The 144,179-nt window shown below is 41.9% G+C and overlaps 2 protein-coding genes, 1 long non-coding RNA gene and 28 other non-coding genes across 31 annotated transcripts; 29 read left to right on the top strand and 2 right to left on the bottom strand.

The window, feature by feature from the left end:
* Window positions 1–16,500: 16,500 nt before the first annotated feature.
* Window positions 16,501–22,367, bottom strand: LOC120025641. Its single transcript, XM_038970187.1, has 9 exons — window positions 22,305–22,367; window positions 22,153–22,227; window positions 21,982–22,020; window positions 21,796–21,870; window positions 21,379–21,483; window positions 21,156–21,290; window positions 20,686–20,973; window positions 20,414–20,544; window positions 16,501–16,633 (listed from the first exon to the last, which is right to left on the bottom strand). The coding sequence occupies exons 1-9, from the start codon at window positions 22,356–22,358 to the stop codon at window positions 16,501–16,503; spliced, it is 1,035 nt and encodes a 344-aa protein (XP_038826115.1). The 5' UTR covers window positions 22,359–22,367.
* Window positions 22,368–57,058: 34,691 nt separating this feature from the next.
* Window positions 57,059–63,006, top strand: LOC120025640 (TOG array regulator of axonemal microtubules protein 2-like). The gene is made up of 6 exons (XM_038970186.1): window positions 57,059–57,674; window positions 58,123–58,384; window positions 58,743–58,875; window positions 59,074–59,179; window positions 59,331–59,566; window positions 62,823–63,006. The coding sequence occupies exons 1-6, from the start codon at window positions 57,192–57,194 to the stop codon at window positions 63,004–63,006; spliced, it is 1,404 nt and encodes a 467-aa protein (XP_038826114.1). The 5' UTR covers window positions 57,059–57,191.
* Window positions 63,007–84,138: 21,132 nt separating this feature from the next.
* On the top strand, window positions 84,139–84,220 carry trnal-uag. The gene has a single exon. It is a non-coding gene; the product is annotated as a tRNA-Leu (tRNA).
* Window positions 84,221–85,509: 1,289 nt separating this feature from the next.
* Window positions 85,510–85,591, top strand: trnal-uag. Its single transcript has one exon. It is a non-coding gene; the product is annotated as a tRNA-Leu (tRNA).
* Window positions 85,592–86,880: 1,289 nt separating this feature from the next.
* On the top strand, window positions 86,881–86,962 carry trnal-uag. Its single transcript has one exon. It is a non-coding gene; the product is annotated as a tRNA-Leu (tRNA).
* A 1,289-nt stretch (window positions 86,963–88,251) lies between these two features.
* trnal-uag lies at window positions 88,252–88,333 on the top strand. The gene has a single exon. It is a non-coding gene; the product is annotated as a tRNA-Leu (tRNA).
* Window positions 88,334–89,622: 1,289 nt separating this feature from the next.
* Window positions 89,623–89,704, top strand: trnal-uag. Its single transcript has one exon. It is a non-coding gene; the product is annotated as a tRNA-Leu (tRNA).
* A 1,289-nt stretch (window positions 89,705–90,993) lies between these two features.
* Window positions 90,994–91,075, top strand: trnal-uag. Its single transcript has one exon. It is a non-coding gene; the product is annotated as a tRNA-Leu (tRNA).
* A 1,289-nt stretch (window positions 91,076–92,364) lies between these two features.
* Window positions 92,365–92,446, top strand: trnal-uag. Its single transcript has one exon. It is a non-coding gene; the product is annotated as a tRNA-Leu (tRNA).
* Window positions 92,447–93,803: 1,357 nt separating this feature from the next.
* Window positions 93,804–93,885, top strand: trnal-uag. Its single transcript has one exon. It is a non-coding gene; the product is annotated as a tRNA-Leu (tRNA).
* A 1,289-nt stretch (window positions 93,886–95,174) lies between these two features.
* Window positions 95,175–95,256, top strand: trnal-uag. The gene has a single exon. It is a non-coding gene; the product is annotated as a tRNA-Leu (tRNA).
* Window positions 95,257–96,545: 1,289 nt separating this feature from the next.
* Window positions 96,546–96,627, top strand: trnal-uag. The gene has a single exon. It is a non-coding gene; the product is annotated as a tRNA-Leu (tRNA).
* Window positions 96,628–100,594: 3,967 nt separating this feature from the next.
* Window positions 100,595–100,676, top strand: trnal-uag. Its single transcript has one exon. It is a non-coding gene; the product is annotated as a tRNA-Leu (tRNA).
* A 1,271-nt stretch (window positions 100,677–101,947) lies between these two features.
* Window positions 101,948–102,029, top strand: trnaq-uug. Its single transcript has one exon. It is a non-coding gene; the product is annotated as a tRNA-Gln (tRNA).
* Window positions 102,030–104,639: 2,610 nt separating this feature from the next.
* On the top strand, window positions 104,640–104,721 carry trnal-uag. The gene has a single exon. It is a non-coding gene; the product is annotated as a tRNA-Leu (tRNA).
* Window positions 104,722–105,985: 1,264 nt separating this feature from the next.
* Window positions 105,986–106,064, top strand: trnal-uag. Its single transcript has one exon. It is a non-coding gene; the product is annotated as a tRNA-Leu (tRNA).
* A 1,270-nt stretch (window positions 106,065–107,334) lies between these two features.
* On the top strand, window positions 107,335–107,419 carry trnal-uag. Its single transcript has one exon. It is a non-coding gene; the product is annotated as a tRNA-Leu (tRNA).
* A 1,262-nt stretch (window positions 107,420–108,681) lies between these two features.
* Window positions 108,682–108,763, top strand: trnal-uag. Its single transcript has one exon. It is a non-coding gene; the product is annotated as a tRNA-Leu (tRNA).
* A 1,277-nt stretch (window positions 108,764–110,040) lies between these two features.
* Window positions 110,041–110,120, top strand: trnal-uag. Its single transcript has one exon. It is a non-coding gene; the product is annotated as a tRNA-Leu (tRNA).
* Window positions 110,121–111,393: 1,273 nt separating this feature from the next.
* trnal-uag lies at window positions 111,394–111,475 on the top strand. Its single transcript has one exon. It is a non-coding gene; the product is annotated as a tRNA-Leu (tRNA).
* A 1,283-nt stretch (window positions 111,476–112,758) lies between these two features.
* trnal-uag lies at window positions 112,759–112,840 on the top strand. Its single transcript has one exon. It is a non-coding gene; the product is annotated as a tRNA-Leu (tRNA).
* Window positions 112,841–114,129: 1,289 nt separating this feature from the next.
* trnal-uag lies at window positions 114,130–114,211 on the top strand. Its single transcript has one exon. It is a non-coding gene; the product is annotated as a tRNA-Leu (tRNA).
* A 1,289-nt stretch (window positions 114,212–115,500) lies between these two features.
* trnal-uag lies at window positions 115,501–115,582 on the top strand. Its single transcript has one exon. It is a non-coding gene; the product is annotated as a tRNA-Leu (tRNA).
* Window positions 115,583–116,871: 1,289 nt separating this feature from the next.
* trnal-uag lies at window positions 116,872–116,953 on the top strand. Its single transcript has one exon. It is a non-coding gene; the product is annotated as a tRNA-Leu (tRNA).
* A 1,289-nt stretch (window positions 116,954–118,242) lies between these two features.
* trnal-uag lies at window positions 118,243–118,324 on the top strand. Its single transcript has one exon. It is a non-coding gene; the product is annotated as a tRNA-Leu (tRNA).
* A 1,289-nt stretch (window positions 118,325–119,613) lies between these two features.
* Window positions 119,614–119,695, top strand: trnal-uag. Its single transcript has one exon. It is a non-coding gene; the product is annotated as a tRNA-Leu (tRNA).
* Window positions 119,696–122,807: 3,112 nt separating this feature from the next.
* trnal-uag lies at window positions 122,808–122,889 on the top strand. The gene has a single exon. It is a non-coding gene; the product is annotated as a tRNA-Leu (tRNA).
* Window positions 122,890–124,178: 1,289 nt separating this feature from the next.
* Window positions 124,179–124,260, top strand: trnal-uag. The gene has a single exon. It is a non-coding gene; the product is annotated as a tRNA-Leu (tRNA).
* Window positions 124,261–125,549: 1,289 nt separating this feature from the next.
* Window positions 125,550–125,631, top strand: trnal-uag. Its single transcript has one exon. It is a non-coding gene; the product is annotated as a tRNA-Leu (tRNA).
* A 1,289-nt stretch (window positions 125,632–126,920) lies between these two features.
* Window positions 126,921–127,002, top strand: trnal-uag. Its single transcript has one exon. It is a non-coding gene; the product is annotated as a tRNA-Leu (tRNA).
* Window positions 127,003–127,327: 325 nt separating this feature from the next.
* LOC120025443 lies at window positions 127,328–129,643 on the bottom strand. The gene is made up of 3 exons (XR_005473015.1): window positions 129,582–129,643; window positions 127,472–127,645; window positions 127,328–127,358 (listed from the first exon to the last, which is right to left on the bottom strand). It is a non-coding gene; the product is annotated as an uncharacterized LOC120025443 (long non-coding RNA).
* Between the last annotated feature and the right edge of the window lie 14,536 nt (window positions 129,644–144,179).

Raw genomic sequence — 144,179 nt, 5'->3', positions numbered from 1 at the left:
AGGCAAAATTGTGAGTGAGCCCACTAGCTTGGCTGAGAAGCAAACCCACACATGAATAGACTCAGGATGCTTTACTGTTGGCATGACACAGGACTGATGGTAGCGCTCACCTTGTCTTCTCCGGACAAGCTTTTTTCCGGGTTGCCCCAAACAATCAGATAGGGGATTCATCAGAGAAAATGACTTTACCCCCGTCCTCAGCAGTCCAATCCCTGTACCTTTTGCAGAATATCAGTCTGTCCCTGATGTTTTTCCTGGAGAGAAGTGGCTTCTTTGCTGCCCTTCTTGACACCAGGCCATTCTCCAAAAGTCTGCTCCTCACTGTGCGTGCAGATGCACTCACACCTGCCTGCTGCCATTCCTGAGCAAGCTCTAGATTGGTGGTCCCCCGATCCCGCAGCTGAATCAACTTTAGGAGACGGTCCTGCCTCTTGCTGGACTTTCTTGGGCGCCCTGAAGCCTTCTTCACAACAATTGAACCGCTCTCCTTGAAGTTCTTGACTATCCGATAAATGGTTGATTTAGGTGCAATCTTACTGGCAGCAATATCCTTGCCTGTGAAGCCCTTTTTGTGCAAAGCAATGATGACGGCACGTGTTTCCTTGCAGGTAACCATGGCTGACAGAGGAAGAACAATGATTCCAAGCACCACCCTCCTTTTGAAGCTTCCAGTCTGTTATTCGAACTCAATCAGCATGACAGAGTGATCTCCAGCCTTGTCCTCGTCAACACTCACACCTGTGTTAACAAGAGAATCACTGACATGATGTCAGCTGGTCCTTTTGTGGCAGGGCTGAAATGCAGTGGAAATGTTTTTGGGGGATTCAGTTCATTTGCATGGCAAAGAGGGACTTTATTTCATCTGATCACTCTTCATAACATTCTGGAGTATATGCAAATTGCCATCATACAAACTGAGGCAGCAGACTTTGTGAAAATTAATATTTGTGTCATTCACAAAACTTTTGGCCACGACTGTATTTACAAAATTCAACATGGCTGCCTATTCAGATGCCCTAGAAAGGTTGTGTAAATACAGAGAAGAGTAAGATTAGAGTAAAATATACATACTTGTAGCACATTCATATTGTACCATGTATTGTTAAATTCGTACATTTAAATTGCAGTAACTATTTAGTAATTGAGCCTTGTTCTTCATCGGTTCATTAAAGAATAGGTCTTCGATTAAGTGCTGGTCAACTGTAAAAGTGTCCTGGTGTTTTTTTTATCACGCTCTCTGACTTTAAGGCTTAGTGCCAACTAGTTACGTTTAAATGGACACTACCACAGCATATAGGCAATGCAATATGTGTTGGTTGTATGTCCACTTTCAGTACAACATGAATACGTCTATTAACTGTCATTTATGTGTGTTCTGATAATCACTACCTCTGGTGTGTAGTATACAAAACATTAGGAACACCTCCCCAATATTAAGAACAGCCTCAATTCGTCAGGTATGGACTCTACAAGGTGTTGAAAGCGTTCCACAGAGATGCTGGCCCATGTTGTCTCCAATGCTTCCCACAGTAGTCAAGTTGTCTGGATGTCCTTTGGGTGGTGGACCATTCTTGATACACACGGGAAACTGTTGAGCGTTAAAAACCCAGTAGCGTTGCAGTTCTTGACACAATGAACCCGATGCACCTGGCACCTACTACTTTCTATGCTGATGGTTGGAGGTCCAATACAAAATATTTACTTCAACTTGAGGTTCTGCTGAACATTAACTGTATGAAATGGAATGAAGTGGATGATATAAGGGTGATGTTCAGCAGTCCTTTTGGTCTTTCTTTTAATAGAGAAACCCCTAAACTATTGTAGTGATATGGCAGGGTTCATGTTTTCATTTGTCTGCCTTTGAACTTTTTCTCTTGCATTACTGATATCGAATAACTTGTTCCATCATGACCTGTTACATGACTTTTACCACTTGATCCAGTTGTTTATGCAAAATAGCTATTTGTATATAAACAGTATAACTTGAAAACATGCATTAGTAAAGAAATAATAATATTTGATTTGCTATACTTAGTCTAGGTAGTAATTAATGGCTTCTCTTTACTGTGCACAACGACCAATTATTATAAAAATGGTTTGATACTTTTATTCATTTTTCGTGATATCCAATTGGTAGTTAGTCTTTTCCCCATCGCTGCAACTCCCCTACTGTCACGATCGTCATAATAAGCGGACCAAGGCGCAGCGGGAAATGAAGTCATCTTCTTTTATTAAAGATGACGAAACACGAAACAAACACTTTTACAAAACAACAAATGACCGTGAAGCTACAAACGTAAGTGCATACACAAGCTACAAACGTTCAACATAGACAACTACCCACAAAAGCCTAAATATGGCTCCCAATCAGAGACAATGAATGACAGCTGTCTCTGATTGAGAACCAATCTAGGCAGCCATAGACAACTACACTCTACTCTGCCCCATACACATACAACACCCCTAGACACTACAAAACACATACATTCCACATGTCACACCCTGACCTAACTAAAAAACATAAAGAAAACAAAGAATACTAAGGCCAGGGCGTGACACCTACGGACTTGGAAAAGGCAAAGGTCGAGAGCCATGCGTCCCCCGAAACCCAACCCTGCCAAGCCACACACCATCTGTTACGTCATTAACATTAGCTACAAGTTGTAGCAAGCCAGATAATGTTACAACAGTCACTCGTTAGCCTCAACTTAGGAGTAAAACTCTTGAACCTCTGAACCACAGTTGTGGAAAATTTCATTCAAAGATTAAGGCAGAGACTATTTACTTAATGACTTTATTGTCCCCATGGGGAAATGTTGTTGCAGTGTCTTGTAGACATTTAAAGTGGCGTTTAAATAAAAAGTTTTACAATACAACTTTCATAACAGTTAACATACCAATTAAACATTAATTAAAAAATGACTAGCCTGCTGGCCTTACTGATTCAATAGGAACATCAGCCCGAGCTATTTAGGAGGGATATCACACCTGGCACAAATGATTGTCTAGTTCTGTTTTTCTTGCTGAGGGGTGCCCTATACCTGTGCCCAGAGGGGAGTAGTTCAAAGTCCAGGTACAGGGGGTGGCTTGGGTCTAAAATGATTTTGTGAGACTTGCGGAGGGCCCTGACCTTAAAGATGTCATCCAGGCCTGCCTGTTTGACTCCAAATACCTTGCTTGCTGTGGTGATAATCCTATATTTTACAATATAAAAAAACATATTTAATACAAGCAGCCACCAATAATTTCACAGCAAGGAAGAAATGGTTAAATGTCCCTTATAAAGTGGGAGGTGATAATACAATCATATTGTTTACACAAGTTATTTCTATAAATCAATAGTTCCGGGACACAATGGCCTTGTGTTAGGATGCAGACATACCAGTAGTCTATGAAACGCCTAACATCACAGTCCAACATAGAACATATCCCTTGAGAAGTTACAACAGCTCACCCCAAATTCTTCCACCACAACATCTTTCAAAACTGATTTTTGATGCTCAGTACATATGTCAAACTAATACCAGTGGATAATCAAGCACAATACAAAAATGTCAGTTACGACACCTGTCCTCCAATATTGCACAACACTTTAGCTAAGACAGGGAGGAGGTAGATAGATTGCTAAACCAAAGCAAATGTAATGGACTTCCGCATTTGGATTAATCACGTTCTTTTTATTAATCACGTTCACAACCAAAGTTATTTGATGCGCAGATCATGAAGTGCACTAAGGCAGTGCTGCATTTAAAGACACTGCCACCAGCTGGCTTGTGCCTGAAATGTGATGATCAGAAGTCTCAACAGCCCATGGGGTATGGGATGGTATGAGAAACCACCAGAGGAGGTACATCACGCCAGACACGACTAGAGGATAAGTTGTTACCAAAATCACATGAACACCATTAAAGTATTAGTATTATTCGAGGTCTGACAACACTGCATCTTCTTTGTTATTTTGACCTGTTGTCATTTTCTGCAAATAAATGCTCTAAATGACAATATTTTTTATTTGGAATTTGGGAGAAATGTTGTCAGCAGTTTATAGAATAAAACAAAAATGTTCAGTTTACCCAAACACATACATATAAATAGTAAAACCAGAGAAACTGATAATTTTGCAGTGGTCTCTTAATTTTTTCCAGAGCTGTGTATATATACATATCCAAATAGATGGAAATATTTCCCTCAGAAAGCTATGGATCGTAATAATGAGAGAATCAAAAGAGCGTTAAGATGCCACCCTTATTTGGTAAATATAAAATGCACATTTGTTTTATCCTGTTTTTGTTATATTATAACCTTTTAAATTGAGTGATGTGTTGACGGATGAATCCAATGAGGGTTAACACCCCTGATTCTGTGATGTGGCCATCCGGCAAGGTGCACAGAAGAACAAAGCCTGTAAGTCATTTCAAACTGAAATCAGTAACACATGCACATTAGTTATGCATTCTGCAATGAGCAAAGCAGTGTTGAATTCATTCTTTACGGTTTACAGCCAATCATTGTGAGCTGTGGGCAAGACCAGACATCTAGGGACAGATGGAACATCAATCCAGAGCCTCTCAGCCAGGTCAGACATCTCTGCTGTTCCCATAGAGACACAACAGATACTGTAAATCAAACTGTTGATTCATATGGCCATTTTGGTTGGCTTGGTTGAATTGACAATCATCCATTTGAGATGCTAAAGAATCCTATACTATGGAAGGTCTTTAGCCCCACCCCTAATGTTATGGGAGTTGCATTTATTGCATTTTCAGTTACCCATGTATTGCTCACTACTTGTACAACCATGTTGGATTGCCTACGTATTCTACATTTCCTTGAGGGTCAATGCCAGTGTATTCTATGGCTGCCATGAGTACATGCCTTTCTCTGTCTACTCAGTCTGGAAGGGTGACTCGGCTGATAGAGAGAAAAAATGATGACGTGATCTCATCCTCCAGTTCGGATGACTTTTCGATCTACACCTTCACTGGCTGTGAATCGGAGGTAAAAGAGTTGTACCCTATCGTCCATGTCTTTGTTGAGTGACCACTGTGAGGAGGATGGTCTCTGACTAGTTGACTCTGATACACAGTGTGATGATCAGGATCATGAAAGGAGGACACCACCGCTGAAAGTTAAGGATGGAAAGGTGACAAAGTTTGAAGTGAGGGATATGGACGAGGATGATGACCTGTCTATCTCCTCCCCCTCCCACACACACACATTTTTGAGTAACTCTTTCACTGAATGTGGAGAATGGACTATGACCAGCTAGTTCTCTGACACACATCTTGATGGTGGCAATGATGCCTCTACTGAGGACAGTCCAGAGCCTCCAAAGGAACCACAAGGACCACTGAAGGACCATCGACTGGTAGGCATCTTTTAAATTTGTGTGTGTGTGTCACATCTCAATGGTTTGACCCTATGTCTGTTGAGATTATTGTGGCCAAGCCCAACATCCTCCTCCCTGCCCCTGTGAGTGCCCTGAAGAAGGTGTCACGCCAGATGGAGGTGGTCCCCACTGTCCGGCCCTGCAGGCAGCAGCTGGACAAGAAGACACAGTGGACCAACACCAACGAGGAGAGCCTGTGGAGGATCAAATAGAACCTGACCTCAATAGAACTCAACCTGGAGGAAGGCCTGGAGACGCACAATGACGGTCAGGACATCAATCAAGAGAGGCAGAAGAAGAATGAGGGATGCTGTAGAGGATGGATTGTGAAGTGGATAGGGAGGAGGAAGGAGAGACTGACGGATGAAGACGTGGCTAGGGAGGTCAAGAGGATGGGCAAGGAGGTGAGGGCACTGATCCAAGTGATGAAGAGAAACTGCAGCGAAGGTGATCTTAAGGCAGTAGACCTGGACAGTTGGCTAATTGACTTGGGAGGATGAAAGTGGCATTCAAGAAATGAACTGGAAATGGCTGAAATTATAGACAGCATGGAAGAAATGCAGACCAGTATAGCCAAGAACAGGCTCAAGTCTGAAAAAAATAACAAAGTCCAGAGCTTTGTAAGTTACTCCTACTTATTGAGTGTAGTCAGGTATCTGCAATGTGTATAGTTTAGTTATAAAGTATATCTACAGATTGTTTTTAACATAGCATTTTCCTGATATTTGACTTTACTTTCTGGTCCTACAAAGCCCAGGGAAGGTCTCTGGTCCTGTGTCTGGCCACACTGGCCTCTCTCCTCTTGTGACCTCAGCACTATAGAACTTCCCATACCGCCACATGCCTCGCTTGGCCCCTATCACCAACCTGAGCAAGACCGACAGGAAGCAGCTCCAGGAAATGGCAGGAGTGGCCTACACAGGTGAGAGGAAATACAAGAAGGGAATATTGGCCATATGTCCTTCTACGGTATAGTATAGCTCTAGATATAGTAGCTCAAGAGAAAACCCATAAGCTTACAAACTTTATCTCCTTGTCCAAAATATTCAGGAAGGGAAGGTCAATAAGAAAAAGAAGGGCAAAGCCAAAAAACTTGTGAAGCAAGAGAAGGCCAGTAAGATGCAACAGATGGAAAATGATGGAGAAAGTAAGGACAAGAAAGAGGAAAAGAAGAGTCTGAGGAAGAGGTGAGGAAATACTAAACTAGAGAATTAGAGAAATTGAATGAGGTAGCAGAGAAAGAGCAGCTATCTGATGTGTACATGGATATATTGTACTTTTCATAATAAAATGTATGTTAATTGTCAAAACAATTTCGTTATCGGTTTTACATTCCCTCTCCCAGTCGCAGCTTGAAGTTTGTCATGAATATTGCCCTGGAGGCAGAACTGCGCAATTTCCTCAAGATATGGCAGCTGCTAAGTCAAAACTGGCTATATTGTAAATATTTGTGGAAAATAATTGTGTTTTATGGTCTTAATTTAAGGTAAGGATTAGCAGTGTGGTTAAGGTTAGGTTTCAAATCAGATATTATTACTTTATGCCTGTGCCAGCTTGTGACCACTTTGCAGAACTGCCGCCAGGGCAAGATTCATGACAATAAATGCCAAACTGCATCCCAGTCATCCTCTCCCTATCTTTACAAGGCTGCAGAACATGCAAGGATTGTCTCATAACCCGCAGTCCCCAGGCGGGTGGGTTGCAGGCAGGTTCAATAAAGTGACAACAATAGGCTACATAACAAAATCCATAAATGTATAATTATTGTGAAATTTACACTAAGTGTACAAAACATTAAGGACACCTGCTATTTCCATGACAGACTGACCAGGTGAATCCAAGTGAAAGCTATGATCCCTTATTGATGTCACTTGTAGATGAAGGGGACAGGACAGGTTAAAGAATGATTTTTAAGCCTGGAGACATGGATAGTGTATGTGTGCCATTCAGAGGGTGAACGGGCAAAACAAAAGATTCAAGTGCCTTTGAACGGAGTATGGTAGTAGGTGCCAGGCACACCGGTTTGTGTCAAGAACTGCAACACTGATGGGTTTTTCACGCTCATGTTCCACCAACCAAAGGACATCCAGCCAACTTGACAACTGTGGGAAGCATTGGCATCAACATGGGCCTGCATCCCTGTGGAACGCTTTCAACACCTTGTAGAATCCATGCCCTGATAAATTGAGGCTGTTCTGAGGACAAAAGGGGGTGGATGGGCTAACTAAATATTAGGAAGGTGTCCTTATTATTTTGTACACTATAGGCTACACTGCGCAGTTAGTACCTTTACCTATCTTTACCAGCATCATAAAAGCTGATATTATTTCATGGGCCTATTGCAACGAAGAATGGCCACTAGAATATTGCCAGTTCATATTCATAACTAAAAGTTCACCTAATTTTACCTTCTGTTATAAAGACCATATTCAAATGAATAAAAACGAAAATAAAAAACGAAAATAAATAAAAACCCTCCCCTAACCAGGATGACGCTGGGACAATTGGGCACCAATCCATGGGTCTCCAGGTCGCAGCCGGCTGCGACAGAGCCTGGACTTGAACCAGGATCCATCCCACAGCTAGCATTGAATTGGAAGTTTCAGACAAAAATAAAATTGCTAAGAATTGTCTAGCCTTTTTATCTATTGGTAACAGGGTTGACGTGTTATGCTCGACACACTAAGTTTTCCACCACAAAACAAAAAAACACAAAAAAGAGCAGAACTAGCTCACGAGCTCAACTAGGACCTGCATTTTAGAGCTATGTCTAAAAAGCTTTTTGTCTTTTACAACACTCCCATTCACCTGTGTGAACTTCAGCTTCGTGGCATGCTAGCCTTTTACTGGCTGCGGAGAGCCTTGTCTGTTTGCATTTTGTTGTGCACCAGGTTTTTATGTCTTTACATGTTCTGTTTTTGAGAGCTGGCTCTGACCCATAACAGGCAATCCTCTTTGCCGGGAACCTTCTTTAGCACTACATTTTCCCAAATGCTTCCAAACTGATGCTCTCTCACAGCTGCTCTTAGGCCTCTTGGGTTGAGAAGTCATTCTCCAAACCTAATCGCAAACAAAGGAAAGATTAAAACACATGATGGTCCAACACAATAGGGGAGGGGGGCATAGGGAAGGTAAGGGAGAGGAGATAAAAAGAAAAGACTTCCTCCGTGTCAGGTAAGCAGTCTCAAAGTGTACCCTCACCAACTTACCGGACTGAGTGAGTTCTGAACATCCCTCGCTGTCCTCTGATCCTGCGTCCAAGTCTTCTTGGGTCTCTTTCTGGTGTCTGTCTTGACTCTTTAGTGCGTTTTTTCAGTTCTTTCCCAGGCTTGCCTGTAAAACACAAAAAGATGGAACATACATAAGAGTAACAAGAAATCCACATATTAGCAAGCAACGACATTACATTTTTGTTCAGAACTCACTCAGCCTGGTAAGTTTGACGGTAGACTGCGGCTGATCCCTTGCTTTACGAAAGCAGCCGGTGTCTACCGTCACAAATTTACCAGGCCGAGTGAGTTCTGAACACCTGTCACTCGAGCTTTCGCTGTCAGGTTCATACTCACTGATGCAGCCGGTGCCACTCAGCTGGTGTTTTGTATCATATTTGTATAACAGCTGATGAATCTATGAAAAAAAATTATCAGTGTAACTTCCTGATAGTTGCTGATTGAAAATACAATCTACATAAGACATTCTAAATCAGCAGGTTTTGCATTGGTGGAGTTGTGGCTTGCTTGGTGACATCCCCAGGTGGTCTAAGTTAATAGACCAATAACAAAGAGTTTGAGATCTCTCTGCCAATAACAGCTAATTGAGGCTACATTTCCCTCCCATTAGTGGATTGATTCATGTTTAACCATGTTTTGAGGCTATATAGTGTTTGTTTACATTTTGTTTACCCACATTGAAGTAAAACATGCTTATATGTTGAGTTCTGATGGGGTACAACAGTTGAACTAAGCTCATGAGGCATTATAAGTTATATTCTTCAAGAATCAATGGTTATATATCATTAAATTGCATGTCCAAAAATTGATTTTGCAACTGCCGATTGCCACTTTAAAATGCAGGAAATGGGGGGGTGGTTGACGGTTGGCTACATACCTTGGCACGAGAGATTCCTGCTTTTATCCATGTTCTTGTAGCGGGTTTCTTATGTACCACAGAACCAAGAAATGAAGAGCAACACCACGGCTGTCTTTTAGGCTTTTATGTTGATCTGCAATAGTATTGTGAAAAGACGGGACAGGAACACATCAGACTCCAATGCACCATCTGACAATTTGTTCTACACAGGAGCATGAAGAAAGGCAAAACACATATCCTGTCTCACATCCCCAATACATTGCTAGGTGCTTTCAGTGTTGACAGTACCAAAATACAACAACTCATGTACAAAAAACACTGCAACATAAACAAGTTACAACGTGAAATCGCATATATATTCCATTCAGACGTTAGAGGACCAAACTACATCTCCCATAATGCAACGCCAACACCAGTCGGCAGCTTAGCTAACCGTCTGCATCACAGAAAGGCATGCTAGCTAGCAACAGCAGCACTTTTAGCACTCTGTAAACTACATTAATAACAACAATAAAACTCTGAGTGACATGTTTCAATAGCCTCACACCCCCTTATAACAATATCTACAGCATTAACCTTGGGATGTTTTATTTATTTCACGTTATGGACTTCTACAAAGGAGTAATCTACAACACACACCTTTCTCTCTCAGTGTTTTCTCGGACTGAGGAGAGCGGGAGCTACGGGTAGTATCAGGGTGTTAGTAGGTGACACAAGCACACGGATGAAATAAAATACATTTAACGAAGATGTTAACATCATTCAGCTACTGTAGCTGCCTACCTAACATCAACAGGCAGCACCAGTAGCGCAACAATTAAAAATAGACACCAAAAGTAAAGTTCCTGGCGATCATAGATATCTGACTCCCCCCCTCTGTCTGAACTTGGAATATTCCTGTTCGCGGGCTTTGGCCACTGACCCTCAACCTGGTTGTTCTGTTCTGCGTTGTGTACTATTCTAATAATTTGAAGTTTGATGGAATAACCATTTTAACTCTACTACATTCTGACGAGAACAATTTTAAAATAGACATGTCATTAATAAATGTATAGTATGACAGATTACCTATGGCAGCAACAACTGTCTCTCCCAATCAAACCTTCCCTTCTAGCACCGCACTGTCTCTGCCAGTCCTGCGTCAAACAAAACATATTTTCACAAAATAAAGAAATGTATTTGGACCATCCGGATATCCATATTTGAATAGTGAAATATTCCAAATGCCTATCCCTAGCTGCCATTTCAAAATACAATCACCTCTAAACAAAATGTCTCACATTGTGACTTGCGCAAATAACTCGTCCTGCCACAGGAAAGCTAACGTTGCCGAGCTAGGACCACATTTGCAATACAATGTAGCTAGCTACCAGTAGCTAGTTTAACATTACTCCTATGGAATTTAACAATATGCACAACACAAAATTCTTTCATATGAGAACATCTAAAACATCATAGCAAAGATAAGCAATGCAATAATAATCCATTCCGGAATGTATTAAATGTCTACTCCAGCAACCTTTAGCAGCTAGCTGGCTAATTAACCTATCAGTATAGCCAGGAAAAATGCTGCTAGCTAGCTAACATAATGCTTCACCATAGCTAATACTTTTCCATGCATCGACGAAATGTAGCCCGCTACAACTACATTGGCCGAGTTATTGTTGAATAATAACGAAGCTAGGTAAATTCATTTAAAATAATATCGCTAGTAACTTCAAAATACTTACAGCTGAAATGCACTGCTGTTTTCTTTGTGAGCATGGTGAGCTGGAGAAAGCCGCATCCACATGTAGAGTTGTGGGGGATGGGACAAGTTCCCCAAATAGACCCTGGCTTTGGATCAGGTTTGAATTCCCCCCGCTAGTGGTCCTTGTTAGGTTTGGGGAGGGGAAGCTGATCCTAGATCTGTATCTAGGGGAAACTTCGCCCCAGCACATGCAAAGAGAGATGGGGGGAAGGGGAGGAGAGAGAGCGTCGCTCTCAGGATTGACAGATCATATACAAGCTCTACCACTAAGAAATGAGTTTCAGAATATAATATATTACCTTTAGCAGATCTAATGTCTTCATTTGCTCCATTTCATTAGTCTTGTTGATTGATTGCTGATATCTAGTTTCACAGAAAAGATGGTGTTGATGAAGAGCATCCATCCCGTTTGTAATACATTCATAGACATATAGTTCATACTGGTGGTCCTACCCATCACCCACTTCACTCCATTAACCCTAAACTTGCTGCTCACATGGTGGTTTGTCTAAATGTATTTGACTTTAGGTTAGGTAAGTTAAAGATTGTGTTTGGCTGTGTCGGGAGCACTAGTGGCAATGCTGCCTCACCCAGATCACACATTGCCCTATATAAGTATATATTGTAGCAAGCTTAACCCAACACTTACCACCTTCTGATCTCTTGGGGTAATGGATAAGGTGTTGGCTTGCTAGTCACTGGACTGGGGTTCGAGTCCCAGTTGGAGCTACCCCCAAATTTGTTACATTGGTATCAGAAGTGGGATAGTGCCTGTGAAGTGCCTTGGGTTCAGGTCTGGAGACTGGCTAGACCACTCCAGGACCTTGAGATGCTTCTTACGGAGCCACTCCTTAGTTACCCTGGCTGTGTGTTTCTTGTCGTTGTCATGCTGGAAGACCCAGCCACGACCCATCTTCAATGCTCTTACTGAGGGAAGGAGGTTGTTGGCCAAGATCTCGCGATACATGGCCCCATCGATCCTCCCCTCAATACGGTGCAGTCGTCCTGTCCCCTTTGCAGAAAAGCATCCCCAAAGAATGATGTATCCACCTCCATGCGTCACGGTTGGGATGGTGTTCTTGGGGTTGTACTAATCCTTCTTCTTCCTCCAAACACGGCGAGTGGAGTTTAGACCAAAAAGCTCTATTTTTGTCTCATCAAATCACATGACCTTCTCCCATTCCTCCTCTGGATCATCCAGATGGTCATTGGCAAACTTCAGACGGGCCTGGACATGCGCTGGCTTGAGCAGGGGGACCTTGCGTGCGCTGCAGGATTTTAATCCATGACGGCGTAGTGTGATACTAATGGTTTTCTTTGAGACTGTGGTCCCAGCTCTCTTCAGGTCATTGACCAGGTCCTGCCGTGTAGTTCTGGGCTGATCCCTCACCTTCCTCATGATCATTGATGCCCCACGAGGTGAGATCTTGCATGGAGCCCCAGACCGAGGATGATTGACTGTCATCTTGAACTTCTTCCATTTTCTAATAATTGCGCCAACAGTTGTTGCCTTCTCACTAAGCTGCTTGCCTATTGTCCTGTAGCCCATCCCAGCCTTGTGCAGGTCTACAATTTTATCCCTGATGTCCTTACACAGCTCTCTGGTCTTGGCCATTGTGGAGAGTTTGGAGTCTGTTTGATTGAATGTGTGGACAGGTGTCTTTTATACAGGTAACGAGTTCAAACAGGTGCAGTTAATACAGGTAATGAGTGGAGAACAGGAGGGCTTCTTAAAGAAAAACTAACAGGTCTGTGAGAGCCGGAATTCTTACTGGTTGGTAGGTGATCAAATACTTATGTCATGCAATAAAATCCAAATTAATTACTTAAAAATCATACAATGTGATTTTCTGGATTTTTGTTTTAGATTCCGTCTCTCACAGTTGAAGTGTACCTATGATAAAAATTACAGACCTCTACATGCTTTGTAAGTAGGAAAACCTGCAAAATCGGCAGTGTATCAAAGACTTGTTTTCCCCACTGTATTTGTTTGCCTACGGGCAGGGAGACCCGGGTTTGAGACAAAAGGGGCATTACACCATTGCTGTTTGCAAAAAAAACACTACATTGGTGGTAGTGGAATTGTGCTTTGGGAGAGGTGTGCATATTTCATGGGCAGGATCTGTACCCGGGCCTCCCATGGGAAAAACCAGTGGCTTGACCATTAGACCAAGATGTAATGCCCTCCTGAGCTGAGGGTGACACTGATATTAAACTTACAGGCAGGACTACCTCATTACCAGATCATGAGACACGCACATGGGATAGTGTAAAGGGAACTTTGCCTAGGACGCCCATGCCAGGTCGCAGTTGTAAATGAGAACTTGTTGTCAACCAGCCTACCTGGTTAAATAAATGAGAAATAAAAAAGTGTTAGAAGGTGGAAGATAGAGAATTAGTCCAGTAACTGAAAGGTCACTGGTTTGAGTCCTGAGGCAGGCAACAAAATGTGGAATTTGATCTGAACTGGCAGATCTGTGACCAAACCCTTCAGAAAAACAAATTCCCTTTGTTCCCCGTAACATGGACTTATAAAGTTGTACTGGCGCCAGAGAGGATGGCTGACGTTTTATTGGCTCTTAACCAACCATGCTATTTTGTTAGTTTTTTCGCATTGTTTGAAACTTATTCTGTACATAATGTTGCTGCTACCGTCTCTTATGACCGAAAAGAGCTTCTGGACATCAGAACAGCGATTACCCACCTTGAATTGGACAAAGAATTTTTCTGTAATGAGTCAGACGAGAGGGATTTACTCCAGACACCTGAACAGGCCTTCCTCCTTGTCATTCGTAGGAAAAAAATATGTAGATTTCGCAGCAGGAGATCGGGGTGCCTTGTGAGGATTAGGCGATGAATGGCTAATCTGCCTTTTCCATCCGTACTGTTAGCCAACGTACAATAGCTGGAAAATAAATGGGACGAGCTAAAAGCACATATATCCTACCAACGGGACCTTAAAAACTGTAATATCTTATGCTTCACAGAGTCGTGGCTGAACGACGTCATTAATAACATACAGCTGGCGGGTTAAACACTATAGGCAGGATAGGACAGCATCTGGTGCACGATATCCAAGGAAGTCTCAAGGTTTTGCTCGCCTGAGCTAGAGTATCTCATGATAAGCTGCAGACCACACTATCTACCTAGAAAGTTTTCATCTATATTTTTCATAGCTGTCAACACACAGACCGATGCTGGCACTAAGACCGCACTCACTGAGCTGAATACCGCCATAAGCAAACAGGAAAACGCTCATCCAGAGGCGGTGCTCCTAGTGGCCGGGGACATTAATGGAGGGAAACTTAAATCAGTTTGACCTAATTTCAACCAGCATGTTAAATGTGCAACCAGAGGGGGAAAAAAACTAACTCTAGACCACCTTTACTCCCCACACAGAGATGCGTACAAAGCTCTCCCTCGCCCTCCATTTGGCAAATCTGACCATAATTCTATCCCCCTGATTCCTAAATACAAGAAAAAATGAAAGCAGGAAGCATCAGTGACTCAGTCTATAAAAAAGTGGTCAGATGAAGCAGATGCTAAACTACAGAACTGTTTTGCTTGCACAGACTGGAATATGTTCCTGGGATTCTTCTGATGGCATTGAGGAGTACACCACATCAATCACTGGCTTCATCAATACGTGGATCAATGACGTCGTCCCCACAGTGACTATACGTATATACCCCAACCAGAAGCCATGGATTACAGGCAACATCCGCACAGAGCTAAAGGGTAGAGCTTCCGCTTTCAAGGAGCAGGACTCTAACACGGAAGCTTATAAGAAATCTCACTATGCCCTCCGACGAACCATCAAACAGGCAAAGTGTCAATACAGGACTAAGATCGAATCATACTACACCGGCTCCGTCGCTCGTCGGATGTGGCAGGGCTTGCAAACTATTACAGACTACAAAGGGAAGCACAACCGAGAGCTGCCCAGTGACACGAGCCTACCAGACGAGCTAAATATCTTCTATGCTCGCTTCAAGGCAAGTAACACTGAAACATGCATGAGAGCATCAGCTGTTCCGGATGACTGTGTGATCATGCTCTCCGCAGCCGATGTAAGACCTTTAAACAGGTCAACATTCATAAGGCCGCAGGGCCAGATAGATTACCAGGCCGTGTACTCCGAGCATGCTCTGACCAACTGGCAATCGTCTTCACTGACATTTTCAACCTCTCCCTGTCGGAGTCTGTAATACCAACATGTTTCAAGCAGACCACCATAGTACCTGTGCCCAAGAACACTAAGGTAACCTGCCTAAATGACTAACGACCCGTAGCACTCACATCTGTAGCCATGAAGTGCTTTGAAAGGCTGGCCATGGCTCACAACACCATTATCCCAGAAACCCTAGACCCACTTCAATTTGCATACCGCCCCAACAGATCCACAAATGATGCAATCTCTATTGCACACCACACTGCCCTTTCACACATGGACAAAAGAAGCACCTATGTGAGACTGCTATTCATTGACAACATCTCAACGTTTAACACCATAGTGCCCTCAAAGCTCATCACTAAGCTAAGGACCCTGGGGCTAAACACCTCCCTCTGCAACTGGATCCTGGACCTCCTGACGGGCCGCCCCCAGGTGGTAAGGGTAGGTAACAACAAATCCGCCACGCTGATCCTCAACACGGGGGCACCTCTAGTTGAATCACTGCCTGGTATGGCAACTGCTCAGACTTTGACTGCAAGGCACTACAGAGGGTAGTGAGTATGTCCCAGTACATCACCGGGGCCAAGCTTCCTGCCATCCAGGACCACTATACCAGGTGGTGTCAGAATAAGGCCCTAAAAATTGTCAAAGACTCAAGCCACCCTAGTCATAGAATGTTCTCTCTGCTACCGCACGGCAAGCAGTACCGGAGCACCAAGTCTAGGTCCAAAATAATTATTTTTTACTTGACACTTATTTTTCTTAAACTGCATTGTTGGTTAAGGGCTTGTAAATAAGCATTTCACTGTAAGGTCTACTACACCTGTTGTATTCGGCATGTGACAAATAAAATCAGATTTGAGATGACCTTTGCTGATGAAACAACTTTGTTGAAGTCTGGTTTGATGGTTATCACTCCATTTCCATCTGCTCTTATCGTGCACAACAAGCATTCCTTCTCGTTTTGGCCAAGTCTGAGGAATACAAGAATACAATGCCACTTTTCAATTCCTGAATTGGAATGTACTTCAAAGTTATTACATACAAAGCAGTGTAATAAGTGCATAGGCTACATAGTGGTTTTCCCCCTTGTGCTACTCACTTGCCTGGTGGTCCCAGGTCCCCCATGATGTGCATGGTCTGTACAGGTGTGTTGACCACGTGGCTGGTCTTCATAAAGTCCTTCGAGGGCTCCCAGGTAATCAGCCTGGACTTGGGGACGGTGCTGTCACTGCAGACCAACAGAATACCACAAACACATTTTGCATACAAGGGTATGGTGTAATGTGAACATACCGGCACACTGTTTGTCTTCAAAGCAGCACATCACACATCAATGTTGTGTCACGCCCTGGCCTTAGTTATCTTTGTTCTCTTTATTATTTTGGTTAGGTCAGGGTGTGACGAGGGTGGTTTGTGTGTTTTTGTCTCGTCTAGGGTGTTTGTACTGTCTAGGGTTTTTTTGTAGAGTTATGGGGTTGTGTTCATTATAGGTGTTTATGTAAGTCTATGGTTGCCTAGATTGGTTCTCAATTAGAGGCAGGTGTTTATCGTTGTCTCTGATTTGGAAACATATTTAGGCAGCCATGTTCTTTGGGTATTTTGTGGGTGATTGTTTCCTGTGTCAGTGTTTGTGCCACACGGGACTGTTTCGGTTTGTTCACGTTTATTGTTTTTGTATTTGTGTTCATGTTCAGTTTTCTATATTAAAACATAGACACCTACCACGCTGCGTATTGGTCTGATCCTTGCTACACCTCTTCAAAGGAAGAAGAGGAAGACAGCCGTGACATGTTGTTTCAGTTACATTCACTTTAATAATAATTCACGTTGGTGAGTAACAGGGACCTACACTGGGTGTCTGTCATGTCGTCTGTCTGACATTGGCCATCCTATGTGCCAGGAAGGTAGGGTTGGACTTGACCTGCGTCACCATACTCTGGGAATCCTGTAATGAGTATATCAAAAACAGCTTTAAAACACTAACGTTTCTTTGGGACAGAAATTAGGTAAATGCTTTGTTTTGAACAATGAAATTGTCACATCTGCTCCCGCTCCCCCTCTCTGGAGCACGAGGTCTCCAGGCTGCTCATCATTACACACATCTGTCACCATCGTTACACGAACCAGCGCTTCATCGGACTCACCTGGACTCCATCACGTCATTGATTGCCTCCCCTATATCTGTCACTTCCTCAGTTTCATTCCTGTGTCTGCATTGATAATGTTTTGTTTCTCTTGTCCAGACTCTGTTCTTCTTTAGTTTCATGTCTATTTATTAGTAAATCCTCACCCAGTACTTGCTGCCCCTCTCCCAGCATCTGTGGTTACAGAACCATTACAGAAATGGAGATTCAGTAAAAACCCACCCCTTCCCAATTGATATAGCAGTCAGAATCAGTGTAGGTGAAAATCCTGCAGTTCCGTCTGCCCGCTCCAGAGCCATGATCTCTGTGTGGTATTGTCTCTCCAGTGGAGTCTGGCATACTGACTCACTCTGGAACAAAACCACTTCATATTGCGTGCGCACACACACACACAACTTACTATGCAACATCAAACTATCCTAAACAGTGAAGTCTTATTTGTTATAAGGACACTGGTAGAGGACCTACCTGACTGAACAGCTTCTCCTGCCTGCCTACCACTAACTCCTCCTCACCATCTCCGGCTGAAAACAAAACCAAGATGTTCTGGTCCATATCTAGCCACCACGAAAATAACATCTACTCAACTAAGAAGCATCTAACATCTTTCTGTTTCAAAACAGTGTTAATACCTGATTGAGCCTGTGAGTTGAGGGTGTCCAGCTCAATGCCTCCCCTCTCCTGTTGAGTCAAAACCTGCTGCTGAAGGTGTTGAGAGAGGGCTGCTGTGAAGGTGACTCTGAATACGGATCCTGTAAACACCATTGTAAATATAAACAAATCACATGTTTTCATGGCAAACTCAGGCAACTCAAGCAATATACTGGGTGTTTATCATCATCTGCTTTGAGAGCTAACATTAGCTAAAGACAGTGTCTTGCTTGTATGGCAATGCAAGGAATAAAAGCCACACAAAGGCCAACTGCAACTTACTTAATTGTAAGGTTTTTGACAACATCCCGGGAACGATAGGCAACCTCTCCGATGTCGGTGCTCCAGCCGTCTGCCATGATGTAACGTTAGGAACTTTATTAATGGCTAACTAACTAGCTAGGTTACCAACATACACACACGCGCGCTATGTATACAGCAGAAGGCATTTAGCCAATTTTGTAGCTAGTACTTTTCACAAGCGTCTGCACGTTGCATGGTAACAACAGTCTGCCTGCCTGGTTGGGTTTCTGGCGAACAATCCAACTATTTACCGGTTCACTACCGCCACCTACCGTGGGATACATTCCAGAGCAGCAGAATAAACCCCCCCCACTGATAACAGGTAAGATAATATCAGTACAATAATATTCCCTTGCTGTAAAAAGTTTAAGAACCCCTGATGTAATTAATTAAGACAAAAATCTGTCTGACACAAATAATTGCAATTTAAAAAGCTTTATTGGAAATGCACGTTTCAAACAGCACAATTCAAGTACAGATAAGTGTAGCTACATCAGATACATGCTAATTTAGTTTAAATGTGATGCAGTCCTCCAGTCCCAGTTCATTTGCACTCTTTTGACATGCTTCAGACCAGATGCATGCTCCACTTCAGTGTACAATGGTTCTGAATTTGCATATCAATGTGTTTGAAGCTTTTACGTTCTGCATCTCTCATCTGAAGCCATATCCTCCAGGGTCTAAACAGGTGTAGATTTCCATCTCTGTGTGGGAGACCAGATATTGCAAGGAGACCAGTAAGGGGTCCTCACCTCTTCACTTTGGCCAAAGGAGACCTAAGACCCCGATACCAGTGACACTGCCCAAAGGTTGGTGCTGTCCTTTGGAGGAGACTGTGGAGACAGAGGTCTTATCTCTCTGTGGTTACTAAAGATGTCATGGCACTTATGGCATGAGTAGAGGTGTTGACCCTGCTTCTCCTGGCTATATTTCCAAGCCTAAACATGTAAATCCAACTCATTATCATAGGCTGTATGGGGATCAATATCTTTTTTTTGCTAATCATAGTTCCTGTCTCTGAAATTACATTTGTGTGTGTTGTAGGAGTAACCAATACTCAAAATCTCTGTGTGTGTGTGTGTGTGTGTGTGTGTGTGTGTGTGTGTGTGTGTGTGTGTGTGTGTGTGTGGTAGAAGTAATAGTTGGCCATTATTTCTTTGAACATCTCAGTTTGGGCAGCAGCCACTGAAGAAACCTGTCAATCAAAAACCACAGGAGAATAAATAGTATTATAAACTGGGTTGTTCGAACCCTGAATGCTGATTGGCTGAAAGCCGTGGTATATTTAAGCAATAAGGCATTAGGGGGTGTGGTATATGGCCAATATACCACAGCTAAGGGCTGTTCTTATGCACAACACAACACGGAGTGCCTGGATACAGCCCTTAGCCGTGGTATATTGGCCATATACCACAAACCCCCAAGGTGCCTTATTGCTATTATGAACTGGTTAACAACGTAATTAGAGCAGTAAAATGAAATGCTTTGTCATACCTGTGGTACACGGTCTGATGTACCACGGCTGTCAGCCAATCAGCATTCAGGGCTCGAACCACCCAGTTTATAACAGACCGTATACCACGAGTATGAGAAAACATTTATTTTTACTGCTCTTATTACGTTGGTAACCAGTTAATAATAGCAATAAGGCACCTCGGGGGGTTTGTGGTATATGGCCAATATACCACGGCTAAGGGCTGTATTCAGGCACTCGGTGTTGCGTCGTGCTAAAGAACAGCCCTTAGCCGTGATATATTGGCCATATACCACACCTCCTCGTGCCTTATTGCTTAAGTTTGCACTTACACATCAGATAGCTGCTCTTTCTCTGCTACCTCATTCTATTTCTCTAATTCTCTAGTCTAGTATTCCCTGGTTATGTTCCACTTCTCCCTCCTCTATTTCCTCACCTCTTCCTCAGACTCTTCTTGTCCTCCTCCTTACTTTCTCCAACATTTCCCATCTGTTGTATCTTACTGGCCTTCTCTTGTTTTACTACTTTTTTGGCCTTGCCCTTCTTTTTCTTATTGACCTTCCCTTCCTGAATATTTTGGACAAGGAGATAAAGTAATGTAAGCTTATGGGTTTTCTCTTCTCTTGAGCTATACTATACTATAGAAGGACTTATGCTATACTATAGAAGGACTTAAGGCCAATATTCCCTTCTTGTATTTCCTCTCACCTGTGGGGCCACTCCAGCCATTTCCTGGAGCAGCTTCCTGCCGGTCTCGCTCAGGTTGGTGATGGGAGCCAGGCGAGGGCTGTGGCGGCATGGGAAGTTCTCTGTTCGGGGCAGAGCGATAATGACAGGGCTGAGAGGAGTCAGAGGCCTTGGGACATTTACTGGGTAGGGAGAGCCTACAGCAGAGGGCAGGGCCCGTAGGGCTTCAGCCAGGGTCCGGTGTGCTGAGGTCACAAGAGGAGAGAGGCCATTCTTGACAGATACAGGACCTGAGACCTTCCCTGGGCTCTGTCGGACCAGAAAGTAAAGTAACATATAGGAAAGTGCTATCTTCAACACAATCTGTAGAAATACTTTCTAACTACTCTATACACATTGCATATACATGACTACACTCAATAAGTAATTACCTGCATCATTTCCAATCCCCCATGTATATATAAAAAAAAAAAGATATATGCAGAACTTACCAGGAAGTCTGACTCATCGAAGGAGTGGAGAGACAGATCATCATCCTCGTCCATATCCCTCACGTCAAGCTTTGTCACCTTTCCATTCTCAACTTTCAGAGGTGGTGTCCTCCTTTCATGATCCTCATCATCACACTGTGTATCAGAGTCAACTAGTCAGAGACCATCCTCCTCACAGTGATGTCACTCAACAAAGCCATGGACGGTAGGGTACAACTCTTACCTCCGATTCACAGTCAGTGAAGGAGTAGATGGAAAAGTCATCAGAACTGGAGGATGAGATCACATCATCATTTTTTCTCTCTATCAGCCGAGTCACCCTTCCAGACTGAGGAGACAGAGAAAGGCATGTACTCATGGCAGCCATAGAATACACTGGCATTGACCCTCAAGGAAATGTAGAATACGAAGGCAATCCAACATGGTTGTACAAGTACTGAGCAATACATGGGTAGCTGAAAATGCAATAATTGCAACTCCCATAACATTAGGGGTGGGGCTAAAGACCTTCCATAGTATAGGATTTTTTAGCATCTCAAATGGATGATTGTCAATTCAACCAACCCAACCAAAATGGCCATATGAATCAACAGATTGATCTATCTGTTGTGTCTCTATGGGAACAGCAGAGATGTCTGACCTGGCTGAGAGGCTCTGGATTGACGCTCCATCCATCCCCAGATGTTTGGTCCTGCCCATAGCTCACAATGATTGGCTGTTAACAGTAAAGAATGAATTCAACACTGCTTTGCTCATTTTGGCCTTGAATTGTGTATCAATAAATAATATAAGTACTGTTATGTGGTTGAATTTGAATGTAACTTACAGGCCTTTTGTGGATCTGAGGGGTCTGCACTGAAGTAGACTGTCAAGACAGCATTCAATGAGGATAGATAGGGATATCTGCATTTGCTTTAATTCTGATAACTGCAGTTTGTACATGCAGAATGCATAACTAATGTGTATGTGTTTTTGTTTCAGGTCAGATATGACTTACAGGCTTTGGCCTTCTGTGCACCTTGCCGGTTGGCCACAACACGGAATCAGGGCTGTTCACCCTCACTGGTTTCAACTGTCAACACAACACTCAATTTAAAATGTGATAATATAACAAAAACAGGACAAAACAAACAAATATTTTATATTTACCACATAAGGGCGGCGTCTTAAAGCTCTTTTTATTCTCTCATCATTACGATCCATCTTTCTTTCTGAGGGAAACATTTCCATCAATTAATTGACACAAAACACATCCTGACTCACACACAAAGATGGCATCCCAAATGGCACCCTATTCCCTATATATGTATATTTATGTTGGGAAGGAGGTGCCCCAAAAGGCCAAAGATTACCTGCAACAACCTGAGTGAAGAAAACTATTGTACAGATTAAATCAATCTGAACAGTTTATGTAGTGAATGAATGCATGGTTACGTCATTTTAGGTCACAGCTTTATGACTGCGCATAATACGTCACAAGAAAAAGGCCTGTTTGGAGCCGGACTGGTGGCATCATCTTCTCACTGGTTGTAGCTCAATAACGAACGTGATGTGCTTAACCAGTTATACTTTTGATACCTGTTAGTATTGAACGCCCTCACCTTCTTCATGAAACTGATCTCAAGCAGAGGTCGACCCTCGCTTTTAATTCGCACCTTTTCCGTGTACCCCAGAGAATGAAAATGGTTCTTCAACCCAAAAAATCCACAACATTTTCGACAGCTTTGGCCATTCTACCATTCTGGAGGAGATAAATGCACACTCGCGCTGGTAACGCTAGCTAGCAAGCTACTGGAGTTCGTGTAATTTATTTACATTTGCCTTGCTAACTACAAACTAAAATAAAGTTCTAAAACCAAGAAAACTATTTGTAATATACCTCCTCGCTCTCCTGTAATTTGAAAAAACGAATTTGAATTGAATAATATAAAAAAAATGCTCAACCATCATTCTTCACTTTTAATCTATATCCAACGTCACTAAATTTCTCACCACATAGAGCCCCCATAATGCTCTGTGGCACAACCCCAATACAACACACTAGGGCTGCATTCCCAAACACTTAAAATACACACCTTCTCCCCTCAGCCCTCAAATAAAGTGGACACTTCTGATTTAAAAAAACAACAACAGTTTTTCACCTTAATTTAACCAGGTAAGCTAGTTGAGAACAAGTTCTCATTTAAAACTGTGACCTGGCCAAGATAAAGCAAAGCAGTTCGACACATACAACAACACAGAGTTACACATGGATTTAAAAAATATATATATTTCACCTTTATTTAACCAGGTAGGCAAGTTGAAAACAAGTTCTCATTTACAATTGCGACCTGGCCAAGATAAAGCAAAGCAGTTCGACACATACAACAACACAGAGTTACGCATGGAGTAAAACAAACATACAGTCAATAATACAGTAGAAAAATAAGTCTATATACAATGTGAGCAAATGAGGTGAGATAAGGGAGGTAAAGGCAAAAAAAAGGCCATGGTGGCGAAGTAAATACAATATACCAAGTTAAACACTGGAATGGTAGATTTGCAGTGGAAGAATGTGCAAAGTAGAGATAGAAATAATGGGGTGCAAAGGAGCAAAATAAATAAATAAATACAGTAGGGGGAGAGGTAGTTGTTTGGGCTAAATTATAGATGGGCTATGTACAGGTGCAGTAATCTGTGAGCTGCTCTGACAGCTGGTGCTTAAAGCTAGTGAGGGAGATAAGTGTTTCCAGTTTCAGAGATTTTTGTAGTTCGTTCCAGTCATTGGCAGCAGAGAACTGGAAGGAGAGGCGGCCAAAGGAAGAATTGGTTTTGGGGGTGACCAAAGAGATATACCTGCTGGAGCGCGTGCTACAGGTGGGTGCTGCTATGGTGACCAGCGAGCTGAGATAAGGGGGGACTTTACCTAGCAGGATCTTGTAGATGACCTGGAGCCAGTGGGTTTGGCGACAAGTATGAAGCGAGGGCCAGTCAACGAGAGCGTACAGGTCGCAGTGGTGGGTAGTATATGGGGCTTTGGTGACAAAACGGATGGCACTGTGATAGACTGCATCCAATTTATTGAGTAGGGTATTGGAGGCTATTTTGTAAATGACATCGCCGAAGTCGAGGATCGGTAGGATGGTCAATTTTACAAGGGTATGTTTGGCAGCATGAGTGAAGGATGCTTTTTTGCGAAATAGTAAGCCAATTCTAGATTTAACTTTGAATAAACAGGCGTACAGTCAATAACACAATAGAAACAAAAGAAAGTCTATATACAGTGTGTGCAAATGGCGTGAGGAGGTAAGGCAATAAATAGGCCATAGTAGCGAAGTAATTACAATTTAGCAAATTAACACTGATGTCACGCCCTGACCATAGTTTGCTTTGTATGTTTCTATGTTTTGTTTGATCAGGGTGTTATCCGAGTGGGCATTCTATGTTGTAAGTCTAGTTTGTCTATTTCTATGTGTTTGGCCTGATATGGTTCTCAATCAGAGGCAGGTGTTAGTCGTTGTCTCTGATTGGGAACCATATTTAGGTAGCCTGTTTTGTATTGTGGGTTGTGGGTGATTGTTCCTGTTTCTGTGTATTTTTTTATGTCACCATACGGGACTGTTGCATTTTTGTTGGTTTGTCCGTTTATTGTTTTGTAAGGTTATTCAGTGTTATTCGTTAATAAAAGTAACGATATATTCATATCACGCTGCGCATTGGTCCTCCGATCCTTCTTACTACTCATCCTCAGATGAGGAGGACGACGAACGTGACAACTGAAGTGATAGATGAGCTGATTGTGATGTGCAAGTACTGGTGTGCAAAAGAGATACTGGTGAGAGATACTGGTGTGCAAAAGAGCAGAAAAGTGATGACGTATCATGACGTCTGATGAGTTGACAATTATAGGGCAAGGGGCGAGGGAAGAATTATTTAATTTTAAATGGACCGCCCAGAAATGTGTCACTTGTTCATCCCACGGTTGTGTTTTCAGTCATCATGGAACTGTTGTGTGTGCCTTATATGCACTACAGTCAATTATGATTGCATTTCATATCTTGGCTAGAAGACAACACCTTCGCAGACATCGAATGTTAGCCATCCTACTATATCAGGTAAATCGAAAATTACAATGTATACGTGTGATAACTTCAGGGAAAGTTATATGCTTTCGTGTTGTTGACTATCATAAAATGTGAAGACTGTATATTATCAAATCAATTCTCCATGTGTAATTTAATTACGCAATTAAACTAATCATGTAACTTTAACGAGGAAGTTGGGGCACCACGGAAAAATGTTGTTTATAGAGTGTCAATTTCCCAAATATAACTCCCCAGATATTTTAATATCTTATCAAAACAGTCTCTTATTAAGGAATTTTATTACCTCTTCAGTGTCATTACTGAATGTTGCAAACCCTTGGATATCTGCACCAACCCAAGCATAGAATCATGAATCAGCAAAATATAAATTGGCTTAATTATTTATTTACCAACTAACTTAATCAATCAGAGAATTACATAAAACACACTCACAATTAGTGCATACATGGGTTACTTAACATGTTGTTGTCTCTCTCTGTTGTCGCCGGTTTATATGCTGGAGGGAGTCGACAGAAAAGTCTCTGGTTGCGTCCCTAGTGGATACGTCAGGCATACCCATGTTGTCACATAGAATAGATGTTTCGGCGGTTGTCAGTATTCTTTGTCCTAGGCTACATACATTTCCAGCTGAAGACTGAAAAGGCCTCGTATGAGATCTGCTCCTTCTGTGGCAATGTTTTAGAGTTTAACCATTTCTAGCCGTGTAACCAACACTACACGTTGTATGGTCTTAAAAATTTAACCATTTGCAACCTTAGCTTACACCGTGGTCTGGTGTGAATTGCGTCACGGGGGATTTTATACTTGGGTAGAAAAGGGGCTGTCTCATCATGTTTGTGCTCAACTGGACGTGGCTACTGACTGTGCATAAGTTACATAAAACAACCAATTCTGATTTAGAAGACTAAATCTCATTGTTAGCTTTTCAAAAGTATTTTTTTTAATATATATATTTTTTTTTATCCCATTTTCTCTCCAATTTTCGTGGTATCCAATCGCTAGTAATTACTATCTTGTCTCATCGCTACAACTCCCGTACGGGCTCGGGAGAGACGAAGGTCGAAAGCCATGCGTCCTCCGAAGCACAACCCAACCAAGCCGCACTGCTTCTTTAACACAGCGCGCCTCCAACCCGGAAGCCAGCCGCACCAATGTGTCGGAGGAAACACCGTGTACCTGGCCCCCTTGGTAAGCGTGCACTGCGCCCGGCCCGCCACAGGAGTCGCTGGAGCGCGATGAGACAAGGATATCCCTACCGGCCAAACCCTCCCTAACCCGGACGACGCTATGCCAATTGTGCATCGCCCCACGGACCTCCCGGTCTCGGCCGGCTGCGACAGAGCCTGGGCGCGAACCCAGAGACTCTGGTGGCGCAGCTAGCACTGCGATGCAGTGCACTAGACCACTGCGCCACCCGGGAGGGCCTCAAAAGTATTTTTATACTTATTCATTCATCTTATACAACAGTCAGATGTAAAACTGACAGCTGGGAAATGTACACTTTAAGAGATACAGTTATGTGTGTTTCCTGTCCTTCATGAGATCACCAAATGAAACACACTCGACATGACTGTCCCTTAAGTGTCCACGGACCATTCCCATATTCTCAAAAATATAAATAGTTTAATTCTCCCATTTTGGGGATCAGGAGTTTTTTAATTTACATTTGTTTCTACTTAAACTTGTATGTTGAATTTTCCATATTAATGTTGGTTTTAAGTTTTGGCCGACTTTGCTTAGCGGATCATCATCGCAAATTGAATCATGGGGCTAATTGTACACTCGCAAACTCGAAAGTACTATTGTAAGTGAAACTAGGCAAAAACAGAGGTGATTATGAAATTAAATATTTCTACAGGACATGTATCATGCTGTGAATATCCCCAGAAGATGTTTTATCTTGTATATTAACTAATTTCAAATGTAAGGCATTGAAAGCATTCTATATTGGAAGTCTATAAATGTACAGTCGTGGCCAAAAGTTTTGAGAATGACACAAATATTAATTTCCACAAAGTTTGCTGCTTCAGTGTCTTTAGATATTTTTGTCAGATGTTACTATGGAATACTGAAGTATAATTCAAGCATTTAATAAGTGTCAAAGGCTTTTTTTGACAATTACATGAAGTTGATGCAGAGTCAATATTTTCAGTGTTGACCCTTCTTTTTCAAGACCTCTGCAATCCGCCCTGGCATGCTGTCAATTAACTTCTGGGCCACATCCTGACTGATGGCAGCCCATTCTTGCATAATCAATGCTTGGAGTTTGTCAGAAATTGTGGGGTTTTGTTTGTCCACCCGCATCTTGAGGATTGACCACAAGTTCTCAATGGGATTAAGGTCTGGGGAGTTTCCTGGCCATGGACCCAAAATATTGATGTTTTGTTCCCCGAGCCACTCAGTCATCACTTTTGCCTCATGGCAAGGTGCTCCATCATGCTGGAAAAGGCATTGTTCGTCACCAAACTGTTCCTGGGTGGTTGGGAGAAGTTGCTCTTGGAGGATGTGTTGGTACCATTCTTTATTCATGGCTGTGTTCTAAGGCAAAATTGTGAGTGAGCCCACTAGCTTGGCTGAGAAGCAACCCCACATGAATAGTCTCAGGATGCTTTACTGTTGGCATGACACAGGACTGATGGTAGCGCTCACCTTGTCTTCTCCGGACAAGCTTTTTTTCGGATGCCCCAAACAATCTGGAAGAGGATTCATCAGAGAAAATGACTTTACCCCCGTCCTCAGCAGTCCAATCCCTGTACCTTTTGCAGAATATCAGTCTGTCCCTGATGTTTTTCCTGGAGAGAAGTGGCTTCTTTGCTGCCCTTCTTGACAACAGGCCATCCTCCAAAAGTCTTCTCCTCACTGTGCGTGCAGATGCACTCACACCTGCCTGCTGCCATTCCTGAGCAAGCTCTAGATTGGTGGTGCCCCGATCCCGCAGCTGAATCAACTTTAGGAGACGGTCCTGCCGCTTGCTGGACTTTCTTGGGCGCCCTGAAGCCTTCTCCACAACAATTGAACCGCTCTCCTTGAAGTTCTTGATGATCCGATAAATGGTTGATTTAGGTGCAATCTTACTGGCAGCAATATCCTTGCCTGTGAAGCCCTTTTTGTGCAAAGCAATGATGACGGCACGTGTTTCCTTGCAGGTAACCATGGCTGACAGAGGAAGAACAATGATTCCAAGCACCACCCTCCTTATGAAGCTTCCAGTCTGTTATTCGAACTCAATCAGCATGACAGAGTGATCTCCAGCCTTGTCCTCGTCAACACTCACACCTGTGTTAACGAGAGAATCACTGACATGATGTCAGCTGGTCCTTTTGTGGATTCAGTTCATTTGCATGGCAAAGAGGGACTTTATTTCATCTGATCACTCTTCATAACATTCTGGAGTATATGCAAATTGCCATCATACAAACTGAGGCAGCAGACTTTGTGAAAATTAATATTTGTGTCATTCACAAAACTTTTGGCCACGACTGTATTTACAAAAGTCAACATGGCTGCCTATTCAGATGCCCTAGAAAGGTTGTGTAAATACAAAGAAGAGTAAGATTAGAGTAAAATATACATACTTGTAGCACATTCATATTGTACCATGTATTGTTAAATTCATACATTTAAATTGCAGTAACTATTTAGTAATTGAGCCTTGTTCTTCATCGGTTCATTAAAGAATAGGTCTTAGATTAAGTGGTGGTCAACTGTAAAAGTGTCCTGGTGTTTTTCTTCTCACGCTCTCTGATTTTAAGGCTTAGTGCCAACTAGTTACGTTTAAATGGACACTACCACAGCATATAGGCAATGCAATATGTGTTGGTTGTATGTCCACTTTCAGTACAACATGAATACGTCTATTAACTGTCATTTATGTGTGTTCTGATAATCACTACCTCTGGTGTGTAGTATACAAAACATTAGGAACACCTCCCCAATATTAAGAACAGCCTCAATTCGTCAGGTATGGACTCTACAAGGTGTTGAAAGCGTTCCACAGAGATGTTGTCTCAAATGCTTCCCACAGTAGTCAAGTTATCTGGATGTCCTTTGGGTGGTGGACCATTTTTGATACACACGGGAAAATGTTGAGCGTTAAAAACCCAGTAGCGTTGCAGTTCTTGACACAATGAACCCGATGCACCTGGCACCTACTACTTTCTATGCTGATGGTTGGAGGTCCAATACAAAATATTTACTTCAACTTGAGGTTCTGCTGAACATTAACTGTATGAAATGGAATGAAGTGGATGATATAAGGGTGATGTTCAGCAGTCCTTTTGGTGTTTCTTTTAATAGAGAAACCCCTAAACTATTGTAGTGATATGGCAGGGTTCATGTTTTCATTTGTGTGCCTTTGAACTTTTTCTCTTGAATTACTGATATCGAATAATGTGTTCCATCATGACCTGTTACATGACTTTTACCACTTGATCCAGTTGTTTATGCAAAATAGCTATTTGTATATACACAGTGTAACTTGAAAACATGCATTAGTAAAGAAATAATAATCATTGATTTGCTATACTTAGTCTAGGTAGTAATTAATGGCTTCTCTTTACTGTGCACAATGACCAATTATTTAAAAAATGGTTTGATACTTTTATTCATTTTTCGTGATATCCAATTGGTAGTTAGTCTTTTCCCATCGCTGCAACTCTCCTACGGACTTGGAAAAGGCAAAGGTCGAGAGCCATGCGTCCCCCGAAACACAACCCTGCCAAGCCACACTGCTTCTTCACACAGAAGCCAGCCGCACCAATGTGTTGGAGGAAACTGGCGACCGCACAGTGCATCAGTTATTTGGAGTAAGGATTAGAGTAAGGATACAGAACCTGCCCTGTGATGATGACGTTGCAGAGTAAGACAGTGTGTGGGACCAAAAATGTTATGATGAGCAGAAACAGCCAGGGCAGGGCTAACATGGGTACGCTGACCCCAAAAAGGAAGCTCTTAACCATAAGTAAGTACACTGTGGCCACACCCATAAGGGAGAGGGATACAGGAACTAACCCCTCCACTTGATTCTGGGCAGATGCACCAAACAGTACCAGCCCCAGGATTGTGTACAACACCCCTGTGCTGATCGGGAGCAGCTGAAACATGAGGAACCAAACAGTGGCCACACACTTCTCAGATTAACGGGTTGACAGACATCAGCGGCATTGATGTGTTGTGCTCTAGCTTGCTGCTGTAGCCTACTGGCACCATCTGTTACGTCATTAACATTAGCTACAAGTTGTAGCAAGCCAGATAACGTTACAACAGTCACTCCTTAGCCTCAACTCAGGAGTAAAACTCTTGAACCTCTGAACCACAGTTGTGGAAAAAACTATTCAAAGATTAAGGCAGAGACTATTTACTTACTGACTTTATTGTCCCCATGGGGAAATGTTGTTGCAGTGTCATGTACACGTTTAAAGTGGCGTTTAAATACAAAACAAAATTTACAATACAACTTTCATAACAGTTAACATACCAATTAAACATTAATAAAAAAATGATTAGCCTGCTGGCCTTACTGATTCAATAGGAACATCAGCCCGAGCTATTTAGGAGGGATATCACACCTGGCACAAATGATTGTCTAGTTCTGTTTTTCTTGCTGAGGGGTGCCCTATACCTGTGCCCAGAGGGGAGTAGTTCAAAGTCCGGGTACAGGGGGTGGCTTGGGTCTAAAATGATTTTGTGAGACTTGCGGAGGGCCCTGACCTTAAAGATCTCATCCAGGCCTGTCTGTTTGACTCCAAGTACCTTGCTTGCTGTGGTGATAATCCTATATCTAACAATATAATAAACATATTTAATACAAGCAGCCACCTCTAATTTCACAGCAAGGAAGAAATGGTTACATGTCCCTTATATAGTGGGAGGTGATAATACAATCATATTGTTTACACAACAGTTATTTCTATAAATCAATAGTTCCGGGACACAATGGCCTTGTGTTAGGATGCAGACATACCAGTAGTCTATGAAACGCATAACATCACAGTCCAACACAGAACATATCCCTTGAGAAGTTACAACAGCTCACCCCAAATTCTTCCACCACAACATCTTTCAAAACTGATTTTTGATGCTCAGTACATATGTCAAACTAATACCAGTGGATAATCAAGCACAATACAAAAATGTCAGTTACGACACCTGTCCTCCAATATTGCACAACACTTTAGCTAAGACAGGGAGGAGGTAGATAGATTGCTAAACCAAAGCAAATGTAATGGACTTCCGCATTTGGAATAATCACGTTCTTTTTATTAATCACGTTCACAACCAAAGTTATTTGATGCGCAGATCATGAAGTGCGCTAAGGCAGTGCTGCATTTAAAGACACTGCCACCTGCTGGCTTGTGCCTGAAATGTGATTATCAGAGTTCTCAACAGCCCGTTTGAGTTAGATAGAAAGCAAGATATATATTTCACAGTTTAGTAAAATAATAAAACAGTTTAATAAAATAAAACATGTCAGGGACAACACAATAAAGTCAACGAATTCCATTGTCGTCCCTTAATGCTTGTTACTCAAAGTGCAAAATGCAAAAAAGAATTTGGGCAAGGAATGGTTTCTTTCTACTGATATCCTGTTGGCCTATCTATGTAAAACGTCCAACCAACCATCGATACAAGTCAGTAGGAAATATGCACATCACTTTCGTTATTCAGCTAGCTACAACCAGTGGGAAGACAATACCACCAGGTAGGCTCCAAACAAGCCTTTTTCTTGCAATGTATTATGCGCAGTCATTAAGCTGTGACGTATTATGACGTAATCAAGCATTAATTCACTTCATAAACTGTGTTCACATTTGATTTCAGCAGAATTGCAGAATTGAGTCCAATTATAATGCGAATAATTTAATGGTCTATGGTTCAATCCCATTTTTGAAGGTCTGATGAATAATTAATATTGTTCCTCTTCCTTGTGGCAGGCGCAGCAGCACACTGCCCTCCAAAGCCTGCAAAATAATCGCCGGACTGCCCCTTTCCTAGTTCTGCATGGAACATCCAGTGTCACGTCCTTGGTGACGTGTGGGGTGACATCCGGGATGACCACAGCAACATCCTCTGGAAAGGGAAAAAATAGGAACAGAATGTAAACATGCAAACCGTAGCTTCTAAACACTGGCCAGTTGAAAGGTTCTGCTAAGATGTCATAACAAACGGCACCTGTCAGAGTGCTCTCTAAGTGTTACTCACCTGCTTGGATGTCAGCTGGTAGTGTGGTGGAAACGGCCATCGTGAGAGTCCTTTCTTCAGGTGTGACGTCCACAACCTCCAAGAGGGAAGAGATGGGCTCTGCCTCTGTATTAGGTGTGATGTCCACCACATTCTGGTGGAAAGAAGCCGGGTCTGCCTCTGTATTAGGGGTGATATCCACCACATTCAGGTGGGAAGAAGCCGGATCTGCCTCTGTGTTAGGGGTGATGTTCACGACCTCCAGGTGGGAAGAAGCCTGGTCTGTGTTATGGGTGACAACAACAATCCTGATGAGCTCTACTACTACAAGGCACCAAGATGTCATCACAACAGGCATCTGTCAGAGTGCTCTCTATCATTGCTACTCACCTGCTTGGATGTCAGCTGGTAGTGTGGTGGAAACGGCCACCACGAGGACAGGGGGGACTGGTAGGGTGGCTGCAGCGGGCTGGAAGCAGCTCTGCACCTCGTTCGTCACAAAGGTACAGACAGAGCTCATATAAAAAGGGCTCTGGAGGTCATCCGTGGAGAAGGACTGACTGATTCTTCCGAGGATCGACCGCACAGAGTCAAAAGCAGCAGCCCGGGAGAAAGGTATGCGAGGGGAAGGGTCCTTTAACATGCAGGAGAGCTTCTCCACTACGGCCGTCACCATGCCCACGGCCATCCCGCTTATTAGGATTGGGTGCTCTGAATGGCCTTCCTCTGGCTGAAGCCACAGGGCCAGGAGGAGCCTGGGCACCACCTCCACCCCCACCTGATGGGCTGAGCAGGTTGCTAAGGGGCTCATTGGACTGCTCGCCCAGAATGCTCCTCACAGCTCTCTCCACGATGCTGTGGACTTTAGGATCGCTGAAATTAACAAAAAGGAGAAGACAAAGCTAAACGATGTGCAATGTGCTCACAGAGAACACTGTCTTAGTCTGTTTCTGCGTAGTTCCAGATAAATGGATCAAGTCATATGCAGGGCAGTACATGGAACTCACATGTCAGCTGGCGAGGTGGAGTGCATGGAGAGGCGGAGCTTGCAGAAAGCCTTGTGCTCTATGTCCATCATTTTTAGGCAAGTGTTTACTTCCCAGGCCTGCAGTATGAAACAGGAAGTCCCATTAGTGTAATTTCACAACAGATCTATTCTGCTGTGCTATCTCGTTGTTGAAAGGCCAGTAAAAGAGCTCACTGACTTGTAGTATGTCTCTAACTCTCATTCTCTTACCAGCCGAGCGAGGTCGTTTCCCTCCTCCAGGGTTTCCTTCCACACCCTTCAAATAAAACACAGAGCAATTCAACTTTCCTGGCTTCTGATTTTTCTGTTGTTTATTTTACCCACACCTCCTGGAGTGCTGCTGGTGGCAGGGAATTGCAGTGAAGGTGAGTGCTGACGTGGTACTCACCTCTCCCTAAGGGATTTTTTGGCCTGAGACACCAGCCAGTTGCTCATGTGCTCCGTGGTGACATGGGGCGGGACCTGGCCTTGATTCTGGAGCAGCAGATAGTGGACCATGAGCTTCTTCTGCAAGATGAGGTAAGGTGTGAGACCGTGCCACATCATGTGCTTTCAGAAGGGCCTCTCGCAACATTTCACAACTGCTCATGCCTGACAATTTGCAAGTGATATTAAGAACTCTTATGACCAACTTCTCTAAACTGTCTTGAAATACAACTCTCTTTCTGTTGTTTATGTTTTTGTGGGATGAATCTTACCTGTTTATTGTAATATGTTTCCTCCCAGCAGGCCTGCAGAGTCTGAAAATAAAGGCTGCTTCTACAGAATTCCTTTGAAGATAATGAAAATAATGATGCTTTGTTATGCACATTATGCACAGGCATTTACAGTATGCTAAAAATAACTTCTCCTAAGATTACCTTTGTGGGACCATAAGTGAACTCCGGAATGCACCAAACCCTATCCATGGTAAGATGGGGAAGAAATGCAGCACTATAGATACACGGGATGCTCTAGAGATAGCAGGAATTACTTAGTCGCGAATGATCAATGACTGTGGAGTCGTCCAATATGCTGCACTTAGAATTGAGTTGTAGGCGATGTTTGGCGCAAAATAGAATGTTTACATTCTATTGCCATGGAGAAATGGAATGTGTAGAACCTGTATAAATGGGTATGCTTGTATGTCTTTATTTTGTGAAAGATTAGACTCTTTATTTTGTCATAATGTGTATATGAGGACGTAGGAGCCCGTCCCGATTCATGGCGCCATTATCCAGGTGCATGTTGCTTAGACCTACTAATCCAACCTTGGTTTACAAGTTAAATACATTGTTTATACATGCCTATACAAATCTATCGACCACTTCCATTTAAAGCAATGATTGTCAATTGAAAATGTGTTTGTTGTGTTATCCTGTTGTGCGCCTTGAGTGTCAGTCCCCTTAAGCACATTATTCCAATATTTCCGAGCTCTGAATTGACACAATGAACACTTTTGCAAAGATATTCGGTTAAAAATAAGAGTATGAATGACAATAAACGTATGACTTGTAGTAAACAATATCGCTCAGCGTGGGAACTTTTGGAAAGTATCCGTTATAAGTCTCCATGGCACGTATCACTTCGTTGTCTTGTTGGTAATAGTAAAAATGCATGACAGTCCGCATTGTAATGGTCTAACAGGTGTTTTTCATTTTGTTTCTCACATTAAACAGACATTTGAGAACGGAATTGCTTACAGTTGTACCTATGATGCACAGACACACTAAAGCTGTACAGTGTAGTTTGAATAGTCAGTTTCAATTATTTGCAGATGTATTCCCTATTATTTACAAATCGAAAGATGTAACATTTGAAATGAATGTGGCAGAACAGTTTAGCATAGAGTTCCTGTGGGAGTCTTCTCCTTCAGTCTTTTTGCCTCCTAGGCCTCGTTTCTCATTACATGGGATTTCCCCAGTGCCAACTTCACATGAGATGGCCGCTGTCTACTGTCATGTGGGGCTGGATGACAGATATCGCTGCTGTCCATGGTCCTGAAATATACAATCTCGGCTATTTGCATATGTACGACCGTCCAAGCTTGACCCCACACACATACACACACATTAATGCTAATCTCTCACACACTTTTGAACATTGCACAACCTGCAACAAGACACTGAAAGAGCATTTTATTCCAAGTGTGTTTGTGTTTGAATAAAGACCCGAAGAATGAAATCAATGAGTGGATGTTGATTGGACAATGTATATGTGCTTTGCAGAAGCCATTTTTTTGCATTCCCTGTAGCTTGTATTTTACTGGAGTATGATCAGATTGCTTTGTTTAAACCAGAATGAAGATTTGGTCTGAGAAACTATGCCGATTATTGCATGATAGCTATTTTTTTTTTTTTTAATAAGGCAATGTATATATGACCCCCTTTCAAAGAGTCGCTCATTTATCACTTTCTTGCAGATATACAGTGCCTTCAGAAAGTGTTCATACCCCTTAACTTATTCCTCATTTTGTTTACTTACAGCCTGAATTCCAAATGGATTAAATTATAGTTTTCTTTTAGCATCTCACCCAGCTACAGACAATACCCCATAATGACAAAGTGAAAACATGTTTTATTTAATTTTTTCAAATATCTCATTTACATAAGTATTCACAATACATGTTAGAATCACCTTTGGCAGTGATTAAAGCTGTGAGACTTTCTGGGTAAGTCTCCAAGAGCTTTGCACCCCTGGATTGTACCATATTTGCAATATCACAATATATACAGTACCAGTCAAAAGTCTGGACACACTGTTTTTCTTTCTTTTTTTTTTTTACAATGTTTTACATTTTAGAATAATAGTGAACACATCAAAACTACGAAATAGCACAATTGAAATCATGTAGTAAGCAGAAAAGTGTTATATATATATATATATATTAATATATAATATTTTATATTTGAGATTCTTCGAAGTAGCCATCCTTTTCCTTGATGACCGCTTTACATTCTCTCAAACCTTTTCATGAGGTAGTCACCTGGAATGCTTTTATAATTAACAGGTGTACCTTCATAAAAGTTAATTCGTGGAATTTCTTTCCTTCTTAAAGCGTTTGAGCCAATAGGTTGTGTTGTGACAAGGTAGGGATGGTTTACATAAGATATCCCTATTTGGTAAAAGACCAAGTCCATATTATGCCAAGAACAGCTCAAATAAGCAAAGAGAAACAACAGTCCATCGTTACTTAAGACATGAAGGTCAGTCAATACAGAAAATGTCAAGAACTTTGAAAGTTTCTTCTAGTGCAGTCGCAAAAACCATGAAGCGCTATGATGAAACTGGCTCTCATGAGGAAGACCCAGAGTTACCTCTGCTGCAGAGGATAAGTTCAGTAGAGTTAACTGCACCTCAGATTGGAGCCCAAATAAATGCTTCACAGAGTTCAAGAAATACACACATCTCAACATGCACTGTTCAGAGGAGACTGCGTGAATCAGGCCTTCGTGGTCGAATTGCTCCATTGAAGCCACTACTAAAGGACGGACACCAATAGTAAGAAGAGACTTGCTTGGGCCAAGAAACACGTGCAATGGACCGTTAAACTGGTGGAAATGTGTCCTTTGGTCTGATGAGTCCAAATTTGAGATTTTTGGCTTTCAATGTGTGTGTAAAGAATCCAGGGTGTTTAGTTGGGTCTACGCGTCATTATAAAACTATTTGTTGAATGGTCTAAAATCCGTCAGAAGCTGCTTTCAATTCATGGTGGCTCTGAATAAGTCTTGACGGAGACAGAGCTTGTTTTGCCAAGGAAAGTGAAAAGGACTGAGGGAAAGCAAAATGGATAATACATGGAAAGGAACATGGAAGATCCTCAAAGAACATTGCATTTTCAAGATCATGTATCAAATCAAATCAAATCAAATGTTATGTAACATCAAACATAACATCAAAATGCATCTTATATTCCTGCCCTTACAGAAAAACCACATGATTTCAACTTACATTTGATTTGAAATCATGTGAAAACATGTTTTGGAACACAACGTGATCACATTTTCACATGTGTAGTTTAATGTAATCACATGTTGCTTTACATGTTATCAGATTATCTTCACATAAGATTACATGAAAACATGTTTTTGGAACACTTCCCGTGTTGTTCACATGTGAAATTCATGTGGTTTTTGCGTAAACGCCCTGCAGTTCCACACTCAAGGTTCTTAATAATGCTTTAAAATGCACATGTACGATTGTGCATGTGTAATGGGTTGAAAACAAAGTCACTAAAAACAGACACGCATTTACTATTTATTCCCCCCCCCCCCCCCCCCCCAATTTGTCTTAATTCATCTAAATTGTAATTTCTACATACTTTAGTGTTAGCAGTCCATCAGGCCAATAGATGGCGGTGTTGCACTGTTGAGGCAGGAGAAACAGCAAGTTCTGGCCAAGCGCTCACCATTCTGCAGAATAAGGATCAGAACTTTACAGAGTTAAACTGTCTGTTCTTTTTACTATTACAGGTATGTAACAGAACTTCCAAACGTTCAAATATATACACAATATGTAATAACATGCTATTTAACAACTTTGTCAAGATATTATCACGTTAGGAAAGGTTTTGTTTTGGCTTTGTGTCGAACTGAGTGAGCGAAGAACGTGATTTACATTGAGTGAGAGTATATGTTAGCTTGATGCTAGCTGAGGTAAAACACGATTTACGAGTCACAGAGACTATGTTTACTGAGTAGCTTACTTGTTCTGGATTTTGTCTAGGATATTCTTTTATAAAGAATCCATTTGTTAGGGATTTCTGAGTTGGTTTTCCATGTTATTGGTTTTGTGTAAAATTGTGCTCACTAGCTGGTAAACTGGCCGAGCACGCTCAGTCTGGTGGACTTTTAGTGCATACAGTGAGAGAGATGATTTTCTGGAGGTGCCACTATCTTAAAGCTGAATGTATTGTTGTCAGTTTTCTATAGAGGTAGCGGTATATAGAAAAACATTCAGTTATTTATGTTTTCATATATAGGTGTTTCTATTGTATGAATGTGAAATACATTGTGGTTTTCATGTGAAACCATACACTAAGACAGGGTTATTTGTGGAACACTTTTGAATTCTGCTTTAGGTAAAGTGCATTTATGTTGTGTAATTTAAAGTGTGCACTTGTTTGATGTGAATATTTTCAAAGTACTAACAAGAAAATAGACAATTGAACAAGAGAAAAAAAACATTCTTCAGAATAAAGAAAGCACCAGAACTTTGCAGACGTAAACTTGTGTCCGTTCTTTTTACTATTGCAGGCCACCTCAGCTACACATGCACTCTGTCTGCACAAGCATCCACGCATGCGCATACACATGGACAAACACACACTAATGTTCTCTCTCTTGTGTTTGTCAGCAGTTCATCGTGGCCCTGTCGTTCGCCTCCTTCACCAAAGCTCTGTAAGGGACCTACATGAAGAGTGCCATCACTCAGAGAGACACTTTGACCTGTCCAGCTCTCTCATCGGACTCATAGACGGCAGCTTTGAGATGGGTATGAGTTGCTTGAGAGTTCATGTAGTAAAAACCAGATACAGACTACATGTTCCATTTTTTTTGTGGTTCAATCAGAGTCTGCTCTCAATACTGTCCCGTTTTATAGTTGTTTCTATTCACTGATTGACTGGCGTTTGTCCATGACTCTACAGTCAAACCTCTAACATTGTTTTATGTGCTGCTATGTTGTTGCAGCCTAGTATCCAAACTGATATGCCATTTTTAGTTATAAAAAAAAAAACAGTGTTTATAATTTGCGATTCCTGACTACTGTAGTGTTGTGGTTTCTTGCAGGTAACCTGCTGTTCCTGGCTGTGGTCAGCCATTTTGGGGCGAAGCTGCACCAGCCCAGGCTCATTGCTATGGGCTGTTTCCACATGGCTGTAGGATCCTTCCTCACAGGCCTGCCACACTTCTTCATGGGACGGTAAAACAACTGAAATACTGGTTAAACTTGTACTTGTAGAGATACTCCAATGCGGAGGATAGTTTCACTTTAGAAATAAAGAAATGTATCCAGTTGTTGATTAATCTCAGTTAATTTAGAACTAAAGTCTTGAGTAATTGGTCAGCTGCTTGATTATGTTTTGGGGCCATACATGTTAAGAGAAGGGATTAAGAGATGCTATAACTGACGTGGTAAGGTTGGACCCAGGTGCAGAGAAGAGACCAGAAGATGAAGCAGTGGTTCCAACCAGTGTCTCCACCCCTCAAGGGCCCACTTAACTGCCAAGAGCTCCCGGTTGCCTACATCGTAGTTGCCTTCCGCTGGTCGAGAACCGCTTGGAGAGAAAGGCGCATGGGTGCAGTTTCTTGTCCTCCTCGTTCCGCTGTGAAAGGACCGCCCCAGCTCCTGTGTCCGAGGCGTCCACCTCTACCACAAAGGGACGAGTAGGATCAGGATGAACGAGGATGGGTCCGGAGGTGAAACGTCCCTTGAGCTCTATGAATGCCCTGTCAGCCTCGGGATTCCAGCAAAAACCTGCTTGAGTGAGGTGGGACAGGGCCATATGTGTTCCGGAACGTTTTTTGGAGAAGATCAGGATGTCGTCGAGGTAAACAAAGACGAACCGATTCAACAAATCCCTAAGAGTGTCATTGATCAATGCTTGAAAGATTGCCGGTGAGTTCGATATTCCAAAGGTCATGACTAAATACTCAGTGACCACTAGGGGTGTTAAAGGCAGTTTTCCACTCGTCTCCCTCCCTGATTCTCACCAGATTTTTAGCGTTGCGGAGGTCCAATTTGGTGAAGAATTAGGCTCCTAGGGCCAACACCAAGGCAGCGGACATCGGGTAGGGGGTAACGATTCTTGATCGTAATCCTTTTCAGCCCTCTGTAATCGATGCAAGGACTGAGGTTTGGGTCAGAGACAGAGAGACAAGGGATGCGTTTAGACAGGCAGCCCAATTATTATATTTTTTCCACTAATTGGTCTTTTGACCAATCACATTAGATATTTTTGCATCAGCTCTTTTTCAGAGCATATCTGATTGGTCAAAAGACCAATTAATCAAAAAAATTAATTGGGCTGCCTGTCTCAACGAAGCCATAGAAACCTGGACATGCTCCAACTGAAATGTTCCATCCTGTCAGTACTGATGTTGAATGGCATTAAATACACTTTTTTTGTTCTCTCCCATCCCCTGTAGGTTTGTTGAACATGAGTGGAAATGAAACTCCAGCACACTGGTAGCACTATAGATGTGTGAGTATAACTTTTCCAGGTGAGTTGAACCTGCCTGCGGGGATACTGGCGGGGATACTGGTGGGGATATTCCTGGGAGGTCTACTGATGAAGAGGTATAAGCTTGGCGTTGTGTCTGGAGCCCAGCTGTCTTTCGTCACCTCCTTCATGGCCTACCTCCTCCTCCCTCTGCAGTCTGGCACTAAGTGTGACAACGATCAGGTGGCTGGTCTGACCGTGTCCTACAACAGGTAAATATGACATCTGATTGGTTGATAAAAACAAACGTTTTGATCAGTTGAATATGAGGGAGAGTTAGACCAAAACACACATGGGCTTGTGCCAGGGCTCCCTCTTGTGGGAATATACAGTATGGTTGTTACTGAGCCAAGTTTCCTGGCTGTTTTGTCACTGTGCCTATGTCAATGATAGTTCAGCAACAATTATTTAAACATCATTATTACCAGCCATTTTCTCTGTCCCCCAGGTCCCCTGGTGTACGATGGCAGCCTGTAACAGAGACTGCTCCTGCTTGGCTGGGGAGTGGGACCCTGTGTGTTCAGACAACGGCATCACCTACACCTCCCCCTGCCTCGCAGGCTGCTCCAGCTTTACAGGTTACGGCAAGAACACGGTACCAATACTATTAATGTACTGAGTGTACAACACATTCACAGGGATGCTGGCCCATGTTGACTCCAATGCTTCCCACAGTTGTGTCAATTTGGCTGTATGTCTTTTGAGTGGTGGACCATTCTTGATACACACGGGAAACTGTTGAGCGTAAAAAACCCAGCGGCGTTGCAGTTCTTGACACAAACTGGTACCCCTGGCACCTACTACCATGCCCCGTTGAAAGGCACGTAAATATTCTGTCTTGCCCATTCACCCTCTATATGGCACACATACTCATACACATTCTCAATTGTCTCAAGCCTTACAATATGTTTTAAAACCTGTCTCCTCCTCTTTATCCACACTGATTTAAGTGGATTTAACTAGTGACATCCATAAGGGATTATAGCGTTAACCTGGATTCACCTGGTCAGCGTGTCATGGAAAGAGCAGGTGTTCTTAATATTTTATACACTCAGTGTAACTCATTGGCACTGACATAAGTTATTTTCAACCATTAACTGGGGCCTTGTTGAGGCCTTAAGTATTATTTTGATGTATGGAAAAAATATGGTATGCAATTCCTATGTAGAAAAGTTTCTCTGTGTAACGGTTGTCCTCCTCCTCTTCAGAAGAAGAGGAGGAGTAGGGATTGGACCAAAGCGCAGCGTGATGGTTTGACATAACGAAGTTTATTAAAGTCAAAACGAAAACCGAAAACACTTCAACAAACTACAAAATAACAAACGAACGTAGACTGACCTAAAACATGTGAACTTAAATATAACGAAGAACGCACGAACAGGTACAGACTACAAACAAACGATACAGTCCCGTGTGGTAACATATACGGACACAGGAGACAACCACCCACCACAAACAATGTGAAACAACCTACCTATATATGGTTCTCAATCAGAGGAAAACGTAAACCACCTGCCTCTGATTGAGAGCCATACAAGGTCAATTAACACTGACACTTACATAGATACACAAAACATAGAATGCCCACCCCAACTCACGTCCTGACCAACTAAACACATACAAAAATAACAGAAAACAGGTCAGGAACGTGACACTCTGGTAGTTGTTCAATATGACTTCAACTTTTACAGGGCACTCTTGTAAAATAGATGTTTAATCTCAATGTGACTCCTTGTTTAAATAAAAGTTAAATAACATTTAAAAAACATCAACACAAACACAGGATATGGGGTACACATGGTATCACATTATTACATACTAGGCCCTACTGCACCTGCATTCCAGCACCATTCCAGCATCTGGAATTGACTCAACATGTTTGAGGTGGGGGATCAATACATGTGGGGGAAGAGGTGGCTGTCGAATGTATGATTCTGATATGTACAGGTAAGTTCATTGTGTGTGTGTGTGTGTGTGTGTGTGTGTGTGTGTGTGTGTGTGGGGGGCGGTTGGCGTCCATGTTTGTGTCCGTACTCTGAGGTGTGTTTGAATATGAATGAGCAGCAGTGTTGTGATGTGTCCTATCCCATCCTTGCAGAGTGATCTTCCTTGGCCTCATCACATGTCTCAGTGGCTCCTCCTTAGGAGTGAGGGGGACACCACCACGGGACAGACCCCACACTCATCGCTAGAGATCGAACTTCAGACTCCCTCCAAAACCACTGAACCCCTCAACACACCGAAAGAGATTACGGTGCACACCCTTAGAGGGAGCCGGAACAGGATAACTCCCTCCAAACTCACAAACATTTTGTTTTTGCAGGGGGGGTGTTGTAAGGGGCTTAATACAGTTGTGTTCCAGCCACTAGGGGGTACTCTGGTGAAGCCCATGGGGAATAAAGAAATATAGTTTAAGTGAATTGGGTAGAGTAAGAATGAAAAACTAAAGAAAGACTGTAAACAGCTGTTACCTGTGCTAACATGATTAAAAGTGAAGTAAACCATACTTTTCAAGTTCTAGTTTATATGATAAGCTCATTGGAAGGGTAACATATACAGGATGTACATAAATTGTCATAAACACGTGACACAGAAAAAAAATATTTTGACATTTAGGAATTCAAAATGCATCTAAATATATTTCGTTCTGTCTATGGAATACATAAAAAATAAGTTTAAGAAATGTATAAAATATACTTGTCTGTACAGTAAGTAAATGTAGGAAATCCAAAATGCACAAAAATATGTTTTTGTAATGTCTAAAATATATGTGTATAATACACTGCTCAAAAAAATAAAGGGAACACTTAAACAACACAATGTAACTCCAAGTCAATCACACTTCTGTGAAATCAAACTGTCCACTTAGGAAGCAACACTGATTGACAATAAATTTCACATGCTGTTGTGCAAATGGAATAGACAAAAGGTGGAAATTATAGACACCCCCAATAAAGGAGTGATTCTGCAGGTGGTGACCACAGACCACTTCTCAGTTCCTATGCTTCCTGGCTGATGTTTTGGTCACTTTTGAATGCTGGCGGTGCTCTCACTTTAGTGGTAGCATGAGACAGAGTCTACAACCCACACAAGTGGCTCAGGTAGTGCAGCTCATCCAGGATGGCACATCAATGCGAGCTGTGGCAAGAAGGTTTGCTGTGTCTGTCAGCGTAGTGTCCAGAGCATGGAGGCGCTACCAGGAGACAGGCCAGTACATCAGGAGACGTGGAGGAGGCCGTAGGAGGGCAACAACCCAGCAGCAGGACCGCTACCTCCGCCTTTGAGCAGGAGGAGCACTGCCAGAGCCCTGCAAAATGACCTCCAGCAGGCCACAAATGTGCATGTGTCTGCTCAAACGGTCAGAAACAGACTCCATGAGGGTGGTATGAGGGCCCGACGTCCACAGGTGGGGGTTGTGCTTACAGCCCAACACCGTGCAGGACGTTTGGCATTTGCCAGAGAACACCAAGATTGGCAAATTCGCCACTGGCGCCCTGAGCTCTTCACAGATGAAAGCAGGTTCACACTGAGCATATGTGACAGACGTGACAGAGTCTGGAGACGCCGTGGAGAACGTTCTGCTGCCTGCAACATCCTCCAGCATGACCGGTTTGGCGGTGGGTCAGTCATGGTGTGGGGTGGCATTTTCTGGAAGCAAGCGAAGTTCGGAGCCGAAATCTACGCCCCTTCGTTGGTGATTGGTCAACAATAGGGATTCTTCAATAAAGTATTTGTTATCATTCAAGGAGAGATGAGTCAGTTAGATGCACGACTAAGATCTCTTTGGCAAAACGTGAACATTAATGACAGAGTTACAGTTCAAAGGAAATCAGTCAATTGAAATACATGAATTAGGCCCGAATCTATGGATTTCACATGACTGGGAATACAGATATGCATCTGTTGGTCACAGATACCTTAAAAATAAAGGTAGGGGCGTGGATGAGAAAACCAGTCAGTATCTGGTGTGACCACCATTTGCCTCATGCAGCGCAACACATCTTCACATTGAGGTGATCAGTCTGTTGATTGTGGTCTGTGGAATGTTGTCCCACTCCTCTTCAATGGCTGTGTGAAGTTGCTGGATATTGGCGGGAAGTTTGATAGCAGTTTGATTTCACAGAAGTGTGATTGACTTGGAGTTACATTGTGTTGTTTAAGTGTTCCCTTTATTTTTTTGAGCAGTGTATATAAATTCAGCAAAAAAAGAAACGTCCTCATTGTCAACTGCGTTTATTTTCAGCAAACTTAACATGTGTAAATATTTGTATGAACATAGCAAGATATAACAACTGAGACATAAATTGAACCAGTTCCACATAAATGGAATAATGTGTCCCTGAACAGAGGGTGGGTGAAAATCAAAAGTAACAGTCACTATCTGGTGTGGCCACCAACTGCATTAAGTACTGCAGTGAATCTCCTCCTCATGGACTCCACCAGATTTGCCAGTTCTTGCTTCCACCAAGGCACCTGCAAGTTTCTGGACATTTCTGGGGGGAATGGCCCTAGCTCTCACCCTCTGATCCAACAGGTCCCAGATGTGCTCAATGGGATTGAGATCCAGGCTCTTTGCTGACCATGGCAGAACACTGATATTCCTGTCTTGCAGGAAATCATGCACAGAACGAGCATTATGGCTGGCGGCATTGTCATGCTGGAGGGTCCTGTCAGGATGAGCCTGCAGGAAGTGTACCATATGAGGGAGGAGGATGTCTTCCCTGTAAAACACAGCGTTGAGACTGCCTGCAATGACAACAAGCTCAGTAGGCGACGCTGTTGCCGGTGATGTCTGGTGAGGACCTGCCTTACAACAGGCCTACAAGCCCTCAGTCCAGCCTCTCTCAGCCTATTGCGGACAGTCTGAGCACTGATGGAGGGATTGTGCGTGGGAAACATGGGAAACAGTGTTTAAACCCTTTACAATGAAGATCTGTGAAGTTACTTGAATTCTCTTTGAAAGACAGGGTCCCTAAAAAGAGACGTTTTTTTTGTTTGCTGAGTTTATATATATATATAGTATTTACAAATTCACCACATATTTATGATTTTATATGGGAATCAAAAAGCTTTCATGAATGTTCACCATGTGCTGATGTGCTCAGCACTGTCAACAGACCCCATTATGACATCACAATGTAACGGAAGCCTTGCCATGATATCATTGCTGGTTCCATCTGACAAGCAACATTTCATTTCCACTCATTTCATGATAGAGCTCTCACAGAGATAGGTTAAGTTCTTATTTTGAGAGTGTTCATATTTATCATCAATGGCTTATCGAGGAAGAAAATCAAGTGAGTTTGACAAACTCCAGAAGGAGAACTCTCAGATGAAGAGCGTCATCGAAAACTTGAGGAAACAAAACATGGCTTTAAACCAACAGGATGACCAGGACAAGTTTTCAAGTTTTGTAAGGCTTTTCAAACGTTTTTCAAAAATATCACTGTTTATTTTGTGGTTTCATAGACATACAGTAGGCCTACATCCATAAAATCTTTAACATAAAAGCTTTTTATGACACACTGTAGAAACTATTTTGCCTACTTCACTTCTGCTATTAATTTCATACTGTCCCATTGTGATCCAGGGCTATCAGGAGAGCTACCCAATCCCAGAGGGCCATCGTGGCTTCATCAGTGATGCCAGACTTCTGCAGATGCAGAGAGCTGAGAGAGAGGCCATGGAAGTAAAGCAAAGAAAGATAAGTGCTATCCATGAGAATTATGTCCGGACTGCTCTCATCGGGGTTGGCAGCACCTTCGCGCACCACTTCGTCCCCTCTATTCAGTGCATTCCGCGGCCGAAAGCTCCACCAAGGCCTTTGCCACGAAGGCTTGAACACATAGCTCTGGCCCCACTGAAGAACGTGGTGGGGGTGGACGGAGCCCAAGTTCGATCCAGATCTCACTCTCTGGAGTCCATCCAGGTAAATAAGTCATTCAGCAGCAGTAGCGTGTGGCCTGTTCCCGTCCCTCCCACTGGAGCTCCCTCCAAGAGGGGCAAGAAGAAGAAGGGCAGGCGGGGAGTCAAAGCCCTGAAAGTCCAGTCGGACCAGGGCTGTGCTGACAACAACAGACCCATTGACCTGATTGAGGAGGAGAGGGACATCGAGACTCACCTGAAGGAGGAGGCCTGGAAGGTAGGATGGACTTCAAATTTATAGTAAATGTGAAAATGTGCAGTTCAAAATTATACTTGGACTGATAAATTGCCAAAACAGATAGTGGTTCCATGTCTTAAAATCAAATCAAACTTTATTTGTCACATGGGCACAACAAGTGTAGACCTTACCGTGAAACCAACAGTGCAGTTCAAGTAGAGTTAAGAAATGATTGACCAAATAAACTAAAGTAAAAAATAAATAAATAATTAAAGTAACACAATGACATAACAATAACGAGGCTATATACGGGGGGTATCGGTACCGAGTCAGTGTACGGGGGTACAGGTTAGAAAGGATACTCTCTTTGACAGCATGATAGAATAGATCCTAGAATACAGGATCTCTCTGTGTATTAGTTTATGTATATACAAGTTCTATATGTATTTCTATGATGGGGGCATTCTTTTCTGGTCTACGCCAAAGGTGGTACATGAGGTGAAGGCCATGGGCAGGAGAAGTTTGGGCTCGGCCATGTCCATGGGGGAAATAGCCACCAGCTCTCTGGGAAGCCTGAGCTCAGGGGATATGAACACCCCTGCGGAGCTCCGTGACTACCTGGATGTCGGGACCCCGGTCAACTCGCGTGACAGCCCACCCAGGCCTGCTCCCCCTCCTACCAAGCCCAGGAGCAAACTGCCTCGGCCCATAAGGTTCCTTAGCCTGCCAAAGGCTGTCACCGGCTCAGGTCAGTCCCTCTCATGTACTCACACTAATGTAAATTAGACAGGGAGATGAAGCTAGGTAGAGTGATAGAAAGACAGTAGGAAGGGAAGGGACACAAATGGCTTTAGCCCAGGGCTAAGACATTTTTCCACACTGGCTTTGCCTGTTTCACAGTGAGAACCTTTACTCAAGGTTAATTGGACCCTGCTTCTGAGCAGGGTGAGCACCAAAAAAATGTGTGCTAAATTTAAAATGATATGATATCATAATGAACTAAGATGTTCTAGTGTTAAAAGCTACAAACAGATATGGAAATTAGTAAATACCTAAATAAATACATACAGTTCATAGAGAGATAGATGGCTGCTGTCAACCCATAGACAAGAAGGCAGCCAGTGAGCCAAAGGGCCAAATGAAGAAGAGTCAGGACCAGGCCAGATTGCAGCCCCTGTCCAACCCAGAGCAGGCCCTGACTAAGACCTTCAAGCTGCTCCACTCTGCCTCTGATGACTGGTGAGCATTCACTGTAGACAAGACCAATGGAGCTAGGCTAAAGGAAGCACAGTGTAGTGTCCTTGGAAATGTAGATTTAAGCCACAGAGCGTAGAAACTTCTGAAATTAAGAGACCAGAGTCCTAATTGATGAACATTATTATAATGTTTTTGGAAAATGTTGTCGAAATTGCTTACGTTTCTTTCACTGAATTGCAGGGAGAAGAAGATCGAGGGCTTGACCTCTCTCCGTGTGATGGCTCAGAACCACATGGACATACTGATGCCTAAACTCCATGATATCTGCCTTGCCATTATAAATGAGGTAGCTGTATTCATTCACTGACCTATTCATTCATCTGCACAAATCTGCTACATTTGGAGAACAAGTCAAATGATTGTGTCATGTTTCTGATGTTCGTGGGTTGTACTGCTCAACATTAATGGCTGGTCCTGTGCGTGTTATTATGATTCAGGTGAAGAACCTGCGCTCTGCAGTGTCCTGTGCTGCCATGGCCACACTGGGTGACATGTACGTCCACCTCCAGAGGGCCATGGACAGTGAGGTGGAGGGGACGGCACGCGTGCTGCTGCACAAAGCCAGCGAGGCCAACACCTTCATCCGGCAGGGCGCCAACTTTGCCCTGGGTCACATGGTGCAGAGCTGCACCCCTACCCGTGTCATGAATGCCCTGCTGGTCGGTGGGCTGAGGTAAAGAGGGAGAGGGGTCAATTAACACTCACTAAGGGGTAGATCCGGACTTACACAAATTATCCCATTATCCAAGCCTCGAAATCGAGAAGATTGAAATACTGCTAGTTTTTAATTAACTGCCTTTTTCATCAGTATGCTAGGTTATTCCACAACACTTCCGGGAGCAACTCACCCCAACGTTAGACGTCACATTTTAATGGAATCACATTTTTTTGTTATGTCTTATACTTCCTTGTGTTGTGTACTTCTTATTTTACCATTGCGTTATTTAGATTATTTTTAGCCATTGGTGGAGAGGTACTGTCTACTGATGTGTGCTAGCCTTTGGGGAGTAACAAGTAATTTATAAACATTTATAAAGTATATATAGTGAACACTTTAGATTAGGGGCTATTAGTGAGGCACTGAGATATTAGTAAGTGCATGTACTCACATTCATAAATGCACTCATTAATAAATACACCATTCGTGACATTTATAAATACATTTAAAAATATGTATATAAATGGTGAGTCAAACCATTAATCAACCATTAACAAATGCCTTGACAACACCTCCTTTATAACTGGTTTATAGTACATTAGTAGTACATTATTAATCATTTACAAATTGTGAACATACTATGATCAAACACCTTATTAATTATCTGATAAATCATGAACAAATCATTTAAAATAGCGTTTATAAATGTGTAAATAACTATTTATAGATTTCTTATTGACATTTACAAATGTAGGAATAATGATTAATAAATGTTAAGTAAACTCTTTACAAACAGTTTATAAATGGTATATTAAGGGACCTTAATATAAAGTCTTACCGAACATTTTGATCCATCGATGAGACTTCATCAATACAATCCATTATCATTTGTCTCGTAACTCATGTATCTCTATGACATGTAACTGATGTGCTCTGTTTTTCCTTCCTCAGCCACCGTAACGCTGCGGTGAGGAGCTGCACTGCTCAGCACCTGGAGAGACTGGCTGAGGTCATGGGGATGGCTCGTCTCCTGTCGGGGAAGAAAGACCTCACTGACCGTTTCTTGATTGCCGTCAGTAAACTGGCTGTGGACCCTGCACAGGAAGCCAGGTGGGAAGTTCCTCCTGTAAAGTAGCTTGCTTCAACATAACAGTTAAGGCCGGGATTCAATCCATGGCTCGCTATAGCACTAGATCGCCGACAATGCAGCTTTTAAAGGTAATTTACTCTTGATTCAACATCTGCAGCGTTTACCACGAATACAAATTGAAATTGCCTTTAAAAGCCACATTGTCGGCTGTCTACAGCATCTATGCTAAAGGGTGTCATGGATTGAATGGCGGATTTTAGGTATTCCAAAACAACCACAGGTTCTCTTGGAGGGGAATAGTAATCGAAAACAAAAAACAAAAAGGAAAAATTATAAACACAAATAAGTGCTACGTGGCATAGGAAAATCCAAGTCCAGGCACTCATGTGGGTTTGAAAGTTAAAAAGCCAAAAGCTTAGCCGAAGCCAAAGCCAAAGGCCGGCAGGTAAGTGCTTCTCCCATCGCCAACTAGCAACCTCCTGTGGTGTGCGGGGTGCAATGCCCGCTGACACGGTCGCCAGGTGTATGGGGTTTCCTCCAACACATTGGTGCAGCTGGCTTCCAGGTTAAGCGGGCATTGTGTTAAGAAGCAGTCCGGCTTGGCTGGGTTGTGTTTCGGAGGATGCACGGCTCTCGACCTTCGCCTCTCCAGAGTCCTTACGGGAGTTGCAGCGATGGGACAAGATTGTAACTACCAATTGGATACCACGAAATTGGGGTTAAAATGTAAATGAGTCCAAATAGTCAGTACCTGATTCAGTTTCCTTCCTTCTGTTTGGTGCCTAATGAAGACAACCCTAGTTGATCACAATGGTCGGCCTGAGCCAAGCGCTGTGCAGATTCGCTAAGATTTTCATAATAACGAACGGTTAATACCCAGTTGTTAGATAGTTGAGATGATTTGTAGATCAGGTAATGCGGTGCATTACTCAAATCGACCCTCTTGCAAATTCTACCTAATGTATGTCTTATTTTGATGGGATATTTGTTCTCAGGTTGCCATCAATTGAGTACTGTTTTTAATCACAGACAGCAGAATTTTTTTGATATGTTGCAAGTTTAAGATGATATTAATATATTTGTCCACAGGCATCATGGTCGCAATATCTTGAGAAACGTGGCCACCAATGGCGACTTTGCTAAAATGTGGGACAAATTCGCTCCGAGGAAAGAGCGAGAATCCTTGAGGGAGGTCATCTCAAAGGTTAACCTCAAAGAAAGGTACATTCTCTCTGGATGATTAGAAGAAGTGTGACAAATGAGCTGATATGATTACAGAAATCCAATCCCACTGGGCACAGACATCAGTTCAATGTCTAGTTTTGATTTAAATTTGGGAAATCAACCAAAATGTGAAATCAACCAAAAATGTTGGTTAAAGGTTGGGTGAAAAAAATCGAATTGTGTTTTCCACGTTGATTCACCGTCATCACATAGATTTTTTTGTTGTTGAAATGAGGTGGAAACAACGTTTATTCAACCAGTTTTGGCCCAATGGGATGAATTTAATATACTGTAAGATTATATCTTTCTGTCTTTTCTCTTTTTCAACAGGAATATCTGAATAATCCCCAATTTGACTATATATTTGTATCTAAATATTTGCACATTTCCCAACTTGACTATTTTCCCCTCCAGTCCCCAAACTACAATATTTCCGCTCATTCTAAGAAATTTGACACTATCATCCAAACCCCCATGTAAATACATCTTTAAACTGCATTGAATCCTTGTCCAAGTCCTGAATCCACTATAAGGCAATATGAACCACATTCAAAGCACTAAATTACCTTTCCACGAAGCTCCTATCTGATCTACCAGCTCAGTAGTGGTCTACTGAAACCATACTCACCATCTCAGGGGGTGCTCAGATCATCAACCACTGACCTCCACACCATCCTCAAAACCAGCAGTCCTCTTTTGGAGGCAGATTGGTCAGTGCTCCTGTATGGCACCAACATTGTGGATTTTCATACAATACTTCTGGACTATGAGAACATTCTTTGGACAATAAAATTAGGTCAAATGGAAGCTGGCTACAGTCTCATTTTTATCCTCCAAGACAGTGTGAGGATGTGTAACAACAATAGCTGTGGTTTAACTTGATGATCAGGGCCAGATTACGGAATGGTCACGCAGGGCACCTGCCATGTGGGTCACGACCTCCAGGGAATATCATCATAACATCCAAAACTAAAAGTATAGTGGATGTATATTACAGTACGTGGACGTTTTACAATTCGTGAGCTCGTTTCAGAGTTTGTAGCCATGTTTTATATAAATTTGTGCATATTTTGTAGAAATTCGTGAGCATTTAAAAAAATGTAGTGGGGATGTTTTATATCAATTTTCTTACTGGTGCTCTTCCATGCCATCTCTAGGAGGGGTGTGTCACTTGAGTGGATTGAGTCACTGACGTGATCTTCCTGTCTGGGTTGGCGCCCCCCCTTGGGTTGTGCCGTGGCGGAGATCTTTGTGGGCTATACTCGGCCTTGTCTCAGGATGGTAAGTTGGTGGTTGAAGATATCCCTCTAGTGGTGTGGGGGCTGTGCTTTGGCAAAGTGGGTAGGGTTATATCCTGCCTGTTTGGCCCTGTCCGGGGGTATCGTTGGATGGGGCCACAGTGTCTCCCGACCTCTCCTGTCTCAGCCTCCAGTATTTATGCTGCAGTAGTTTATGACTCCTTGCTGTCCCCAGTCCACCTGGCTGTGCTGCTGCTCCAGTTTCAACTGTTCTGCCTGCGGCTATGGAACCCTGACCTGTTCACCGGATGTGCTCCCTGTCCCATACCTGCTGTTTTCAACTCTCTAGAGACAGCAGGAGCGGTAGAGATACTCTGAATGATCGGCTATGAAAAGCCAACTGACATTTACTCCTGAGGTGCTGACCTGTTGCACCCTCGACAACCACTGTGATTATTATTATTTGACCCTGCTGGTCATTTGAACATCTTGGCCATGTTCTATTATAATCTCCACCCGGCACAGCCAGAAGAGGACTGGCCACCCCTCATAGCCTTGTTCCTCTCTAGGTTTCTTCCTAGGTTCTGGCCTTTCTAGGGAGTTTTTCCTAGCCACCGTGCTTCTACACCTGCATTGCTTGCTGTTTGGGGTTTTAGGCTGGGTTTCTGTACAGCACTTTGAGATATCAGCTGATGTACCATTTGCATAGATGGGACTAACCAAGAATTCATGTGAAATCCATTCATGAGAAAATGTAAAGAAAGAGAAAGGGGGATAGCTAGTTAGAGCACAAGTGGAGAAGCGTAGTCACTGGTGGGGACAAAAATAATGTTTGCTTCTTTCCACCACACATTACAACAGTGGTTGTATTTTCTGTTCTGTTTGATTATCACTGGATTTGGGCTTTGTTGCCCTTGTTTACAGTGACCTAAATAATGCTCAAGTTTAAGATGGTGCCTCACAAACACGACCACCCAAAGTTTATACCATTGGTTTCTACATACAGCTTCTAATGGTGCATTTACAGACAGGATTTACCCCAGTATTTTACCTATGGATCTGGTAGACCTGCTCTCACTCAAGTGGGGCCAAGGCAATGCTCTGTGTTCTTTTCAGCTGTCTTTTACATAACAATGGCTAACTGTGAACTTTAACACCTTCTCACAAAGCAACAGACTTGAATGATGCGGAGATTGTTGATGCCCTCACCATAAGTCTTTAGAGCTGACATTATCATAAAACACTGGCGAAACCCTGGAGTCTATATGGAAAAGCACCACTAGAGGGAGCCACATCCCAACATGTGATCCTGGATCCAGAAATCTATCAGCAAGTCAAAATTCCTGCAAGGTCTCAGTCTCACATCAAAATTAGACGTTCGTCCATGTTTCTCAAACTTCAAAGTTGTTCCAAACAAAAATCTCAGTGTTTAAGGTTACATTTAGGGATTAACTCTGGATTTTAAGGTTAGGGTTAAGTTTAGGCATTAACTCCAAATTAAGTTAAGGTAAGGGGTAAGGTTTGGGATAGGCTTAAAACAAAACTATCAAATATGACTTTCAATCGCTGGATTCAACCATGAAACCTTTGGAATCAGAGGCAGATGCTTATTCACATCCACAATGTCCTAGGGAAAACCAAAACGTACTTAAAGGTAACAGCACTCACTGTTGCCTCTAGTGGCCAGTTTCAACGTCATATCCTGACATCCTCAGCCATTGATGTATGTCGAATACTGACTTGTATCATGGGTGATCTGCCTGCAAAACTCTGATTCCATTCCAGTCTGGCTCAGCTCAGCCAATTTAGTAATTGGACATTTAAAAACGTAGAAAATCCAATTCAATGATATTGTTGTTTCCTGAACTGAGTGAACTCATGAACTGCATTTGACTTCATTTTCAGAGTTAATTGAGTTGAAATGGAATGAAGGCCAACCCTGCTAACCATGGTCCTTCCCTGTAAAGTCTAGACCTTTCCCATCAAAACCCCAAGCCCCCATCCTTGTCTACAGTGCCTTCAGAAAGTATTCATACACCTTGACTTATTCCACATTTCGTTGTGTTACAGCCTGAATTCAAAATGGATAAAATATATGTTTTTCTCTCACCCAGCTACACACAGTACACCATAATGAAAAAGTGAAAACATATTAAGAAATGTTTGCAAATGTATTGAACATTTAATACAGAAATATCTCATTTACATAAGTATTCACACCCTTGATTCAATACTTTGTACAAGCTCCTTTGGCAGCGATTACAGCTGTGAGTCTTTCTGGGTCTCTAAGAGTTTCCCACACCTGGATTGTGCAACATTTGCCCATTATTCTTTTCAATATTCTTCAAGCTCTACCAGGCAGTGTCAGAGGAAGGCCCTACAAATTGTTGAAGGCTCCTACCACCCAAGTCATAGACTGTTCTCTGCTACTGCACAGCAAGCGGTCCCGGAGAGCCAAAAGGCTCCTTAACAGCTTCTACCCCTAAGCCATAGCACTGCTGAACAGTTAATCAAATGGTTACCCGGACTATTTGCACTGACCCCCTTATTTTAATCATATTTGTTATTATTTTCTGCACTGACTCTCTTGCACAGGCTCGATATACACTCACTGGACTCTAACCATACACTTACACATACTACACTGACACTCTAAAACACACACACAAAATGGCTTAAGGACAACAAAGTCAAGGTGTTGGAGTGGCCATCACAAAGCCCTGACCTCAATCCTATAGAACATTTGTGGGCAGAACTGAAAAAGCGTGTGCGAGCAACGAGGCCTACAAACCTGACTCAGTTACGCCAGCTCTGTCAGGAGGAATGGGCCATAATTCACCCAGTTTATTGTGGGAAGCTTGTGGAAGGCTACCCGAAACGTTTGACCCAAGTTAAACAATTTAAAGGCAATGTTACCAAATACTAATTGAGTGTATGTAAACTTCTGACCCACTGGGAATGTGATGAAAGAAATTAAAGCTGAAATAAATCATATGTAAACTTCTGACCCATTTGGAATGTGATGAAATAAATACAAGCTGAAATACATCAATCTCTCTACTATTATTCAGACATTTCACATTCTTAAAATAAAGTGGTAATCCTAACTGACCTAAAACAGGGGATTTTTACTAGGATTAAATTTCAGGAATTGTGAAAAACTGAGTTTAAATGTATTTGGCTAAGGTGTATGTAAACTTCCGACTTCAACTGTATACGGTGTGTATATATATATATATATATAAACTCAGCAAAAAAAGAAACGTCCTCTCATTGTCAACTGCGTTTATTTTCAGCAAACTTAACATATGTAAATATTTGTATGAACATAGCAAGATTCAACAACTGAGACATAAACTGAACCAGTTCCACAGAAATGTGACTAACAGAAATGGAATAATGTGTCCCTGAACAAAGGGGGGGTCGAAATCAAAAGTAACAGTCAGTATCTGGTGTGGCCACCAACTGCATTAAGTACTGCAGTGCATCTCCTCATGGACTGCACCAGATTTGCCAGTTCTTGCTGTGAGATGTTACCCCACTCTTCAACCAAGGCACCTGCAAGTTCCCGGACATTTCTGGGGGGAATGGCCCTAGCTCTCACCCTCCGATCCAACAGGTGCCAGACGTGCTCAATGGGATTGAGATCCGGGCACTTCGCTGACCATGGCAGAACACTGATATCATGCATAGAACGAGCAGTATGGCTGGCAGCATTGACATGCTGGAGGGTCATGTCAGGATGAGCCTGCAGGAAGTGTACCATATGAGGGAGGAGGATGTCTTCCCTGTAATACACAGCGTTGAGACTGCCTGCAATGACAACAAGCTCAGTCCGATGATGCTGTGACACACCGCCCCAGACCATGACGGACCCTCCACCTCCAAATCGATCCCGCTCCAGAGTACATGCCTCGGTGTAAAGCTCATTCCTCCGACGATAAACGTAAATCCGACCATCACCCCCGGTGAGACAAAACCGCGACATGTCAGTGAAGAGCACTTTTTGGTAGTCCTGTCTGGTGCAGCGACGGTGGGTTTGTGCCCATAGGCGACGCTGTTGCCGGTGATGTCTGGTGAGGACCTGCCTTACAACAGGCCTACAAGCCCTCAGTCCAGCCTCTCTCAGCCTATTGCGGACAGTCTGAGCACTGATGGAGGGATTGTGCGTGGGGAAACATGGGAAACAGTGTTAAAACCCTTTACAATGAAGATCTGTGAAGTTACTTGAATTTTTATGAATTATCTTTGAAAGACAGGGTCCTAAAAATTGACATTTCTTTTTTCCTGAGTGTGTGTATATATATATATATATATATATATATAGTATTTACAAATTCACCACATTTATGATTTTATATGGGAATCAAAAAGCTTTCATGAATGTTCACCATGTGCTGATGTGCTCAGCACTGTCAACAGACCCCATTATGACATCACAATGTAACGGAAGCCTTGCCATCATATCATTGCTGGTTCCATCTGACAAGCAACATTTAATTTCCACTAATTTCATGATAGATCTCTCACAGAGATAGGTTAAGTTCTTATTTTGAGGGTGTTCATATTTATCATCAATGGCTTATCGAGGAAGAAAATCAAGTGAGTTTGACAAACTCCAGAAGGAGAACTCTCAGATGAAGAGCGTCATCGAAAACTTGAGGAAGCAAAACATGGCTTTAAACCAACAGGATGACCAGGACAAGTTTTCAAGTTTTGTAAGGCTCATCAGTTTTTCAAATGTTTTTCAAAAATATCACTGTGTTTATTTTGTGGTTTCATAGACATACAGTAGGCCTACATCCATAAAATCTTTAGCATAAAAGCTTTTTATGACACACTGTAGAAACTATTTTGCCTACTTCACTTCTGCTATTCATTTCATACTGTCCCATTGTGATCCAGGGCTATCAGGAGAGCTACCCAATCCCAGAGGGCCATCGTGGCTTCATCAGTGATGCCAGACTTCTGCAGATGCAGAGAGCTGAGAGAGAGGCCATGGAAGTAAAGCAAAGAAAGATAAGTGCTATCCATGAGAATTATGTCCGGACTGCTCTCATCGGGGTTGGCAGCACCTTCGCGCACCACTTCGTCCCCTCTATTCAGTGCATTCCGTGCCCGACAGCTCCACCGAGGCCTTTGCCACGAAGGCTTGAACACATAGCTCTGGCCCCACTTAAGAACGTGGTAGGGGTGGACGGAGCCCAAGTTCGACCCGGATCTCACTCTCTGGAGTCCCTCCAGGTAAATAAGTCATTCAGCAGCAGTAGCGTGTGGCCTGTTCCCGTCCCTCCCACTGGAGCTCCCTCCAAGAGGGGCAAGAAGAAGAAGGGCAGGCGGGGAGTCAAAGCCCTGAAAGTCCAGTCGGACCAGGGCTGTGCTGACAACAACGGACCCATTGACCTGATTGAAGAGGTGAGGGACATCGAGACTCACCTGAAGGAGGAGGCCTGGAAGGTAGGATGGACTTCGAATTTATAGTAAATGTGAAAATTTGCAGTTCAGAATTATACTTGGACTGATAAAATGCCAAAACAGATAGTGGTTCCATGTCTTATAATCAAATCAAACTTTATTTGTCACGTGCGCCGAACACAACAAGTGTAGACCTTACTGTGAAACCAACAGTGTAGTTCAAGAAGAGTTAAGAAAATATTGACCAAATACTAAAGTAAAAAATAATAATATTTAAAGTAACACAATGACATAACAATAACGAGGCTATATACAGGGGGTATCGGTACCGAGTCAGTGTGCGGGGGTACAGGTTAGAAAGGATACTCTCTTTGACAGCATGATAGAATATAACCTAGAATACAGGATCTCTCTGTGTATTAGTTTATGTATATACAAGTTCTATATGTATTTCTATGATGGGAGCATTCTTTTCTGGTCTACGCCAAAGGTGGTACATGAGGTGAAGGCCATGGGCAGGAGAAGTTTGGGCTCGGCCATGTCCATGGGGGAAATAGCCACCAGCTCTCTGGGAAGCCTGAGCTCAGGGGATATGAACACCCCTGCGGAGGTCCGTGACTACCTGGATGTCGGGACCCCGGTCAAGTCGCGTGACAGCCCAACCAGGCCTGCTCCCCCTCCTACCAAGCCCAGGAGCAAACTGCCTCGGCCCATAAGGTTCCTTAGCCTGACAAAGGCTGTCACCGGCTCAGGTCAGTCCCTCTCATGTACTCACACTAATGTAAATTAGACAGGGAGATGAAGCTAGGTAGAGTGATAGAAAGACAGTAGGAAGGGAAGGGACACAAATGGCTTTAGCCCAGGGCTAAGACATTTTTCCACACTGGCTTTGCCTGTTTCACAGTGAGAACCTTTACTCAAGGTTAATTGGACCCTGCTTCTGAGCAGGGTGAGCACCAAAAAAATGTGTGCTAAATTTAAAATGATATGATATCATAATGAACTAAGATGTTCTAGTGTTAAAAGCTACAAACAGATATGGAAATTAGTAAATACCTAAATAAATACATACAGTTCATAGAGAGATAGATGGCTGCTGTCAACCCATAGACAAGAAGGCAGCCAGTGAGCCAAAGGGCCAAATGAAGAAGAGTCAGGACCAGGCCAGATTGCAGCCCCTGTCCAACACAGAGCAGGCCCTGACTAAGACCTTCAAGCTGCTCCACTCTGCCTCTGATGACTGGTGAGCATTCACTGTAGACAAGACCAATGGAGCTAGGCTAAAGGAAGCACAGTGTAGTGTCCTTGGAAATGTAGATTTGAGCTACAGAGCGTAGAAACTTCTGAAATTAAGAGACCAGAGTCCTAATTGATGAACATCATTATAATGTTTTTGGAAAATGTTGTCGAAATTGCTTACGTTTCTTTCACTGAATTGCAGGGAGAAGAAGATCGAGGGCTTGACCTCTCTCCGTGTGATGGCTCAGAACCACATGGACATACTGATGCCTAAACTCCATGATATCTGCCTTGCCATTATAAATGAGGTAGCTGTATTCATTCACTGCCCTATTCATTCATCTGCACAAATCTGCTACATTTGGAGAACAAGTCAAATTAGTGTGTCATGTTTCTGATGTTCGTGGGTTGTACTGCTCAACATTAATGGCTGGTCCTGTGCGTGTTATTATGATTCAGGTGAAGAACCTGCGCTCTGCAGTGTCCTGTGCTGCCATGGCCACACTGGGTGACATGTACATCCACCTCCAGAGGGCCATGGACAGTGAAGTGGAGGGGACGGCATGCGTGCTGCTGCACAAAGCCAGCGAGGCCAACACCTTCATCCGGCAGGGCGCCAACTTTGCCCTGGGTCACATGGTGCAGAGCTGCACCCCTACCCGTGTCATGAATGCCCTGCTGGTCGGTGGGCTGAGGTAAAGAGGGAGGGGTCAATTAACACTCACTAACACCTTGCCCAAACCGGCTGCGCGCGTGCACCATCGTGCGCTATCATGCATACATTTATTTTGCCCCCCCACACCAAACGCGATCACGACACGCAGGTTGAAATATCAAAACAAACTCTGAACCAATTATATTAATTTGGGGACAGGTCGAAAAGCATTAAACATGTATGATAATTTAGCTAGTTAGCTTGCACTTGCTAGCTAACGTTAATTTGTCCTATTTAGCTAGCTTGCTGTTGCTAGCTAATTTGTCCTGGGATGTAAACATTGAGTTGTTATTTTACCTGAAATCCACAAGGTCCTCTACTCCGACAATTAATCCACACATAAAACGGTCAACTGAATCGTTTCTAGTCATCTCTCCTCCTTCCAGGCTTTTTCTTTGAACTTATATGGTGATTGGCATCTAAACTTTCATAGTATTACCACGATGACCGACAACACAGTTCGTCTTTCAGTCACCCACGTGGGTATAACCAATGAGGAGATGGCACGGGGGTATCTGCTTCTATAAACCAATGAGGAGATGGGAGAGACCGGACTTCACAATAGAACTGACTTCTATTGTAGCCCTTGGCAACGCAGATGCTTGTGCACACGACGCAAGCTGTGTAGTCAGGGTATCAGTGTGTCGCACTCGCAAATGCTTCACAACTGATTTATTTGTAGGCTATCGACTTGAAATAATTGAAACAATATTGCCTAAATAATACATTTCGTATTAGGCTACATGTCTGACTCCTGACCTATTTAGAGTGTTTATATGCTGTTAAATACGACATGTAGCCTATTTGAAATGAGTGCTTCTTACAGTCACCTTTTTTCTGTTGTTTACTTAAATACTTAATTCAAATCATATGGTTTGGTTTCAATATTTCAAAACCAAATGGTTGGTTATATACCACGGCTTTCAGCCAATCAGCATTCAGGGCTCGAACCACCAAGTTTATAATTTCAATTATCTCACCAACCCCCTCGTCACCACTCTGGGTAGCAGTTTCAGTTTTGTTGACATCAGCAGGTCTGATATCTGATTGGAAGTTCACTTTTATAGTAGCATATTGGTCAACAACTCACATTTCTTTATTCTAACAACTCAGAGGCTTTTAAAAGAGTCTTAGATTCATTGTCTCTCTCTCTTTCTTTGTTCCTGACCTGCGCTAGTGAGATACGCGCTCTCTCTCCAACCCAGCGACTCTTGGGGCATGGCCTTTCAGGCTATGACTTCTCTCTCTCTCTGATCATGTATAAGGTATTGCATTGTAATGTTTGTTAATGCCTTGTATATGATTTCATAATGTTAAATACCCTCAGTCCAATTCTTGCTAGTCAATGTCAACTCATTGCCTAATGCTTGCTTGCATATTTTAAGTATCTTTATAGAGTAAAAGATAAACATTTTAATGTATAAATAGTTATATAACAAATACTACCACACTACAAAGTCAATCAATTTAATATACACCATCACAAATATTCAAATGTTTTCATTTAGGCAGGTCTTAAGAAACATTATGATATTAACCTCTACGGGATCAGTGTCCACCCCCGAGGGACAATTGAGCTAACGTAGGCCAATGTGATTAGCATGAGGTTGTAAGTAACAAAAACTTTTCCCAGGGCATAGAAATATCTGATGGGCAGAAAGCTTAAATTCTTGTTAATCTAACTGCACTGTCCAATTTACAATAGGTATTACAGTGAAAGAATAACAATATATTTGTTTGAGAAGAGTGCACAATGTATTGATAAACCAATTAGGCACATTTGGGCAGTCTTGATACAACATTTTCAACAGATGGTTCATTGGATCAGTCTAAAACGTTGCACTGACACTGCTGCCATCTAGTGGCCAAAATCGAAATTGCTCCTGGGCCGGAATAATACGTTATGGCCTTTCTCTTGCATTTCAAAGACGATGGTACAAAAAACACACAAAAAAACACTTTATGTTTTATGTATTATCATTTACCAGATCTAATGTGTTATATTCTCCTATATTAATTTAACATTTCCATAAACTTCAGTGTTTCCTTTCACATGGTATCAAGAATATGCATATCCTTGCTTCAGGTCCTGAGCTACAGGCAGTTAGATTTGGTTATGTCATTTTAGGTGAAAATTGAAGGGTCCGATCCTTAAGAGGTTCTTTCAAAATAACAGAATAGCATATTTTGAGTTTAATTATGTTACTGTGCTTAGTTAGCCAAAGCTCGACTTCAAGTTCAGTCTGCCATCAAGTCGAAACGGTCCTATGGCAATATATTTTCACCGTGATGAAGGAAAAGGGATATGGCTTGAAAACATATCTCAATCCAGGGATGGAAGGTATCGCTGTACTCCTAATTGTCCCATTATCCAAGCCTCGAAATCGAGAAGATTGAAATACTGCTAGTTTTTAATGAACTGCCTTTTTCATCAGCATGCTAGGTAATACCACAACACTTCCGGCAGCAACTCGCCCCAACGCTAGACGTCACATTTTAATGGAATCAAATGTTTTTGTTACGTCTTATACTTCCTTGTGTTGTGTACTTCTTATTTTACCATTGCGTTATTTAGATTATTTTTAGCCATTGGTGGAGAGGTACTGTCTACTGATGTGTGCTAGCCTTTGAGGAGTAACAAGTAATTTATAAACATTTATAAAGTATATATAGTGAACACTTTAGATTAGGGGCTATTAGTGAGGCACTGAGGTATTAGTAAGTGCATGTACTCACATTCATAAATGCACTCATTAATAAATACACCATTCGTGACATTTATATATACATTTAAGAATATGTATATAAATGGTGAGTCAAACCATTAATCAACCATTAACAAATGCCTTGACAATAACTCCTTTATAACTGGTTTATAGTACATTAGTGGTACATTATTAATCATTTACAAATTGTGAACATACTATGATCAAACACCTTATTAATTATCTGATAAATCATGAACAAATCATTTAAAATAGCGTTTATAAATGTGTAAATAACTATTTATAGATTTCTTATTGACATTTACAAATGTAGGAATAATGATTAATAAATGGGATGTAAACTCTTTACAAACAGTTTATAAATGGTATATTAAGGGACCTTAATATAAAGTTTTACCGAACATTTTGATCCATCGATGAGACTTCATCAATACAATCCATTATCATTTGTCTCGTAACTCATGTATCTCTATGACATGTAACTGATGTGCTCTGTTTTTCCTTCCTCAGCCACCGTAACGCTGCGGTGAGGAGCTGCACTGCTCAGCACCTGGAGAGACTGGCTGAGGTCATGGGGGTGGCTCGTCTCCTGTCGGGGAAGAAAGACCTCACTGACCGTTTCTTGATTGCCGTCAGTAAACTGGCTGTGGACCCTGCACAGGAAGTCAGGTGGGAAGTTCCTCCTGTAAAGTAGCTTGCTTCAACATAACAGTTAAGGCCGGGATTCAATCCATGGCTCGCTATAGCACTAGATCACCGACAATGCAGCTTTTAAAGGTAATTTACTCTTGAGTCAACATCTGCAGCGTTTACCACGAATACAAATTGAAATTGCCTTTAAAAGCCACATTGTCGGCTGTCTACAGCATCTATGCTAAAGGGTGTCATGGATTGAATTGCAGATTTTAGGTATTCCAAAACAACCACAGGTTCTCTTGGAGGGGAATAGTAATTGAAAACAAAAAGGAAAAATTATAAACACAAATAAGTGCTACGTGGCATAGGAAAATCCAAGTCCAGGCACTCATGTGGGTTTGAAAGTTAAAAAGCCAAAAGCTTAGCCGAAGCCAAAGGCCGGCAGGGATGTTCTTCTCCCATCGCCAACGAGCGACCTCCTGTGGTGGGCGGGGTGCAGTGCACGCTGACATGGTCACCAGGTGTATGGTGTTTCCTCCGACACAATGGTGCAGCTGGCTTCCAGGTTAAGCGGGCATTGTGTCAAGAAGCAGTGCGGCTTGGCTGGGTTGTGTTTCGGAGGACGCACGGCCCTCGACCTTCGCCTCTCCAGAGTCCTTACGGGAGTTGCAGCGATGGGACAAGATTGTAACTACCAATTGGATACCACGAAATGGTATTGGTAAAAATGTAAAATGTAAATGAGTCCAAATAGTCAGTACCTGATTCAGTTTCCTTCCTTCTGTTTGGTGCCTAATGAAGACAACCCTAGTTGATCACAATGGTCGGCCTGAGCTAAGCGCTGTGCAGATTCGCTAAGATTTTCATAATAACGAACGGTTAATACCCAGTTGTTAGATAGTTGAGATGATTTGTAGATCAGGTAATGCGGTGCATTACTCAAACCGACCCTCTTGCAAATTCTACCTAATGTATGTCTTATTTTGATGGGATATTTGTTCTCAGGTTGCCATCAATTGAGTACTGTTTTTAATCACAGACAGCAGAAATGATTTGATATGTTGCACGTTTAAGATGATATTAATATCTTTGTCCACAGGCATCATGGTCGCAATATCTTGAGAAACGTGGCCACCAATGGCGACTTTGCTAAAATGTGGGACAAATTCGCTCCGAGGAAAGAGCGAGAATCCTTGAGGGAGGTCATCTCAAAGGTTAACCTCAAAGAAAGGTACATTCTCTCTGGATGATTAGAAGAAGTGTGACAAATGAGCTGATATGATTACAGAAATCCCACTGGGCACAGACATCAGTTCAATGTCTAGTTTTGTTTTAAATTTGGGAAATCAACCAAAATGTGAAATCAACCAAAAATGTTGGTTAAAAGTTGGGTGAAAAAAATCCAATTGTGTTTCCCACGTTGATTCACTGTCATCACTGTAAGATTATATCTTTGTCTTTTCTCTTTTTCAACAGGAATATCTGAATAATCCCCAATTTGACTATATATTTGTATCTAAATATTTGCACATTTCCCAACCTGACTATTTCCCCCTCCAGTCCCCAAACTCTGCATCTTTAAACTGCATTGAATCCTTGTCCAAGTCCTGAATCCACTATAAGGCAATATGAACCACATTCAAAGCACTAAATTACCTTTCCTCAAAGCTCCTATCTGATCTACGAGCTCAATAGTGGTCTACTGAAACCATACTCACCATCTCAGGGGGTGCTCAGATCATCAACAACTGACCTCCACACCATCCTCAAAAGCAGCAGTCCTCTTTTGGCGGCAGATTGGTCAGTGCTCCTGTATGGCACCAACATTGTGGATTTTCATCCAATACTTCTGGACTATGAGAACATTCTTTGGACAATAAAATTAGGTCAAATGGAAGCTGGCTACAGTCTCAGTTTTATCCTCCAAGACAGTGTGAGGATGTGTAACAACAATAGCTGTGGTTTAACTTGATGATCAGGGCCAGATTACCGAATGGTCATGCATGTGGGCCCCGACCTCCAGGGTATGTCATCATAACATCCAAAACTAAAAGTATAGTGGATGTATATTACAGTACGTGGACATTTTACAATTCGTGAGCTCATTTCATAATTTGTAGCCATGATTAATATAAATTTGTGCTCATTTTGTAGAAAGTCGTGAGCATTTTAAAAAATGTAGTGGGGATGTTTTATATCAATTTTCTTACTGGTGCTCTTCCATGCCGTCCCTAGGAGGTGTGCGTCACTTGAGTGGGTTGAGTCACTGACGTGATCTTCCTGACTGGGTTGGCGCCCCCCCTTGGGTTGTGCTGTGGCGGAGATCTTTGTGGGCTATACTCTGCCTTGTCTCAGGATGGTAAGTTGGTGGTTGAAGATATCCCTCTAGTGGTGTGGGGGCTGTGCTTTGGCAAAGTGGGTAGGGTTATATCCTGCCTGTTTGGCCCTGTCCGGGGGTATCGTCGGATGGGGCCACAGTGTCTCCCGACCTCTCCTGTCTCAGCCTCCAGTATTTATGCTGCAGTAGTTTATGTGTCGGGGGGCTAGGGTCAGTTTGTTATATCTGGAGTACTTCTCCTGTCTTATCCGGTGTCCTGTGTGAATTTAAGTATGCTCTCTCTAATTCTCTCTTTTTCTCTCTCGGGGGACCTGAGCCCTAGGACCATGCCTCAGGACTACCTGGCATGATGACTCCTTGCTGTCCCCAGTCCACCTGGCCGTGCTCCTGCTCCAGTTTCAACTGTTCTGCCTGCGGCTATGGAACCCTGACCTGTTCACCGGACGTGCTACCTGTCCCAGACCTGCTGTTTTCAACTCTCTAGAGACAGCAGGAGCGGTAGAGATACTCTTAATGATCGGCTATGAAAAGCCAACTGACATTTACTGCTGAGGTGCTGACTTGCTGCACCCCCGACAACTACTGTGATTATTATTATTTGACCATGCTGGTCATTTATAAACATTTGAACATCTTGGCCATGTTCTGTTATAATCTCCACCCGGCACAGCCAGAATAGGACTGGCCACCCCTCATAGCCTGGTTCCTCTCTAGGTTTCTTCCTAGGTTTTGGCCTTTCTAGGGAGTTTTTCTGAGCCACCGTGCTTCTACACCTGCATTGCTTGCTGTTTGGGGTTTTAGGCTGGGTTTCTGTACAGCACTTTGAGATATCAGCTGATGTAAGAAGGGCTATATAAATAAATTTGATTTTAAATTTGATATATGCACCTTAAAACCAATGAGGAGATGGAAGATGCAGGACTTGCAGCGCGTCCAGTGTCACAAATAGAACCAAGTTCTATATTAGCACCTGGCTAAGCAGATGCTCAGTGTGGGTGCAATGATTGAATAACAAATGTGTACATTTATTTTGCAACGCTCGCTCACGCGACCCGTCTGGTCTGGTCAGCATGTTACAGAGATAGACAGGACTCCAGTCATGTCATACTGCAAAACACCACTAGATGCCGGACATACCATTTGCATAGATGGGACTAACCAAGAATTCATGTGAAATCCATTCATGAGAAAATGTAAAGAAAGGGAAAGGGGGATAGCTAGTTAGAGCACAAGTGGAGAAGCGTAGTCACTGGTGGGGACAAAAATAATGTTTGCTTCTTTCCACCACACATTACAACAGTGGTTGTATTTTCTGTTCTGTTTGATTATCACTGGATTTGGGCTTTGTTGCACTTGTTTACAGTGACCTAAATAATGCTCAAGTAAGAGATGGTGCCTTACAAACTCGACCACCCAGAGTTTAAACCATTGGTTTCTACATCCAGCTTCTAATGGTGCATTTACATACAGGATTTACCCCAGTATTTTACCCATGGATCTGGTAGACCTGCTCTCATTCAAGTGGGGCCAAGGCAATGCTCGTTTTCTTTTCAGCTGTCTTTTACATAACAATGGCTAACTGTGAACTTTAACACCTTCTCACAAAGCAACAGACTTGAATGATGCGGAGATTGTTGATGCCCTCGCCATAAGTCTTCAGAGCTGACATTAACATAAAACACTAGCGAAACCCTGGAGTGTGGGTAAGTCTATATGGAAAATCACCACTAGAGGGAGCCACATCCCAACATGTGATCCTGCATCTACAAATCTATCAGCAAGTGTCAAAATTCCTGCAAGGTCTCAGTCTCACATCAGAATTAGATGTTTCTCAAATTTCAAATTTGTTCCAAACGTAAAATCTCAAAGTGTTTAAGGTTAAATTTAGGCATTAAATCCGGATTTTAAGGTTAAGGTTATCGCTGGATTCAACCATGAAACCTTTGGAATCAGAGGCAGATGCTTATCCACATCCATAATGTCCTAGAAAAACCAAAACTTACTTAAAGGTAACAACGCTCACTGTTGCCCCTAGTGGCCGGTTTCCACGTCATATCCTGACATCCTCACCCATGGATTGATGTCAAATACTGACTTGTATCACGGGTGATCTGCCTGCAAAACTGATTCCTTTCCAGTCTGGCTCAGCTCAGCAAATGTAGTAATTGGTCATTTGAAAAATCCAATTCATTGATATTGTTGTTTCCTGAATTGAGTGAACTGCATTTGAACTTAATTTTCAGAGTTAATTGAGTTGAAATGGAATGAAGGCCAACCCTGCTAACCATGGTCCTTCCCTGTAAAGTCTAGACCTTTCCCATCAAAACCCCAAGCCCCCATCCTTGTCTACAGTGCCTTCAGAAAGTATTCATACACCTTGACTTATTCCACATTTCGTTGTGTTACAGCCTGAATTCAAAATTTATTAAATATATGTTTTTCTCTCACCCAGCTACACACAGTACACCATAATGAAAAAGTGAAAACATATATTAAGAAATGTTTGCAAATGTATTGAACAGTTAATACAGAAATATCTAATTTACATAAGTATTCACACCCTTGAGCCAATACTTTGTACAAGCACCTTTGGCAGCGATAACAGCTGTGAGTCTTTCTGGGTAAGTCTCTAAGAGCTTTCCACACCTGGATTGTGCAACATTTGCCCATTTATTCTTTTCAATATTCTTCAAGCTCTACCAGGCAGTGTCAGAGGAAGGCCCTAAAAAATGTCAAAGGCTCCAGCCACCCAAGTCATAGACTGTTCTCTCTGCTACTGCACAGCAAGCTGTCCCGGAGAGCCAAAAGGCTCCTTAACAGCTTCTACCCCTAAGCCATAGCACTGCTGAACAGTTATTTAAATGGTTACCTGGACTATTTGCATTGACCCCCTGATTTTAATCATATTTGTTATTATTTTCTGCACTGACTCTCTTGCACAGGCTCGATATACACTCACTGGACTCTAACCATACACTTACACATACTTACACTTACACATACTACACTGACACTCTAAAACACACACACAAAATGGCTTAAGGACAACAAAGTCAAGGTGTTGGAGTGGCCATCACAAAGCCCTGACCTCAATCCTATAGAACATTTGTGGGCAGAACTGAAAAAGCGTGTGCAAGCAACAAGGCCTACAAAGCTGACTCAGTTACGCCAGCTCTGTCAGGAGGAATGGGCCAAAATGCACCAAACTTATTGTGGGAAGCTTGTGGAAGGCTACCTGAAACGTTTGACCCAAAAGTTAAACAATTTAACGGCAATGCTACCAAATACTAATTGAGTGTATGTAAACTTCTGACCCACTGGGAATGTGATGAAAGAAATTAAAACTGAATAAAATCGTTCTCTCTATTATTTTTCCGACATTTCACATTCTTAAAATAAAGTGGTGATCCTAACTGACCTAAGACAAGGAGTTTTTACTAGGATTAAATGTCAAGAATTGTGAAAAACTGAGTTTAAATGTATTTGGCTAAGGTGTATGTAAACTTCCGAGTTCAGCTGTATATTTCCCCTATAGGAAACAGTGGGACGACCTCAGAGTTCCATGACCAATTTTTTGTTGTTGTTTACGTTACAACGTGGGCAGGTCTCATTGCCAACAATAGCGAAGCAGGCATTGTGACGTAGAACAATGGGCTGGGAATAGAACATTCGGAAAGCGAGTTGGTGCCACGGTGCTCAATAGAACTAATAGGAGCTAGCAGTGTGAAAAATGCCCTAAAATAAGGCCTGTTATTTTGTGATTATTTAAAAACTATTGCAAGCAGCTGGGATATGGTAATATTATGAAACTGGGCTACACGGCGGATGTAATGAACTAGTTTTTTTATCAGAAAAAAGCATTGTTAAACATGTCATGAGTCCAGCCTAACTGGAGCATCTAGGCTAGTCACTTCGCAGGGAAAGGATGCTCTTCAGTCGGCCTCTTGTCCACGAAGTGATAGGAACACACATAGGGTCGGTTTGGTGGTTTCTTCAAGTTCAATGCTTTGAGCCAAAGCCGAAGAGCTCCTCATCCATAGGAGGTGGGTGCAAATCAAAAGGTGCACAACTGCACTCCAATCTAAAAAAAGTTTAACCGGTGCTTAACTGGAAGTCCCCCACAAAAATATATAAACAGACCCCGCCCATATTTCCGTTGACAACGGGACAGAACCAAACCAATCAGTTATAAGTATATAGTGGGTGAAGGCATTCACAGCCAACCTGTCACGTCCCTGACCTTATTTCCTTTGTTTTGTCTTTGTTTAGTATGGTCAGGGCGTGAGTTGGGGTGGGCATTGTATGTTATGTGTTTCTATGTTGGGTTCATTTTCAATTAGCCTGATATGGTTCTCAATCAGGGGCAGGTGTTTTACGTTTCCTCTGATTGAGAACCATATTAAGGTAGGCTGTTCTCACTGTTTGTTTGTGGGTGATTGTTCCTGTGTCAGTGTTTGTGCCACACGGGACTGTTTTCGTTCGTTCGTTCGTGCGTTCTTGTTTTATGTTCTCAAGTACAGGTCTGTTCACGTCGTTTTATTGTTTTGTGGTTTGTTTAAGAGTTTTTCCGTCTTCGTCTTTCTTAAATAAACAAATATGTATTCAACCCACGCTGCGTTTTGGTCCGATCCATGCTCCTCTTCAGATGAGGAGAAAGACGAGCGTGACACAACCGCTCAGACGGGTGAGGGCTTTCCAGCCAACCATTTTTTACTTGGTCCTTCTAGCCGGATTTAGTGACCAACAGTTTTTTACATGGTCCGTAATTTCTCCGTATTTAGCTACCAATAGATTTGACAGATAACCAAGATGCATGTAATGCCCTTGTTTGAACTAGGTATTGAGTTTATTCTTGTTAAAAGCAAGTATTGAGTTTATTTGTTATTGTATTTGAGTTGTATTTGTTATAATTAATTGGTATTATATTTAAAAGGTGATTGAATTGCTCCTAAATTGATGTTGTTAATGCATTTATTTTTGAATAAATATTTATTTAATGTATAAGTGAATAGTTGGGTTTGATTTGAAGGTAAAGTTTTGACCAATAAGGTCGCTTGTTAAGCTGTGGACTTGGTTAATGGGAGGCTTGGGAAAAAAAGAGAGGGAAAGAGACGTTGAGAAAAGGATGGACGTTTTACATTACGACCGTTGGTGAAGAAAATTATAAATGAAGACGACAACTAGAACAAAACCCATACCTACTAAGACATCAAGGGAAATACCGTTTTTATTTTATAAGAGAGTAGTTATAATTTTGTTAACACTTAGTAAAGACTGAAGCTACTGTCTCATCGTGGACGTATTTGACAGCCTTGAGGTTAACCGAGAGATAATTGCTTGTGAAAGCTTAAGAGTTCATGTTCCCATGGGATATCGGTTACGGCTAAGGGGTACTGTCTGCATTGATAGCGGTGCTTGCTGTGGATGTTGTGAGGAAACCTGCAAGGAACTGCCATACTTCACTGAAGGAATATCTACAAGTAGTGCGTAATCACAACGTGAGGTGCTTCTAGACTTTATGTGTGTTGTCGTTTTGTTTGTTGCGCCAACGGGTTATTAAGCAAGCTTTAAATAATTTGGAAATGGGTTGTGCATGACTCATTGGGGTGTATATATATATTTTTTTTTTTTTTTGATGTTGTGCTATGAAAATGTAATCATACACATATTGAACCTTATGTATGTTGCCTTGGTGGAGTCATTTACTGTTTCAATTTAATTTAATGCATGGGATAGCCTATCCTGATACAATTAAATAAACCTATAATCATTTCATCTGAAGTTAATACCCTATTGTCATCACCCTAGACAGTTTACAATAGGAATTCTCATTGGAGATGTCCTTCTCACCTAACATCCCATGCTGTTGAGATACTCTACATAAGTTAATATTGTGAGTCATATTCAAGCCTGGTGAGAGGGTTACATACAGTATAGCCCAGTGGTTCCCAACCAGGGGTACTAGGACCCCTGAGGGTTCTTGGCCTAACCACAGGGGGTATTTGAAAAGACTCATAAGACCATAGGCCTACTGGTAAAATGCACTACTTCAGGGGTACTCCGGGCAGAGCAAAATTCAGTTGGTGCTACAGTAACCAAAAACGTTGGGAACCACCGGTATAGCCTATGCGCACGGTTGACTGTCTCTCTGCCTGCCCCGATCCTCACTCTCCCTCGCCTGCTCCCCTTTCTCTTCGCTATGAAAAACGCTAGTGTGCGTTTCTCTTCGGTCTGTTGCGTGTCGAATAGCTCAGCATACTCATTGATAGCCCTTACTTTAGTGAACTTGCACGAGACATTGCAAGCCAAGAAATTACACAATACAGCATTGCAATAGCCTAAGTCTTTTGATTACTGATGCACGTTTCTGACTGTCTGCCTGGTAGCCAACATGCCTACCTATGCCTGGCTTTGCCCCTCCTATCTCTCTCCATCGCTAACTCCGTCTTTCTTTGCTGTGAAAGATGCGAGAGTTTGTGCTGTTGAAGTAAACCATGGAAAAAGTTTCCTCCGTTGCAGAAAATACTGAATCTTAGGAGTCGAGGAGTCCATTCCGCCAAGCTTGACACCCCAAAATTATAGTCGACACCGGGAGTGGACGGACTCGATTATTTTGAATTCGACTCTCCACCACTACCTGTGAGATTGAGTCTGACTAGTAGCAGCTTTGTCTTCTCTTCCCTAGCAGTTGAAACTCAAACTTTGAAAAATAATGTAGCTTGTGAACAAAACAATGTAAATAGCCAAGAAACACAAGGACAAAGTGTCCCTCCAGTAGACTTTAGTTTAAAGTAAATTAGACCATGTCGTTGTTGAGCAAGAGAGTGGTCCAAAGAAGGGAGAGGTCCATAGAGTAAGGTTGGTGAAGTAAGTCAGGCAGACAGTTGAAGAATCTTCGGTCTAATCGTACAAAACCCTTCCCATAGAAGATCACTTTTCCTGATAGGTCTGTGCCTGAGAGAGAGACGGTGACAGTAAATGAGAGAGAGAAACGTTCTGTAAATGTAATCTGTAATGTATGTTGCGTGAGACAAGCAACTTGATCACATTGGTAGAGACAAAGTCAGTAGGTATCTGAATTGGAGCTTACATTTTCATGGGTTGCAACTCCATCATGCGGTCGAGTGGTTGGCATTGTTATCAACGTTCTACATCCACATTGCTGACCAAAAGTAAATGACTTTGAATGGGAGCCATGACTGTTTCGCCTAAATTACACTATAGTGGCTTCGAAATACGATGACATTGCTAAAGTAGGCAAATATTTAGTAGGAAACGACTGCCATTAGCATCATGTCATCGAATTTACTTTAGACAGATGATAATATTGTCATTAGCTAGCAAAGTTTGTAAGAAAACATTTGATGGTCTCCACTCAATCTCTTAGCTAGCTAGTTTAGGGGAAGGGTTAGCTAACATGCTAAGTATTTGCAAAGTAGCTTAAAAGTAGTAAGTAGTGAAATTAGCTAAAATGTTAAAGTTGTCCATGATGAGATTTGAGCTCGCAACCTTTGGGTTGCTAGATGTTCACGTTATACGCCCACCTATCTACCCTGACCAACCACTGTACTATCCTTTTTGCCTTAAGTAACCATTTGTCTTATGAACCATACGAAACATATCATACTAAATGGAGGTTTGGATTTCCATACAGAATAATAATGCTCTGTGACCAGGTTGGGCAAACATAGTCATACTGTGTGTGTGTGCTATTACCAAATTCTTTAGACTTCACAGAGCAGCCTTGTATCAACCGTATGGAACGCCGTTTGGGTCTTTGTGTGTCAAAAAGATGCACGTCAAATAACACAATTTAACGCGTCAAATAAGATGCTTGACCAATCAGGACCTCAATATGACTCCAAGTCACATAATAATTTAACGTTCATTATTTTTCCCGTAGTTATTACACCTTGATTACACTCTCACTCGTATTTCATATGTCACGAAGATTCACCGATACGTATGCTATGAGTCATAGATTTTGTCACTGATAACATTTGCATAAATTTCATTTGGACTCCGCCCAATTCTCAGGTATTGATGAAAGACGTTCACTCAACTTCTGTTCTTCCGAGGTACAATTAGTTAATAATGGCTGCCCAATTTCTCGAAAATTGTATGTCTACCATCTCTGATTGCAACAGACTGCTGCTCACGGACAGAAGAGATGGACTTCAACCATAAATAGCCAGGTAACGTTAACTTAATGTTAGCTACCTAGCTAACGTAGGTGTTGAGAGTGGTGTAACAGCTGCAAAAAAAAATAACTACATAAAATAATGCTAATGTTACCTAACTACCTGCCATGGATAGTTTGCAGCTAAAGTACGTTAGTTAAAACTGCATCGCTTGTCAATGCACTGTTGTCTTCATTGGTCGGAGGCTCAGTTGGCACAGTTTAGACAAGAGAACACTTTAAGGGTTAACTACATACAAATAAAATGTCACTGGACCAATCGGGTCTGCGGTCTATTTTTCAGGCTAGAGACCATGTTGTGGAGCCTTCGGTGGGCAAGCAGTCATTTGATTGATGAAGAGATGGCCAGCAATCTAATTGCTGTTGCAGAGGAGTTCCTACAAGAGTCAAATGACATCCAACAACGGGAACCTTACGAAGATGGCATGTTACATTTGTATAATATTTTGTTGTTGTGTGGCAAAGAATGAGATTGTATCATTTTACTTGTCCTGTAAGTGTCCTGTGTCAAGTCAATCAATGAAAAAAACATTTGGTTGGCCTATAATGCTGTTCCTAAATTATATACGGTGCTCTTATAGTCTTTTAACCTAAAGTTTTTAGGAGTGTATTTTGTAATTATCTAGTTTTATTTCAGTAGCCTATCAAGCGCCTTTGGAGGGATGGCAGTATCACATCCACAAGGAGCAGCTTGAGTTCCTCATAGATTGTCATATGACCATCAGACAAATGGCAGATGTTGTCAATGTGTCACACTCTGTGGTCAAGCGGCGCATGAGGTAAGTTATCGTAATTGAATAAAGCAATTGTAACACAAGAGGGAGATGTCTACATCCTCTTTAGATTTGATCACATTCCAGATTAAAGTATCTTGGTTTTTTTAGTATTTAGTGATTTTCAGCTTTTCAGGTCCTACCCACTGTTGTCAGATGCTCAGCTGGATGAGAGGATCAAAGAGCTGACAGGGCAGAATGAAGAACTTAGTGCAGAGTCTGAGGGCACGCTTAAGAGGAGAAGGTGTTCGAGTCCAGCGTGTGAGGGTCAGACAGAGTCTGATCCATGTCAACCTCCAGGGAGCTGCGAGGAGAGCCATGCAGCATCGGCTACACCGGAGGCAGTACAGAGTTGCAGGCCCAAATTCTTTGTGGCACATTGATGGCAACCATAAGCTGATCCGGTAAGTACATATGCTTAGGCCTCCTGATTACTACATGTTTTTACAAACTTAACATTGTAAAAAATGAATGATTTATCTGCTTATATGGTTTCTTCAGAAAATATTTACACCTTGACTTTTTCCACATTTTGTTTTGGTACAAACTGAATTTAAAATGGATTAAATTGAGACTTTGTCACTGGCCTACACACAATACCCCATCATATCAAAGTGGAATTAATTTTAAAATGAAAAGCTAAAAAGTCTTGAGTCAATAAGTATTCAACCCCTTTGTTATGATAAGCCAAAATAAGTTCAGGAATAAAAATGTCACATAATAAGTTGCATGGAATCACACTGTGTGCAATAAGTGTTTAATAGGATTTTTGAATGACTACCTCATCTCAAGGCACTGTAATAATGTTATCAATAATAAAAACAGAATGGTGTCTCTAGAAGAGAAAAAATAAGTTTTTGTATAACAAATGTGTCTTGTTTTTTAGGTGTAGGATTGTTATCCATGGTGCTGTGGACCTGTTGTGTTTCTGAAGGCCTCTGACAACAACAGAAGTGTCACAGCATGGAGTCATTCGAAGCAGCAATCACCAGCTACAGAGTACCATCCCGGGTGAGATGTGACCGGGTGGTGAAAACAACCGCATCTGTGCCTTCATGGAGCAATTCAGGGGTGGTGAGAGGGGAAGTGCCCTCAGGAAGGAGCACTCGCAACCAGAGGATAGAGCGGCTGTGGGGGGACGTCTGGCATGGAGTCCCCAACGTTTACCATGACCTGTTTACCTTCTTGGAGACGGCGCAGATCATCGACATCAACAATGAGGTGGACCTGTGGGCACTGCACTTTGTGTTCCTGCCACAGGTGAACAGAGATCTTGCTGTGTTTGCCAGTCAGTGGAACCACCATGGGCTGAGGACTGAACAACGGCAGTCAACGGGTTCCCTGGCAATGCAGAGGGACAATCTGACAGCAGTAAGGGATTTGTTCGCCCCAAATTCAACCACCATCAGCTCTCAAGCCACCACCTCAGCTCCTCCTCCAACCACCACCTCAGCGCCTCCTCCAACCACCACCTCAGTGCCTCCTCCAACCACCACCTCAGCGCCTCCTCCAACCACCACCTCAGCGCCTCCTCCAACCACCACCTCAGCGCCTCCTCCAACCACTGGCGCTGCAGCTCTTTATTGGTCGGAAGGGGTGATTGTGCCACAAATCCAGTTCAACATCAGCAACACACAGATGGAACTGTTGCGGACAATAATTCCATTGGAAGCCTGGGAGTTGACATTCTACAGAGGGTTATGGCAGTTATATCTTCAGCGCCACTCGTTCCTACTCCAACCTTCCTACACCCCTGATACTCCCCTACTGGGATGAGGGATTGGACGCTATATCTTCAGCGCCACTCATTCCTTTGAATCAGTTCATTTTTATAATACTGTTATACATTTTATAATACTAACATTCCCCCTCTTTTACACACTGTATGATTTGGTCTCTAGAAAGGTACGACAGACATCTTCAACTCTAAACGGATGGGGACCAGAGTTTAGACACAGGTGGCCTTAACGGAATGGAGAAGTACTTAACTTTTGTTTGGTCATATTTGGAGAGTGTCAGGTACTGTTAAGATATACGGCCTATGGTTATTGTATTTTTCGCTATGGCGCTTTAGCACAATATTCCATCTGCTGACACAATATTTGTCTTCCAATCAGTACAACACGACCCAGGAGAGGCCTTTCTGCAAGCACTGGATTGGAGCCTTCAGAGCGTGCCTACTGTGGGAGGACAACAGAATATTCTGAATGTACATAATTAAAAAATAACTTACATTTTTGTAATTCCCAATCTGGACGTTTGTAAATTGTTAAAATAAATAATTTTGTGGAGAAAACCCTATAGTTAAAAAAATAAATTATGAAGATAGGGGTTCGCCCCCCCGTTACATTTTATATCATTGTGATTAACAGCAACCTATTACAGTTAGTAACATAACATTGTTGACACATTGTGGCAGCTCAAATTATGTGGTTGAAGATGAACTAGTGCAGGGCTCTCAACCTTGTTCCTGGAGAGCTACTGTCTTGTAGGTTCACTCCAACCCTAATCTAGTGCACCTGATTTTAATTACCTGCTTAATAAGTTAATCAGGTTAGTTACAATTGAGGTTGGATTGAAAACTTACAGGAGGGTAGCTCTCCAGGAACCGGGTTGGAGAGCTTTAGACTAATGGATCTAGGTCTTAGATCAATGCATTTGAAATTTGATAAGTCACTACGAAGGTGCAGTTGCCAGAAGTGGAGCTGTCACTTAATGCAATGGATGGGAAGCCTTATTTCATGTAGTTGTAATTAAATGATGTCTGAAGTTAATTTGTTCTTAATGTAGGACATCAAATTATCAGATTTGGATGAGTTGGCAGCAGTACTTCAGTCAATATCAGCAAAGGATATTGGTTATTAGTGAAGTGTCAGTAAAGTGTTTCTAAAAAACGAAACCTTAACACCAAGACAAACAATATGGACTGTATAATTTAATATTAATGATCATTAAGTAAACAATACCAGCCAATATGGAAATACAGTGCATTTGGAAAGTATTCAGACCCCTTGACTTTTTTCACATTTTGTTACATTAGAGCCTTATTCTAAAATGTATTCAATAAATAATGTAGCGTCATACCCAAGACTCGATGGTGTAATCGCTGCCAAAGGTGCTTCAGCAAAGTACTGAGTAAAGGGTCATAAATGTAATATTTCCTTTTTTTCTTTTCTTTTTTTTTTACATTTGCAAAAATGTCAACCTGTTTTTTCTTTGTCATTATGGGGTATTGTGTGTAGATTGACGAGGGGGAAAATTATTGAATCCATTTTTGAAGAAGGCTGTAACGTAATATAATGTGAAAAAGTCAAGGGGTCTTAATACGTCCTGAATGCACTGTACAAACAATACAGATGTAAGTAGATAAATGTTGATGTGCAGTTACATTTTCAAACACTCAATTGCTACTGTGATTTAAATATGTCCTTTAATGGTTTTACTGTGTACTCCTCAGATGGAGAATGTCCTCTAACAGTGGCGATGGTGTTGGAGTTTGCTACTGGGGCAACGGTTGTGCCACCCCTTGGGTTTGAGGACACCCCGACTATCGAATTCCTCCACACAGCGCGAGGGCGTCTCGCTGGGCAGCAGAAGAAAAAGTACCCAGAGGCAAACACGTGTGCTGTGACACGAAGGCTCCCTCTTCATAGCACCTACAATGCCTTTAGGGAACTCATGACCTCCGGTATTATGAATTCCCCACATTTCGGTGTTGCATAAAAACATATTTTTACGATACATAATTGTTTCTAGTAGCACTAAACTACAAAATGGAATAATATGCAGTTAACGATAAACTGGAACAATTTACTATTTTACCTTGCACCTCAGCCAGCCAGTTCAACCAGTGGCAGATGGTGTCGTTCTCCAAACACCGCCGCTTGCCGCCAGGTATGGAATAGGTTACTGGCAGTGGGAGGCTCTATGGAGTCCACAAAAAGTGCTCGGAAGCTGTCCGGCTGGTTCCCCAATGCCTCGAGCAGCCCAAGAGAGTTGAGACCATATGTGAACTTGTCATGGTTTAGAGACAGTATGTATATTTAAAATAAGTGTTGAGGACAATATAGTGATGTGTATTGATTTAGGGGCGTGGACTGATTAAAAATAGTTATGTTAGAGGAGGTAATGACAAGTACTTCACAGATTTATGACAGAGTTGACTTACTGCTCCAAGGCCACCTGCATGCTCCCTTGGACAAATTGTTGAGCCACCAATTCAACCACACCATCTATGTCCTCTATTGTCTTGACAACAATCCTTTTCAGCCCCAGTAGGCTCAGCCAGTCTACCGATTCCTCCAATTTGTTATTCACCTCTGATAGGTCCTCTGTTTTTTTTATCTAGAATTTAAAAAATGTGTGACTGGCAATTGAGAATTTTAAACACAGCAAAAGAAACCATACATGTAAAAAATGATCTATTATTTCCTCTTGCTGTTTGGTAGGACATCAAACTTACATTTTCCAAATGTGCTCTCAGTAGTGTGGCTCACCTCCTCCAAACTGAGTGGAGGTGCAGGCTTCCCACACACTGCTGCTCAGAGTCGCTCAGAGAAGAAGTGTGGCCTAACCCCTCCATGGACCACACAAACACTGATCATTTCCCCAATGGTTCCATACAGGCCCTCGTGACGCTAAAAAGACAATTTCAATTGTGTTCCAGCTTTGTTATCCCTATGATATATCGCCCTGGACAGAGCACCTGAAAAAGCCTCTTCAGTAATTGTTTGGCTTAACTTCTACTTCATCACCATCCGGGAGCATCCTCATCAGTAAAAAGCTGACTGGCATAGCCTAGCATAGCGCCACAAGTAAATACTAGCATATAAATATCATGAAATCACAAGTCCAATACAGCAAATGAAAGATACACATCTTGTGAATCCAGCCATCATTTCCGATTTTTAAAATGTTTTACAGCGAAAACACAATATGTATTTCTATTAGCTAACCACAATAGCAAAAGACTCAACCGCATATTTTCACAATTTTTTTACCGCATAGGTAGCTATCACAAAACCGACCAAATAGAGATATAATTAGTCACTAACCAAGAAACAACTTCATCAGATGACAGTCTTATAACATGTTACACAATACATTTATGTTTTGTTCGAAAAATGTGCATATTTCAGGTATAAATCATCGTTTTACATTGCAGCTACAATCACAAATAGCACCGAAGCAGCCAGAATAATTACAGAGAGCAATGTGAAATACATAAATACTCATCATAAAACATTTATGAAAAATACATGGTGTACAGCAAATGAAAGATAAACATCTTGTGAATCCAGCCAATATTTCCGATTTTTGAAGTGTTTTACAGCGAAAACACAATATAGCATTATATTAGCTTACCACAATAGCCAAACACACAAACGCATTTATCAGCAGCAAAAGGTAGCGATCGCAAAAACCAGCAAAATATATAAAATTATTCACTAACCTTGACAAACTTCATCAGATGACAGTCCTATAACATCATGTTACACAATACATACATGTTCTGTTCGAAAATGTGCATATTTAGAGGTACAAATCCTGGTTTTACAATGTGAATACGTAGCCAAAATGCACAAAATTCTCCGGAGATATTTTGGACAGTCACCTAATCTAATCAAAGAACTCATCATAAACTTTACTAAAAAATACATGTTGTACAGCAAATGAAAGATACACTAGTTCTTAATGCAACCGCTGTGTTAGATTTTTAAAAATAACTTTAGTACGACATACAGCTTGCCTTATTGAGAGACAGCGCCCGCTAAAAGGGCGGAGAATAGGACTACACATTTCACACAAAAATACGAAATAACATCATAAATGGTTCCTACTTTTGCTGAGCTTCCATCGGAATCTTGTACAAGGAGTCCTTGGTCCAGAATAAATCGTTCTTTGGTTTTAGAATGTCCTCTTCTCCTGTCGAATTAGCAACCTTAGCTAGCCATGTGGCGCGACCATGCCCAAATTCTCCTGACGCAAAGAAAGAAAAATTCCAAAACTCGCAATAAACGTTGAATAAACTGATACAACTCGATTGAAAAAAAACTACTTTATGATGTTTTTATCACATCTATCAAATAAAATCAGAGCCGGAGATATCTACCGTGTATACCGAAAGCTTTTCAGAAGCCAATGTCGATGTCCTTCGCGCGCCACAGAAGCCAAAGAAATTTCCAGACCTCCCACTCCAAGAGCTCTTGTTCGACCTCAGATCAAGCTAGACACCCCATTCCACCTTCCACTGCCTGTTGACATCTAGTGGAAGGCGTATGCAGTGCATGCAAATCCATAGAAATTCGGCAATTGAATAGGCAGGCCCTGGAACAGAGCATCGTTTTCAGATTTTTCACTTCCTGTCTGGAAGTTTGCTGCCAAATGAGTTCTGTTTTACTCACAGATATAACAGTTTTAGAAACTTGAGTGTTTTCTATCCAATAGTAATAATAATATGCATATTGTACGATCTAGAATTGAGTACGAGGCAGTTTAATTTGGGCACGATTTTTTCCAAAGTGAAAATAGCGCCCCCCTATTGAGAAAAGGTTAACCTCTAACACCTCCCAAACCCGGATCCGGGATCCCCCCCATCAAAAAAGCTGACTAGCATAGCCTAGCCTAAAGCCACAGGGATATCATATAATCAAATGTTCATGAAATCACAAGTCCAAGACACCAAATGAAAGATACACATCTTGTGAATAAAGCCATCATTTCTGATTTTTAAAATGTTTTACAGGGAAGACACAATATGTAAATCTATTAGCTAACCACGTTAGCAAAAGACACCACTTTTCTTACTCCACCATTTTTTTACTCCATCAGTAGCTATCACAAATTCGGCCAAATAAAGATATAAATAGCCACTAACCAAGAAACAACCTCATCAGATGACAGTCTGATAACATATTTATTGTATAGCATATGTTTTGTTAGAAAAATGTGCATATTTCAGGTATAAATCATAGTTTACCATTGCAGCCACCATCCCAACTCTCACCAAAGCGACTAGAATAACTACAGAGACCATCGTGTATTAGCTAATTACTCATCATAAAACATTTCTTAAAAATACACAGCGTGCAGCAGATGAAAGACACAGATCTTGTGAATCAAGACAATATTTCAGATTTTCTAAGTGTTTTACAGCGAAAACACAATATAGCGTTATATTAGCATACTACAATAGCAAACATCACACCAGCATTGATTCAAGGCAAAAATAGCTATAACGTATAAACCACCAAAATATATTAATTTTTTCACTAACCTTCTCAGAATTCTTCAGATGACAGTCCTGTAACATCATATTACACAATTCATATAGAGTTTGTTCGAAAATGTGCATATTTAGCGGCACAAATCGTGCTTATACAATGAGAATAGTGTCCATAACGTCAAGCAATCTGTCCGGCGCCATCTTGGAAAGGCCCCTATTCTTATCGAAAACTATTCATAAACTTGACTAAAAAAATACAGGTTGGACAGCAATTGAAAGACAAATTAGTTCTTAATGCAATCGCTGAATTACATTTTTAAAATTAACGTTACTGCGCAATACAGGGTGCGATAACGCAAGGCTACACTGCAAGAAATGGCGTCTTATGCATTTGACATTTTTCAACAGAACAATGAATTATCAGCATAAATAGTTCTTACTTTTCGATGAACTCTCATCAGAATCTTGGGATAGGTGTCCTTTGTCCAAAAGAATCGTTGCTAGGTTGGAGAACGTCGTCTTCCACGTTGCAATTAGCAGTAAACATTAGCTTGAGAGAGAGAGATACCCAACTTCCTACAGCGCCAAGAAAATAAATACCCGAAAATCGCAATATACTGACATAAACTGATATAATTCGGTTCAAAATAACAAGATTATGATGTCTTTAAAGCCTATATCGAATAAAAACACAGCCGGAAATGTCTAAGATCTATAACCGATGTTTCCAAAAGAACGTTCCAAGGTCCTCAGTGCGTCAGAGCGAAGGGGAAAAGAACGATACACCTCGTTTCCAATCAATTTATAGACTTTCAGCTCTGCCTAGAGACTCCATTTCAAGGCCCTCTATTCGCTGACACCCAGAGGAAGGCGTATGCAGTGCATCTCAACCAATAGAAGACAGGCAGATTTATAAACAGGTCTGAGAACAGGTTGGAAAATTCTGCATTCTCAACTCCACATAGGGAAATTGCTCTAAGTCTAGTTCTGTTTCACCCACAGACATAATTCAAACGGTTTTAGAAACTAGAGAGTGTTTTCTATCCAATAGTAATAATAATATGCATATTGTACGAGCAAGAATTGAGTACGAGGCAGTTTAATTTGGAAACGAATTTGTACTATGTCGAAATGGCACCCCCCTAGTGGCAAGAAGTTAAATTCTGTATTTTACATGAAAATCAGACCTTAAAAACGGGTAAGAAGAAAGGCTTACCATGAACATCATGGAACAGCCGTTTCGCTCCTTCCGGACCCTCCAAGATAGCCGATTCCCTGATGTCCCTCATGAGGAGCCTGTAATACTCCCTGGAGGGACCCCCTTGGTCAACTGCCTCCTCCGCCTTGGACTCAACGTCCACAAAGGCAACATCCATCTTAGCCCCTGCATTAACGTTTTAGCGTTGAAATGCATACAGGCTACTGTTTAGGACGTTGCCCCGTGGACATTTATCATGTTGGCGATGGGGCAGTGGTCCTGGTCCACTCGGCTCCAGAGCGTACGTAAAATGGCACTTATGTCCATTCTAGAGGGGGGGGAAAGCTCATTCAAAATGTATGACAAATCGAATAAGAATTGATCCTAAGGGAAAATACACTGACATTAAGGTTTTAAATTCTACATTTTGTTTATAAACAAATGCTCTTTAAAAAACTCACTTAGTCTCTGCGTCCGATGATGGAGATGGAGGTGAAGGTGAGGGAGAAGGAGAAAGTGAGTTAGAAGGTGAGGAGTGAAAAGAAGAAAAGTTTGCTGATGAAGGAGGTGAATGAAAGGAGAGAAGGCTGGCGAGAGGTGAGGAGAGGGCACAGACGAGAGGTTTTGAGAGGGGGCAGGTGAGAGGTGAGGTGATAGGATTGCCTTTAAATGGACAGAAACCACCACACAAAGGTTATAACTATCAAGTAGTTCAAATGTAGTCCGATACAAACATCAAATATATTATTATTAGGTATTGTCATGCTAGTCACCTGCACATCCTCCACAGACAACCACAACACATACAGTGTTGTTGACTCCCGAATGCCATAGTCCTCCAATGACCCGTTAATCGTGCTTTTCAGGGATGCGAAGCCCGCTGCTGCCTGGAGGGTAAAAACCTCACTCGAGGCATCATCCTCCCCCACAAAATCAAACAACATCTATATAACAAAAGACCAACATTAACAATTGTAATTCAGCCTGAAATCTACATTTATAGTACTGCATTTTTTGGGGGATGGTTTGTCCTCGGGGTTTTGCCTGCCATATCAGTTATGTTATACTCACAGACATAATTTTAACAGTTTTAGAACCTTTAGAGTATCTTCTATCCAAATCCACCATTATATGCAAATCTACCATTATATGCATTTATATGCAATTATATGCATATCCTAGCTTCTGGGCCTGAGTAACAGGCAGTTTACATGTGGCACGCTTTTCTTCCGGACGTGAAAATACCGCCCCCTACCCAAGAGAGGTTAAAGGGCTCTATAAATGTGCTCTTCAGACATAGCAGCAAAACAAATAATGTGTTGAGACAGTAAGAAAAAGCAACATGATATAAATGAAGGATACAAAAGGAAAAATGAAAAAATAAGAGACCGAAATTAATGGTAGCTTAGCAGGCTTAGGTAACAGATGACAAAGTTTGGGATTGTTGACAATGAAGGGTAGTGTGGCCGAGTGGTCTAAGGCGCTGGATTTAGGCTACGGTCTCTCTGGAGGCGTGGGTTCGAATCCCACCGCTTCCATCCTTTTGGTTGTTTGTGCAAGTCTTAAGTGTGGTCATCTCTTGGGTCAATTCAAACTTTGGTAGCGTTTCGATATTCATTCAAGGGAAATTACACCGATGCCATCTTTAGCACACCTCGTCCTGTGCTCTAGCGGTAAATATATAAATATTTAGCATTCATGAAAATACAAGTATTATACTTCAACATAAAGCTTAACTTCTTGTTAATCCAGCCACTGTGTCAGATTTCAAAAAGGCTTTACGGTGAAAGCACACCATGCGATTACCTGAGGACAACGCCCCGCATACAAAAACATGAAAAACATTTTTCAACCAGGCAGGTGCGACACGAAAGTCAGAAATAGCAATATAATAAATGCCTTACCTTTGAAGATCTTCTTCTGTTGGCACTCCAAAAGGTCCCAGTTACATCACAAATGGTCCTTTTGTTCGATAAAGTCCTTCTTTATATCCATAAAAACTCTGTTTAGCTGGCACGCTTCATTCAATAATCCACCGGTTTCCCTTCTTCAAAATGCATACAAAATGAATCCCAAACGTTACCAATAAACTTATCCAAACAAGTCAAACAACGCTTATAATCAAACCTCAGGTACCCTAATAAGTAAATAAACAATTACATTTAAGACAGAGAATAGAATGTTCAATACTGGAGATAAATAACAAAGAACGCGCTTTCACCCAAGCGCAATTGAAACCCTACAGCCAAAATGGGAGCCACTTAGAAAAACTACAACTTCTAGCTCATTTTTCCAAAAACCAGCCTGAAAGTCTTTCTAAAGACTGTTGACATCTAGTGGAAGCCCTAGGAACTGCAATCTGGGAGGACTTTGCCTCATAATAAACATGAAAGCCATTGGAAACAGTGGAAGGCTGAATTTTTGGGGGGATAGTTTGTCCTCGGGGTTTCGCCTGCCATATCAGTTCTGTTATACTCACAGACATGATTTTAACAGTTTTAGAACCTTTAGAGTGTCTTCTATCCAAATCTACCAATTATATGCATATCCTAGCTTCTGGGCCTGAGTAACAGGCAGTTTACATTGGGCGCGCTTTTCTTCCGGACGTGAAAATACCGCCCCCTACCCAAGAGAGGTTAAAGGGCTCTATAAATGTGCTCTTCAGACATAGCAGCAAAACAAATAATGTGTTGAGACAGTAAGAAAAAGCAACATGATATAAATGAAGGATACAAAAGGAAAAATGAAAAAATAAGAGACCGAAATTAATGGTAGCTTAGCAGGCTTAGGTAACAGATGACAAAGTTTGGGATTGTTGACGGTGAAGGGTAGTGTGGCCGAGTGGTCTAAGGCGCTGGATTTAGGCTCCAGTCTCTCTGGAGGCGTGGGTTCGAATCCCACCGCTGCCATCCTTTTTGTTGTTCGTGCAAGTCTTAAGTGTGGTCATCTCTTGGGTCAATTCAAACTTTGGTAGCGTTTCGATATTCATTCAAGGGAAATTACACCGATGCCATCTTTAGCACACCTCGTCCTGTGCTCTAGCGGTAAATATATAAATATTTAGCATTCATGAAAATACAAGTATTATACTTCAACATAAAGCTTAACTTCTTGTTAATCCAGCCACTGTGTCAGATTTCAAAAAGGCTTTACGGTGAAAGCACACCATGCGATTACCTGAGGACAACGCCCCGCATACAAAAACATGAAAAACATTTTTCAACCAGGCAGGTGCGACACGAAAGTCAGAAATAGCAATATAATAAATGCCTTACCTTTGAAGATCTTCTTCTGTTGGCACTCCAAAAGGTCCCAGTTACATCACAAATGGTCCTTTTGTTCGATAAAGTCCTTCTTTATATCCATAAAAACTCTGTTTAGCTGGCACGCTTCATTCAATAATCCACCGGTTTCCCTTCTTCAAAATGCATACAAAATGAATCCCAAACGTTACCAATAAACTTATCCAAACAAGTCAAACAACGCTTATAATCAAACCTCAGGTACCCTAATAAGTAAATAAACAATTACATTTAAGACAGAGAATAGAATGTTCAATACTGGAGATAAATAACAAAGAACGCGCTTTCACCCAAGCGCAATTGAAACCCTACAGCCAAAATGGGAGCCACTTAGAAAAACTACAACTTCTAGCTCATTTTTCCAAAAACCAGCCTGAAAGTCTTTCTAAAGACTGTTGACATCTAGTGGAAGCCCTAGGAACTGCAATCTGGGAGGACTTTGCCTCATAATAAACATGAAAGCCATTGGAAACAGTGGAAGGCTGAATTTTTGGGGGGATAGTTTGTCCTCGGGGTTTCGCCTGCCATATCAGTTCTGTTATACTCACAGACATGATTTTAACAGTTTTAGAACCTTTAGAGTGTCTTCTATCCAAATCTACCAATTATATGCATATCCTAGCTTCTGGGCCTGAGTAACAGGCAGTTTACATTGGGCGCGCTTTTCTTCCGGACGTGAAAATACCGCCCCCTACCCAAGAGAGGTTAAAGGGCTCTATAAATGTGCTCTTCAGACATAGCAGCAAAACAAATAATGTGTTGAGACAGTAAGAAAAAGCAACATGATATAAATGAAGGATACAAAAGGAAAAATGAAAAAATAAGAGACCGAAATTAATGGTAGCTTAGCAGGCTTAGGTAACAGATGACAAAGTTTGGGATTGTTGACGGTGAAGGGTAGTGTGGCCGAGTGGTCTAAGGCGCTGGATTTAGGCTCCAGTCTCTCTGGAGGCGTGGGTTCGAATCCCACCGCTGCCATCCTTTTTGTTGTTCGTGCAAGTCTTAAGTGTGGTCATCTCTTGGGTCAATTCAAACTTTGGTAGCGTTTCGATATTCATTCAAGGGAAATTACACCGATGCCATCTTTAGCACACCTCGTCCTGTGCTCTAGCGGTAAATATATAAATATTTAGCATTCATGAAAATACAAGTATTATACTTCAACATAAAGCTTAACTTCTTGTTAATCCAGCCACTGTGTCAGATTTCAAAAAGGCTTTACGGTGAAAGCACACCATGCGATTACCTGAGGACAACGCCCCGCATACAAAAACATGAAAAACATTTTTCAACCAGGCAGGTGCGACACGAAAGTCAGAAATAGCAATATAATAAATGCCTTACCTTTGAAGATCTTCTTCTGTTGGCACTCCAAAAGGTCCCAGTTACATCACAAATGGTCCTTTTGTTCGATAAAGTCCTTCTTTATATCCATAAAAACTCTGTTTAGCTGGCACGCTTCATTCAATAATCCACCGGTTTCCCTTCTTCAAAATGCATACAAAATGAATCCCAAACGTTACCAATAAACTTATCCAAACAAGTCAAACAACGCTTATAATCAAACCTCAGGTACCCTAATAAGTAAATAAACAATTACATTTAAGACAGAGAATAGAATGTTCAATACTGGAGATAAATAACAAAGAACGCGCTTTCACCCAAGCGCAATTGAAACCCTACAGCCAAAATGGGAGCCACTTAGAAAAACTACAACTTCTAGCTCATTTTTCCAAAAACCAGCCTGAAAGTCTTTCTAAAGACTGTTGACATCTAGTGGAAGCCCTAGGAACTGCAATCTGGGAGGACTTTGCCTCATAATAAACATGAAAGCCATTGGAAACAGTGGAAGGCTGAATTTTTGGGGGGATAGTTTGTCCTCGGGGTTTCGCCTGCCATATCAGTTCTGTTATACTCACAGACATGATTTTAACAGTTTTAGAACCTTTAGAGTGTCTTCTATCCAAATCTACCAATTATATGCATATCCTAGCTTCTGGGCCTGAGTAACAGGCAGTTTACATTGGGCGCGCTTTTCTTCCGGACGTGAAAATACCGCCCCCTACCCAAGAGAGGTTAAAGGGCTCTATAAATGTGCTCTTCAGACATAGCAGCAAAACAAATAATGTGTTGAGACAGTAAGAAAAAGCAACATGATATAAATGAAGGATACAAAAGGAAAAATGAAAAAATAAGAGACCGAAATTAATGGTAGCTTAGCAGGCTTAGGTAACAGATGACAAAGTTTGGGATTGTTGACGGTGAAGGGTAGTGTGGCCGAGTGGTCTAAGGCGCTGGATTTAGGCTCCAGTCTCTCTGGAGGCGTGGGTTCGAATCCCACCGCTGCCATCCTTTTTGTTGTTCGTGCAAGTCTTAAGTGTGGTCATCTCTTGGGTCAATTCAAACTTTGGTAGCGTTTCGATATTCATTCAAGGGAAATTACACCGATGCCATCTTTAGCACACCTCGTCCTGTGCTCTAGCGGTAAATATATAAATATTTAGCATTCATGAAAATACAAGTATTATACTTCAACATAAAGCTTAACTTCTTGTTAATCCAGCCACTGTGTCAGATTTCAAAAAGGCTTTACGGTGAAAGCACACCATGCGATTACCTGAGGACAACGCCCCGCATACAAAAACATGAAAAACATTTTTCAACCAGGCAGGTGCGACACGAAAGTCAGAAATAGCAATATAATAAATGCCTTACCTTTGAAGATCTTCTTCTGTTGGCACTCCAAAAGGTCCCAGTTACATCACAAATGGTCCTTTTGTTCGATAAAGTCCTTCTTTATATCCATAAAAACTCTGTTTAGCTGGCACGCTTCATTCAATAATCCACCGGTTTCCCTTCTTCAAAATGCATACAAAATGAATCCCAAACGTTACCAATAAACTTATCCAAACAAGTCAAACAACGCTTATAATCAAACCTCAGGTACCCTAATAAGTAAATAAACAATTACATTTAAGACAGAGAATAGAATGTTCAATACTGGAGATAAATAACAAAGAACGCGCTTTCACCCAAGCGCAATTGAAACCCTACAGCCAAAATGGGAGCCACTTAGAAAAACTACAACTTCTAGCTCATTTTTCCAAAAACCAGCCTGAAAGTCTTTCTAAAGACTGTTGACATCTAGTGGAAGCCCTAGGAACTGCAATCTGGGAGGACTTTGCCTCATAATAAACATGAAAGCCATTGGAAACAGTGGAAGGCTGAATTTTTGGGGGGATAGTTTGTCCTCGGGGTTTCGCCTGCCATATCAGTTCTGTTATACTCACAGACATGATTTTAACAGTTTTAGAACCTTTAGAGTGTCTTCTATCCAAATCTACCAATTATATGCATATCCTAGCTTCTGGGCCTGAGTAACAGGCAGTTTACATTGGGCGCGCTTTTCTTCCGGACGTGAAAATACCGCCCCCTACCCAAGAGAGGTTAAAGGGCTCTATAAATGTGCTCTTCAGACATAGCAGCAAAACAAATAATGTGTTGAGACAGTAAGAAAAAGCAACATGATATAAATGAAGGATACAAAAGGAAAAATGAAAAAATAAGAGACCGAAATTAATGGTAGCTTAGCAGGCTTAGGTAACAGATGACAAAGTTTGGGATTGTTGACGGTGAAGGGTAGTGTGGCCGAGTGGTCTAAGGCGCTGGATTTAGGCTCCAGTCTCTCTGGAGGCGTGGGTTCGAATCCCACCGCTGCCATCCTTTTTGTTGTTCGTGCAAGTCTTAAGTGTGGTCATCTCTTGGGTCAATTCAAACTTTGGTAGCGTTTCGATATTCATTCAAGGGAAATTACACCGATGCCATCTTTAGCACACCTCGTCCTGTGCTCTAGCGGTAAATATATAAATATTTAGCATTCATGAAAATACAAGTATTATACTTCAACATAAAGCTTAACTTCTTGTTAATCCAGCCACTGTGTCAGATTTCAAAAAGGCTTTACGGTGAAAGCACACCATGCGATTACCTGAGGACAACGCCCCGCATACAAAAACATGAAAAACATTTTTCAACCAGGCAGGTGCGACACGAAAGTCAGAAATAGCAATATAATAAATGCCTTACCTTTGAAGATCTTCTTCTGTTGGCACTCCAAAAGGTCCCAGTTACATCACAAATGGTCCTTTTGTTCGATAAAGTCCTTCTTTATATCCATAAAAACTCTGTTTAGCTGGCACGCTTCATTCAATAATCCACCGGTTTCCCTTCTTCAAAATGCATACAAAATGAATCCCAAACGTTACCAATAAACTTATCCAAACAAGTCAAACAACGCTTATAATCAAACCTCAGGTACCCTAATAAGTAAATAAACAATTACATTTAAGACAGAGAATAGAATGTTCAATACTGGAGATAAATAACAAAGAACGCGCTTTCACCCAAGCGCAATTGAAACCCTACAGCCAAAATGGGAGCCACTTAGAAAAACTACAACTTCTAGCTCATTTTTCCAAAAACCAGCCTGAAAGTCTTTCTAAAGACTGTTGACATCTAGTGGAAGCCCTAGGAACTGCAATCTGGGAGGACTTTGCCTCATAATAAACATGAAAGCCATTGGAAACAGTGGAAGGCTGAATTTTTGGGGGGATAGTTTGTCCTCGGGGTTTCGCCTGCCATATCAGTTCTGTTATACTCACAGACATGATTTTAACAGTTTTAGAACCTTTAGAGTGTCTTCTATCCAAATCTACCAATTATATGCATATCCTAGCTTCTGGGCCTGAGTAACAGGCAGTTTACATTGGGCGCGCTTTTCTTCCGGACGTGAAAATACCGCCCCCTACCCAAGAGAGGTTAAAGGGCTCTATAAATGTGCTCTTCAGACATAGCAGCAAAACAAATAATGTGTTGAGACAGTAAGAAAAAGCAACATGATATAAATGAAGGATACAAAAGGAAAAATGAAAAAATAAGAGACCGAAATTAATGGTAGCTTAGCAGGCTTAGGTAACAGATGACAAAGTTTGGGATTGTTGACGGTGAAGGGTAGTGTGGCCGAGTGGTCTAAGGCGCTGGATTTAGGCTCCAGTCTCTCTGGAGGCGTGGGTTCGAATCCCACCGCTGCCATCCTTTTTGTTGTTCGTGCAAGTCTTAAGTGTGGTCATCTCTTGGGTCAATTCAAACTTTGGTAGCGTTTCGATATTCATTCAAGGGAAATTACACCGATGCCATCTTTAGCACACCTCGTCCTGTGCTCTAGCGGTAAATATATAAATATTTAGCATTCATGAAAATACAAGTATTATACTTCAACATAAAGCTTAACTTCTTGTTAATCCAGCCACTGTGTCAGATTTCAAAAAGGCTTTACGGTGAAAGCACACCATGCGATTACCTGAGGACAACGCCCCGCATACAAAAACATGAAAAACATTTTTCAACCAGGCAGGTGCGACACGAAAGTCAGAAATAGCAATATAATAAATGCCTTACCTTTGAAGATCTTCTTCTGTTGGCACTCCAAAAGGTCCCAGTTACATCACAAATGGTCCTTTTGTTCGATAAAGTCCTTCTTTATATCCATAAAAACTCTGTTTAGCTGGCACGCTTCATTCAATAATCCACCGGTTTCCCTTCTTCAAAATGCATACAAAATGAATCCCAAACGTTACCAATAAACTTATCCAAACAAGTCAAACAACGCTTATAATCAAACCTCAGGTACCCTAATAAGTAAATAAACAATTACATTTAAGACAGAGAATAGAATGTTCAATACTGGAGATAAATAACAAAGAACGCGCTTTCACCCAAGCGCAATTGAAACCCTACAGCCAAAATGGGAGCCACTTAGAAAAACTACAACTTCTAGCTCATTTTTCCAAAAACCAGCCTGAAAGTCTTTCTAAAGACTGTTGACATCTAGTGGAAGCCCTAGGAACTGCAATCTGGGAGGACTTTGCCTCATAATAAACATGAAAGCCATTGGAAACAGTGGAAGGCTGAATTTTTGGGGGGATAGTTTGTCCTCGGGGTTTCGCCTGCCATATCAGTTCTGTTATACTCACAGACATGATTTTAACAGTTTTAGAACCTTTAGAGTGTCTTCTATCCAAATCTACCAATTATATGCATATCCTAGCTTCTGGGCCTGAGTAACAGGCAGTTTACATTGGGCGCGCTTTTCTTCCGGACGTGAAAATACCGCCCCCTACCCAAGAGAGGTTAAAGGGCTCTATAAATGTGCTCTTCAGACATAGCAGCAAAACAAATAATGTGTTGAGACAGTAAGAAAAAGCAACATGATATAAATGAAGGATACAAAAGGAAAAATGAAAAAATAAGAGACCGAAATTAATGGTAGCTTAGCAGGCTTAGGTAACAGATGACAAAGTTTGGGATTGTTGACGGTGAAGGGTAGTGTGGCCGAGTGGTCTAAGGCGCTGGATTTAGGCTCCAGTCTCTCTGGAGGCGTGGGTTCGAATCCCACCGCTGCCATCCTTTTTGTTGTTCGTGCAAGTCTTAAGTGTGGTCATCTCTTGGGTCAATTCAAACTTTGGTAGCGTCATCCTTTTGTTGTTCGTGCAAGTCTTAAGTGTGGTCATCTCTTGGGTCAATTCAAACTTGGTAGCGTTTCGATATTCATTCAAGGGAAATTACACCGATGCCATCTTTAGCACACCTCGTCCTGTGCTCTAGCGGTAAATATATAAATATTTAGCATTCATGAAAATACAAGTATTATACTTCAACATAAAGCTTAACTTCTTGTTAATCCAGCCACTGTGTCAGATTTCAAAAAGGCTTTACGGTGAAAGCACACCATGCGATTACCTGAGGACAACGCCCCGCATACAAAAACATGAAAAACATTTTTCAACCAGGCAGGTGCGACACGAAAGTCAGAAATAGCAATATAATAAATGCCTTACCTTTGAAGATCTTCTTCTGTTGGCACTCCAAAAGGTCCCAGTTACATCACAAATGGTCCTTTTGTTCGATAAAGTCCTTCTTTATATCCATAAAAACTCTGTTTAGCTGGCACGCTTCATTCAATAATCCACCGGTTTCCCTTCTTCAAAATGCATACAAAATGAATCCCAAACGTTACCAATAAACTTATCCAAACAAGTCAAACAACGCTTATAATCAAACCTCAGGTACCCTAATAAGTAAATAAACAATTACATTTAAGACAGAGAATAGAATGTTCAATACTGGAGATAAATAACAAAGAACGCGCTTTCACCCAAGCGCAATTGAAACCCTACAGCCAAAATGGGAGCCACTTAGAAAAACTACAACTTCTAGCTCATTTTTCCAAAAACCAGCCTGAAAGTCTTTCTAAAGACTGTTGACATCTAGTGGAAGCCCTAGGAACTGCAATCTGGGAGGACTTTGCCTCATAATAAACATGAAAGCCATTGGAAACAGTGGAAGGCTGAATTTTTGGGGGGATAGTTTGTCCTCGGGGTTTCGCCTGCCATATCAGTTCTGTTATACTCACAGACATGATTTTAACAGTTTTAGAACCTTTAGAGTGTCTTCTATCCAAATCTACCAATTATATGCATATCCTAGCTTCTGGGCCTGAGTAACAGGCAGTTTACATTGGGCGCGCTTTTCTTCCGGACGTGAAAATACCGCCCCCTACCCAAGAGAGGTTAAAGGGCTCTATAAATGTGCTCTTCAGACATAGCAGCAAAACAAATAATGTGTTGAGACAGTAAGAAAAAGCAACATGATATAAATGAAGGATACAAAAGGAAAAATGAAAAAATAAGAGACCGAAATTAATGGTAGCTTAGCAGGCTTAGGTAACAGATGACAAAGTTTGGGATTGTTGACGGTGAAGGGTAGTGTGGCCGAGTGGTCTAAGGCGCTGGATTTAGGCTCCAGTCTCTCTGGAGGCGTGGGTTCGAATCCCACCGCTGCCATCCTTTTTGTTGTTCGTGCAAGTCTTAAGTGTGGTCATCTCTTGGGTCAATTCAAACTTTGGTAGCGTTTCGATATTCATTCAAGGGAAATTACACCGATGCCATCTTTAGCACACCTCGTCCTGTGCTCTAGCGGTAAATATATAAATATTTAGCATTCATGAAAATACAAGTATTATACTTCAACATAAAGCTTAACTTCTTGTTAATCCAGCCACTGTGTCAGATTTCAAAAAGGCTTTACGGTGAAAGCACACCATGCGATTACCTGAGGACAACGCCCCGCATACAAAAACATGAAAAACATTTTTCAACCAGGCAGGTGCGACACGAAAGTCAGAAATAGCAATATAATAAATGCCTTACCTTTGAAGATCTTCTTCTGTTGGCACTCCAAAAGGTCCCAGTTACATCACAAATGGTCCTTTTGTTCGATAAAGTCCTTCTTTATATCCATAAAAACTCTGTTTAGCTGGCACGCTTCATTCAATAATCCACCGGTTTCCCTTCTTCAAAATGCATACAAAATGAATCCCAAACGTTACCAATAAACTTATCCAAACAAGTCAAACAACGCTTATAATCAAACCTCAGGTACCCTAATAAGTAAATAAACAATTACATTTAAGACAGAGAATAGAATGTTCAATACTGGAGATAAATAACAAAGAACGCGCTTTCACCCAAGCGCAATTGAAACCCTACAGCCAAAATGGGAGCCACTTAGAAAAACTACAACTTCTAGCTCATTTTTCCAAAAACCAGCCTGAAAGTCTTTCTAAAGACTGTTGACATCTAGTGGAAGCCCTAGGAACTGCAATCTGGGAGGACTTTGCCTCATAATAAACATGAAAGCCATTGGAAACAGTGGAAGGCTGAATTTTTGGGGGGATAGTTTGTCCTCGGGGTTTCGCCTGCCATATCAGTTCTGTTATACTCACAGACATGATTTTAACAGTTTTAGAACCTTTAGAGTGTCTTCTATCCAAATCTACCAATTATATGCATATCCTAGCTTCTGGGCCTGAGTAACAGGCAGTTTACATTGGGCGCGCTTTTCTTCCGGACGTGAAAATACCGCCCCCTACCCAAGAGAGGTTAAAGGGCTCTATAAATGTGCTCTTCAGACATAGCAGCAAAACAAATAATGTGTTGAGACAGTAAGAAAAAGCAACATGATATAAATGAAGGATACAAAAGGAAAAATGAAAAAATAAGAGACCGAAATTAATGGTAGCTTAGCAGGCTTAGGTAACAGATGACAAAGTTTGGGATTGTTGACGGTGAAGGGTAGTGTGGCCGAGTGGTCTAAGGCGCTGGATTTAGGCTCCAGTCTCTCTGGAGGCGTGGGTTCGAATCCCACCGCTGCCATCCTTTTTGTTGTTCGTGCAAGTCTTAAGTGTGGTCATCTCTTGGGTCAATTCAAACTTTGGTAGCGTTTCGATATTCATTCAAGGGAAATTACACCGATGCCATCTTTAGCACACCTCGTCCTGTGCTCTAGCGGTAAATATATAAATATTTAGCATTCATGAAAATACAAGTATTATACTTCAACATAAAGCTTAACTTCTTGTTAATCCAGCCACTGTGTCAGATTTCAAAAAGGCTTTACGGTGAAAGCACACCATGCGATTACCTGAGGACAACGCCCCGCATACAAAAACATGAAAAACATTTTTCAACCAGGCAGGTGCGACACGAAAGTCAGAAATAGCAATATAATAAATGCCTTACCTTTGAAGATCTTCTTCTGTTGGCACTCCAAAAGGTCCCAGTTACATCACAAATGGTCCTTTTGTTCGATAAAGTCCTTCTTTATATCCATAAAAACTCTGTTTAGCTGGCACGCTTCATTCAATAATCCACCGGTTTCCCTTCTTCAAAATGCATACAAAATGAATCCCAAACGTTACCAATAAACTTATCCAAACAAGTCAAACAACGCTTATAATCAAACCTCAGGTACCCTAATAAGTAAATAAACAATTACATTTAAGACAGAGAATAGAATGTTCAATACTGGAGATAAATAACAAAGAACGCGCTTTCACCCAAGCGCAATTGAAACCCTACAGCCAAAATGGGAGCCACTTAGAAAAACTACAACTTCTAGCTCATTTTTCCAAAAACCAGCCTGAAAGTCTTTCTAAAGACTGTTGACATCTAGTGGAAGCCCTAGGAACTGCAATCTGGGAGGACTTTGCCTCATAATAAACATGAAAGCCATTGGAAACAGTGGAAGGCTGAATTTTTGGGGGGATAGTTTGTCCTCGGGGTTTCGCCTGCCATATCAGTTCTGTTATACTCACAGACATGATTTTAACAGTTTTAGAACCTTTAGAGTGTCTTCTATCCAAATCTACCAATTATATGCATATCCTAGCTTCTGGGCCTGAGTAACAGGCAGTTTACATTGGGCGCGCTTTTCTTCCGGACGTGAAAATACCGCCCCCTACCCAAGAGAGGTTAAAGGGCTCTATAAATGTGCTCTTCAGACATAGCAGCAAAACAAATAATGTGTTGAGACAGTAAGAAAAAGCAACATGATATAAATGAAGGATACAAAAGGAAAAATGAAAAAATAAGAGACCGAAATTAATGGTAGCTTAGCAGGCTTAGGTAACAGATGACAAAGTTTGGGATTGTTGACGGTGAAGGGTAGTGTGGCCGAGTGGTCTAAGGCGCTGGATTTAGGCTCCAGTCTCTCTGGAGGCGTGGGTTCGAATCCCACCGCTGCCATCCTTTTTGTTGTTCGTGCAAGTCTTAAGTGTGGTCATCTCTTGGGTCAATTCAAACTTTGGTAGCGTTTCGATATTCATTCAAGGGAAATTACACCGATGCCATCTTTAGCACACCTCGTCCTGTGCTCTAGCGGTAAATATATAAATATTTAGCATTCATGAAAATACAAGTATTATACTTCAACATAAAGCTTAACTTCTTGTTAATCCAGCCACTGTGTCAGATTTCAAAAAGGCTTTACGGTGAAAGCACACCATGCGATTACCTGAGGACAACGCCCCGCATACAAAAAAACATGAAAAACATTTTTCAACCAGGCAGGTGCGACACGAAAGTCAGAAATAGCAATATAATAAATGCCTTACCTTTGAAGATCTTCTTCTGTTCACTCCAAAAGGTCCCAGTTACATCACAAATGGTCCTTTTGTTCGATAAGTCCTTCTTTAATCCATAAAAACTCTGTTTAGCTGGCACGCTTCATTCAATAATCCACCGGTTTCCCTTCTTCAAAATGCATACAAAATGAATCCCAAACGTTACCAATAAACTTATCCAAACAAGTCAAACAACGCTTATAATCAAACCTCAGGTACCCTAATAAGTAATAAACAATTACATTTAAGACAGAGAAATGAATGTTCAATACTGGAGATAAATAACAAAGAACGCGCTTTCACCCAAGCGCAATTGAAACCCTACAGCCAAAATGGGAGCCACTTAGAAAAACTACAACTTCTAGCTCATTTTTCCAAAAACCAGCCTGAAAGTCTTTCTAAAGACTGTTGACATCTAGTGGAAGCCCTAGAACTGCAATCTGGGAGGACTTTGCCTCATAATAAACATGAAAGCCATTGGAACAGTGGAAGGCTGAATTTTTGGGGGGATAGTTTGCCTCGGGGTTTCGCCTGCCATATCAGTTCTGTTATACTCACAGACATGATTTTAACAGTTTTAGAACCTTTAGAGTGTCTTCTATCCAAATCTACCAATTATATGCATATCCTAGCTTCTGGCCTGAGTAACAGGCAGTTTACATTGGGCGCGCTTTTCTTCCGACGTGAAAATACCGCCCCCTACCCAAGAGAGGTTAAAGGGCTCTATAAATGTGCTCTTCAGACATAGCAGCAAAACAAATAATGTGTTGAGACAGTAAAAAAAGCAACATGATATAAATGAAGATACAAAAGGAAAAATGAAAAAATAAGAGACCGAAATTAATGGTAGCTTAGCAGGCTTAGGTAACAGATGACAAAGTTTGGGATTGTTGACGTGAAGGGTAGTGTGGCCGAGGTCTAAGGCGCTGGATTTGGCTCCAGTCTCTCTGGAGGCGGGGTTGAATCCCCACCTGCCATCCTTTTTGTTGTTCGTGCAAGTCTTAAGTGTGGTCATCTCTTGGGTCAATTCAAACTTTGGTAGCGTTTCGATATTCATTCAAGGGAAATTACACCGATGCCATCTTTAGCACACCTCGTCCTGTGCTCTAGCGGTAAATAATAAATATTTAGCATTCATGAAAATACAATATTATACTTCAACATAAAGCTTAACTTCTTGTTAACCAGCCACTGTGTCAGATTTCAAAAGGCTTTACGGTGAAAGCACACCATGCGATTACCTGAGGACAACGCCCCGCATACAAAAACATGAAAAACATTTTCAACCAGGCAGGTGCGACACGAAAGTCAGAAATAGCAATATAATAAATGCCTTACCTTTGAAGATCTTCTTCTGTTGGCACTCCAAAAGGTCCAGTTACATCACAAATGGTCCTTTTGTTCGATAAAGTCCTTCTTTATATCCATAAAAACTCTGTTTAGCTGGCACGCTTCATTCAATAATCCACCGGTTTCCCTTCTTCAAAATGCATACAAAATGAATCCCAAACGTTACCAATAACTTATCCAAACAAGTCAAACAACGCTTATAATCAAACCTCAGGTACCCTAATAAGTAATAAACAATTACATTTAAGACAGAGAATAGAATGTCAATACTGGAGATAAATAACAAAAAACGCGCTTTCACCCAAGCGCAATTGAAACCCTACAGCCAAAATGGGAGCCACTTAGAAAAACTACAACTTCTAGCTCATTTTTCCAAAAACCAGCCTGAAAGTCTTTCTAAAGACTGTTGACATCTAGTGGAAGCCCTAGGAACTGCAATCTGGGAGGACTTTGCCTCATAATAAACATGAAAGCCATTGGAAACAGTGGAAGGCTGAATTTTTGGGGATAGTTTGTCCTCGGGGTTTCGCCTGCCATATCAGTTCTGTTATACTCACAGACATGATTTTAACAGTTTTAGAACCTTTAGAGTGTCTTCTATCCAAATCTACCAATTATGCATATCCTAGCTTCTGGGCCTGAGTAACAGGCAGTTTACATTGGGCGCGCTTTTCTTCCGACGTGAAAATACCGCCCCCTACCAAGAGAGGTTAAAGGGCTCTATAAATGTGCTCTTCAGACATAGCAGCAAAACAATAATGTGTTGAGACAGTAAGAAAAAGCAACATGATATAAATGAAGGATACAAAAGGAAAAATGAAAAATAAGAGACCGAAATTAATGGTAGCTTAGCAGGCTTAGGTAACAGATGAACAAGTTTGGGATTGTTGACGTGAAGGGTAGTGTGGCCGAGTGGTCTAAGCGCTGGATTTAGGCTCCAGTCTCTCTGGAGGCGGGGTTCGAATCCCACCGCTGCCATCCTTTTTGTTGTTCGTGCAAGTCTTAAGTGTGGTCATCTCTTGGGTCAATTCAAACTTTGGTAGCGTTTCGATATTCATTCAGGGAAATACACCGATGCCATCTTTAGCACACCTCGTCCTGTGCTCTAGCGGTAAATATATAAATATTTAGCATTCATGAAAATACAAGTATTATACTTCACATAAAGCTTAACTTCTTGTTAATCCACCACTGTGTCAGATTTCAAAGGCTTTACGGTGAAAGCACACCATGCGATTACCTGAGGACAACGCCCCGCATACAAAAACATGAAAAACATTTTTCAACCAGCAGGTGCGACACGAAAGTCAGAAATAGCAATATAATAAATGCCTTACCTTTGAAGATCTTCTTCTGTTGGCACTCCAAAAGGTCCCAGTTACATCACAAAGGTCCTTTTGTTCGATAAAGTCTTCTTTATATCCATAAAAACTCTGTTTAGCTGGCACGCTTCATTCAATAATCCACCGGTTTCCCTTCTTCAAAATGCATACAAAATGAATCCCACGTTACCAATAAACTTATCCAAACAAGTCAAACAACGCTTATATCAAACCTCAGGTACCCTAAATAGTAATAAACAATTACATTTAAGACAGAGAATAGAAGTTCAATACTGGAGATAAATAACAAAGAACGCGCTTTCACCCAAGCGCAATTGAAACCCTACAGCCAAAATGGGACCACTTAGAAAAACTACAACTTCTAGCTCATTTTTCCAAAAACCAGCCTGAAAGTCTTTCTAAAGACTGTTCATCTAGTGGAAGCCCTAGGAACTGCAATCTGGGAGGACTTTGCCTCATAATAAACATGAAGCCATTGGAAACAGTGGAAGGCTGAATTTTTGGGGGGATAGTTTGTCCTCGGGGTTTCGCCTGCCATATCAGTTCTGTTATACTCACAGACATATTTTAACAGTTTTAGAACCTTTAGAGTGTCTTCTATCCAAATCTACCAATTATAGCATATCCTAGCTTCTGGGCCTGAGTAACAGGCAGTTTACATTGGGCGCGCTTTTCTTCCGACGTGAAAATACCGCCCCCTACCCAAGAGAGGTTAAAGGCTCTATAAATGTGCTCTTCAGACATAGCAGCAAAACAAATAATGTGTTGAGACAGTAAGAAAAAGCAACATGATATAAATGAAGGATACAAAAGGAAAAAAAAAAATAGAGACCGAAATTAATGTAGCTTAGCAGGCTTAGGTAACAGATGACAAAGTTTGGGATGTTGACGGTGAAGGGTAGTGTGGCCGAGTGGTCTAAGGCGCTGGATTTAGGCTCCAGTCTCTCTGGAGGCGTGGGTTCGAATCCCACCGCTGCCATCCTTTTTGTTGTTCGTGCAAGTCTTAATGTGGTCATCTCTGGGTCAATTCAAACTTGTGTAGCGTTTCGATATTCATTCAAGGGAAATTACACCGATGCCATCTTAGCACACCTCGTCCTGTGCTCTAGCGGTAAATATATAAATATTTAGCATTCATGAAAATACAAGTATTATACTTCAACATAAAGCTTAACTTCTTGTTAATCCAGCCACTGTGTCAGATTTCAAAAAGGCTTTACGGTGAAAGCACACCATGCGATACCTGAGGACAACGCCCCGCATACAAAAACATGAAAAACATTTTTCAACCAGGCAGGTGCGACACGAAAGTCAGAAATAGCATATAAATAAATGCCTTACCTTTGAAGATCTTCTTCTGTTGGCACTCCAAAAGGTCCCAGTTACATCACAAATGGTCCTTTTGTTCGATAAAGTCCTTCTTTATATCCATAAAAACTCTGTTTAGCTGGCACGCTTCATTCAATAATCCACCGGTTTCCCTTCTTCAAAATGCATACAAAATAATCCCAACGTTACCAATAACTTATCCAAACAAGTCAAACAACGCTTATAATCAAACCTCAGGTACCCTAATAAGTAATAAACAATTAACTTTAAGACAGAGAATAGAATGTTCAATACTGGAGATAAATAACAAAGAACGCGCTTCACCCAAGCGCAATTGAAACCCTACAGCCAAAATGGGAGCCACTTAGAAAAACTACAACTTCTAGCTCATTTTTCCAAAAACCAGCCTGAAAGTCTTTCTAAAGACTTGTGACATCTAGTGGAAGCCCTAGGAACTGCAATCTGGGAGGACTTTGCCTCATAATAAACATGAAAGCCATTGGAAACAGTGGAAGGCTGAATTTTTGGGGGATAGTTTGTCCTCGGGGTTTCGCCTGCCATATCAGTTCTGTTTATCTCACAGACATATTTTAACAGTTTTAGAACCTTTAGAGTGTCTTCTATCCAAATCTACCAATCATATGCATATCCTAGCTTCTGGGCCTGAGTAACAGGCAGTTTACATTGGGCGCGCTTTTCTTCCGACGTGAAAATACCGCCCCCTACCAAGAGAGGTTAAAGGGCTCTATAAATGTGCTCTTCAGACATAGCAGCAAAACAAATAATGTGTTGAGACAGTAAGAAAAAGCAACATGATATAAATGAAATACAAAAGAAAAATGAAAAAATAAGAGACCGAAATTAATGGTACTTAGCGGCTTAGGTAACAGATGACAAAGTTTGGGATTGTTGACAGTGAAGGGTAGTGTGGCCGAGTGGTCTAAGGCGCTGGATTTTGGCTCCAGTCTCTCTGGAGGCGAGGGTTCGAATCCCACCGCTGCCATCCTTTTTGTTGTTCGTGCAAGTCTTAAGTGTGGTCATCTCTTGGGTCAATTCAAACTTTGGTAGCGTTTCGATATTCATTCAAGGGAAATTACACCGATGCCATCTTTAGCACACCTCGTCCTGTGCTCTAGCGGTAAATATATAAATATTAGCATCATGAAAATACAAGTATTATACTTCAACATAAAGCTTAACTTCTTGTTAATCCAGCCACTGTGTCAGATTTCAAAAAGGCTTTACGGTGAAAGCACACCATGCGATTACCTGAGGACAACGCCCCGCATACAAAAACATGAAAAACATTTTTCAACCAGCAGGTGCGACACGAAAGTCAGAAATAGCAATATAATAATGCCTTACCTTTGAAGATCTTCTTCTGTTGGCACTCCAAAAGGTCCCAGTTACATACAAATGGTCCTTTTGTTCGATAAAGTCCTTCTTTATCCATAAAAACTCTGTTTAGCTGGCACGCTTCATTCAATAATCCACCGGTTTCCCTTCTTCAAAATGCATACAAAATGAATCCCAAACGTTACCAATAAACTTATCCAAACAAGTCAACAACGCTTTAATCAAACCTCAGTACCCTAATAAGTATAAAACAATTACATTTAAGACAGAGAATAGAATGTTCAATACTGGAGATAAATAACAAAGAACGCGCTTTCACCCAAGCGCAATTGAAACCCTACAGCCAAAATGGGAGCCACTTAGAAAAACTACAACTTCTAGCTCATTTTTCCAAAAACCAGCCTGAAAGTCTTTCTAAAGACTGTTGACATCTAGTGGAAGCCCTAGGAACTGCAATCTGGGAGGACTTTGCCTCATAATAAACATGAAAGCCATTGGAAACAGTGGAAGGCTGAATTTTTGGGGGATAGTTTGTCCTCGGGGTTTCGCCTGCCATATCAGTTCTGTTATACTCACAGACATGATTTTAACAGTTTAGAAACTTTAGAGTGTCTTCTATCCAAATCTACAATTATATGCATATCCTAGCTTCTGGGCCTGAGTAACAGGCAGTTTACATTGGGCGCGCTTTTCTTCCGACGTGAAAATACCGCCCCCTACCCAAGAGAGGTTAAAGGGCTCTATAATGTGTCCTTCAGACATAGCAGCAAAACAAATAATGTGTTGAGACAGTAAAAAAAGCAACATGATATAAATGAAGGATACAAAAGGAAAAATGAAAAATAAAGACCGAAATTAATGGTAGTTAGCAGGCTTAGGTAACAGATGACAAAGTTTGGGATTGTTGACGTGAAGTAGTGTGTGGCCGAGTGGTCTAAGGCGCTGGATTTGGCTCCTCTCTCTGGAGCGGGGTTCGAATCCCACCGCTGCCATCCTTTTTGTTGTTCGTGCAAGTCTTAAGTGTGGTCTCTCTTGGGTCAATTCAAACTTTGGTAGCGTTTCGATATTCATTCAAGGGAAATTACACCGATGCCATCTTTAGCACACCTCGTCCTGTGCTCTAGCGGTAAATATATAAATATTTAGCATTCATGAAATACAAGTATTATACTTCAACATAAAGCTTAACTTCTTGTTAATCCAGCCACTGTGTCAGATTTCAAAAAGGCTTTACGGTGAAAGCACACCATGCGATTACCTGAGGACAACGCCCCGCATACAAAAACATGAAAACATTTTTCAACCAGGCAGGTGCGACACAAAGTCAGAAATAGCAATATAATAAATGCCTTACCTTTGAAGATCTTCTTCTGTTGGCACTCCAAAAGGTCCCAGTTACATACAAATGGTCCTTTTGTTCGATAAAGTCCTTCTTTATATCCATAAAAACTCTGTTTAGCTGGCACGCTTCATTCATAATCCACCGGTTTCCCTTCTTCAAAATGCATACAAAATGAATCCCAAACGTTACCAATAAACTTATCCAAACAAGTCAAAAACGCTTATATCAAACCTCAGGTACCCTAAAAGTAATAAACAATTACATTTAGACAGAGAATAGAATGTTCAATACTGGAGATAAATACAAAGAACGCGCTTTCACCCAAGCGCAATTGAAACCCTACAGCCAAAATGGGAGCCACTTAGAAAAACTACAACTTCTAGCTCATTTTTCCAAAAACCAGCCTGAAAGTCTTTCTAAAGACTGTTGACATCTAGTGGAAGCCCTAGGAACTGCAATCTGGGAGGACTTTGCCTCATAATAACATGAAAGCCATTGAAACAGTGGAAGGCTGAATTTTTGGGGGATAGTTTGTCCTCGGGTTTCGCCTGCCATATCAGTCTGTTATACTCACAGACATGATTTTAACAGTTTTAGAACCTTTAGAGTGTCTTCTATCCAAATCTACCAATTATATGCATATCCTAGCTTCTGGGCCTGAGTAACAGGCAGTTTACATTGGGCGCGCTTTTCTTCCGAACGTGAAAATACGCCCCCTACCCAAGAGAGTTAAAGCTCTATAAATTGCTCTTCAGACATAGCAGCAAAACAAATAATGTGTTGAGACAGTAAGAAAAAGCAACATGATATAAATGAAGGATACAAAAGGAAAAATGAAAAAATAAGAGACCGAAATTAATGTAGCTTAGCAGGCTTAGGTAACAGATGACAAGTTTGGGATTGTTGACGGTGAAGGGTAGTGTGGCCGAGTGGTCTAAGGCGCTGGATTTAGGCTCCAGTCTCTCTGGAGGCGTGGGTTCGAATCCCACCGCTGCCATCCTTTTTGTTGTTCGTGCAAGTCTTAATGTGTGTCATCTCTTGGGTCAATTCAAACTTTGGTAGCGTTTCGATATTCATTCAAGGGAAATTACACCGATGCCATCTTTAGCACACCTCGTCCTGTGCTCTAGCGGTAAATATATAAATATTTAGCATTCATGAAAATACAAGTATTATACTTCAACATAAAGCTTAACTTCTTGTTAATCCAGCCACTGTTCAGATTTCAAAAAGGCTTTCGGTGAAAGCACACCATGCGATTACCTGAGGACAACCGCCCCGCATACAAAAACATGAAAAACATTTTTCAACCAGGCAGGTGCGACACAAAGTCAGAAATAGCAATATAATAAATGCCTTACCTTTGAAGATCTTCTTCTGTTGGCACTCCAAAAGGTCCCAGTTACATACAAATGGTCCTTTTGTTCGATAAGTCCTTCTTTATATCCATAAAAACTCTGTTTAGCTGGCACCTTATCAATAATCCACCGTTTCCCTTCTTCAAAATGCATACAAAATGAATCCCAAACGTTACCAATAAACTTATCCAAACAAGTCAAACAACGCTTATAATCAAACCTCAGGTACCCTAATAAGTAATAAAAAATTACATTTAAGACAGAGATAGAATGTTCAATACTGGAGAATAAATAACAAAGAACGCGCTTTCACCCAAGCGCAATTAAACCCTACAGCCAAAATGGGAGCCACTTAGAAAAACTACAACTTCTAGCTCATTTTTCCAAAAACCAGCCTGAAAGTCTTCTAAGACGTTGACATCTAGTGGAAGCCCTAGAACTGCAATCTGGGAGGACTTTGCCTCATAATAAACATGAAAGCCATTGGAAACAGTGGAAGGCTGAATTTTTGGGGATAGTTTGTCCTCGGGGTTTCGCCTGCCATATCAGTTCTGTTATACTCACAGACATGATTTTAACAGTTTAGAACCTTTAGAGTGTCTTCTATCCAAATCTACCAATTATATGCATATCCTAGCTTCTGGGCCTGAGTAACAGGCAGTTTACATTGGGCGCGCTTTTCTTCCGACGTGAAAATACCGCCCCCTACCAAGAGAGGTTAAAGGGCTCTATAAATGTGCTCTTCAGACATAGCAGCAAAACAAATATTGTGTTGAGACAGTAAGAAAAAGCAACATGATATAAATGAAGGATACAAAAGGAAAAGAAAAAATAAAGACCGAAATTAATGTAGCTTAGCAGCTTAGGTAACAGATGACAAAGTTGGGATTGTTGACGGTGAAGGGTAGTGTGGCCGAGTGGTCAAGGCGCTGGATTTAGGCTCCAGTCTTCTGGAGCGTGGGTTCGAATCCCACCGCTGCCATCCTTTTTGTTGTTCGTGCAAGTCTTAAGTGTGGTCATCTTCTGGGTCAATTCAAACTTTGGTAGCGTTTCGATATTCATTCAAGGGAAATTACACCGATGCCATCTTTAGCACACCTCGTCCTGTGCTCTAGCGGTAAATATATAAATATTTAGCATTCATGAAAATACAAGTATTATCTTCAACTAAAGCTTAACTTCTTGTTAATCCAGCCACTGTCGATTTCAAAAAGGCTTTACGGTAAAGCACACCATGCGATTACCTGAGGACAACGCCCCGCATACAAAAACATGAAAAACATTTTTCAACCAGGCAGGTGCGACACGAAATCAGAAATAGCAATATAATAAATGCCTTACCTTTGAAGATCTTCTTCTGTTGGCACTCCAAAGTCCCGTTACATCACAAATGGTCCTTTTGTTCGATAAAGTCCTTCTTTATATCCATAAAAACTCTGTTTAGCTGGCACGCTTCATTCAATAATCCACCGGTTTCCCTTCTTCAAAATGCATACAAAATGAATCCCAAACGTTACCAAAAACTTATCCAAACAAGTCAAACAACGCTTTTAATCAAACCTCAGGTACCCTAATAAGTAATAAACAATTTCTTAAGACAGAGAATAGAATGTTCAATACTGGAGATAAATAACAAAGAACGCGCTTTCACCCAAGCGCAATTGAAACCCTACAGCCAAAATGGGAGCCACTTAAAAAAACTACAACTTCTAGCTCATTTTTCCAAAAACCAGCCTGAAAGTCTTTCTAAAGACTGTTGACATCTAGTGGAAGCCTAGGAACTGCAATCTGGGAGGACTTTGCCTCATAATAAACATGAAAGCCATTGGAAACAGTGGAAGGCTGAATTTTTGGGGGATAGTTTGTCCTCGGGGTTTCGCCGCCCATATCAGTTCTGTTATACTCACAGACATGATTTTAACAGTTTTAGAACCTTTAGAGTGTCTTCTATCCAAATCTACCAATTATATGCATATCCTAGCTTCTGGGCCTGAGTAACAGGCAGTTTACATGTGGCACGCTTTTCTTCCGGACGTGAAAATACCGCCCCCTACCCAAGAGAGGTTAAAGGGCTCTATAAATGTGCTCTTCAGACATAGCAGCAAAACAAATAATGTGTTGAGACAGTAAGAAAAAGCAACATGATATAATGAAGGATACAAAAGGAAAAATGAAAAAATAAGAGACCGAAATTAATGTAGCTTAGCAGGCTTAGGTAACAGATGACAAAGTTTGGATTGTTGACGGTGAAGGGTAGTGTGGCCGAGTGGTCTAAGGCGCTGGATTTAGGCTCCAGTCTCTCTGGAGGCGTGGGTTCGAATCCCACCGCTGCATCCTTTTTGTTGTTCGTGCAAGTCTTAAGTGTGGTCATCTCTTGGGTCAATTCAAACTTTGGTAGCGTTTCGATATTCTTCAAGGGAAATTACACCGATGCCATCTTTAGCACACCTCGTCCTGTGCTCTAGCGGTAAATATATAAATTTTAGCATTCATGAAAATACAAGTATTATACTTCAACATAAAGCTTAACTTCTTGTTAATCCAGCCACTGTGTCAGATTTCAAAAAGGCTTTACGGTGAAAGCACACCATGCGATACCTGAGGACAACGCCCCGCATACAAAAACATGAAAAACATTTTTCAACCAGGCAGGTGCGACACGAAAGTCAGAAATAGCAATATAATAAGCCTTACCTTTGAAGATCTTCTTCTGTTGGCACTCCAAAAGGTCCCAGTTACATACAAATGGTCCTTTTGTTCGATAAAGTCCTTCCTTATATCCATAAAAACTCTGTTTAGCTGGCACCTTCATTCAATAATCCACCGGTTTCCCTTCTTCAAAATGCATACAAAATGAATCCCAAACGTTACCAATAAACTTATCCAAACAAGTCAAACAATGCTTTTAATCAAAACCTCAGGTACCCTAATAAGTAAAACAATTACATTTAAGACAGAGAATAGAATGTTCAATACTGGAGATAAATAACAAAGAACGCGCTTTCACCCAGCGCAATTGAAACCCTACAGCCAAAATGGGAGCCACTTAGAAAACTACAACTTCTAGCTCATTTTTCCAAAAACCAGCCTGAAATCTTTCTAAAGACTGTTGACATCTAGTGAAGCCCTAGGAACTGCAATCTGGGAGGACTTTGCCTCATAATAAACATGAAAGCCTTGGAAACAGTGGAAGGCTGAATTTTGGGGGGATAGTTTGTCCTCGGGGTTTCGCCTGCCATATCAGTTCTGTTATACTCACAGACATGATTTTAACAGTTTTAGAACCTTTAGAGTGTCTTCTATCCAAATCTACCAATTATATGCATATCTAGCTTCTGGCCTGAGTAACAGGCAGTTTACATTGGGCGCGCTTTTCTTCCGGACGTGAAAATACCGCCCCCTACCAAGAGGTTAAAGGGCTCTTAAATGTGCTCTTCAGACATAGCAGCAAAACAAATAATGTGTTGAGACAGTAAGAAAAAGCAACATGATATAAATGAAGGATACAAAAGGAAAATGAAAAAAATAAGAGACGAAATTAATGTAGCTTAGCAGGCTTAGGTAACAGATGACAAAGTTTGGGATTGTTGACGGTGAAGGGTAGTGTGGCCGAGTGGTCTAAGGCGCTGGATTTAGGCTCCAGTCTCTCTGGAGGCGTGGGTTCGAATCCCACCGCTGCCATCCTTTTTGTTGTTCGTGCAAGTCTTAAGTGTGGTCATCTCTTGGTCAATTCAAACTTTGGTAGCGTTTCGATATTCATTCAAGGGAAATTACACCGATGCCATCTTTAGCACACCTCGTCCTGTGCTCTAGCGGTAAATATATAAATATTTAGCATTCATGAAAATACAAGTATTATACTTCAACATAAAGCTTAACTTCTTGTAATCCAGCCACTGTGTCAGATTTCAAAAAGGCTTTACGGTGAAAGCACACCATGCGATTACCTGAGGACAACGCCCCGCATACAAAAACATGAAAAACATTTTTCAACCAGCAGTGCGACACGAAAGTCAGAAATAGCAATATAATAAATGCCTTACCTTTGAAGATCTTCTTCTGTTGGCACTCCAAAAGGTCCCAGTTACATCACAATGGTCCTTTTGTTCGATAAAGTCCTTCTTATATCCATAAAAACTCTGTTTAGCTGGCACGCTTCATTCAATAATCCACCGGTTTCCCTTCTTCAAAATGCATACAAATGAATCCCAAACGTTACCAATAAACTTATCCAAACAAGTCAAACACGCTTATAATCAAACCCAGGTACCCTAATAAGTCAATAAACAATTACATTTAAGACAGAGAATAGAATGTTCAATACTGGAGATAAATAACAAAGAACGCGCTTTCACCCAAGCGCAATTGAAACCCTACAGCCAAAATGGGAGCCACTTAGAAAAACTACAACTTCTAGCTCATTTTTCCAAAAACCAGCCTGAAAGTCTTTCTAAAGACTGTTGACATCTAGTGGAAGCCCTAGGAACTGCAATCTGGGAGGACTTTGCCTCATAATAAACATGAAAGCCATTGGAAACAGTGGAAGGCTGAATTTTTGGGGGGATAGTTTGTCCTCGGGGTTTCGCTGCCATATCAGTTTCTGTTATACTCACAGACATGATTTTAACAGTTTTAGAACCTTTAGAGTGTCTTCTATCCAAATCTACCAATTATATGCATATCCTAGCTTCTGGGCCTGAGTAACAGGCAGTTTACATTGGGCGCGCTTTTCTTCCGAACGTGAAAATACCGCCCCCTACCCAAGAGAGGTTAAAGGGCTCTATAAATGTGCTCTTCAGACATAGCAGCAAAACAAATAATGTGTTGAGACAGTAAGAAAAAGCAACATGATATAAATGAAGGATACAAAAGGAAAATGAAAAAATAAGAGACCGAAATTAATGGTAGCTTAGCAGGCTTAGTAACAGATGACAAAGTTTGGGATTGTTGACGTGAAGGGTAGTGTGGCCGAGTGGTCTAAGGCGCTGGATTTAGGCTCCAGTCTCTCTGGAGCGGGGTTCGAATCCCACCGCTGCCATCCTTTTTGTTGTTCGTGCAAGTCTTAAGTGTGGTCATCTCTTGGGTCAATTCAAACTTTGGTAGCGTTTCGATATTCATTCAAGGAAATTACACCGATGCCATCTTTAGCACACCTCGTCCTGTGCTCTAGCGGTAAATATATAAATATTTAGCATTCATGAAAATACAAGTATTATACTTCAACATAAAGCTTAACTTCTTGTTAATCCAGCCACTGTGTCAGATTTCAAAAAGGCTTTACGGTGAAAGCACACCATGCGATTACCTGAGGACAACGCCCCGCATACAAAAACAAAAAACATTTTTCAACCAGGCAGGTGCGACACGAAAGTCAGAAATAGCAAATATATAAATGCCTTACCTTTGAAGATCTTCTTCTGTTGGCACTCCAAAAGGTCCCAGTTACATCACAAATGTCCTTTTGTTCGATAAAGTCCTTCTTTATATCCATAAAAACTCTGTTTAGCTGGCACGCTTCATTCAATAATCCACCGTTTCCCTTCTTCAAAATCATACAAAATGAATCCCAAACGTTACCATAAACTTATCCAAACAAGTCAAACAACGCTTAAATCAAACCTCAGGTACCCTAATAAGTAATAAACAATTACATTTAAGACAGAGAATAGAATGTTCAATACTGGAGATAAATAACAAAGAACGCGCTTTCACCCAAGCGCAATTGAAACCCTACAGCCAAAATGGGAGCCACTTAGAAAAACTACAACTTCTAGCTCATTTTTCCAAAAACCAGCCGAAAGTCTTTCTAAAGACTGTTGACATCTAGTGGAAGCCCTAGGAACTGCAATCTGGGAGGACTTTGCCTCATAATAAACATGAAAGCCATTGGAAACAGTGGAAGGCTGAATTTTTGGGGGGATAGTTTGTCCTCGGGGTTTCGCCTGCCATATCAGTTCTTTATACTCACAGACATGATTTTAACAGTTTTAGAACCTTTAGAGTGTCTTCTATCCAAATCTACCAATTATATGCATATCCTAGCTTCTGGGCCTGAGTAAGGCAGTTTACATTGGGCGCGCTTTTCTTCCGGACGTGAAAATACCGCCCCCTACCCAAGAGAGTTAAGGGCTCTATAAATGTGCTCTTCAGACATAGCAGCAAAACAAATAATGTGTTGAGACAGTAAGAAAAAGCAACATGATATAAATGAAGGATACAAAAGGAAAAATGAAAAAATAAGAGACCGAAATTAATGTAGCTTAGCAGGCTTAGGTAACAGATGACAAAGTTTGGGATTGTTGACGGTGAAGGGTAGTGTGGCCGAGTGGTCTAAGGCGCTGGATTTAGGCTCCAGTCTCTCTGGAGGCGTGGGTTCGAATCCCACCGCTGCCATCCTTTTTGTTGTTCGTGCAAGTCTTAAGTGTGGTCATCTCTTGGGTCAATTCAAACTTTGGTAGCGTTTCGATATTCATTCAAGGGAAATTACACCGATGCCATCTTTAGCACACCCGTCCTGTGCTCTAGCGGTAAATAATAAATATTTAGCATTCATGAAAATACAGTATTATACTTCAACATAAAGCTTACTTCTTGTTAATCCAGCCACTGTGTCAGATTTCAAAAAGGCTTTACGGTGAAAGCACACCATCGATTACCTGAGGACAACGCCCCGCATACAAAAAATGAAAAACATTTTTCAACCAGGCAGGTGCGACACGAAAGTCAGAAATAGCAATATAATAAATGCCTTACCTTTGAAGATCTTCTTCTGTTGGCACTCCAAAAGGTCCCAGTTACATCACAAATGGTCCTTTTGTTCGATAAAGTCCTTCTTTATATCCATAAAAACTCTGTTTAGCTGGCACGCTTCATTCAATAATCCACCGGTTTCCCTTCTTCAAAATGCATACAAAATGAATCCCAAACGTTACCAATAAACTTATCCAAACAAGTCAAACAACGCTTATAATCAAACCTCAGGTACCCTAATAAGTAAATAAACAATTACATTTAAGACAGAGAATAGAATGTTCAATACTGGAGATAAATAACAAAGAACGCGCTTTCACCCAAGCGCAATTGAAACCCTACAGCCAAAATGGGAGCCACTTAGAAAAACTACAACTTCTAGCTCATTTTTCCAAAAACCAGCCTGAAAGTCTTTCTAAAGACTGTTGACATCTAGTGGAAGCCCTAGGAACTGCAATCTGGGAGGACTTTGCCTCATAATAAACATGAAAGCCATTGGAAACAGTGGAAGGCTGAATTTTTGGGGGGATAGTTTGTCCTCGGGGTTTCGCCTGCCATATCAGTTCTGTTATACTCACAGACATGATTTTAACAGTTTTAGAACCTTTAGAGTGTCTTCTATCCAAATCTACCAATTATATGCATATCCTAGCTTCTGGGCCTGAGTAACAGGCAGTTTACATTGGGCGCGCTTTTCTTCCGGACGTGAAAATACCGCCCCCTACCCAAGAGAGGTTAAAGGGCTCTATAAATGTGCTCTTCAGACATAGCAGCAAAACAAATAATGTGTTGAGACAGTAAGAAAAAGCAACATGATATAAATGAAGGATACAAAAGGAAAAATGAAAAAATAAGAGACCGAAATTAATGGTAGCTTAGCAGGCTTAGGTAACAGATGACAAAGTTTGGGATTGTTGACGGTGAAGGGTAGTGTGGCCGAGTGGTCTAAGGCGCTGGATTTAGGCTCCAGTCTCTCTGGAGGCGTGGGTTCGAATCCCACCGCTGCCATCCTTTTTGTTGTTCGTGCAAGTCTTAAGTGTGGTCATCTCTTGGGTCAATTCAAACTTTGGTAGCGTTTCGATATTCATTCAAGGGAAATTACACCGATGCCATCTTTAGCACACCTCGTCCTGTGCTCTAGCGGTAAATATATAAATATTTAGCATTCATGAAAATACAAGTATTATACTTCAACATAAAGCTTAACTTCTTGTTAATCCAGCCACTGTGTCAGATTTCAAAAAGGCTTTACGGTGAAAGCACACCATGCGATTACCTGAGGACAACGCCCCGCATACAAAAACATGAAAAACATTTTTCAACCAGGCAGGTGCGACACGAAAGTCAGAAATAGCAATATAATAAATGCCTTACCTTTGAAGATCTTCTTCTGTTGGCACTCCAAAAGGTCCCAGTTACATCACAAATGGTCCTTTTGTTCGATAAAGTCCTTCTTTATATCCATAAAAACTCTGTTTAGCTGGCACGCTTCATTCAATAATCCACCGGTTTCCCTTCTTCAAAATGCATACAAAATGAATCCCAAACGTTACCAATAAACTTATCCAAACAAGTCAAACAACGCTTATAATCAAACCTCAGGTACCCTAATAAGTAAATAAACAATTACATTTAAGACAGAGAATAGAATGTTCAATACTGGAGATAAATAACAAAGAACGCGCTTTCACCCAAGCGCAATTGAAACCCTACAGCCAAAATGGGAGCCACTTAGAAAAACTACAACTTCTAGCTCATTTTTCCAAAAACCAGCCTGAAAGTCTTTCTAAAGACTGTTGACATCTAGTGGAAGCCCTAGGAACTGCAATCTGGGAGGACTTTGCCTCATAATAAACATGAAAGCCATTGGAAACAGTGGAAGGCTGAATTTTTGGGGGGATAGTTTGTCCTCGGGGTTTCGCCTGCCATATCAGTTCTGTTATACTCACAGACATGATTTTAACAGTTTTAGAACCTTTAGAGTGTCTTCTATCCAAATCTACCAATTATATGCATATCCTAGCTTCTGGGCCTGAGTAACAGGCAGTTTACATTGGGCGCGCTTTTCTTCCGGACGTGAAAATACCGCCCCCTACCCAAGAGAGGTTAAAGGGCTCTATAAATGTGCTCTTCAGACATAGCAGCAAAACAAATAATGTGTTGAGACAGTAAGAAAAAGCAACATGATATAAATGAAGGATACAAAAGGAAAAATGAAAAAATAAGAGACCGAAATTAATGGTAGCTTAGCAGGCTTAGGTAACAGATGACAAAGTTTGGGATTGTTGACGGTGAAGGGTAGTGTGGCCGAGTGGTCTAAGGCGCTGGATTTAGGCTCCAGTCTCTCTGGAGGCGTGGGTTCGAATCCCACCGCTGCCATCCTTTTTGTTGTTCGTGCAAGTCTTAAGTGTGGTCATCTCTTGGGTCAATTCAAACTTTGGTAGCGTTTCGATATTCATTCAAGGGAAATTACACCGATGCCATCTTTAGCACACCTCGTCCTGTGCTCTAGCGGTAAATATATAAATATTTAGCATTCATGAAAATACAAGTATTATACTTCAACATAAAGCTTAACTTCTTGTTAATCCAGCCACTGTGTCAGATTTCAAAAAGGCTTTACGGTGAAAGCACACCATGCGATTACCTGAGGACAACGCCCCGCATACAAAAACATGAAAAACATTTTTCAACCAGGCAGGTGCGACACGAAAGTCAGAAATAGCAATATAATAAATGCCTTACCTTTGAAGATCTTCTTCTGTTGGCACTCCAAAAGGTCCCAGTTACATCACAAATGGTCCTTTTGTTCGATAAAGTCCTTCTTTATATCCATAAAAACTCTGTTTAGCTGGCACGCTTCATTCAATAATCCACCGGTTTCCCTTCTTCAAAATGCATACAAAATGAATCCCAAACGTTACCAATAAACTTATCCAAACAAGTCAAACAACGCTTATAATCAAACCTCAGGTACCCTAATAAGTAAATAAACAATTACATTTAAGACAGAGAATAGAATGTTCAATACTGGAGATAAATAACAAAGAACGCGCTTTCACCCAAGCGCAATTGAAACCCTACAGCCAAAATGGGAGCCACTTAGAAAAACTACAACTTCTAGCTCATTTTTCCAAAAACCAGCCTGAAAGTCTTTCTAAAGACTGTTGACATCTAGTGGAAGCCCTAGGAACTGCAATCTGGGAGGACTTTGCCTCATAATAAACATGAAAGCCATTGGAAACAGTGGAAGGCTGAATTTTTGGGGGGATAGTTTGTCCTCGGGGTTTCGCCTGCCATATCAGTTCTGTTATACTCACAGACATGATTTTAACAGTTTTAGAACCTTTAGAGTGTCTTCTATCCAAATCTACCAATTATATGCATATCCTAGCTTCTGGGCCTGAGTAACAGGCAGTTTACATTGGGCGCGCTTTTCTTCCGGACGTGAAAATACCGCCCCCTACCCAAGAGAGGTTAAAGGGCTCTATAAATGTGCTCTTCAGACATAGCAGCAAAACAAATAATGTGTTGAGACAGTAAGAAAAAGCAACATGATATAAATGAAGGATACAAAAGGAAAAATGAAAAAATAAGAGACCGAAATTAATGGTAGCTTAGCAGGCTTAGGTAACAGATGACAAAGTTTGGGATTGTTGACGGTGAAGGGTAGTGTGGCCGAGTGGTCTAAGGCGCTGGATTTAGGCTCCAGTCTCTCTGGAGGCGTGGGTTCGAATCCCACCGCTGCCATCCTTTTTGTTGTTCGTGCAAGTCTTAAGTGTGGTCATCTCTTGGGTCAATTCAAACTTTGGTAGCGTTTCGATATTCATTCAAGGGAAATTACACCGATGCCATCTTTAGCACACCTCGTCCTGTGCTCTAGCGGTAAATATATAAATATTTAGCATTCATGAAAATACAAGTATTATACTTCAACATAAAGCTTAACTTCTTGTTAATCCAGCCACTGTGTCAGATTTCAAAAAGGCTTTACGGTGAAAGCACACCATGCGATTACCTGAGGACAACGCCCCGCATACAAAAACATGAAAAACATTTTTCAACCAGGCAGGTGCGACACGAAAGTCAGAAATAGCAATATAATAAATGCCTTACCTTTGAAGATCTTCTTCTGTTGGCACTCCAAAAGGTCCCAGTTACATCACAAATGGTCCTTTTGTTCGATAAAGTCCTTCTTTATATCCATAAAAACTCTGTTTAGCTGGCACGCTTCATTCAATAATCCACCGGTTTCCCTTCTTCAAAATGCATACAAAATGAATCCCAAACGTTACCAATAAACTTATCCAAACAAGTCAAACAACGCTTATAATCAAACCTCAGGTACCCTAATAAGTAAATAAACAATTACATTTAAGACAGAGAATAGAATGTTCAATACTGGAGATAAATAACAAAGAACGCGCTTTCACCCAAGCGCAATTGAAACCCTACAGCCAAAATGGGAGCCACTTAGAAAAACTACAACTTCTAGCTCATTTTTCCAAAAACCAGCCTGAAAGTCTTTCTAAAGACTGTTGACATCTAGTGGAAGCCCTAGGAACTGCAATCTGGGAGGACTTTGCCTCATAATAAACATGAAAGCCATTGGAAACAGTGGAAGGCTGAATTTTTGGGGGGATAGTTTGTCCTCGGGGTTTCGCCTGCCATATCAGTTCTGTTATACTCACAGACATGATTTTAACAGTTTTAGAACCTTTAGAGTGTCTTCTATCCAAATCTACCAATTATATGCATATCCTAGCTTCTGGGCCTGAGTAACAGGCAGTTTACATTGGGCGCGCTTTTCTTCCGGACGTGAAAATACCGCCCCCTACCCAAGAGAGGTTAAAGGGCTCTATAAATGTGCTCTTCAGACATAGCAGCAAAACAAATAATGTGTTGAGACAGTAAGAAAAAGCAACATGATATAAATGAAGGATACAAAAGGAAAAATGAAAAAATAAGAGACTGAAATTAATGGTAGCTTAGCAGGCTTAGGTAACAGATGACAAAGTTTGGGATTGTTGACGGTGAAGGGTAGTGTGGCCGAGTGGTCTAAGGCGCTGGATTTAGGCTCCAGTCTCTCTGGAGGCGTGGGTTCGAATCCCACCGCTGCCATCCTTTTTGTTGTTCGTGCAAGTCTTAAGTGTGGTCATCTCTTGGGTCAATTCAAACTTTGGTAGCGTTTCGATATTCATTCAAGGGAAATTACACCGATGCCATCTTTAGCACACCTCGTCCTGTGCTCTAGCGGTAAATATATAAATATTTAGCATTCATGAAAATACAAGTATTATACTTCAACATAAAGCTTAACTTCTTGTTAATCCAGCCACTGTGTCAGATTTCAAAAAGGCTTTACGGTGAAAGCACACCATGCGATTACCTGAGGACAACGCCCCGCATACAAAAACATGAAAAACATTTTTCAACCAGGCAGGTGCGACACGAAAGTCAGAAATAGCAATATAATAAATGCCTTACCTTTGAAGATCTTCTTCTGTTGGCACTCCAAAAGGTCCCAGTTACATCACAAATGGTCCTTTTGTTCGATAAAGTCCTTCTTTATATCCATAAAAACTCTGTTTAGCTGGCACGCTTCATTCAATAATCCACCGGTTTCCCTTCTTCAAAATGCATACAAAATGAATCCCAAACGTTACCAATAAACTTATCCAAACAAGTCAAACAACGCTTATAATCAAACCTCAGGTACCCTAATAAGTAAATAAACAATTACATTTAAGACAGAGAATAGAATGTTCAATACTGGAGATAAATAACAAAGAACGCGCTTTCACCCAAGCGCAATTGAAACCCTACAGCCAAAATGGGAGCCACTTAGAAAAACTACAACTTCTAGCTCATTTTTCCAAAAACCAGCCTGAAAGTCTTTCTAAAGACTGTTGACATCTAGTGGAAGCCCTAGGAACTGCAATCTGGGAGGACTTTGCCTCATAATAAACATGAAAGCCATTGGAAACAGTGGAAGGCTGAATTTTTGGGGGGATAGTTTGTCCTCGGGGTTTCGCCTGCCATATCAGTTCTGTTATACTCACAGACATGATTTTAACAGTTTTAGAACCTTTAGAGTGTCTTCTATCCAAATCTACCAATTATATGCATATCCTAGCTTCTGGGCCTGAGTAACAGGCAGTTTACATTGGGCGCGCTTTTCTTCCGGACGTGAAAATACCGCCCCCTACCCAAGAGAGGTTAAAGGGCTCTATAAATGTGCTCTTCAGACATAGCAGCAAAACAAATAATGTGTTGAGACAGTAAGAAAAAGCAACATGATATAAATGAAGGATACAAAAGGAAAAATGAAAAAATAAGAGACTGAAATTAATGGTAGCTTAGCAGGCTTAGGTAACAGATGACAAAGTTTGGGATTGTTGACGGTGAAGGGTAGTGTGGCCGAGTGGTCTAAGGCGCTGGATTTAGGCTCCAGTCTCTCTGGAGGCGTGGGTTCGAATCCCACCGCTGCCATCCTTTTTGTTGTTCGTGCAAGTCTTAAGTGTGGTCATCTCTTGGGTCAATTCAAACTTTGGTAGCGTTTCGATATTCATTCAAGGGAAATTACACCGATGCCATCTTTAGCACACCTCGTCCTGTGCTCTAGCGGTAAATATATAAATATTTAGCATTCATGAAAATACAAGTATTATACTTCAACATAAAGCTTAACTTCTTGTTAATCCAGCCACTGTGTCAGATTTCAAAAAGGCTTTACGGTGAAAGCACACCATGCGATTACCTGAGGACAACGCCCCGCATACAAAAACATGAAAAACATTTTTCAACCAGGCAGGTGCGACACGAAAGTCAGAAATAGCAATATAATAAATGCCTTACCTTTGAAGATCTTCTTCTGTTGGCACTCCAAAAGGTCCCAGTTACATCACAAATGGTCCTTTTGTTCGATAAAGTCCTTCTTTATATCCATAAAAACTCTGTTTAGCTGGCACGCTTCATTCAATAATCCACCGGTTTCCCTTCTTCAAAATGCATACAAAATGAATCCCAAACGTTACCAATAAACTTATCCAAACAAGTCAAACAACGCTTATAATCAAACCTCAGGTACCCTAATAAGTAAATAAACAATTACATTTAAGACAGAGAATAGAATGTTCAATACTGGAGATAAATAACAAAGAACGCGCTTTCACCCAAGCGCAATTGAAACCCTACAGCCAAAATGGGAGCCACTTAGAAAAACTACAACTTCTAGCTCATTTTTCCAAAAACCAGCCTGAAAGTCTTTCTAAAGACTGTTGACATCTAGTGGAAGCCCTAGGAACTGCAATCTGGGAGGACTTTGCCTCATAATAAACATGAAAGCCATTGGAAACAGTGGAAGGCTGAATTTTTGGGGGGATAGTTTGTCCTCGGGGTTTCGCCTGCCATATCAGTTCTGTTATACTCACAGACATGATTTTAACAGTTTTAGAACCTTTAGAGTGTCTTCTATCCAAATCTACCAATTATATGCATATCCTAGCTTCTGGGCCTGAGTAACAGGCAGTTTACATTGGGCGCGCTTTTCTTCCGGACGTGAAAATACCGCCCCCTACCCAAGAGAGGTTAAAGGGCTCTATAAATGTGCTCTTCAGACATAGCAGCAAAACAAATAATGTGTTGAGACAGTAAGAAAAAGCAACATGATATAAATGAAGGATACAAAAGGAAAAATGAAAAAATAAGAGACTGAAATTAATGGTAGCTTAGCAGGCTTAGGTAACAGATGACAAAGTTTGGGATTGTTGACGGTGAAGGGTAGTGTGGCCGAGTGGTCTAAGGCGCTGGATTTAGGCTCCAGTCTCTCTGGAGGCGTGGGTTCGAATCCCACCGCTGCCATCCTTTTTGTTGTTCGTGCAAGTCTTAAGTGTGGTCATCTCTTGGGTCAATTCAAACTTTGGTAGCGTTTCGATATTCATTCAAGGGAAATTACACCGATGCCATCTTTAGCACACCTCGTCCTGTGCTCTAGCGGTAAATATATAAATATTTAGCATTCATGAAAATACAAGTATTATACTTCAACATAAAGCTTAACTTCTTGTTAATCCAGCCACTGTGTCAGATTTCAAAAAGGCTTTACGGTGAAAGCACACCATGCGATTACCTGAGGACAACGCCCCGCATACAAAAACATGAAAAACATTTTTCAACCAGGCAGGTGCGACACGAAAGTCAGAAATAGCAATATAATAAATGCCTTACCTTTGAATGATCTTCTTCTGTTGGCACTCCAAAAGGTCCCAGTTACATCACAAATGGTCCTTTTGTTCGATAAAGTCCTTCTTTATATCCATAAAAACTCTGTTTAGCTGGCACGCTTCATTCAATAATCCACCGGTTTCCCTTCTTCAAAATGCATACAAAATGAATCCCAAACGTTACCAATAAACTTATCCAAACAAGTCAAACAACGCTTATAATCAAACCTCAGGTACCCTAATAAGTAAATAAACAATTACATTTAACTTCTTGCGACTACAGGGGGTGCTGTTCCGAATTAGCATTTTGTCGTCTCCAAATTAAACTGCCTAGTACTCAATTCTTGCTCGTACAATATGCATATTATTAATTCTATTGGAAAGAAAACACTTTCTAGTTTCATACAAAGTTGGAATGATGTCTGTGGGTGACCCAGAACTCTTTCTACAGCGAAATCCATGACAGACAGTGAAAGGTCTGAGAGCGAAGCTCTGGTTTCAGATCAGTTTTTAAGGTCTCTGTCTATCCTATGGAACGACACGAACTGCACCCGCCTTCCCCTGGATGTCAGTAACCAATGAGAAGTGGAATGGGCCTTCTCCGTAGCTCTCAGAGGTTATAAAAGACCAAGGAGTGAGAGTAGCCCCCCTTTCGACGCTCGCCCTTACGCAGGAAGGGACCTCCGGACGCCATTTTCACAGGCTCGGTTATCAACTTGAAATGTATCCGTCTGTAATTTAATTCGATATAGGACTTAGAAACATCATAAGGTAGTTAATTTAAACCGTTTTATAGGAAATTATATCCGTTTAGTGCGATTTTGAGGAATTTCTTTGTTGTGCACTCTGAAACTTTGGACACGTTTTGGGGTCCCGTTCGATCGTTAGTGGATATTTCGAAGGACAGAGGACATCTATCGACCAAAAGACGTTTATAACATAGAAAGGATACATTGCCCAAGAATATGATGGAAGAACAGCTCATAGTAAGCAATATTTAATATGATAAATTGTTGTTCTGTCGAAATATTTTAAACGCATATTTCGCCATTTTGTTTGGTGTAGCTTCACTTGGCGAACCCTGTATTGAAAAGTAAGGATAATTTTACAAATGTAAATCAGCGGTTGCATTAAGAACTAATTTGTCTTTCGATTCCTGTCAACCCTGTATTTTTTAGTCAAGTATATGATTAGCTTTCAATTAAACTAGATCACTCTGATAGATGACGTCAGACATATTGAGGCTTGATTTCCTAGTATTTTTATTGTGTAACCACGGTTTTGTATGGCTAAATATGCACCTTTTCGAACAAACTGTATATGTATGTTGTAAAATGATGTTACAGGAGTGTCATCGGAAGAATTCTGAGAAGGTTAGTGAAAAAATTAATATCTTTTGGCGATGTTGACGTTATAGCGCTCTTTGGCTGGAATCGATGCTCTGGTAACGTTTGCACATGTAGTATGCTAACTTATCGATTTATTGTGTTTTCGCTGAAAAACGCTTAGAAAATCTGAAATATGGTCTGAAATCACAAGAACTGGGTCTTTCCATTGCTATGCTTTGTCTATTTTTATGAAATGTTTTATGATGAGTAAATTGGTCATACACGTTGCTCTATCTAGTAATTCTAGTCGATTTGTGATGGTCGGTGCAATTGTAAACTGTGATTTCTACCTGAAATATGCACTTTTTTCTAACAAAAACTATCCTATACCATGAATATGTTATCAGACTGTCATCTGATGGTTTTTTTTATAGGTTATTGGCTATCAATATCTTAGTTGAGCCGAATTGGTGATAGCACCTGAAGGAGTAAGAAACTGATGGAGTTAGAATAGTGGTGTATTTTGCTAACGTGTTTAGCTAATAGATTTACATATTTTGTCTTCCCTGTAAAACATTTTAAAAATCTGAAATGGTGGCTTTATTCACAAGATCTGTATCTTTCATCTGGTGTCTTGGACTTGTGATTTAATGATATTTAGATGCTACTATCTACTTGTGAAGCTATGCTAGCTATGCTAATCAGTGTGTGGGGGGTGGGGGGTGATCCCGGATACGGGGTTGAGGTTCGGTAAAGGTTAAGACAGAGAATAGAATGTTCAATACTGGAGATAAATAACAAAGAACGCGCTTTCACCCAAGCGCAATTGAAACCCTACAGCCAAAATGGGAGCCACTTAGAAAAACTACAACTTCAAGCTCATTTTTCCAAAAACCAGCCTGAAAGTCTTTCTAAAGACTGTTGACATCTAGTGGAAGCCCTAGGAACTGCAATCTGGGAGGACTTTGCCTCATAATAAACATGAAAGCCATTGGAAACAGTGGAAGGCTGAATTTTTGGGGGGATAGTTTGTCCTCGGGGTTTCGCCTGCCATATCAGTTCTGTTATACTCACAGACATGATTTTAACAGTTTTAGAACCTTTAGAGTGTCTTCTATCCAAATCTACCAATTACATGCATATCCTAGCTTCTGGGCCTGAGTAACAGGCAGTTTACATTGGGCGCGCTTTTCTTCCGGACGTGAAAATACCGCCCCCTACCCAAGAGAGGTTAAAGGGCTCTATAAATGTGCTCTTCAGACATAGCAGCAAAACAAATAATGTGTTGAGACAGTAAGAAAAAGCAACATGATATAAATGAAGGATACAAAAGGAAAAAATAAAAAATAAGAGATCGAAATTAATGGTAGCTTAGCAGGATTAGGTAACAGATGACAAAGTTTGGGATTGTTGACGGTGAAGGGTAGTGTGGCCGAGTGGTCTAAGGTGCTGGATTTAGGCTCCAGTCTCTCTGGAGGCGTGGGTTCGAATTCCACCGCTGCCTACCTTTTTGTTGTTCGTGCAAGTCTTAAGTGTGGACATCTCTTGGGTCAATTCAAACTTTGGTAGCGTTTCGATATTCATTCAAGGGAAATTACACCGATGCCATCTTTAGCACACCTCGTCCTGTGCTCTAGCGGTAAATATATAAATATTTAGCATTCATGAAAATACAAGTATTATACTTCAACATAAAGCTTAACTTCTTGTTAATCCAGCCACTGTGTCAGATTTCAAAAAGGCTTTACGGTGAAAGCACACCATGCGATTACCTGAGGACAACGCCCCGCATACAAAAACATGAAAAACATTTTTCAACCAGGCAGGTGCGACACGAAAGTCAGAAATAGCAATATAATAAATGCCTTACCTTTGATGATCTTCTTCTGTTGGCACTCCAAAAGGTCCCAGTTACATCACAAATGGTCCTTTTGTTCGATAAAGTCCTTCTTTATATCCATAAAAACTCTGTTTAGCTGGCACGCTTCATTCAATAATCCACCGGTTTCCCTTCTTCAAAATGCATACAAAATGAATCCCAAACGTTACCAATAAACTTATCCAAACAAGTCAAACAACGCTTATAATCAAACCTCAGGTACCCTAATAAGTAAATAAACAATTACATTTAAGACAGAGAATAGAATGTTCAATACTGGAGATAAATAACAAAGAACGCGCTTTCACCCAAGCGCAATTGAAACCCTACAGCCAAAATGGGAGCCACTTAGAAAAACTACAACTTCAAGCTCATTTTTCCAAAAACCAGCCTGAAAGTCTTTCTAAAGACTGTTGACATCTAGTGGAAGCCCTAGGAACTGCAATCTGGGAGGACTTTGCCTCATAATAAACATGAAAGCCATTGGAAACAGTGGAAGGCTGAATTTTTGGGGGGATAGTTTGTCCTCGGGGTTTCGCCTGCCATATCAGTTCTGTTATACTCACAGACATGATTTTAACAGTTTTAGAACCTTTAGAGTGTCTTCTATCCAAATCTACCAATTACATGCATATCCTAGCTTCTGGGCCTGAGTAACAGGCAGTTTACATTGGGCGCGCTTTTCTTCCGGACGTGAAAATACCGCCCCCTACCCAAGAGAGGTTAAAGGGCTCTATAAATGTGCTCTTCAGACATAGCAGCAAAACAAATAATGTGTTGAGACAGTAAGAAAAAGCAACATGATATAAATGAAGGATACAAAAGGAAAAAATAAAAAATAAGAGATCGAAATTAATGGTAGCTTAGCAGGATTAGGTAACAGATGACAAAGTTTGGGATTGTTGACGGTGAAGGGTAGTGTGGCCGAGTGGTCTAAGGTGCTGGATTTAGGCTCCAGTCTCTCTGGAGGCGTGGGTTCGAATCCCACCGCTGCCTCCCTTTTTGTTGTTCGTGCAAGTCTTAAGTGTGGACATCTCTTGGGTCAATTCAAACTTTGGTAGCGTTTCGATATTCATTCAAGGGAAATTACACCGATGCCATCTTTAGCACACCTCGTCCTGTGCTCTAGCGGTAAATATATAAATATTTAGCATTCATGAAAATACAAGTATTATACTTCAACATAAAGCTTAACTTCTTGTTAATCCAGCCACTGTGTCAGATTTCAAAAAGGCTTTACGGTGAAAGCACACCATGCGATTACCTGAGGACAACGCCCCGCATACAAAAACATGAAAAACATTTTTCAACCAGGCAGGTGCGACACGAAAGTCAGAAATAGCAATATAATAAATGCCTTACCTTTGAAGATCTTCTTCTGTTGGCACTCCAAAAGGTCCCAGTTACATCACAAATGGTCCTTTTGTTCGATAAAGTCCTTCTTTATATCCATAAAAACTCTGTTTAGCTGGCACGCTTCATTCAATAATCCACCGGTTTCCCTTCTTCAAAATGCATACAAAATGAATCCCAAACGTTACCAATAAACTTATCCAAACAAGTCAAACAACGCTTATAATCAAACCTCAGGTACCCTAATAAGTAAATAAACAATTACATTTAAGACAGAGAATAGAATGTTCAATACTGGAGATAAATAACAAAGAACGCGCTTTCACCCAAGCGCAATTGAAACCCTACAGCCAAAATGGGAGCCACTTAGAAAAACTACAACTTCAAGCTCATTTTTCCAAAAACCAGCCTGAAAGTCTTTCTAAAGACTGTTGACATCTAGTGGAAGCCCTAGGAACTGCAATCTGGGAGGACTTTGCCTCATAATAAACATGAAAGCCATTGGAAACAGTGGAAGGCTGAATTTTTGGGGGGATAGTTTGTCCTCGGGGTTTCGCCTGCCATATCAGTTCTGTTATACTCACAGACATGATTTTAACAGTTTTAGAACCTTTAGAGTGTCTTCTATCCAAATCTACCAATTACATGCATATCCTAGCTTCTGGGCCTGAGTAACAGGCAGTTTACATTGGGCGCGCTTTTCTTCCGGACGTGAAAATACCGCCCCCTACCCAAGAGAGGTTAAAGGGCTCTATAAATGTGCTCTTCAGACATAGCAGCAAAACAAATAATGTGTTGAGACAGTAAGAAAAAGCAACATGATATAAATGAAGGATACAAAAGGAAAAAATAAAAAATAAGAGATCGAAATTAATGGTAGCTTAGCAGGATTAGGTAACAGATGACAAAGTTTGGGATTGTTGACGGTGAAGGGTAGTGTGGCCGAGTGGTCTAAGGTGCTGGATTTAGGCTCCAGTCTCTCTGGAGGCGTGGGTTCGAATCCCACAACTGCCTACCTTTTTGTTGTTCGTGCAAGTCTTAAGTGTGGACATCTCTTGGGTCAATTCAAACTTTGGTAGCGTTTCGATATTCATTCAAGGGAAATTACACCGATGCCATCTTTAGCACACCTCGTCCTGTGCTCTAGCGGTAAATATATAAATATTTAGCATTCATGAAAATACAAGTATTATACTTCAACATAAAGCTTAACTTCTTGTTAATCCAGCCACTGTGTCAGATTTCAAAAAGGCTTTACGGTGAAAGCACACCATGCGATTACCTGAGGACAACGCCCCGCATACAAAAACATGAAAAACATTTTTCAACCAGGCAGGTGCGACACGAAAGTCAGAAATAGCAATATAATAAATGCCTTACCTTTGAAGATCTTCTTCTGTTGGCACTCCAAAAGGTCCCAGTTACAATACAAATGGTCCTTTTGTTCGATAAAGTCCTTCTTTATATCCATAAAAACTCTGTTTAGCTGGCACGCTTCATTCAATAATCCACCGGTTTCCCTTCTTCAAAATGCATACAAAATGAATCCCAAACGTTACCAATAAACTTATCCAAACAAGTCAAACAACGCTTATAATCAAACCTCAGGTACCCTAATAAGTAAATAAACAATTACATTTAAGACAGAGAATAGAATGTTCAATACTGGAGATAAATAACAAAGAACGCGCTTTCACCCAAGCGCAATTGAAACCCTACAGCCAAAATGGGAGCCACTTAGAAAAACTACAACTTCTAGCTCATTTTTCCAAAAACCAGCCTGAAAGTCTTTCTAAAGACTGTTGACATCTAGTGGAAGCCCTAGGAACTGCAATCTGGGAGGACTTTGCCTCATAATAAACATGAAAGCCATTGGAAACAGTGGAAGGCTGAATTTTTGGGGGGATAGTTTGTCCTCGGGGTTTCGCCTGCCATATCAGTTCTGTTATACTCACAGACATGATTTTAACAGTTTTAGAACCTTTAGAGTGTCTTCAATCCAAATCTACCAATTACATGCATATCCTAGCTTCTGGGCCTGAGTAACAGGCAGTTTACATTGGGCGCGCTTTTCTTCCGGATGTGAAAATACCGCCCCCTACCCAAGAGAGGTTAAAGGGCTCTATAAATGTGCTCTTCAGACATAGCAGCAAAACAAATAATGTGTTGAGACAGTAAGAAAAAGCAACATGATATAAATGAAGGATACAAAAGGAAAAATGAAAAAATAAGAGATCGAAATTAATGGTAGCTTAGCAGGCTTAGGTAACAGATGACAAAGTTTGGGATTGTTGACGGTGAAGGGTAGTGTGGCCGAGTGGTCTAAGGCGCTGGATTTAGGCTCCAGTCTCTCTGGAGGCGTGGGTTTGAATCCCACCGCTGCCATCTTATTTGTTGTTCGTGCAAGTCTTAAGTGTGGTCATCTCTTGGGTCAATTCAAACTTTGGTAGCGTTTCGATATTCATTCAAGGGAAATTACACCGATGCCATCTTTAGCACACCTCGTCCTGTGCTCTAGCGGTAAATATATAAATATTTAGCATTCATGAAAATACAAGTATTATACTTCAACATAAAGCTTAACTTCTTGTAAATGATGATAGAACACATGAAATGAATGTGAACATGAGGACACAAAGGAGAGATTTAATTAAAAGATCATCTTTTAATACATTTGAAATGCTGAAGTTTTTTAATGCTGAAAAGATCTATGTATGGCAAATCCACTCTGGGCAAATGGCCTGTTGGACAAAAATAGTTAACATCCTTGCTACTTCAGCCATTTGCTATGTTAAAGTAAAATCTCAGTTAATGATGAATGGATACAATTTGGAAGGATTTTCCAGAGTCATACCTCAGTAGGGTAGAGTGTCAGGTGGCACAACCATTGGTGCCATGAGGTCAAAGTGTGAAGGAGGGAGCAAGCCAGAGAGCTGTCTAGGAAGCAGTCCAGGCCCATGGCTTGGAGGCTTTGAGTTGGTCCCATCATTGTAATGCATTGTAGGGTATCTGCTGCCCCATAGACCTGCTGGTAGTGGGAAAGGTGTTAGCAGGAGACCATCAGGGACATCTATGATCGGCTGACACAGTCTTGGTTAAAAACCTCTTGAGCCTATGGGGGCGCCATTTCGACTTTGTAAAAATGAGTTCCCAAATTAAACTGCCTCGTACTCAATTCTTGCTCGTACAATATGCATATTATTATTACTATTGGATAGAAAACACTCTCTAGTTTCTAAAACCGTTTGAATTATTTCTCTGAGTGAAACAGAACTCATTCTGCAGCACATTTCCTGTCAGGGAGTGAGATTTCAGAAATCGAGGTCCCTGTTCTGAGGTCAGTTTATAAGTCCCCATGTAAGCCATCGGGCTACATGCACTGCATACGTCTTCCTCTAGATGTCAGTAAGCGGGAAGAATTTGAATGGAGTGGATTGCGCAATCTAGGACCCTATATAAGACCGTGGAACGGAAGTACCGTCCTTTTCAACGGTGCGCCTGGCGCAAGAAGACATCACAATGGCGTCCTGCAAACGCTTTCGTTTTAGTAGTTCTATATCTCCGGTCATGTTTTTATTCGTTATAGGTGTTAAAGACATCATAAGGTAGTTAATTTAAACCGACTTATAGCAGTTTATAGCAGTTTATTGCGATTTTCTGGGATTTCTTTGTCATGCGCTTTCACGAGTTGGACACCTCTCCAGTGGGTGGCTATCGTTAGCTGCTATTTCGACAGGAGAAGAGGACATCTTTCAACCAAAAGACGATTGTTCTGGAGAAAGGACACCTTGCCCAAGATTCTGATGGAAGCTCAGCTAATAGTAAGCAGTCTTTATGCTGTTAATTCGTACTTATGTTGACAAATGTCAAATAATAATTCCGCCATGAATTATGGTGCGGTCTCGCTTTAGCGCACGCTGTATTGCGCAGTAACGTTAATTTAAAAAATCTAACACAGCGATTGCATTAAGAACTAATTTATCTTTCATTTGCTGTCCAACTTGTATTTTTTAGTCAAGTTTATGAATAGTTTTCGATTAGAATAGGTGCCTCTCCAAGATGGCGCCGGACAGATTGCTTGAAGTTTTGGCCACTAATCGCATTGTATAACCACGATTTGTGCCGCTAAATATGCACATTTTCGAACAAACTCTATATGCATTGTGTAATATGATGTTATAGGACTGTCATCTGAAGAATTCTGAGAAGGTTAGTGAAAAAATTTATATCTTTTGGTGGTTTATACGTTATTGCTATGTTTGGCTTGAATCAATGCTGTTGTGATGTTTGCTATTGTGGTAAGCTAATATAACGCTATATTGTGTTTTCGCTGTAAAACACTTAGAAAATCTGAAATGTTGTCTGGATTCACAAGATCTGTGTCTTTCAATTGCTGTACGCTGTGTATTTTTAAGAAATGTTTTATGATGAGTAATTAGGTAATACACGTTGCTCTCTGTAGTTATTCTAGTCGCTTTGGTGAGAGTTGTGATGGTGGCTGCAATGGTAAACTATGATTTATACCTGAAATATGCACATTTTTCTAACAAAACATATGCTATACAATAAATATGTTATCAGACTGTCATCTGATGAAGTTGTTTCTTGGTTAGTGGCTATTTATATCTTTATTTGGTTGAATTTGTGATAGCTACTGATGGAGTAAAAAACTGGTGGAGTAAAAAAAGTGGTGTGTTTTGCTAACGTGGTTAGCTAATAGATTTACATATTGTGTCTTCCATGTAAAACATTTTAAAAATCAGAAATTATGGCTGGATTCACAAGATGTGTATCTTTCATTTGGTGTCTTGGACTTGTGATTTAATGATATTTAGATGCTAGTATTTACTTGTGACGCTATGCTAGGCTATGCTAGTCAGCTTTTTTACTGATGGGGGTGCTCCCGGATCCGGGTTTGGGAGGAATTAGAGGTTAAACCACATGTATTCTAAAGCAATATTCACCTGCTTTCATAGAGTAAGGATTCACTCCTTTGGGGACACTGCCAGTGTTCCCCTGATATCCACATGTCCCCATCGGTGGAGGTGGTGGTACACACTTGTTCTGTAAAACACATCAACACATTTTCCAAATTGTTAGTAATATTATCACAGTTGAAATACAATGGTTGTTCACTGTTTTTAATTTCATTGAATTTAAGTGTGTACCTCAGCCTTGGGCTCAGTTTTGTTAACCCATCTGTGAAGAGTTGGATCCCAGACAATCTGAGGAAGAAGATATTAGCAATGTGAAACAAGCCACAATATATTTTTTTTAATCCACTCAATTGTCTCTACATAGAATATAGTGTTAATAACCAGTTCCTTACAGATCTGTCTTTGTCCTCAGGTAGTGTTACGGCTATCGTCATATTCTTCCTCCTCCTCGGACGAGGAGAGGCGAGACGGATCGGACCAATACGCAGAGTGGTTAGTGTTCATAATGATTTATTAAAACGAAACTGATTACTGAATTACAAAACAAATAAACAAAGTGCATAAACCGATACAGTACCGTGTGGTGCAACAAACACAGACACGGAAACAAACACCCACAAAACACACGTGAAACCCAGGCTGCCTAAGTATGATTCTCAATCAGGGACAACGATTGACAGCTGTCTCTGATTGAGAATCATACCCGGCCGAACACAAACATCCCAACATAGAAAATCAAACATAGACAAACCCACCCAACTCACGCCCTGACCAACTAAATAAATACAAGAAAAAGGAAAACAGGTCAGGAACGTGACATAACCCCCCCCTTAAGGTGCGAACTCCGGGCGCACCAGCATAAACTCTAGGGGAGGGTCTGGGTGGGCGTCTGTCCACGGTGGCGGCTCTGGCGCTGGTCGTGGTCCCCACCCCACCATAGTCAAACCCTCTTCCGTGGCCTCCTCCCAATGGCCACCCTCCATGTCAATCCCACTATACCAAAGGGCAGCACCGGACTGAGGGGCAGCTCCGGACTGAGGGACAGCACCGGACTGAGGGGCGAATCCTGGCTGGCTGGCTCTGGCGGATCCTGGCTGGCTGGCTCTGGCGGATCCTGGCTGGCTGGCTCTGGCGGATCCTGGCTGGCTGGCTCTGGCGGATCCTGGCTGGACGGCTCAGGCAGCTCCTGGCTGGACGGCTCAGGCAGCTCCTGGCTGGACGGCTCAGGCAGCTCCTGGCTGGACGGCTCAGGCTGGTCCTGGCTGGACGGCTCTGGCTGGTCCTGGCTGGACGGCTCTGGCTGGTCCTGGCTGGACGGCTCTGGCTGGTCCTGGCTGGACGGCTCTGAAGGCTCAGTACAGACGGGCAGCTCTGACGGCTCGGAACAGACGGACAGCGCTGGGCAGGCAGACAGTTCAGACAGCGCTGGGAAGGCAGGCAGTTCAGACAGCGCTGGGAAGGCAGGCAGTTCAGACAGCGCTGGGAAGGCAGGCAGTTCAGACAGCGCTGGGAAGGCAGGCAGTTCAGACTCAGGCTGCGCTGGAGAGGAGGAAGGCTCTGACAGCGCTGGACAGGTGGGAGCAGCTGAAGAGAGAACCCGGAGAGACAGCCTGGTGCGGGGGGCTGCCACCGGAGGACTGGTACGTGGAGGTGGCACCGGGTATACCGGACCGTGAAGGAGGACACGCGCTCTTGAGCACCGAGCCTCCCCAACCCTACCAGGTTGAATGGTCCCCGTAGCCCTGCCAGTGCGGCGAGGTGGAATAGCCCGCACTGGGCTATGCTGGCGAACTGGGGACACCATCTGTAATCAATCAAGTTTATTTTATATAGCCCTTCGTACATCAGCTAATATCTCGAAGTGCTGTACAGAAACCCAGCCTAAAACCCCAAACAGCAAGCAATGCAGGTGTAGAAGCACGGTGGCTAGGAAAAACTCCCTAGAAAGGCCAAAACCTAGGAAGAAACCTAGAGAGGAACCAGGCTATGAGGGGTGGCCAGTCCTCTTCTGGCTGTGCCGGGTGGAGATTATAACAGAACTATGCCAAGATGTTCAAAATGTTCATAAGTGACAAGCATGGTCAAATAATAATCATGAATAATTTTCAGTTGGCTTTTCATAGCCGATCATTAAGATTTGAAAACAGCAGGTCTGGGACAGGTGGCGGTTCCATAACCGCAGGCAGAACAGTTGAAACTGGAATAGCAGCAAGGCCAGGTGGACTGGGGACAGCAAGGAGTCATCATGCCCGGTAGTCCTGACGTATGGTCCTAGGGCTCAGGTCCTCCGAGAGAGAGAAAGAAAGAGAGAAGGAGAAAATTAGAGAGAGCCAAGATTTTCAAAATGTTCATAAATGACAAGCATGGTCAAATAATAATCAGGAATAAATGTCAGTTGGCTTTTCATAGCCGATCATTAAGAGTTGAAAACAGCAGGTCTGGGACAGGTAGGGGTTCCGTAACCGCAGGCAGAACAGTTGAAACTGGAATAGCAGCAAGGCCAGGCGGACTGGGGACAGCAAGGAGTCATCATGCCCGGTAGTCCTGACGTATGGTCCTAGGGCTCAGGTCCTCCGAGAGAGAGAAAGAAAGAGAGAAGGAGAGAATTAGAGAGAGCCAAGATTTTCAAAATGTTCATAAATGACAAGCATGGTCAAATAATAATCAGGAATAAAAGTCAGTTGGCTTTTCATAGCCGATCATTAAGAGTTGAAAGCAGCAGGTCTGGGACAGGTAGGGGTTCCATAACCGCAGGCAGAGCAGTTGAAACTGGAACAGCAGCAAGGCCAGGTGGACTGGGGACAGCAAGGAGTCATCATGCCCGGTTTGCCGTGACGTATGGTCCTAGGGCTCAGGTTCTCAGAGAGAGAGAAAGAAAGAGAGAATGAGAGAATTAGAGAGAGCATACTTAAATTCACACAGGACACTGGATAAGACAGGAGAAGTACTCCAGGTATAACCAACTGACCCTAGCCCCCCGACACATAAACTACTGCAGCATAAATACTGGAGGCTGAGACAGGAGCGGTCAGGAGACACTGCGGCCCCATCCAAAGATACCCCCGGACAGGGCCAAACAGGAAGGATATAACCCCACCCACTTTGCCAAAGCACAGCCCCCGCACCACTAGAGGGATATCTTCAACCACCAACTTACAATCCTGAGACAAGGCCGAGTATAGCCCACAAAGATCTCCACCACAGCACAAACCAAGGGGGGGCGCCAACCCAGACAGGAAGATCACGTCAGTAACTCAGTGGAGAGAGGGGAACCGGCCAGGCAGAGACAGCAAGGGCGGTTCGATGCTCCAGAGCCTTTCCGTTCACCTTCACACTCCTGGGCCAGACTACACTCAATCATATGACCTACTGAAGAGATAAGTCTTCAGTAAAGACTTAAAGGTTGAGACCGAGTCTGCGTCTCTCACATGGGTAGGCAGACCGTTCCATAAAAATGGAGATCTATAGGAGAAAGCCCTGCCTCCCGCTGTTTGCTTAGAAATTCTAGGGACAATTAGGAGGCCTGCGTCTTGTGACCGTAGCGTACGTATAGGTATGTACGGCAGGACCAACTCGGAAAGATAGGTAGGAGCAAGCCCATGTAACGCTTTATAGGTTAACAGTAAAACCTTGAAATCAGCCCTTGCCTTAACAGGAAGCCAGTGTAGGGAAGCTAGCACTGGAGTAATATGATCAAATTTCTTGGTTCTAGTCAGGATTCTAGCAGCCGTATTTAGCACTAACTGAAGTTTATTTAGTGCTTTATCCGGGTAGCCGGAAAGTAGAGCATTGCAGTAGTCTAACCTAGAAGTAACAAATGCATGGATTAATTTTTCTGCATCATTTTTGGACAGAAAATTTCTGATTTTTGCAATGTTACGTAGATGGAAAAAAGCTGTCCTTGAAACAGTCTTGATATGTTCGTCAAAAGAGAGATCAGGGTCAAGAGTAACGCCGAGGTCCTTCACAGTTTTATTTGAGACGACTTTACAACCATCAAGATTAATTGTCAGATTTAACAGAAGATCTCTTTGTTTCTTGGGACCTAGAACAAGCATCTCTGTTTTGTCCGAGTTTAAAAGTAGAAAGTTTTCAGCCATCCACTTCCTTATGTCTGAAACACAGGCTTCTAGCGAGGGCAATTTTGGGGCTTCACCATGTTTCATTGAAATGTACAGCTGTGTGTCATCCGCATAGCAGTGAAAGTTAACATTATGTTTTCGAATAACATCCCCAAGAGGTAAAATATTTACATTTACATTTTACATTTAAGTCGCTCTTATCCAGAGCGACTTACAAATTGGTGCATTCACCTTATGATATCCAGTGGAACAACCACTTTACAATAGTGCCTCTAAATCTTTTAAGGGGGGGGGGGGGGGGGGTTAGAAGGATTACTTTATCCTATCCTAGGTATTCCTTAAAGAGGTGGGGTTTCAGTTGTCTCCGGAAGGTGGTGATTGACTCCGCTGACCTGGCGTCGTGAGGGAGTTTGTTCCACCATTGGGGTGCCAGAGCAGCGAACAGTTTTGACTGGGCTGAGCGGGAACTGTACTTCCTCAGAGGTAGGGAGGCGAGCAGGCCAGAGGTGGATGAATGCAGTGCCCTTGTTTGGGTGTAGGGCCTGATCAGAGCCTGAAGGTACGGAGGTGCCGTTCCCCTCACAGCTCCGTAGGCAAGCACCATGGTCTTGTAGCGGATGCGAGCTTCAACTGGAAGCCAGTGGAGAGAGCGGAGGAGCGGGGTGACGTGAGAGAACTTGGGAAGGTTGAACACCAGACGGGCTGCGGCGTTCTGGATGAGTTGTAGGGGTTTAATGGCACAGGCAGGGAGCCCAGCCAACAGCGAGTTGCAGTAATCCAGACGGGAGATGACAAGTGCCTGGATTAGGACCTGCGCCGCTTCCTGTGTGAGGCAGGGTCGTACTCTGCGAATGTTGTAGAGCATGAACCTACAGGAACGGGTCACCGCCTTGATGTTAGTTGAGAACGACAGGGTGTTGTCCAGGATCACGCCAAGGTTCTTAGCACTCTGGGAGGAGGACACAATGGAGTTGTCAACCGTGATGGCGAGATCATGGAACGGGCAGTCCTTCCCCGGGAGGAAGAGCAGCTCCGTCTTGCCGAGGTTCAGCTTGAGGTGGTGATCCGTCATCCACACTGATATGTCTGCCAGACATGCAGAGATGCGATTCGCCACATGGTTATCAGAAGGGGGAAAGGAGAAGATTAATTGTGTGTCGTCTGCATAGCAATGATAGGAGAGACCATGTGAGGATATGACAGAGCCAAGTGACTTGGTGTATAGCGAGAATAGGAGAGGGCCTAGAACAGAGCCCTGGGGGACACCAGTGGTGAGAGCACGTGGTGCGGAGACAGATTCTCGCCACGCCACCTGGTAGGAGCGACCTGTCAGGTAGGACGCAATCCAAGCGTGGGCCGTGCCGGAGATGCCCAACTCGGAGAGGGTGGAGAGGAGGATCTGATGGTTCACAGTATCAAAGGCAGCCGATAGGTCTAGAAGGATGAGAGCAGAGGAGAGAGAGTTAGCTTTAGCAGTGCGGAGCGCCTCCGTGACACAGAGAAGAGCAGTCTCAGTTGAATGACTAGTCTTGAAACCTGACTGATTTGGATCAAGAAGGTCATTCTGAGAGAGATAGCAGGAGAGCTGGCCAAGGACGGCACGTTCAAGAGTTTTGGAGAGAAAAGAAAGAAGGGATACTGGTCTGTAGTTGTTGACATCGGAGGGATCGAGTGTAGGTTTTTTCAGAAGGGGTGCAACTCTCGCTCTCTTGAAGACGGAAGGGACGTAGCCAGCGGTCAAGGATGAGTTGATGAGCGAGGTGAGGTAAGGGAGGAGGTCTCCGGAAATGGTCTGGAGAAGAGAGGAGGGGATAGGGTCAAGCGGGCAGGTTGTTGGGCGGCCGGCCGTCACAAGACGCGAGATTTCATCTGGAGAGAGAGGGGAGAAAGAGGTCAAAGCACAGGGTAGGGCAGTGTGAGCAGAACCAGCGGTGTCGTTTGACTTAGCAAACGAGGATCGGATGTCGTCGACCTTCTTTTCAAAATGGTTGACGAAGTCATCCGCAGAGAGGGAGGAGGGGGGGGGAGGGGGAGGAGGATTCAGGAGGGAGGAGAAGGTGGCAAAATATATAGTGAAAACAATAGTGGTCCTAAAACGGAACCTTGAGGAACACCGAAATGTACAGTTGATTTGTCAGAGGACAAACCATTCACAGAGACAAACTGATATCTTTCCGACAGGTAAGATCTAAACCAGGCCAGAACTTGTCCGTGTAGACCAATTTGGGTTTCCAGTCTCTCCAAAAGAATGTGGTGATCGATGGTGTCAAAGGCAGCACTAAGGTCTAGTAGCACGAGGACAGATGCAGAGCCTCGGTCTGACGCCATTAAAAGGTAATTTACCACCTTCACAAGTGCAGTCTCAGTGCTATGATGGGGTCTAAAACCAGACTGAAGCATTTCGTATACATTGTTTGTCTTCAGGAAGGCAGTGAGTTGCTGCGCAACAGCTTTTTCTAAAATGTTTGAGAGGAATGGAAGATTCGATATAGGCCGATAGTTTTTTATATTTTCCGGGTCAAGGTTTGGCTTTTTCAAGAGAGGCTTTATTACTGCCACTTTTAGTGAGTTTGGTACACATCCGGTGGATAGAGAGCTGTTTATTATGTTCAACATAGGAGGGCCAAGCACAGGAAGCAGCTCTTTCAGTAGTTTAGTAGAAATAGGATCCAGTATGCAGCTTGAAGGTTTAGAGGCCATGATTATTTTCATCATTGTGTCAAGAGATATAGTACTAAAACACTTAAGTGTCTCTCCCGATCCCAGGCCCTGGCAGAGCTGTGCAGATCCAGGACAGCTAAGCCCTGGAGGAATACGCAGATTCAAAGAGGAGTCCGTAATTTGCTTTCTAATGGTCATGATCTTTTCCTCAAAGAAGTTCATGAATTTATTACTGCTGAAGTGAAAGCCATCCTCTCTTGGGGAATGCTGCTTTTTAGTTAGCTTTGCAACAGTATCAAAAATAAATTTTGGATTGTTCTTATTTTCCTCGATTAAGTTGGAAAAGTAGGATGATCGAGCAGCAGTGAGGGCTCTTCGGTACTGCACGGTACTGTCTTTCCAAGCTAGTCGGAAGACTTCCAGTTTGGTGTGGCGCCATTTCCGTTCCAATTTTCTGGAAGCTTGCTTCAAAGCTCGGGTATTTTCTGTATACCAGGGAGCTAGTTTCTTATGACAAATGTTTTTCGTTTTTAGGGTTGCAACTGCATCTAGGGTATTGCGCAAGGTTAAATTGAGTTCCTCAGTTAGGTGGTTAACTGATTTTTGTCCTCTGACGTCCTTGGGTAGGCAGAAGGAATCTGGAAGGGCATCAAGGAATTTTTGTGTTGTCTGAGAATTTATAGCACGACTTTTGATGCTCCTTGGTTGGGGTCTGAGCAGATTATTTGTTGCGATTGCAAACGTAATAAAATGGTGGTCCGATAGTCCAGGATTATGTGGAAAAACATTCAGATCTACAACATTTATTCCATGGGACAGAACTAGGTCCAGAGTATGACTGTGGCAGTGAGTAGGTCCAGAGACATGTTGGACAAAACCCACTGAGTCGATGATGGCTCCGAAAGACTTTTGGAGTGGGTCTGTGGACTTCTCCATATGAATATTAAAATCACCAAAAATTAGAATATGATCTGCTATGACTACAAGGTCTGATAGGAATTCAGGGAACTCAGAGAGGAACGCTGTATATGGCCCAGGAGGCCTGTAAACAGTAGCTATAAAAAGTGATTGAGTAGGCTGCATAGATTTCATGACTAGAAGCTCAAAAGACGAAAACGTCATTTTTTTTTTTGTAAATTGAAATTTGCTATCGTAAATGTTAGCAACACCTCCGCCTTTGCGGGATGCACGGGGGATATGGTCACTAGTGTAACCAGGAGGTGAGGCCTCATTTAACACAGTAAATTCATCAGGCTTAAGCCATGTTTCAGTCAGGCCAATCACATCAAGATTATGATCAGTGATTAGTTCATTGACTATGACTGCCTTTGAAGTGAGGGATCTAACATTAAGTAACCCTATTTTGAGATGTGAGGTATCACGATCTCTTTCAATAATGGCAGGAATGGAGGAGGTCTTTATCCTAATGAGATTGCTAAGGCGAACACCGCCATGTTTAGTTTTGCCCAACCTAGGTCGAGGCACAGACACAGTCTCAATGGGGATGGCTGAGCTGACTACACTGACTGTGCTATTGGCAGACTCCACTAAGCTGGCAGGTTGGCTAACAGCCTGCTGCCGGGCCTGCACCCTATTTCATTGTGGAGCTAGAGGAGTTAGAGCCCTATCTATGTTAGTAGATAAGATGAGAGCACCCCTCCAGCTAGGATGGAGTCCGTCACTCCTCAGCAGGTCAGGCTTGGTCCTGTTTGTGGGTGAGTCCCAGAAAGAGGGCCAATTATCTACAAATTCTATCTTTTGGGAGGGGCAGAAAACAGTTTTCAACCAGCGATTGAGTTGTGAGACTCTGCTGTAGAGCTCGTCACTCCCCCTAACTGGGGGGGGCCAGAGACAATTACTCGATGCCGACACATCTTTCTAGCTGATTTACACGCTGAAGCTATGTTGCACTTGGTGACCTCTGACTGTTTCATCCTAACATCGTTGGTGCCGACGTGGATAACAATATCTCTATACTCTCTACACTCGCCAGATTTAGCTTTAGTCAGCACCATCTTAATATTAGCCTTAACGTCGGTAGCCCTGCCCCCTGGTAAACAGTGTATGATCGCTGGGTGATTCGTTTTAAGTCTAATAGGCTGGTGCCATGTACGCCGGCCCGAGGAGACGTACTGGAGGCCAGATATGTTGGGCCGGCTTCATGGCACCCGGCTCGATGCCCAACCTAGCCCTACCAGTGCGGCGAGGTGGAATAGCCCACACTGGGCTAAGCACGCGTACTGGGGACACCGTGCGCTTTACCGCATAACACGGTGTCTGACCAGTACGACGCCCTCTCACTCCACGGTAAGCACGGGAAGTTGGCTCAGGTATCCTACCCGGCTTTGCCACACTCCGCGTGTGTCCCCCCCCAATACATTTTTGGGTCTGACTCTCGGGCTCCCAACCGCGTCGCCGCGCTGCCTCCTCATACCAGCGCCTCTCTGCCTTCGCTGCCTCCAACTCCGCCTTGGGACGGCGATATTCCCCTGGCTGAGCCCAGGGTCCTTTGCCGTCCAGAATCTCTTCCCAAGTCCAGGAGTCCTGGGTTTTTTTCCGCTGCTGTTGCCGCCCTTCTCCACTCCGCTTGGTCCATTGGTGGTGGGTGTTTCTGTTACGGCTATCGTCATATTCTTCCTCCTCCTCGGACAAGAAAAAGGAAAACAGGTCAGGAACGTGACAGGTAGATGAACCTCCTTATTAACTCTTCCACTCCCAAAGACCCAGCTGAGCCAGCCTCCACTGTTATTGTGAACAGCAGGGGTCTCGGGCTCAGCCACCGGCCGGCTGCCAGTCTGGCACTGAGGGTTGGCCTCGGAGTGTTCCGGCTTGGTGATGAACATCATAGCAGGATGCTCAACATATCTAAGTCGGACATCTGTAATAAGTGGGATAAGTCAGGCCACTCTGGTCATGTCACCATACAGAATAATTACTAGCTGACAGGTAGGAACGTCTCGCTCTGATACTCTGTTACAACCCAATCTTAACCTACACGCAGTCACAGGGATTACTGGGAGGTTACTCCAGGACTCTGCAATCGCATTGTTTTGGTTGCAAAATCAACAATTCCCTGCATAATATGAGGGCTTACAAATTTGACCAATCACCAAACTATTTCTGCATAAAATAGTCACATAATCACAATATTATCGCATAGAACTGACCCATTACCACAGTACATAAAGAAGGCTCGCAATTTCAACCAATCACGGCACATTTACCCAATAATATGGTTCAATCAAGCCACACGTCAACACAGTTTTTTCCCTTGTCAGCGCATTTTTGCAACAAATTGGACAAAACAATTGCATATTGCTATGCAAAATGTCATAATTGTCGCTGCAAAATCTAGCATATTTATCCGCAAATATCCAAAAAATCCATGCGAAATCCTGGAAAGATTCACTGGAGTATGAAAATGTATACACTCACTACTGTAAGCCGCTCTGGATAAGAGTGTCTGCTAAATGACTAAAATTTAAAAGTAAAATGGAGCTAAACCTGTTTTATGTAGAAAATACATGAAAGTATTACAGCTATACACTCACATGAGCCATACATTTGATCTATCACAACTTATTCTCACGCTATCACAATGGTAATTTCTTTACTAATTAGGTAAGTTCAAGTGACCTCTTCTCTTGGAATAGAAATCCACAGGTGGACTACACGCTCCACCATCCCATTTCCACAGTGGTGCCACCATGGGGATGATGGGAGTTGGTTGTGGATGATTGTTTCCATTCTTCACAGGGACACTGGCTGTGAGGAGGATCTCCTCCCTGTGCGCAGGGATGCTGGCCGTTGGGAAGATTCCCTCCCTCTGCGCAGTGACACTGTCCATCAGGAGGATCAACTCCCTCTGTGCAGGGATGAGGCCTGATGCTCAGAGGATCTTCTCCTTTCGCACAGTGACAGTAGCTGCTGGAAGAATCCCCTCCCTCTGTGCAGGGACACTGGCTGTGAGGAGGATGTCCTCCCTCTCTTCAGGGATGAGGCCTGATGCTCGTAGGATCTCCTCCCTCTCAGCAGTGATGCTAGCTGCTGGGAGAATCCCCTCCATCTGTGCAGGGACACTGGCTGTTTGGAGAATCCCCTCCCTCTGTGCAGGGACACTGGCTGTTTGGAGGATCCCCTCCGTCTGTGCAGGGACACTGGCTGTTTGGAGGATACCCTCCCTCTGTGACGGGATGAGGCCTGATGGCAAACCTTTTGCCTCATCCCTCTTAACCATTACATTTTTCAATTACTCATCAATCCAAGGGGATTCAACAGTTTTTATAGTAATTTTCTTAATGGGTGCATGCTTATTAGTAACTGGAGTAAGCAATTTCATAAATGTGTCAAGTGCAGCGTCTGGTTGCTCCTCATGACACACTACAGACCAGAAAATATTATTAGCATCAACCTATGAATCACTACAAAACTTATTGTATGACATCTTATACACTATATTAGGCCCAGTCTATTATATTGTGATCACTGCATCCTATGGATTTGTATACTGCTTTAATGCAAATTTCTGCAGCATTAGTAAAGATGTGATCAATATATGTTGATGAATTCATTCCTGTACTGTTTCTAACTACCCTGGTAGGTTGAACCAGGTTGCAGGCAATAGTTACAGTTTGAAGCTTTCTCTTAAGTGGGCAGCCTGATGAAAGCCAGTCAATATTCTAAAAGTTAGAAAGTCCAGTAAAGCTCCAGTAAAAGTGACTTCCAAAGTTGTGAAGTAGCAGTAAATAGAGATGTTAATACCAACTGTAGACGAGTGTGCCATGTGCAGTTTATATTCGGAGTAAAAATACAAAATTAACGGATGTATTTTTCCGGACCCATACAGGCCGTCTGTAAATACACCCAATACAAAAAAATGTAATTAAATGAAAGTAGACTCTAGCCTGTTTTAAATTTTACTTCCTGCAACAAATCACGCTCGACACAGAGCTAACTAGACTGAACCCCTGATTCTAAACCTGAGAAGCCCACTGCATGTGACAGAACATTACCAAAAGCAAAAAGATACTCAAAAGCAGAGGTCATCGTATGTCTTTTAAGTCATTTTTCCAATAAGCATAGCATAGGCCTACTGTATTTACAGCCGCAGCATGACCCCTCTTCCTTTTGATTGTTTCCATCTCCGGCCACACACTTCAGGTGGCGTCCAGCTCCAAAGCGCTTGGCGTGACATTCCAAGCCAACCTAAAATTGGACTTGCACATCTGTGACATTACCGAAGGCTCCAGACTTTCTCCAACTAGTGCTCGAGTACAGCGCTCTGGTCTGGCACCCAGGTCTCACAGCCCACCAACATAACCAACTTGAGAAGGTCAAACAATGCGGGCCCCATTATCGCCAGTAATGGGGCCCACATCATTATTGGCTACAAGAAGCATTTGTCGGCAGTTATCTTGGCTAAAGGCTGTGCAACCATATACTAAATTGTAAACTTTTGAACATCCAATAACTAGGTGTGGAGACAGTTTTTAGAAGAAATTGTGAAATATTTAAGATAAGTGCAAGGGTGCCAATATATTTGGCTGCAACTGTATATCTGGCATCTGTATCTAAAATGGTTAATGCGAAATAGTTAATCTAAGTTTGGATAAATGTGTATATATCTGCTACTTTTGGAGGCCAAGTAGCTATCATGTAATATTACTGTCATACATTGCCAACCTTTTGAGTTGTGTGTTCCTTCCAACAGGGATCTTGTTGATGAAGCGAAGGATTTCCACCTCATGCCAGAGCGCCGTCCTCACCTGCCCGCTTTTAAGACACGACAAGGATGCTGTACTTCAATCGCAGGGCTAATATATGCAGTCGGTGGACTAAATAGTGCAGGTACACTTTTAACATCGCCTGTATTTGTCCCAATGGTTTAAAAATGTTGGTACACATCAACAACTTTTTCAACCTCATATCCAGTATCTCCAGTATCTCCAGCACAATATCAGTGTCAACATATGCGAAAACGATCGTTTCTCCATTCTGTACTTAAAAAGGTAAAACGGTCCTAAGAAAGTGCCACCTGATGTCATCACAAGTTTTTAAAGAACAACAGTGATTTTCACAGACAACGAGATTTGCGGTAATGCGGAAACTCATTGCAGGTTTTGAAAGTGACTGTGTATTTTGATGACATCAGCTGGCACTTTCAAAGGACCTTTTTCTTTTAATCTATTTAACTACGGAAGTATAAACGTGCCTTTTATGGTGTGGTGCTGGAGATAATGAATGTTAAAAAGTGGTGAATTTACTCTTTTACAATGAAATTGCCAGAGATGTCCAGTAATTTCAACTAATAATTGGTGATTGAAGAAATTACTTAAATACCTTAATGAGATGTAAAGATCTAATCCGCATTTGCGTTTGTTTGCCCCCCCCCAGCGCCTTTACAATTCTTGTGGTGTTGATGAAAAAATATATTTTTTGAAGTACATATTCAGTTGTTGGCAGTAATTCTTTGTTGTTGTAATATCCCAAATGTACGTTGCAGTTTTACCAATTAAGGATTCTCACTTTACCGGTTTTACTTAAAGGCCCAGTGCACTCAAAATGAATGTTTTTACTGTGTTTTGTATCATATTGTACAACAGCTGATGAAACTAACACTGTAAAAGTGTGAATAAATATGATAGTTGCTGGTTGAAAATACAATCTGAATCTATACTTCTAATCAGCAGATTTTACATGGGTGAAGTTTAATAGACCAATTTTAGCTATTTTTCAGTTTTCCCCTCCTCACTCAGACCACTCCCAGACAGTCTTAGAAAAATGATTGCTTTCTTTTTGACCATTTTAATGGAAAATTATTACAGTAAGGTACTTAAAGGAGAAGTTTATCCGAAACCCGGAAACCCCCAAATGATTGCATATATTGAAACTAGTTAAGTGGAATTTGCTCTCACTCTCCCTGTTAGTGCTATACTGAAACAGCTGCAAAAATGGGTCAGGTGACTCGTGACATTGCCGGATGCTCATTCGGCCGGACGCTTTCAATAAAACAACATTTGTCCACACTTCGCGGATTTCTGAATCTTGAATTCACTGGCAACTGAGCAGATTAATGCCTGCATCCAGCAACGTCATGAGTCACCTGACCATTTTTGCAGCTGTTTCAGTACAACACTACAGGGAGTGCGGGCAAACTCCACTGAACTAGTCTCAATGTATGGAATCACTTGTGAATTTTGTGTAAACTTCTCCTTTAATTGTTACCCAGAAATGTGATATTAATATAAAAAAGTATTTTATTTAGTTAGCACTGTGTGATTGATTGACTCTACATACAGTAATGAGAGAAAATTGACAGGGTTACTCAGTGCTTGGAAAGGAAACATTGTCTGCCAGTGGATGAGAGGGCACATGAGACATGAACTGAGAGGACACATCAGTTCATGTCAGGAAAGCGTTGACACTGGTAGTGGAGACGTCCTGCTCCTTGCCTGACTTTTCCTAAATGTTTGTATTTTACACTGCTCATTTGTCCGAATTTCACCCCCCGAAAAGTATTTAGTGCCTTTTTACCTGTTTTTTTCACACCTATTCCCAACTTAGCCAGCCAAGACAAGGGGCTGTAGGATGAGACTGAGATGCTTTGTATTGAAGTCAAAGTACCCAGAGGAGAATGGAAAATAGCTTACCTCCAGCTACACCATGGTGCTACCCTAGAGGGTGCTGTTGAGACTACTGTAGAGCATTGCAAAACAGTGTGTTTTAACCACGTATTTGGTGATGTAAATATACACTGCTCAAAAAATAAAGGGAACACTTAAACAACACAATGTAACTCCAAGTCAATCACACTTCTGTGAAATCAAACTGTCCACTTAGGAAACAACACTGATTGACAATAAATTTCACATGCTGTTGTGCA

Source organism: Salvelinus namaycush, chromosome 31 (assembly GCF_016432855.1).
Source record: "Salvelinus namaycush isolate Seneca chromosome 31, SaNama_1.0, whole genome shotgun sequence".
NCBI classification, from domain to species: domain Eukaryota; kingdom Metazoa; phylum Chordata; class Actinopteri; order Salmoniformes; family Salmonidae; genus Salvelinus; species Salvelinus namaycush.
Note: the sequence above shows the minus strand (reverse complement) of the source record. Positions and strands in the feature narration are given on the sequence as shown.

Excerpts from the sequence above, each read along its gene's own strand:
- LOC120025640 (XM_038970186.1), top strand. The coding sequence starts at position 57,192 with ATGCAGAGAGCTGAGAGAGAGGCCATGGAAGTAAAGCAAAGAAAGATA. Across the intron at positions 58,876-59,073 it reads CACTCTGCCTCTGATGACTG|GGAGAAGAAGATCGAGGGCT; the intron begins GTGAGCATTCAC and ends ACTGAATTGCAG. Across the intron at positions 59,567-62,822 it reads CTGCTGGTCGGTGGGCTGAG|CCACCGTAACGCTGCGGTGA; the intron begins GTAAAGAGGGAG and ends TTCCTTCCTCAG.
- LOC120025641 (XM_038970187.1), bottom strand. The coding sequence starts at position 22,358 with ATGGATCGTAATGATGAGAGAATAAAAAGAGCTTTAAGACGCCGCCCT. Across the intron at positions 22,228-22,304 it reads TAAGACGCCGCCCTTATGTG|TTGAAACCAGTGAGGGTGAA; the intron begins GTAAATATAAAA and ends TTGTGTTGACAG. Across the intron at positions 21,291-21,378 it reads TCACTGACTGTGAATCGGAG|TGTGATGATGAGGATCATGA; the intron begins GTAAGAGTTGTA and ends TCTGATACACAG.